The sequence below is a fragment of the Argiope bruennichi genome, chromosome 1, assembly GCF_947563725.1.
Source record: "Argiope bruennichi chromosome 1, qqArgBrue1.1, whole genome shotgun sequence".
Taxonomy (NCBI): domain Eukaryota; kingdom Metazoa; phylum Arthropoda; class Arachnida; order Araneae; family Araneidae; genus Argiope; species Argiope bruennichi.
This window is the reverse complement of record NC_079151.1, coordinates 67,879,748-68,023,926: the sequence shown is the minus strand read 5'-3', so window position 1 is coordinate 68,023,926 and position 144,179 is coordinate 67,879,748. Positions and strand designations below refer to the sequence as shown.

General features: G+C 28.1%; 7 protein-coding genes across 10 annotated transcripts; 4 read left to right on the top strand and 3 right to left on the bottom strand.

Annotated features, from left to right (window-relative positions):
- Nucleotides 1-7,972: 7,972 nt before the first annotated feature.
- On the top strand, nt 7,973-14,144 carry LOC129966120 (sulfotransferase ssu-1-like). The gene is made up of 2 exons (XM_056080503.1): nt 7,973-8,081; nt 12,805-14,144. Exon 2 carries the CDS (start codon nt 12,829-12,831, stop codon nt 13,771-13,773), a length of 945 nt encoding a protein of 314 aa, XP_055936478.1. The 5' UTR covers nt 7,973-8,081; nt 12,805-12,828; the 3' UTR covers nt 13,774-14,144.
- A 19,873-nt stretch (nt 14,145-34,017) lies between these two features.
- LOC129956061 (sulfotransferase ssu-1-like) lies at nt 34,018-62,930 on the top strand. Of its 2 annotated transcripts, XM_056068283.1 has the most exons (3): nt 34,018-34,258; nt 51,384-51,506; nt 61,650-62,930. In XM_056068283.1, exon 3 carries the CDS (start codon nt 61,673-61,675, stop codon nt 62,615-62,617), a length of 945 nt encoding a protein of 314 aa, XP_055924258.1. In that variant the 5' UTR covers nt 34,018-34,258; nt 51,384-51,506; nt 61,650-61,672; the 3' UTR covers nt 62,618-62,930. The 2 variants fall into 2 exon arrangements, with proteins under 2 accessions (XP_055924258.1, XP_055924249.1); XM_056068274.1 differs by lacking the exons at nt 34,018-34,258; nt 51,384-51,506 and adding an exon at nt 51,520-51,640.
- Nucleotides 39,261-42,476, bottom strand: LOC129956323 (sulfotransferase ssu-1-like). Of its 2 annotated transcripts, none has more exons than XM_056068340.1 (2): nt 42,428-42,476; nt 39,261-40,383 (listed from the first exon to the last, which is right to left on the bottom strand). In XM_056068340.1, the coding sequence occupies exon 2, from the start codon at nt 40,357-40,359 to the stop codon at nt 39,418-39,420; it is 942 nt and encodes a 313-aa protein (XP_055924315.1). In that variant the 5' UTR covers nt 40,360-40,383; nt 42,428-42,476; the 3' UTR covers nt 39,261-39,417. The 2 variants fall into 2 exon arrangements, with proteins under 2 accessions (XP_055924315.1, XP_055924271.1); XM_056068296.1 differs by lacking the exon at nt 42,428-42,476 and adding an exon at nt 42,091-42,250.
- Nucleotides 56,770-98,317, bottom strand: LOC129956495 (sulfotransferase ssu-1-like). The gene is made up of 2 exons (XM_056068444.1): nt 98,260-98,317; nt 56,770-57,798 (listed from the first exon to the last, which is right to left on the bottom strand). The coding sequence occupies exon 2, from the start codon at nt 57,772-57,774 to the stop codon at nt 56,833-56,835; it is 942 nt and encodes a 313-aa protein (XP_055924419.1). The 5' UTR covers nt 57,775-57,798; nt 98,260-98,317; the 3' UTR covers nt 56,770-56,832.
- Nucleotides 74,810-80,662, top strand: LOC129956573 (sulfotransferase ssu-1-like). The gene is made up of 2 exons (XM_056068531.1): nt 74,810-75,113; nt 79,474-80,662. The coding sequence occupies exon 2, from the start codon at nt 79,499-79,501 to the stop codon at nt 80,432-80,434; it is 936 nt and encodes a 311-aa protein (XP_055924506.1). The 5' UTR covers nt 74,810-75,113; nt 79,474-79,498; the 3' UTR covers nt 80,435-80,662.
- LOC129955901 (sodium/potassium/calcium exchanger 4-like) lies at nt 90,817-113,675 on the top strand. The gene is made up of 10 exons (XM_056068263.1): nt 90,817-91,167; nt 96,466-96,672; nt 99,806-99,889; nt 101,998-102,104; nt 102,193-102,293; nt 102,852-102,942; nt 105,076-105,274; nt 107,657-107,896; nt 109,752-109,853; nt 112,133-113,675. Exons 1-10 carry the CDS (start codon nt 91,029-91,031, stop codon nt 112,450-112,452), a joined length of 1,590 nt encoding a protein of 529 aa, XP_055924238.1. The 5' UTR covers nt 90,817-91,028; the 3' UTR covers nt 112,453-113,675.
- Nucleotides 113,676-114,045: 370 nt separating this feature from the next.
- Nucleotides 114,046-135,082, bottom strand: LOC129966911 (threonine--tRNA ligase 1, cytoplasmic-like). 2 transcript variants are annotated; one of them, XM_056081527.1, is made up of 19 exons: nt 134,964-135,082; nt 134,471-134,506; nt 133,532-133,713; nt 128,412-128,527; nt 127,647-127,894; nt 127,495-127,559; nt 126,437-126,515; nt 125,493-125,639; nt 125,186-125,284; nt 124,296-124,391; nt 123,657-123,727; nt 123,406-123,568; nt 122,875-123,012; nt 121,270-121,347; nt 119,724-119,824; nt 119,525-119,626; nt 118,644-118,716; nt 116,312-116,426; nt 114,046-114,939 (listed from the first exon to the last, which is right to left on the bottom strand). In XM_056081527.1, the coding sequence occupies exons 1-19, from the start codon at nt 135,072-135,074 to the stop codon at nt 114,761-114,763; spliced, it is 2,199 nt and encodes a 732-aa protein (XP_055937502.1). In that variant the 5' UTR covers nt 135,075-135,082; the 3' UTR covers nt 114,046-114,760. The 2 variants fall into 2 exon arrangements, with proteins under 2 accessions (XP_055937502.1, XP_055937509.1); XM_056081534.1 differs by lacking the exon at nt 134,964-135,082 and adding an exon at nt 134,834-134,963.
- Nucleotides 135,083-144,179: the final 9,097 nt, after the last annotated feature.

Here is a 144,179-nt window from a genome sequence, read left to right as displayed (position 1 = left end):
CCAACTATCTGTTAAATTTCTACAATACTCCTAGAACTGCAGCATAATTCTTACATTTGTGTAATATTTTCTCCTCTTTGGTATTTTTTGAAAGTTCATTTCTTCTTTTAATTTTTTTTCGTCTTTTACATATTATATTTTGATGATTTTATGTCATAATATTCTGATGTTTATTTTTTGGTATGATCATTTCTTCTGTGTCATATCATAAATCAGATTTCTCCACGTTTATGAAATTAATTCTTTTTTTTTTTTTGGTAGCAAAAAATTTTAAAATAAAAACACTAACTTCTAAGTCGCACGGTTTCTTATATTTTTTTCAACACCTTTGATGGTCTAAATTTTATAACTATAATTGTCTAAGTTAGAAATTTTTCATCTATTTTTCTATTTTTTCATCACGTGAAAATATCAAATCAAATCTCAAAGAAATGTTGCGTTTTTTTTTTTTTTTCTGGAAACGTTTTGATCAAACATCATAATTTTTTAAGGTTTTATCAGAAAATCTGTTCTTTTACCTTTGCAAAACTAACTTTATTTCTATTAGAAATAAAATTAGACATTTTAATAGAGCTTATCAGCTGAAAATGGAACTATAAATTATACTACAAATACTGATAATAATTTCTTCTTTTTTATTTCGGTTATTTAAATTATTTTTATATTTCATTTGCATACATTGGATATTATCCTGGCATTTTCTCTATGAACTTCTTTGCTTTTGATGACATTGTTGTAAATTTGTATAATTCTGAATCAATAAAGGTTCCTTGATTTTCCATTGATGCTTGAATATTTGACAATAAATGCATGGAAAGCATTTAAAAGTTATTTTAGATAAATATTAATTGTATATAGTATCTCCGATTTAGTTAACACACATTTTTAAGTAAAAGACTAAAGAAAAATAAAATCTATTGGTGCTAATGCATAAAAAATTATAATACTTTTTAGAATAGAGAAAAAGAAAAGATTTCCGAAATTGAAAATTCAGATAAGTGGCCTTACATTCAAGAAAAAGAAATTATATCTAAGAATATTTAAAAAAAATCCAATTGCAATGCTATTTCAATCCTCAGCAACTTCATAAACAAATTACCAGTTTTCAGGGGCGGTGATAGTAGAGGAACAGAAGAGGAGACAATCCTCCTCTTTTCGACGAGAATTTGAGTTTCGTGGATCCTTTTGAAGCAGAGATGAGTATTTATAGATATAATAATTTGAAACCTATTTTAAAATTAACATATTTGGATTATTTACAATAACATTTTACATTGACAGAATGATTACATATGACTAAATAACTAATCCAAAATTGTAAGTGAATAAGGCATGATATTTTGCTGATTATTTTTAGTCAATTTTTAGGAATTTGATGGAAATGTCGTCAATTAGGCTTGTAATTTGCACTGCACCTAAACGAACAGATGGGAATAAGTTGAAGCATTTTTTTTTTTTGCTGATTATTATTGGTTTTTCGCTAAAGAATTTTTAAAAAAATAGAACAAAAAATTATCTTTCCAATGATACCAATTTTTTTAGCCCTTTAATTTCTATTTTTTTAAATACATATTTAAAAAAAATATTGTAAACATATTTTCCAAAAATTTATTTCACTCAAACTAAAATAAAATTTAACCTCCACAAGCTCGTTATGCATGTAAGAGAAAAAATAAGCTTTTATAAACTTGTTGTCATCACTCTGACAAAAGTTCAAATTGATAGATTAAAAATTTCTTAATGTAAAATAAAGCTAGAAAAGTGCAAGCACATGTCTGTAAGAAATGAGATAAACATGATATTAATCTAGAAAGATAAGTGCAAGATAACGATTTCAGTGAACTTTAAAATGAACTTTTTTACTAACAATTCAATAATTCTGTTTGTTATCTGTAAGGCCGACACGGTAAATATATGCATGTAATGATATTTTTAATTTAATTAGAATCCTTATTAATTTCCTATCCGTATTATTAGCCTATATACTGCTTTCTAAAATTTTCTCTTATTTTCTGACCCAAATTATACTTTTCTAATTTAATTATTTCTAAAATGGGCTCTAAATTTCCCACGCCAGGAGCTAAGGAATAAGAATCCCTCACATCTATGGCATTATTTTAACGATACCTACCATTTTCTTTCCTAAGTCGACGCATGTCAAAGAAATTCCCATCACAATTGAATTTATCTTGCATTCTGTTACGAACGAACGCTTTCTGCCTATAGTCCCCCAGTACAAAATAGGCCTTTCGAGATGAAATAAATTTTATTTTATTCCGAAAGTTTCTCCTTTTCGGCCATGCTTCTGCAAAATTATAATATAACAAGATGCCAAATCTATTTAGATTTAATACTGAATTTATAAACAAGCATTATGCATGTATGTACTTCTAATAGGAGAAAGAGCGTAAATCAAGTAAAGAGTACTATTTCATGCAATTTTTCCAATTAATGTTCTAATGAATAACGAATTTTATTTTTTAATACAAGCCTCCGACGCTATAAATCATATTTAGGAAAATATCCTTGAGATACAAACATTTTAAATAAAAAGAAAGATCCACTGTATTGAGATGAAAACTGAGTGAATTAGGAAAATTTGAATATTATTTTCTCATTAAACGCCAGATTCAGACCACTGTATAAGACCATCTTTAAGAAGATACGCCAACCAGCGTTTTCAATAACCTAATATCTAATATTATCTAATAATAATATTAGGTATAATTAATCTAATATCTAATATTATCTAATCATAATTGCATTAATCTAATAATCAACAAATAGTGATTTTTACACTATTTAAAGTAAAAAATATTACTTTTTTAAAGACATAAATTTCATTCCCATACAGTTTTTTTTTTTTTTTTGTTATCCTTAATAATTTTTTAAATTTTGATTGATGTACAGTTTGTTTGTAAGTTTTTATTGTTATAAGGCAATTCAAAATAATTATGAAGTTCTATTAAATTATTCTGTCACATGCTTTTACTAGTGTAAAAAGTCAGTTAAAAAATGACTGCCTTTAGACTTTATCTAGGAAGTTGGAATTTCACCTTCGCTTTTTATTGCATATAATATTATTTGCATGTGAAGCAATTTGTAGTAGAATGATTCAATTAAACTCATTTTTTTTTATCAAATAGCAACATGAGTGCATAATGCATTCCATATTAATGTTTCAGCAAGAAAGAAGGCAAAAATCCTGGTCCAGCAAGCTGGACACCAAAAGCGGCTGGGTATAGATAAAACTCAAAAGTCACATTCCTGTTCTTTTGCTTGTGCTTAAACTATCGAGTTTTTATCCAAAAATATTTCCTTGCCTTCATTTATTTCCTATACAAATCAGGTATTTTTTCTTTGAATGATTCCACTAAATCTGAGAGATGTTCATCAAATTGTAGAAAAGCAAGCTTCTCTGCTTCGTTGATGTTACTTGTCAAGAAGAAAGGCTGCATTAGCTCAACACATAATAACATCAATTCTTCCACATTGTATTTATCCGCTAATTCATAAATATTGCACAATTTGGAAAATGTTTCAACTTTGATATCTTTTATTTGCAAAAAGTATACAAAGTTGATAAATGTACCACAATGTATATCAGCCAGTTTTACAGTTTTCTCAAGTTTCTCTCGCATAGGAAGTTTTAGCATTCTTTCGAAAACCACAAAATTAGAGATGAGTTTAAAACCAAAGTGCGTCTTTACCATCTTCGAAAGGAACAGTGAACATTATGTCGTCCATGGTTTCAATGCAAATGTCCCATTTAATTTGTTTCTTGTTGGTAAAATCATCACCAAATTCCCTTTTTTCCACCGATAAATATCGACTGATGTTTTCTTTCTCAAAAGGCGGAATCCCAAAATCAAAAGTATTTTTCTTTCACTTTTTCTACAATTGTCACACTCCAAAGAATTAGTCTTTCATTATGATCATTATAGTTTCCAACATTTGAGGAATCGTTCTAAAAGTATAATCAAGTTTAATACTAGGATGTTCTGAAGTCATCTGTATTGATGTTTCTTTTCCACAAACATTCTCAGTTTTGCTAAAAGTTTCTTCTACTCGTAAAAATTATGCAATAAATTCTACAAACAATTCTTCAATATCGTTAGTAATTCTTTCTATAAACAGCTCTTGAGGCAATTCTTTTACACTAGCTCTTTCACTTACTCCATCTTTATGACCTAAAACGGAATATTGTTAAACTTGTCAAATCTTGTCCAACAAAAACACATTCATCTTTAACATTGGAATATCCTGAAGCCATTTGTGTTGTTCCCTTTCTTTCATTTTTTCTCTCTCCATCGACATTCTTAGAAGTTTTAATGAAATCTATATGTTGCTTTAAAGATTCATCGAGATCTAATATAAAGTTTTTAACCTTTTTGAAAACAGGATTCGTCTCAATGTCAAATGATTGATCTTTTTCAATAGCTCTTTCTTTCTTCGTCAGTTTCAAACTTTTCTTCTCCAACTATTCCAGAGAAAATTTATTTCCATCATTCAAATGTCCTGAAATCATTTGTGTTGGGTTATCTTTTTTAAATTCTTTCTCTTCAAAATACATTTTTAAAATCATCATCAAATTTGTGATCTTTCAATAAATATGGCATTTTATCTTTGAACAAGGTTTTTTTTCCTTTCAATAGATAGATTTTTCTCAAAGTCGGCGAATCGATCTGCCTCACTAGTTCTTTGCCTTTCTGTATCTTTATGATTTAAAAAATATTCTTGTCCTACTATTTTTAAAAAAACTTTTATCTTGATCATTTGAAGGCTCTGAAGTACTTTTCTCTGTTCCTTTTCCTTTACGTTCTACCTCTTCATATACATCCTTTGAACCATTATGAAATTCATGATCTTCAAAGAATGACCCAATCATTCCAATGTTGTATTCAAACATCTTTAAGTTCCTTTCAAAAAATGGATACATCTCAATACCAAAAGGCAGATCTGTTTCAGTAATGCTTTTACTTCCTCCATCTTTCTGACTTAAAACACATTCTTGGCCAAATAATCCAGAAGAGGAATTATTTTCCACATTCATAGGTACTAGAATCATTTGTGCAGACCTCAGTGTTTCGTTATCACCCCTTCTTTCTAGAAAGAACAAACGAATAATATCTTTGAGTAACGAATAGTTAGCTTTCTTCGTCAGAGATTTTCTCCGTTGTTCTTTTAAAGTGAAATAATTCCGAAAGATTTCGTAGGAATTCAAGTATGTTTGCCTTACTTCATCAATTGCGTCAAACTCCGCTAACATATTTCTCATTCTTTCCTGATGAGATGCATCCATGCTAAGAAAAGTACTCATTTCTAAATTTAAATATATGATTGATGAAATTATTTTATATATCTCAAGCTCTATTCGGGCATTACCGAAATTTCCAGCGTAATTGGTATTCGACTCGGCTACAGGTTTTATGTCGCTACTTTCTTTCTCTTCTTGCACGAAAGACTCAGGATAATCATAACTAGAGGAGGTTTGGAGAGCAAAATGTTCGCTTGAACTTGTGCAGTCAGTTTCAATCATTTCGCATCGGATTGTAAGCACGTCTTCAGGTAAGAATTCATCAGCTTGGTTTAGCAAAAAAGTACGGTCCAGAAAGTGAGGTATGTACTCTTTATCGAATTGCCCTGCAGTATTTTCTTTTACAAAGGACTGGCGACACTTATCACTTCCATTCACGTCAACAACACTCAGCATCCAAGAGTGATACGTGTTATCCAAATCCATTTGCAATGGAGTTTTTGAAATCTTCATAGAAATATGTCCTCGGTATTTAGGACATATTCCGTTTGGATATACATCTACACCGAAAAACTGGTTAAAAGAAGTTTTCTTATAACTAAACCATATCTTCTTGCATTTATCTGAATAACTGAAGTTTTCAATATCCTCTGAATGATGAATTTGCATTAACTCTTTAGAATTATCACCGGCCATAATTTGTTCATATAGTAAAGATTGTTTACTATAAACAAGTGAAAAATATCTATCTTTGAATTCGATAATTTTTTTTATCTATCTTTCGATTCGGCAAGCGATACGTGAAAGATAAGCAAACACTAAAAACTAATCCCTTCACATGAAAGAGATTGGTCAAAGTCACAGACGTTATATAATAGTAAAGGTGCAGATATCATATGAAGGGCGATTCTTTTTTGAAAAAAAAAAAAAAATGTTAGTTCTTTTTAGAATAAGAGTTATTGATTCTTTATATAGGTTCGGAGCGCGCAAATATTTGTATTGCGGTAATTTGAATTTTTAGCCAAATTCACCAATAATATGTGACAGGTTGCTTTATTTAAAGTAATTTGTGATATTAATTAATATCTTTTTATTTGTAAAATTTATAAAAAATATGTCTTTACATTTTTTTTTTGAGAATTTTGGAAATTTACATTTATAAATCATTTATGAAGTGTTATTTAGAAATGATCTTTCCCTGCGTTTAAAACTGTCAGTAAAAATTTCATTATAAAAAAAAAGGTTGGAATCATTAGTTTTGATATGCTGAAAAATAAACGGTCGATATTGGTCAATATGTATAAGCTATATTTCTTATGCGAATATTTATAGACAGAAATTGTATGCATAAATTTAAAATTACATCTGATTTACTCATCAAGTTACACATATTAAAGTCACAATATCAAACCTTTTTAATTAATTTATATAACTAATTTAATTTTTGCTGCGGGTAAGCATTAATTGATAAACAAAATTAAGAAACTGGTAAATATGAAGAAAATAAAAAATAAAAATTATATAAAACATTGTATTATCATTCTAATTAATTAAATTTTGATGCATAAACAAAATAAAGTACTGATTGCTTTGCAACTAAAGCAATTAATAATTTAGGTCCTCATACTTACTAGAACGCGTTAGGCAGGATGATTTTTGAAGAATATAATATTTGAATGAGATTACTTATATTATTTATCAAGCATGAATCTAATTTAAATTACAATAACTGCACATTACTTAACTCATTACAAAATATTATTTTATCTTGTCCAAGAGCTGTTATTATAATGTTACATACTAAAGTGTAAAATTGTTTCCACATATACATATAACATTATAATTGAGAAAACAATTGTTTTTAAACAAAAATTTTAGTAAAAATTGAACATCTATAAAAGAATAAAATAATGTAATAATTATAAATAGGTATTTCACATATACACAGAATAGAAGACGTGCTCTTGGCTCTAGATGGCGCTACTGAAGAAGAAGAAACGCTCTATTGGCTTAAAATTGCTGACATCGTCAGCAAACTTGTCTATGGCAAGTGTCCAGATGTCGTCCTCGTCATCTGACCGCGGTTCAAAATTACGAGGTCCGTCCTAAAATAGCCCTAGTGTTGCTTTACAACGGGACGTTAATATAACTAAACTAAACTAAACTATGGCAAGTGTCATTAGAAACAACAGCAACACAAATTAATTACTGCTTCTGCTCTGGAACTAAGCAAAATTACCATCTTATGAAATGCACAGTTAAATATATCTAGATTTTTTTTAAAAAAAAAAGCAATAATGATAACCATTTAAATTTTTCATGTACATACAAAATGCATCGTATACCAAAATTGTAAATAAATGTACGATCATAATAGCTGGCATAGAAAAAAGACTCATACATCTAAAATTCAATATTTTCCCATTTAATTCTTTTAAGAGTGACCGAAATTAAAGATTTTAATTATTTGGACTTTTGCTGTTAAAGTATTTTTTTAAAGTGATTCTGCTTCTGTATATAAAAACGTATGTCCAGAGAAAAATATTTCCTTATGCAGAGGCAAACAGCTACATAAAAACTTTTTTATTACTTAATCAATGCTCTTAATCGCTCCAGCGTCGAGGACTTTCAGTATTATCAGTGCTGACAACCAGATATTTATTTGTTCCTGAAATAAAAAAGATAAAATTTTTCCAAGGTTGAAGTTCGGCTGATTTTCGTGACTATTAGATGCTCGCAAGAATTCGTCAATCTATCATTCATTGTTCTTGTTTGCTTCGAAAGGGGAGTTCTTTTCAAGCAGAGACTTTTAATTCCTTCTAAGGTATGAAAATCCAGTAGCAATATTTGGGACAGTTGCTACGTATTATTAATTTTGTTTTAGTATTTTTGCATTATGTGATTTAAAATGTCTGGTGATACGAATATTAATTTCTGGAAATTCGCAATATCGTTTTCTTTCCTAATAAATTTTTGTTGAAAATTATAACAAAGTCAAAAATTTAGAAATATATAATATATAAAATATTTGAAACTAAGATCAGCAAACTAGTGAGATTTGATATTTCATTTGAAACAACCCTATAGATTATTATATTTTATTATTTGTATTAGTATTATATTCGTATTTTTACAAAAAAATTATATTGTATTCTACAATAGATTTATCACGAGAAAACTGCTGCTTTTATAAATTATTTTCATACGATAACCCCTCTAACACATTTTATACTACAAGATGGGAAAATGAATTTTATCTAATAATAATCGTATTCGCTTGAAGTACAAAATTTAAAAAAAAATAGAATAATAATATAAATTTCGCTTATGAATCTAAAATTTTTATTACTTGAATTTCCACTTTCATTGAAGTTTATGCTCATCATGAAAGAAAGTTGCTGATGTTCAAAATAATATTACTTTGGAGGAAAAAAAAAGCAAATATTGATTGGAATAATTACATCATTCTGATATATTGTTTCTATAAAATGCGTGTATAACTCTGAAAATTTTTAATTTGCTTTTAAACTACAACACTGCTCAATATTCGCAATATTTTACTATTTTTGAAGTGATGAACTAATTTCTTGTGACAAACTGAGTCGTTTACTGGTGAGCAGCATCATTTCATCTAAAGCTTCATTAAGATTCTACATGAACAAATAAATTTAGAAAACTGGATACTTAAAATGCTAATTTAATTTTATATTATTTTGTAAAGCATGATTTCTGTTTCAATTTTTATCATTTAGATATTTTCATATTATTTTCATTAGTATTATTTATTATTTTTATTTTTTTGTTTATTTTCTTTATCTTAAAATTTATTGCATACCTCCACCTGGAAAAATTTAACATACGATTAAGCATCTTACATTTGTTAATAATTATTGCATGAAAATACTTCAACATATTTCATTTAAATACCTAATTTTTTCATTACTTTTTTCATTGAAATAAATGCTCAATGTTTTGGGAACGATTTTTTACTATCATCCAACTGAAATCTTAGAATAGGCAAAAAAGCGTTTACCTAAAATTTATTATGTGATCCTTATGATTGAATATAAAAGAATTTATGTCCAAACTGTTTCGAATTCAGGGGACGTAATTTCGTCATACATCTTACACTTAAAACGATAACTCAATTATTCTGTTTGAAACAAAGTTTAGGAATAAAAAAACTGAAATTGTTAGAATTGATAAGAAATGAATGTCGCAATTCTGTTTCCAAACACTAATAATAGATGGCAGAAATGTCGTTTTCTAACTCTATTTTTCTGTCATTGCGTTGACCTTGAAATTCGGATTTTTCCTTCTTGGTCGCTTTCAAATCTTTTTTGCCTGTAGTAGACATGTTTTTTTTTTTTTTTTTTTTTTTGTGTGTGTGTGTGTATGTGTGTGTGTGTGTGTGTGTGTGTGTGTGTGTGTGTGTGTGTGTGTGTGTGTGTGTGTGTGTGTGTGTGTGTGTGTAATTAGCCTGATATGAACGCAATGTTTAAGTAGGCAAAACTCATGCAAGGGTTTTATTAAAGATTTTCTTTTTTCAAGAGCTTTGTTATCACTTGTATCATTTTCTTTTTTAGATTATAAAGTGAAGTATGAATTGACATAATTTTAAATAATGTGATTCAAAATAAATTTGATTTATCACCGCCATTATTTAAAGTTACTAATTACTTAAAATAATTTAAAGTTATTTAAACAAAAGAGCAAATGATAAAGAATTCATAATACTAAAGAATTTTGAATGATGATTTCAAACGAAAAAAAAGAGAGGGGGAGAGAGAATCAGCTTTAACATTTAAAATTTTCCTTTAACTAGCAAATTCAGTAACTTGGGATAATGAATACTTCAAAAAAGCAACTATAATTATTTAGATAAATAAAATTGCAATTTAACTTGTTTTTAAACAATATTGAAGTTATCTGACAATTCCTGGATATGCTACGGGCGTTTGACGATCTCACGAGACTGAATATATTGAGTAAACTTATTTATCTTATCACAAAAAAATGAAAGATATTAATATATATATATATATATGTATGTGTGTGTGTGTGTGTGTGTGTGTATTACCATACACATTTGTAAAATTTTTTTTACATATTAATGATTGCTCTTATAAAATCAATCAATAAATTATTTTTTTAATCATTTACGGATAAAATCTTTGCTACATAAATAGTACTAAAGCATAAAAGTGCTTTCAGAGGCGACTGTTAGTGACAAATTCGACACACAGTTATTTTTTGGTGTATTAAGGGTCACTAAAAATTAGTTTCTTAAAATAGTAATTAGTTTTTTTATTAACTACATCTTAACCTAAATTTTAGTATTTTCCCTTCTGTAAATCATATAACTGCCGTTTTAACGTCCATTTCAGATTCAAAAAATTAGTTTTTCAGTTATATAGATTTTATTTCAGCAATTTATTATAATAAATATTTCAAAATTAGTTTTAAACACAATTTTGTAATAGCAACGAAATAGCAAAAGTGCGAATAATCAATGTAAATATTTTAACATTCCTAATGGAATTGATAAAAAATAAATATTGTTTAATACATAATAAAACATGTTTTGATATGAAAATGTTTCTATGCTTGCGTTTCTTCTGTAAATTGTAAGATATAAAAATCATTATGCTTAAATGGCAATCAGGTAAGACGAATGAAACCTAAAATATAACTGAAATCCATATCAGTTATCTCCATAAGTTAACTAAAACTTATCTTTATGATCTTAATTTAAAAATTAAAATTTTATTTTAGATTTGATCTCACCTAAAATTTAATTTTCAACAAGATTTTCTCTAGATGTTCTAGTTGCATTATGATGCCTTCACATCAGTTTTTGCATATTTTAAAGATTTATAGGAATGATAGGTTTCAATAAACAAATAATCAAAGGTAAACATACATTTTCTTATTTACAGCATTTTGCTTGCCATTTGAATGTTTAATTTTTCGAAACTTTATTTAATCTTATGTGGAATTAGAATTTGTATGACAATATTAGGCAATCTACAGGCATTTCTCCAGACTGTAATTTTGCTTTCTACATCCAAAATTAATAAAAAAAAATTTCATAAATTCCGGTATCGTATATTTTTACATTTATTATTTTTGAAGACGAAAATAAATTATTTCAAATTATTATTTTTTTTACAGTTCGATATATATAACATCTAACAATATAAACGACGTATTTTTCATATAATGTTTACATTTATTATGAGCTTTGCATCAGAATTCCACAATCATAATAAAGCAATTTGTTGTAAGCTTACATTTTCACTGTTAAAAAAAACAGTAAATGATTAAAATTAGATATAAAGCAACTGATTGAACAATCAAAAGCAAAATTATTAGAGCAAAATTCTTTTTTTTTTTTACAAAAAAAGGAAAATATTTGAATACACAATAGCAATTCCAAATTTTTTTTTCGTTTTTCCAAATCTAATTTAGCAATATCAATATGCAGTATTTTGACATTTATTATTTTTGGAGATGGAATAAATTTTCTAAAACATGGAAATAATATTCCACAATTTTTGTGATTAATATATGCTTATTTACATTTGCAATAATCCCTACCCACGAGGGTTATTAATTATCTTCCCCTGGGAATAAACGATCCATGAAATTAAAAGAATTTGCGATATATTCATAAAACGGAAAGTCTCGAAAGTAATCTGTGATTGAATTTGAAAGTGAAAAGTAAATGCATTAAACATGGTTATGATTTTTTTTTAAAATCATTTGTAAATAATCTGAAATTTTTCATTTATTGTATTTAATCAAGCAATGAAAATTTTTTATAACATTGTATGCTTACAGATGATGATGAAAAGTTAAAAACAGATATTTTTCCTTCTCAAAAGGTATTTTTCATCTGATCAAATATTTATGTGAATTTAAATCTGTCACACCAGTTTTAAAGTACAGTTGATTTAACTAACGGGTTTTTAAAGACATTTTTTTTGTCTGTTTTCAAACTAATGAAACTTTAAAAACAATCTTTTTTATTCTTCTGCTTTTAAATGTATGATTAATGACTGTAAATAAGATAAACTCTAGAAATCAATATTTTTTTTTCTAATTCAATACTGTTGGCAAAATTAATACAAAATCGTTATTCATATTATTTGATTAACTAATAATTATTATTGAAAATGTTGAAATTATATGCTGATACTGAGAACAAAAATGCATACAAGGTTTCTCAATTCTGCCATTTTAGAAAATGAGCTAAAAAATCGTTATCTTATCCACATAAACATAAAACAAGATAAAAAAAAAATGATTTTTAATAAGACAAATGAGTATACTCAAACTCCCTCCTTTAGCAACATTATATATCATCATCATTTTATTCAGTATTGCGATTCACTAAAGACATGGCAATGGCCACATCAGTAAAAAATAAATTGATATAATGACTTGCCATTTGTAATAGAATGTTTTATAAAGTAATTATATAATATGTCTTCTTTAGTGAAAATGCTTTGGAAACTTACAGATAATCTATTATGTCATTTCAGATTACTAAAAGGGCAAATCCCACCATGGCAAACGTGAAGAAGAGACCACTATATGCAAAAATGAATGACCTAATGTATCCAGCAATGTTTTCCCCAAAATGCTTCCGAGAGGCAATGGAATATAAACCCAAACCTGGAGATGTGTTCATCGACACATACCCTAAATGCGGTACCACGTGGATGCAGAACGTTGCCATGTACATATTTCGAAAAGGCAAAGAGTTAGATCATCCATCGGATTTCTTACAATGCGCGCCTTTCATAGATATGCTTGGACAAGAAGGTATCGACAAAATGCCAAGACCAGGAGCATTTAAAACACATTTACCTTACTCTCGTGTGCCATATTCCCCTGACGCCAAGTACGTTTTTGTCGCTCGAAATCCCAAAGACTGCTGCGTCTCTTTTTATTACCATGCTAGAAATGAACCAGGTTTTGGTTTTTGGGATGGAGAATTCAATGATTTCTTTGAGCTTTTCATGGCCGGTGAGGTCGAATACAATGATTATTTTGACCACTTGCTGGATTGGTACCCACATCGAAACGATCCGAATGTGTTCTACACCACCTATGAAGACATGAAGAAGGATATAAAAGACGTCATCTTGAGGCTTTCCAAATTCCTGGGCCAGGAATATATAGAAGCAATCGAGAAAGATAATAATGTCTTGAATAACATCATACATTTCAGTGGATTCCAATACATGAAAAAGCATTTAGCCGATGTATGGGATATTGATAAAGGAGAAAAACATATTGGCCGTATGTATTATGGTCTTCAACATATAAAGGAATCTCTTAAAGCATTAAAACTTCCAGAAGATCTTCCTGAGCCTGAATTTGTGAGAAAAGGAATTGTTGGAGACTGGAAAAACCATTTTTCTGCCGAACAAAACGAAAGACTCAATGCAAAATTCCTCGAAAAATTGAAGGGTACAGAAGTATTACAATGGTATTCTTTAGAATAAAATCTTTCTTTCGTTGTTTTTCTTTTCTTTTTTTTTATATTTGCTTAGTTAATTTTGGTCCTGATAAATAGGGCATTAGAATGTAATTCTTTAAATTAAGATAATTTTTTCACTCTTGTTGATTTTCAAAATAAATAAATTGAAAATAATTTATGCATCATTAGACATTAACAAATAGGCATTTTCCTGAAGCTTAAGTCAAATATTATTAGATTTGTATAATCTATTTATGAAACACTCGTTTCACCATCTTTGATATCTTTCAAATATTTCTCTATCTGTTCGATCTCTTACCAAGTAGTTATATTAATACTTATTGGAGCATTGTCTGTGAATTTATGAAAGATTAATAAAAATAATCGTATGTTTTATTTTTTCTGGGTTGCATTTTTTCTTTACATACTTAATATAATCCTTCTTGAATTCAATGCATTCTAGAGGTTTTGATAAATCCCCATCGGGCAAAAAAAAATTCATCATCATCTTTTATTTAAAAAAATAGCATGTAATTGACTAGATATAATCGTGGAATGTTCACGTTTCATATTATAAAGTAAGAATTCAAATGTTTCACTTTTGCATTTCATTTAGTGGACAAATTCAAAGTAAATGAACCTTTCATTTTACTCCAATGAAGCTAAGACAATATAACTCTCAATGATATGATATTCTGTTTAAAAATAATTTTTAAAATAAATATAAGAAACTAAAAACGTTAAAAAACCTCAAATTTTTAAATACTTTTTAAAATGTCTACTCTTGTCATTACACAGAAATAGATGAGCAGAAATCTTTTCATTTTTAACAATTGTGGTATAAAATATCTTGTAATAAAAAATTTAACTTTTAATGGGTAAAAGGGAATCATATTTTTCATAAATACATAAGAAATTAAAATTTGATTAATAATATAAATAAAGCTGATTCTAAATCCGTAACTAAGAATTTTCAAAATATGATATAAGCTTCAGCAGTACATTGTTCTAATTTTCATAATTTTTCATCTAATTCCTTAATAAATTCTACAAAATCAATCTAAATTTTATTTTCGTAAGTGTTTCTGTGTCAAAATGCAGCATCTATTTAAAAAAATATGTAAGCTGCTTTTAAATTTTATGATGAAACATTTGTAACTTTACTACTGAGATAGGTATTTTGCACAATATCAAAAATAGTATAGTCATACATGAATTGTTGAAAGCTGTCTATTCTCTTTACATTCCACTGAAATAAGAATTTTAAAAAGGTATTAACATTTGGAGTTTTCATGTGATCAGTAATTGTTTGAGGATGAATTTGTTCTGAAAAACTAACAAATAAAAACAGAAACCTTTTTTTATTATTATTATTCTCCATACTGTTGATTATAGTTCACAAAAACACAAGCATAGATCTTATTAGAGATATTTGGATGATTACTGTTTTAAGAAAGTGAATAGACACCTTGTTTTATCAAGGAACGTTGCATTTGTTTAAAAAAACCGTTTGACTGCAAGTCATTTGAAAAAGAAATTGATATCATAAGTTTATAAAGAAAAAAAATATTCTTTATTAAAAAAATGTTCGAAAAAAAATCATAATGATAGCGAATTCAAAAAGACTTGAAATGAACTCAAGTTCAAATAAAAATTCCCAAGACAAGCACTTCAAAATACAAAAAATTCATTAAATTTTACTTTATTATGGTGAAAATGGAAACTTTATTGCAGATTATTCTTCCGGACAGAGATATGTTCTTTACTGCTATTCAGAAGAAATATTGTTTATTGACAAACAATTGAAGACAATTGTTTAAGACAAACATCTCAATTTTGCATCTGTTCAGATGACAAGAGCACTAACAGAATCGGCATGTTCTCTCTCATTGTTCAAGCCACACAACAGGAGTATTTGAGCTTTCCTTAATAAATGTTTACTGTTTTTCTTGTATCTTTGTTGTTTTATTAAGACTCAAATTGATTATTGATCTCGGAAAATAAAGCTTAGTGCCACATAATTAGTCGAATATAGAATATACATTTTTAAGTCATTAATTTTTCTTTGATCATCCAATATTTTTAATTCACTGGGAAATGAATTTTAATTTATTTAGTTAATTCCGTTTACTATTACTTTCAGAACTTTTTAAACTTCAAAAATAAATTTATATTAACTCTTATTGAGGACATAAAAATAAAATTGATAGAAAAGGGGCTAATTATATACAATAAAATCATTTGAGATAATGTTTCTTATTTTTTCTACATTATTAACATTTTTTCAACATTATTAAACATTTTTATTCGGTTTTGTAGCAAGATATTTTTGGTAAATATACTCAAAATCATATAAGATCTTATCAAATAAGCATATTAATTTCCATAAAATTGGAAAATTGTAAATTTTTCACATCTCGAAGAAATTTATAACATGCTAAATGAAACTAAATTTCATATAAGAAAAAATTACTTCTACATTAATATTTTTTAAAATGCTTTGATTCTTTGAAGTGCGTTAAACTAAAAGCTAGACATGTTAGGGTAATTTAAAATTTGATTAAGTGGAAGTTCGTAAAACCATATTTTATGAGTAATTTAAATAACAGTTGATGAAAAAGAAGGATAAAAATTAGAAGATACAAATGAAGAACGTTTTTTTATATGATATTTTTTTAAAGTTTGCTCTAACAAAATAAAAATAATTTACCTTGGATGCTAGGAGTGTAATGTACTTGTGAGAAAAGTTTGGGAAGGCTTGGAAAGATTGGGAATTGTTTTAAGTGAACATAAAAAGATTACATGAGTCGGGGAAAAATAAAAAAGCATCTGCTATTTTTAAATATTTGGAGAAAATAATTATCGTTTGTAAATATTCTTCTTTCAATTAAATGTAAAGAATAACTATTTATTTTTATAGCAACGAATTTATCGTTTGACTTTTTAAAAAAGTTATGCTGGAATTAGAAATTTGTCGTTTGCACTTTTGAAACTTTGATTAACGATTTGCAAATATAATGCAGTTTGTTTCGAACTTCAGTCCTTTTTATATAACCTACTCGTGTTAAAAATCTAAAGCATTATTTCTCCTTATTTCGGTTCTCAATGTTTTGGTAGATGCAACGCCAGATAATTGTTAAATTGATAAGTTCTGGTTGATTGAAGTTTATTTAATAAAAACATTTATACGGTAATATTTATGTTTATTCCAAAAATATATAAAATTATACTATATGTAATAAGTACTGCAAAATCTAATTAAAACTCTCAACAGAATTAACGTGTTTCTTCAAATAAATGCATTGATACAATTAAATCAAACTTAAGAAGAGATAAAAAAAACAAAAGACAAAGCAAATTTTTAAATACTTTTAAGGGCATGATTTAGAAGATTTTTTTCATATTCTATTTATCGACTAATAATTTTCTTAGTATATTTGATGATTTTTCCCCATTTAAAAAATAATGCCTTCCGAATTTTTAACTAAACTTTTCCATAAAAATATTTTTTTTACATATTTTAATATATTTTGAGAGGTTATATTATGTTATTTAAAGGATTTTTTAAAGAATTATTGCAACAAGAAATAAAAAAGGAAGAAATAGAAAAAATTAATTAAGTAATATTCAATACTTTCGATTGCTTCCATGTTTTCTTTTAATACTACAACCAGTTAACAGAAAAAGAAAAACTAAACATTTTTTTGAAGTTTCAGATAAAAAATTTTACTGACTACAATAGTGTCAGTAATGCATTTATTTCTTGTATGTGTCAGAATTTGCCATTTTCTGCAAACTACTTTAATTTATTGCAGTGTTAATAGCTTATAAAATCTACAATGAAACAATCCCACTTATAAATTAAAATTTGAATAAATATATGATATTCTGCATAGTTTTGAAAGAAATTATAAACTAACATAAAAGTTGTTTTGGGGTCATATTAGAATTTTTAAGGATAGATCGATTTTTTAATGTTATTTACGGAAGATGGCATCTTAAACATTCTCATAATATAAAGATTTGCACATTACTGTTACGTAAGCATGTTGCCCCGCCTCTCACTTGTAACGCCCTCTAGCGGTATATGTAAAAAACGATCAGTCTTTGTAACATCATCGACGAAGCAGCAACGCCGAAAGGCAAGGCTCAATCCAACTCCCGAAAGCGGAGAAACAATAAAGTCTTTAAAATACAAAAAAGGTCCGTCATCATTATCGAACCTCTCCATTCTGGTCCTAGCGATCCGGAGACGAATTAGCGAAACTATGGAGAAAAATAAAACTCAAAAAGCCAAAGAGTTAAATAGAATCCGTGGAAGGATAAAGGCGAAACTAACAAGTGTTAAAAAGTTTGTTGAAAGTAGTTCAACGGTTGAAGAAGAAAATAAATTCATATTAAGCTGTCGACAAAAGCTGGCAATTGTGGAAGAAATAAAACAAGAATTAGAAATTTTATTCAAGGATTATTTAGAAATCGACGAAGATGAAACACTTAGCCAGAAGTGCGATCAAGAAATATTGGATATCGAAGAAGAAAGAAACGAATTAGAGGTAAGTTTGAAATGCTTACTCTCTAATTATAATGTTAACGAAAATGTAATCCATAATATAAATGATCAAAATTCAAATTTGAAAGCCTATATCAATCATATTGAATTAAAAACGAAACTTCCAGAAATTCCCTTACCGCTGTTTTACGGAAAAATGGAAGAATTCAGTAATTTCAAAAATCAATTTATGTGTCTAATAAACGATAATACCGAATTAACGAATGATCAAAAGTTATTTTATTTAAAAGCTGCCCTCCGTGGTGAAGCTAGATTTATAGAAACAAGTGACGATACATTTGAGTCACTGTTTGCAGCTCTCGAAGAACGCTTTGAAAATAAGCGAGCAGTTGTTGATATTCACATTCGAAACATGCTAAAACTAGAAAAATTAAATTTTGAGTCTGCAAAAGGCTTACGAAATATCACAGACACAATAAATAAAAGTCTAAGAGGTTTAAAAAGTTTGAATTTAGAATGTAATGACTTAACAAGTGCTATATTAGTAAATATAATATTAGAAAGACTTGACAAAGAGAGTAGAAAGGCATATGAAATGTCCCTACAATCAAAACAAATACCTTCATTAAAGGAGCTCTTGCAATTTTTAGAATCAAGAGCGATGGTACTCGATCAATTAGAGAAATACCCTACAAGTAACAATTTCCACAAGGAATTTCAAGGCTCAATAAATAAGCCGAAAAACTTTCTTCTTACTGCGAATAAACTAAGTAATGCAAAGCCATGTATTTTATGTAAATTTGAACATCCTTTACAAAGATGCTCTGAATTTTTAAAATTGAGTGTTACTAAAAGAATCGAGCTTTTAGAAAAATATAACATTTGCAAGAACTGTTTGAAATTGCATAAGCCACCCTGCAAATCCGCATTCCTCTGCCGAAGCTGTCAAAAATCAGGCCATAATTCTTTGATACATCTGGATCCTAAACTCTTAACGCGCCTAGCAGAGGTAACGCCCCCAGACGCGGGGGAGCAACTTTATGTAAACAATGAACCGTCTGGCTCGTCGAGGTTCCCCCAAAAACTAACCCCTGATGCTGAGTCAGCGCTTACAAGTAACTCGAAACTATCTTCAACCATTCTATGCACCGCGCAGTTATTTATTGAAGATGCATTTGGTCAGAAAATAAAAATAAAGGCCCTGTTGGATTCAGGGAGTTCGGTAAACATAATAACTGCAGATTTGGCCAATTCTTTAGATTTGAAGCGGGAAAAGGTTAATGCATCCATCTCTGGTATTAACGGAGGAGAATTCTTCGTTAAAAATAAATTAACCACTACCATTTTTAATGAAGACAATGATTTTTCCAGAACTGTATCATTTTTAATTATGCCTAAAATTACGCATTTAACTCCTTCTAAAGAAATTGATATCTCAAAAGTTAACTTCCCAAGTGAGATAAAACTTGCGGATGATACTTTTCATATTCCTAGTAAAATTAATGCATTACTCGGATGTGAGTTGTTCTTTGATTTATTGAAGGCAGAAAAATTTAGATCATATGATAATTCACTCTTCTTACAAAATAGTGTGTTTGGATATTTAGTAACGGGAACAATCAAAGGCAGAAATTCTCATTTCTTTTCTGGATTAATTTTTAAAAATGATAATCTGGAGAATTCTGTTAAAAATTTCTTTAACTTAGAATCTTTTCCTGGTGATAATACAGATGATTCAGTCGAATCAAAAACATATGAACAAACTTACAGTGAGGAACATTTTCTTTCCACTCATAAGAGGGATAGTACCGGAAGGTATGTTGTTAAATTACCAATAGTTGAAGAAAAACGTTCTACACTAGGCGATTCAAGAGAAATGGCGGAAAGACGTTTAAATTTACTTTGGAAAAGATTAGATAAAAATAAAACAATGGCAATACAATACAAGGCTTTCATGGATGAATATTTCCAGTTGAATCATATGGAAAAAATTTTAGATTCTCCTGAAATTGCCAACAGTGAATATTATATTCCTCATCATGCTGTGTTTCGCCCAGAAAGCACATCAACACCCCTGCGTGTCGTTTTTGATGCATCTGCAAATTCTAGCAGTGGAGTTTCACTTAATTCCATTTTATTGAACGGCGGAACAATTCAACAGGAGCTATTTTGCATCATCTTGAGATTCCGAACATATCAATTTGCATTTAGTGCAGATATAAAGAAAATGTATCGCCAAATTTTGGTCGCAGAAGCAGATAGAGACCTGCAAAAAATTCTGTGGAAACCTAATAAATTTGCTCCTGTGGAAACATACAGACTACGGACTGTGACATATGGAACAAAATGTGCTCCATTTTTAGCCACCAGAACACTCAAGGCATTAGCTGAGAAAGAAAAAAGTGAATTTCCTCAAGCATCTGCAGCACTTCTTACTGATGTTTATGTTGACGACATTTTAACTGGTTCAAATAACTTATCAGAAACCAAGGCTTTACAACAGCAGTTAATAGAACTTTTAAGTAAAGGAGGCATGCAACTTCACAAATGGGTTTCAAACCATCCTGAATTATTAGGGAACAATCAAAACTTAAATTTTGAATTTCCAGACTTAACAGTTAAAACGCTCGGAATGCAGTGGCGTCCCACATCAGACATTTTCACGTTTGAAGTGACTGTCAGTTTGAACAACAATTACTCAAAGCGGGAAGTCCTTTCAGTCATAGCAAGACTGTTTGATCCTTTGGGTCTTATCAGCCCAATTATAACCAGCGCCAAGATATTTCTTCAGAGACTTTGGCAACAAAGGCTAAATTGGAATGACACAATTCCACAAAACGATTTGAATGACTGGTTAAAATTCTTAAAAGACTTACCGGCAGTGAACCAGTTAAAAATTCAAAGATGTGTTATAATCGAGAATCCCACCACCATAGACCTACATTGCTTCTGTGATGCCTCAAATAAGGCCTACGGTGCAGTCATCTATGTGTGTTCAAAAAATAAATCCTGTGAAGTGAAGCAAGTAAGCAAGGTGCAATCTTCTGAATTTTCAGAGGAAATTAAAGAATTAATAAAAGGTTCATATGGTTTAGTCAGAGTTGTTGTAATAAGAGTTTTGAATGGTGTTATTAAAAGAGGTATTAGTCAAATATGTTTACTCCCAAAAAATTAAGTGTATATGTGTATATGATTGTAAATAATACATAGAGACTTTAACTCATTTGTATAAATGTGTATATATAAGAATTATTTCAGTATTATTTTGGGTAAATTTATATATAAGAATTATTTCAGTACTATTTTGTGTAAATTTATATTTAAGAATTATTTCAGTATTTTTTTAAATTTGTTTTTACATTTATTCGTTTTTTGTAATAATTCTGTCGAATTTATTGTTATGTGTGAAATTCATATGTGTCTGAATATTGAAATTGTGCAATTTCAAGGCGGGAGTATGTTACGTAAGCATGTTGCCCCGCCTCTCACTTGTAACGCCCTCTAGCGGTATATGTAAAAAACGATCAGTCTTTGTAACATCATCGACGAAGCAGCAACGCCGAAAGGCAAGGCTCAATCCAACTCCCGAAAGCGGAGAAACAATAAAGTCTTTAAAATACAAAAAAGGTCCGTCATCATTATCGAACCTCTCCAATTACAACTTTTTTAATATCTGTTATAATTATTGTAGATACTCCTCTGATTTAATTAAGGGAGAATATCACGATTTTCTTAATAAGAAATCAATATCCTGCTAACACGATGATGTTGCTTTGTGTAGAAATGGAATATGATGATGTAGAAAGATTTTGAATCCTCGACTATCGAAATAAACATCACATTTTTATAAAATGAATTAATTAGATACTTATTTGGAAGCTCTTAAAATGAGAATGAATAGTAGATGAAAGAAATAGAGCAAACTTCATATGAGATGATTCCAAAATCGCCGAACAAAAAACTATAATACCAAGAAAAATTTATAGAATTTTAGAATGGTGTGATAAGAAATTAAATAATTCGGATTTAAAAAATCAGGACAATTAAGATAATGAAATGTAATTAAAAGAAATAAATGAATGAAAATGTTCTGCAAATTTTATTGCAAGTCTTATAATTATTCTTTAAAGGAAGGTTTTCTCTTTATTTCCAGAAGCTTGAATAATTGTGAGCGGATTATTTAAAATTTATTTTACATCTGTATAGGACCGAATTAATTTTTACAAGTTCTTTCTTATATTTTCATTCCACGATTGTCAGTTTCTTCCATATCTGAATCTATAACTTGAAAGTGAATTTGCTATGAATATTATTTCTCAAGTGTTAATTTGTGCACCATTCTTTATTGAAATTGAATTACGTTGGAGTTTTCTGGACGGTGCTCTACCTTCTCTGGATGAAGTTATTCGTTTCATTAGGGAATTTTCCTCAATGCTCCTAAAACCCATTCCTGATTTGTCACTGTTTTGATATTTGTGGAAATATTCAATTTCTCGCTAATTCGCTATTCCTGTTCAGTTATTAGAGCTATGATGAAAGAAATAGAAGAAAATCACTGGTTTAGATTGGCTCTTTGCTGGATTATTATTTTTTATTATTTTATTTTAAGCACCTTTACCTCATTTATAAATCGTAGGTTTTCAATTTCATTTCAATACAATTTTTATCAATTTTATGTGGAAAATTCGTGCAGATTTCTTTGTAAGGTATCTCATTTGTTGTACTAATTTTTGAAGTTTAAATTTTAAATTTAAAGCGGCTGTTTTTTTTTGTTTGTTTGTTTGTTTTGTAGGGGAAAAAAGGCGAGCCATTAATCACAATTTTTAAAGCTTTTTATATTCTAGATTTTATTAGAAGTTGATTTTATTTTTTTTCCAACTTAGCCCACAAAGGAATCTAATATTTTAGAAATTATTGATTTCTAAAATATTTGTAGACGTAATTTTAATGCATTCGTGAACATGCTTGCTTTATGCTCCTAGAAATTTCCTTGGATTTCTAGGGAAATTCGACTGTAATTTTCAGCATTTCTTAAGGCCATTTTTTTTAAAAAGAAGGCGATGAATTTTCTCTTCAGTTAGAACTTTTTATGTTGACAATAAATTTCGAAATGAAACGGTTTTCTTCTTCTTAAGGATACATTTTCAAAAATGTAGCGCTTTTTTTTTTTTTTTTTTTTTTTTTTTACTTCTCAAGGAAACATGTTCAGATACACTCATTTGCTCCATCTTTCCATCTTGAAATTTTTACTTTCATATTTTCTTACCCTTGACAGTATGCAATAGGACTCCTATATGAGGCGCTTTTACCGATTTATATGCTTATTCGTTCTTAAGAACACCTAAAGACCTTACTTGTTTAAAGTATCTAATAACATTTGAGAAGGTTGCTTCATTGTCGTCCGCGATGTATGTATCAGCTGGCACACAAGTCATTAGTTTTCAGGCTGACCAGAATCAATCAAAATTGGTCAATTTCTCAATCCCAGTTCAAAACGGGATCAAACCTTTCAGGGCCCTTATGCAATGCAAATTTCGAGGGCCCTTTTCACTACAAACTTTCAAAAAAAATATTTTTTATATATAGATTTTAATTTAATCTTTATATAAGAAGCTTTAAGAAGCAAATTTTGATTAAATGAATTAGCAAAATATTTAATTGCAAATTAATTCCCAATATTGGTTTTCAGTATTCGCTTATAAAAGAGGGATAATAAATACTTTTATTTGAAAACGCTCGCTTTGCGTAACATATTTTAAAATCATATATGCATCTACAGTATTGCTCTGCAGCTTATCAATGACGTTGATTCACGAATTAATCACAAACAATCGTTGAATTCATCTGCTTAACAACCGATTCATAGTCAGGTATTCTGGTTGGTGCGTATAACTACGGACTATCTTATTATGACTACTGCGCATTACGACTTAGATTTACCATTTATTAAACATAATAAGGATAGGTAAAATACATTTCTCGAGCTAGTATATTTATATATCAGCTGAGATTACTGGATAGAAAAGCCAAGTACGATTTCGATTCAGTATCTGTGCATTTAGATGTCAAGTGAGGGGATTACTGAGGTACAAAATGATAGATTTTTTTTTTTTTTTTTTAACATTTTCATACACTTTACGCTTCCTTCTTTTTTACACAGCATCTGAGGACTCAATACTTTCCATCATGTAATAAAATAAGATAAACAACATAGCCTTGGAAATGAGTATTAGTTATTTCATAATTTAACTGATGAATTTCGTAGCAAAATTATCTTTAATTGAGATTTCTTTATAGTCAAATGCAAAACTGGAGATTCAACCTGAAAAAACATTTGATGTACAATCGAAAAGCTGATTTCAAATAAAGCATTGATTCCGGAATAGGTTAAGAAAAATGATTTATAAGTTATTAAGAGAAAGCAAAAGTATCATAATAACTTTCCATAAAAATCGCTAATATAATACACTAATATAAAAAAGTATGCATTGAAAAAACCGTTAATAATTGATAATGTTTCGTCACTTTTAGAAAAATCTGTAGTATGAAACTGAAAAAATATTTGCAAACTGCATCGAATAGGTTCTTTTCTCAAATTAAGAAACTTAAAATACATTTATGAACAGTTTTATAGTAAGAGATAAGGTTTTAGTAAGTAAGAGGTTTAACCCTTTTTTATTATTAGCACCTATAAGCAAGGAATACCACTCGTCGTTATATCCAAAGGGCAAATTTCTGAACTTCACAACTAGAATGTATATAAAATTTGTGTATGACTTGTAAATGCAAGAACTTGAGTAAAATTATGAATTATTTATGAGAATTGCATGAAAAGTCAACCATCTAACTCTCCGACCCGCCACAAAGGCACACGGATTTAAACCATAAAACTGAATGACCGGACCGCCGCAACAGCAACATTGGCGGGAACTGTAGTTGAGTCCTAAGGGCCGTCACCGGCCACGGTACAACCCTCCCCGAAGGAAGTACGTCCCGTCATCGATGGGAGGAGTCAGATCCCCCACCTATTAGTGTATCCTCCAGGGTAGCGAGATCCAACTACCATGCCAGAAGCATCTTATCCTCATTTCGAGGTACCAATCCAAGATCAAAGTGTAGAGCTGCATAAAAAGTAAAATTTGCATGAAATTATGAAAATTGCATTTATTTAGCTTATATATGCTTTAAAACGTTTTTATTTTTATACAATGAAGCAAAAAATTGGTAATAAGGGCTATTTTTTCACTTTCCTGTAAGTTTCAAATAGTTAGTGACATATTTTTAAAAATTTGTCATGGAAATTATATCCTTTTTAATCGAACACATACACAAAAAATATGCATTTTTATTCGCGTCCTGAAACGAATCTAAAAATGAGTTTTCAACTGTGAAGATTAATAAGTATACATACAAAATACAAGTTGATCACCTGAATAAAAGCATATAAAATAACATTATTTAAATAAAGCTATTACAAGTTAACCTTCAAAATTGCAGTAATACATAAAAATAATTATATGTGTAAAGATGTTAAAGGATATAAAAATTTTTAAGGACTCTAAAGCATCAGAACAATCACTGAATAATTTTTCAACCAATGCAGTTTCAATAGCTGCATGTCTTAAAACCACAATTCATATTGAAATATAAATTACAGCACGCCACTTTGATCTCTGCAACCATTTTGACTGCATTTGATTAACTTAAAACTACTTTTTTTCTTTTGGATTTGTTATATTTCTTGTACTGATCAAAACATCTTGATACCAATGTAAGAATTTAGTGTCTTTCGCATTAAGTCTCTCAGTTTGATTTACAGAAAAGTGATTTTTTTTTTCCAGTCCCGATTGATTCCTTCCCGCATGAACAGTAATCTTGCGGAAGGAGCAGTTTGGGATATATGTAGAGACAAAAAAAAAAATCACTTTTATATTTCAGACGTTTGTGTATATGCTCTAATTCACTGCCTCTTTTTATTGTATAAATATCTGATGAATTTTATTTTATGTAATTAAGCTGAGTATGAAATGTTATATCGTTCACAGCGCTTTGTTTTTCTCTGTTGTATCATCACTAACCAAGGAATCTTAAAAGTCTCATGATAACACTTTGTATATATATCGTTTTCATGTATTCATACATCGCATAAAATACATTCGAACCTTTGCTATAAGGATACTAATTTAACAAATAGTCAAAGTAACCATTGAATAAAACTTCACCAGCCCTGAATAATTTGAAAAAATCATTGAAATCACCACTCCAGCATCCAAAACCAAGTAGATTTCGGCAGGTTATAATAGAAAGACACTCTATAATCTTTTGGCTTTCTAGAAATAAGAATATACTTGGTTTCTTTAGAATAAGGCATCTGAGAATAAAATAAGTCAGGTTTGAAGGCTCCAGATCTCGACATCTTGGCAATGACTTCATGTCCTTGCATATGAATACAAGATTCTAATCTAAGAAAACCCGAAGGATTGATAATCCTTTTCCATTTTCGGAAAATATGAAAAATGATATTCTGCATCGAAGTGGCATCGATATGTTCTTATGAACATTTCTCGGGCCTTGATTTTATACATCAGGACTTCTTTGAAACATTTAAGAGAAAATATCTCCAGATAAATTAGGCTATTCATTTTAGCATATTGAGGTATTTTCCGAATTTCAGTCATTTTCAAAATTTCTTTGTAGCTTACCTGAAATCCAAAAAAGAAAATTAATTTTATTTGTTTGATATAAAAGTATGAAGTAACTTAAGATATCTTTACAAATAGTAAAATCAAATATGCTTTATTTTATTGGCATTCTTCATGACAAGCCGTTGTGCTTAGAGCTACCAAATTCGATAACAATTTATTTTAAGAATACAAAGGTGCATCATAGGATATTTTTAAAACATTTAATTAAAAGTTTAATTAATTAAAATTTATAAAAAATTTGGGCGAGATATCGACAACTTTAGAAAAATTTTCACAAAAAAACGATTTTGTTACTGTCAGTAAATTATCTTTTTAATGACACCAAATTCGTTGATATTTAATTTCAAGATTTATTATAATTTATTTTCATAAATATTTTGTGCTAAATTTTCTACAAAGCGGTTTATTGTTGTGATTAAGTTCAAACAATTTTTACGGTTTATGCAAATATTTAATTAAGTGTTTTTCTTCTACAAGTGGAAACTGAAATAATATATTAATGTATATTACTTTAAAAAATTTTTTCTATGCACATTTTTCCAAGGAAAGTTTTAAACAAAGTCCTCTAAAATATCGAAAAATCTCACAAATTCTCTTTATCGGCATTTTTTTATTCAGCTAAGATGTTCCCGAATATTTAATGTTGAAACTAAATGCATCATTTGCATGAGCAAAAGAAAATAAAGTTAGTGACGAAAATGTACAATTGTATGCAAAATGACAAGGACAGTTACTTGAATGTATACAATGAACAGAGCATGTGCACTACATGGATTAAATGTCTGTCAGAATTTGAAGTTAAAAGAAAAATTATGCTCATGAAATTAGGCTTAAATGATATAAAAGAATGCAAGCGAAATCGGTATTCCTAAACAACATTTTGAAGTTATTTTTAATAATTGAATTACTTTCAGTAATTCATATTTATTCAAAAATTCAGTTTCATAAATAATTTTGGCCATTCTCATGAAAATTCCATCATTCAATAAAAATAAATGAGTATTTTGAACCACTTTGGAATACCGAAAAATTTCATAAATAGACACAATTCAGAAATATTTATAAGTATGCAACTGATTTTATACTTCGATAAAACAATGTTTTACCACTTAATTATCAGCATGTATTTTTATCGTCAGCACAAAATAAATGAAAATCTGCTCATTCTTTTGTTCCTCCAAAGCAGTCCTACAATAAATTGATGAAAGTAGAATTAAAAATGCAGCAACATAAAAATCTTTTCATGAAATCGATTTCATTAGATAAAATGACATATATTTGCATGCAAGCATTAACAGTACTTACATACAAATTTAAACTCGAGTGCATAAAACCTTGCATATGGAACTAAACATGTTTCTGAAATATGAATTCGAGCTATTTTAAAGGAAAGAAGTAAGAGAAAATGTGAAAAATTTCTTGAGTTATCTTGATATTTATAGGAAGAATCAAGGCTAGTTGAAGTTAGCCTTAGAAAAAAGTATTATATTCCGTTTTTGTAGTCGCTACCATCTGTGATTTCTGATGAAATATTATTAAAAACCTCCACCTTCCAAAATAAAAAGTTGAAATATATAATGAAAAAAAAGCAAATAATAGGACATTTTATAATAATTTTTTTTTATAACTTGACCTTTCATAATACAAAATTATTGTCCGTTAATTTGAAATATGAATCACTCTTACCTTCCTCGTTGATGAAGTGAACAGTGCTGCGGATTTATTCCCTGTTGAGGCTTTGCAAAATCTAAAATGTATTTCTTATATAACAATAGTCTAATCCCTGTATCATGACTGTACTTTTTATTTGAAAAAGATTTTCTCACTAATACGCGATTCCTGTTCAAGTACATGTTCTCTTTCTTCTATCCAATATCATACGAACGTTTTGCCATTCTTTCATGTAATTTATCAAACGTACTTAACAAATAAAAATAGTCGGCATACTTATGTTATGTTATAAAACCATACTTCTTTGGCAGGATTGAAAAATTAAAATTTGTATACTAAAAATTTACACAAATAGAAAATAAAGAGGAATGAATTAAACAGTAGATCTGATACATATATATATATATATTTTGCCGTGCGACTATTTAAGCCAAATTTTGCGCAGCAGCTTCCGAGGGTAAAGACCCCTGAGCACCATAGGGCAGAAGTCTGACTTCTAGTTCACACACACTCGCTTGTACAACCCCTTTTTACAGGGGGGCTCATTCACGTACCTCACAGAGAGAACAACCATGCCCGAACCAGGACTCGAACTCGGAACGCCCAGATCACGGGGAAGACGCGCTACCCCTAGGCCAAAACGTCGGCAAACATCATTGACAAAATTAAGATTAAAGAAAGAATTATGTTCCTATTTACATTTAAAATAATTATTCATTATTATGCTGGCGTCCTGGCATAGGGGTAGCGCGTCTTCCCCGTGATCTGGGCCTCCTGGGTTCGGGCACGGTTGTTCTTCATCTGTTCTATCTTTGAGAAATATAAATATGCCCCCCTCTAAAAAGTGGTTGTGCAAGCGATTGTGATGCATGAGTAGCTAAGACGCACTCTTGGTCCTAGTTGGCGTTACTAAAACAAGAGACGCACCCTTGGCATAAAATCGCTGACTTCATCAGCGAGTTTGTCCATGGCAAGTGCCATTTTAAGCAACAACAATATATATAAACAAGGCCAACTTACTATTGAGCTTTATTCTGGTACCCTTTTGCCGTGCTATCAATATATATACACACACACACACATATATATATATATATATATATGTAAAGTCCACCCCCGTCTTAAAGTTCCTTTTTATATCTGTCATCATAGGATGCTCAAATTGCAACTTCTGTTTTGGAGTATGGTATAGAGAAAGTTAAGTAATCGTCAAAAAATTCAAACTTGAGATTTGACGTTTTAGACTTCCCTGAGTTCGAAAAACACATTTTTGGAAAATGTCCGTCTGTCTATCTGTGACAAAAATAATTCAATACCGCTTTTGGGTCTTTGAAGTCATATCTAACAATGAGTTGAATGCCAGTCGGTCTGTACTTTCAGAAACATGTAAACACGATAACAGAAAGACGCAATGGCTTAAATATATCAAACTTGGTTTGGAATTTTATCAAATTTTTGTTTCAATCTGTGAGAAAAATCACAAAGTCTAAAATACGAATTCCATTTTTGTATACAATATACGCATGGCATGGATTAATCTCAAAATAACTCGCCAAGGATGGCACGATTGATTCAGTCCAAAGGCTAAAATTAATATTTCGTAGCTATTGTATGCCATTGCCATATAAGGCGTTCTCTAGTATAACAAGTTTATTAGAAAGTATGCGAGAAAGTTTTGGGAAGACCACTCCCACTGATTTTTGTTATTAATTTGCTATTTCTATCCGAACACTCTTAACGTTGCTTAACTCTATTTCTTTCTAACTTTTTTTGCTTATTTAAATTATATTTTTATGACTAGTAAAGATTTATTTTATTAACTAAAACTTAACCATAACTCTTCCTCAGATTCTTCAAAATTAACAGGTATTTTTTTCAATATTTTTAAATTATTCAAGGCTTACTACTTATAGTAATACATGTTCAATTGGAACAATTTTTAATTCAAATTCAGCGATAACTCAAATATTTTCACCAATCCCTTGTTTTTCCTATTAAAATAAGGCTATAATATCATTTATGATTCAAATATATTTTGGTTAATTCATTGTAAAAACTAAAAATTGCATTCATTTTTAAGATGGCTCCGTTATTGAAATATGTCCATTCAATTTGTCTTCAATGATTATTGGATAATTCCTTAATTCATTAAAACGATCACAGAAATTTTTACAAACGATTAGCGAGAAAAAAATTTAATGATTGAAAATCTTATTTCTTATTTATTTCTTAATCTTATTTCCTCTAAAATTTATTCCGACGTTCACCAAGAATTTTACTATACTCGTTCTGCATTATAGTGCTATGTAATTTTTGAAATGGAAGCTGAATAAAAAAAGTTTGAAATTGCTTCATTCTTGAGCAAGCTTCGTAATTCCTTGATTGTTTTTTTCATATTTGTGAAATTAATTACATTTCATGCGCTTTATTATATTTACAATTTTACAAAGGAAAAAATAAAAGTAACAATTTCTGATTGTTATATTTTTATTCATTTATTTATTGTTGTAAATATTAATTTTGAAGGCACTCATATCGTAATTTTATTAACGTTATTCTCCCTACTGTAATATCAAGAGTACTCATGACATTCTCTAGAGATATAAAGCTGATAATATAGAAAAGGAAAAAAAAAACACCGTTGTTGCCATTAATAGTTAATAAAAGCTTCTGTTTGGAAATCTGATTTTATGTTTCAAAACAGATTTCTAAATAGAATACCATATTTCTAGTTGACTTCAAATTTTTATTGATTTTTAATTGAAAATGAATTGAAATTGAGTGTGAAATTATAATCAGTATTATTAATATATTAATAATATGAAAAGAAATTGTGTGGGAAATGATGTTTTAAAAGATTTAAACATAAGCTTATCATTTGAAATTTTGTTCTAATACAGAGGTACCGCTATAAAACTAGGAATCATGTCTATTTTTTTTTTTTTTTTTTTTTAGATTATCGCTACAAAATACTTGTGGTCTGAGATAAATTTTTAATGTCAAAAACTAAGGGATTGAATAGAATAAATTCAAATTTTCGCATTATGTTGGATATTTAAAATTTTCAAACAGTTCTTGACAGTACATTCAGTAGTTTTATAAATCATTTAAAATATAACTCCCACTCGAACGACTTTTGATTTATTATTATCATTATCGATTCGTTTTCTCTTTCCATGACGTCTGCAGTATTTGCTGACTATAAATAGAGTATCTGCTGACTATAAATAAATAGCTATTATACTTACTTATATGCATTTCTAATGCATTTTTATTATTATACATATATGCAAAATCTATTTTTAACTGTTCCGCATTAGGGACAGAGTTCTAACTTTTTTTTTCTTTATGGAAATTAAATATGAAAATCTCGTAAAATTTGTTTCCTTTATTTACTTTTCACACAGAATGCATTGACATAAAATGCATAGATAGATGCGTAATCATGGTGATGATTAACTAATTGGTGTACTTACAATTATTCGAATAAATTTGTTACATCTTTAATGTTTGATCTTTTTCAAAAAATATTACTATTCTAGTAAACAAAAGTAATTGTTCGATTAAATCAGCAAAATCTGTGTAGAATCTCTTTCAGAATTTTTTTAGAAGAGTTTGAATTCTTATAAGTGAAATTAAAATTGCTTCTAGAATCAAGAAGAAAATGCTAGATTTCTGTATTAATTTGTTTTTGAAATCAACATTTTAATTTCAAAATTGTGTGAATCCTTCTGACATCATCTTTATCATTAATCTCTTGTGAAAGATAAACAAATGAAAGATTAATTAAGTTGGTTTTCAACTTATTCGAATGGGCATGAATAATAAATATTTAGATTAATTAACATAAACTTGACATTTATTATATTCTAAAGTAATGGTCCAACTTAAATCCAACCAAATAGAGTAAAGATGTGGACAAGAAAAATATTTTTAAGGAAACGTTTTATAATATTCTATTACTGATTGAATATAAATTTATCTTGATTAATTTTCTTTCATTAATGGAATTCATTTAATTTGTATATCGTTTATTATTATTTTTTAGTTGAATTTTGGAAAATTGCGTGTAACGTTTATTATTGTACCGTGTACGATCAAAGAGCTTAAAAAGTAATGAGAGATTGGGGATAAATGAAAATCCTGAAAAGTAATCGGCCAACAGGGCTCTATATGCGCCGAAAATTTTAGAAAATCTAATTTCAAATCTAGAATACTCTTCTACGGAAGCCACTAGTTAGTTGACCCACAGACTCTCGGGGTCGTGCCAAGGTGATATGCGCCCTAACACCATGAGCGTTATAGTTTTGTTAATTCTGTATTTTTTAAACATAGATTATCAAATTTTATAATTTTTGTATGTAAGTTTAATAAGAAAGATATATCCTTGGAAAAAAAATGCTTCCTTGAATTATATTAATCCCATCTAAAAAAATTATATGCATCACATCAATAAATAAATAACAAATTGTTCATATTTCATAAAAGATTATTTTATTTATCTGTAATTTTTAATCAACCACAGAAAACTTATTCTTGAATTGATTTTTATTTATACAGCAAATCATGCCAATCCAACTGTTGATTTTTTTCCACTGGTTATTTTTTCGCCTATGCTTTTGCCAGTGCTTTCGGTATGAAACTAGTCACTTCTAGCCTTTAATACAGAAAGAAAAAAAGGGGGCTTTCTTAATTCTTCTATATTTGAGTGTAATCAAAATTGAAAATACTAAGAATTCTAAGAATTTCTAAGTATTAAATGCAACATTGAAAGAAATAATTTAGAACCAGAAAAGAAATATTATAAATGGGAGGAATGCGTTTTTTTTACTATGAAAAGATGAACAAAAAAATGTAAAAATATATTGCTTTTCACACATACAAGTATATTGTCAATCGGAACTTGAATGGCATAGTGCTCACAGTTTCTCGTTCCTTACTGCCAAAAGAAAGCCATCTTGATGCTAAAGGATGCCTTTTCTTGAATTCATCATTCAGTTCAAATAAAGGTCTCTCTCTTGAATGCCTTAATAAGATCAATAAGAATCATTCGGTATATTAGGCTATATAATAAACAAAAATTAATTGGTTTTTATAGCGAATACTTAGCATCACAAGAAAGTTCAATAAGTTGAATAAAAGTTATTTTTGATTTCTTTTCCCGCACGGTAATCATGTAATAAATATCAATATAATAATGATCTTACCGCTTAGTAACTAGTAAACAGATAAAGCACTTTATTCATTCGTAACATTCAAATCTAATCTTGTTTCATGTCGCATAAAAGGAATAATAGTTTGTAAGCTTTCGTTATCTCTTCACTGATTAAAAAAAGAAAAACTATTAGATTTTTGTCCGATAAATAGGAAAACCCAATTGCTCTCTACACAATGCATTCTATCTCGCACATGACATCCTGTTGCGACCTTTCAGTGGCCTCTGCTTCAACCCGCTGTCACGTGGCCTTGAAATGCTGAAAATTGATCCAGGCAAGTTCTCATTTGTTTGTTTTATTGTTGCTTTTTTTACATGCGCAGACAGGAAGCGCAGCCACACAGAAGCTTATTACTAAGCTTGCTGTTTCAAGAACTTGATCTCCCGGAGAGTTAAGCTGGTCTAGTTGGTAAGGATTTTTTTTATTTATTGAAATGAACTGATGAATGTAAATTTAGAATAATAAAAATTATTGTCAGACGATTGGAAATTCTGTATCTCATGAACGGTTTCTAGAAACCAAAAATGTTTCTAAACTTACCAAACGAGTTATGCAGCGAGAAAATTTTGTGGTCTCTTTTGGTAGTACAAGACTACAAGGTAGCCTTAATACTCTCAACTTTTTGCGAAATATTTTTACTATGCGGCAAATTTGAAAATTTTAAACACGAATTTAAAATTAAAAAAAAGATTGGTACACTGGTAGTTTATTCTACTTTTCTTAGGGACAGGAAAAAATTATTCAAATTATTTAAGTATATAAAGATTTTATTGAAGAAAATATATTTTTTATGTACGAAACAAATTTTTAGTTCTGCAAAAATTTAATCTGATATGGCCCATGTAAGGAGCATCTCATTATTTGGGAGGGATGAAATAATAAAAAATGGCGGTTTTTGAGATGAATGTTACTGATTATAAAAACAAATATTTGTTTGTTGTCTGGATTATAATTATACTCGTCTGCTACGAGGTATATTATCATTTTACATCAGCTTTATTTTTGAATAATCTCCTTTGGTGACTAGTTCAGGAGTGACATTGGTTATATTTCATTTCAGTTAAATCGTTTAGATATAACTTTTATGTACATGACTCTGCTTAATTGTCAGACAATAAAATCTGTTAACTTAATTTTCTTACTTATATTTTATTTATTGTGTACATGAGCCTTTCTAATGGAAACAATTTCCATGATATCATATCGCTATAAAAAGATAAATGCCAGATTCATCTTTCTAAATTTCTTCTAGTATGTACCTTCATTTTTTTTATTCGTCTTGTAGATTACACAGAAATTATGCAAAATTCTTCTGACTTTGCTTGTAACAATAACAAAAATTACACGCCAATATCTACTGGAAACAGTTTGAATTTCGGGGCATCAATGTATTGTTAATTATTGCAAAATATATATATATTTTGAAAGTTACCAAAATTCTGGAAAAATTTGCGCAACTATTGAATTAATAATGCCTTTAAAAAAACAATTTAAAAAAATCAAATGGTGTGAATTTCACTTTTTTTTTATATTTTTGGAAGTTATCAAGAAAAAACTCCGAATTTCAACTTAATTTTAAAAAATAGCTCTGAAATTAATATTCCAAGCCCCTGCTCATAAGTGCCAAATTTGGTACCTGTAGGACAAATAATTTAGCCTATAGGCAGACATACACAGTCTTCTTTATTATTGGTACAGATAGAGATTGAAGAAAGCAAAGTTATATAATATATATGAAGTCTATTGCTGATTTGTATGCAATCACAGAGTTTACAAAGAATTTATTTTTGTGAATAATCTTGTAGAGCTATATAATATTCTTATTATATGTTTTATCACTTAGAGTCGCTTGATAGCAGTTATCACTATGCTAAGTGGTAATAATTATCAAGTGTCTCGTTTTTCTTTAAAGCAAATTTTGGTATACAGCTTTACTATACTGAACTTTAATTGAGACTAATTGTTTACAGTAACACGAATGTCTTTTAAAGAAAAGAGCAACATTAATTACATTTGAATATGGTTGAGAATCAGCTTCAGTGCACTAAATTATGTTTCACAAGATTCTAAGAAAAAAATAAACTTAGAATGATAGATTCATTTAAAAGACGGAATCTTGAGTAATTTAAATGCCATCTTTGAAATATCTTCAAAATTTAAGCATTTTTACTTTTTTACTTACAAAATATGCAAAAATGTATGATTGCCAAAAAATTCAAATTCTGATACGTACCGACTTTTATGTTGACTGTCTAAATAACTTTTTCTATGTTTTATCACTTAGTGTCGCTTGATAGCAGTTATCACTATGCTAAGTGGTAATAATTATCAAGTGTCTCGTGCATTTTAATTAATAAAATAATCGTAATGATAAACTATTTTAAATATTGTAATTTTTATATTGTTACAACTTGCCATATATTCGGAGCAAACTTAAACAGTTGACAAGTTTTGGAAGAAAAAAATTCTGATGCTGGTTTTCAAAAATTGTTGCTCCCGCTGGTGTGGTGTGGAGAGGGGGGTGCCAGCTCAGGTGTCGTCCTCGTCATCTGACCGCAGTTCAAAATTACGAGATCCGTCCCAAAATAGCCCTAGTGTTGCTTCAAACGGGACGTTAATATAACTAAACCAAACCAAACCAAACCAAAAATTGTTGCAATTACTCCCGATCTCTTTTCTACGTCGTTTTGCATCAGCCCTTTGAAAGACGTATTAACTCTTGCAATGAATTTCCAAGTTTAACAAGAAATTCACTTCCTGCATTTATTCAATTGTCCTCAGCTCAATTGTTCTGTTTTATAGTGTGAGTTGGTTGCTATCACACGAAAGCACGAATATAATGAAAGATGTATTTTCTTTCTAGTATTTGTCAGAAGGGTTGTAATGAACGTTTAGAGAAAAGAAGGTGAATTTGAAATTTTAATTAGCTGTATTATTCTTTATTTTTTTTAAATATATCACAATCTTTTTTGCACAATATTTCAAATAATTTATAATCTTTTATTTTTAAATGGAAAAATATATAAAATTTTACTAAAAAAATATACATAAAATAAATCTCTGTTTTAAATTGTTTGTCCTGTAAATGATATTTTTCCTTTAGAAAAAATAAACCTGTTTGAATAAGAAATTTTATATTACCATTTTTAAAAGATTTATAGAATCATGCTGATCTCGTTTAGAGCACCTGTGTTTGTTCTTCAAATCGGCCATTGGCATTTAACATATATTAAGTTCCAATTTCGAGTCCAATTATTAGCTTGATCTTTTGTGACAGAAAAAAAAATTCATTTGCTTTAAAGCAAACATCTTTCCGATTCATTTATAAATCTAAAGAATATCCTTTTATTTTAGGAAGGCATGAATTCGCCTGTTAAGCTAACAAAATGCGATCGTGACATGAACAATTGTCTTTGAAGCTTTAAAATATGATAACAACTCTCCGCTTCAGCCTAAATTCTTGCATTCTTTATCAAAATGGCATTTTGAAAAAGAAGTTGTATTAGCAAAAATTAATCAAAATTCCAGGTTGTCCGGAAAATAGTTTCCAGCCGTCAATCAATAGGGATTTTTTATTTTTCAATGCTTACAGCATTCAATAAAAAACCCGAAATGAGCGGTGTAATATTTCGAGATCTACAAAATTGCTTACTCCATAATACCCCCCCCCCCAAATATCATTTACACTTATTTCTTTAATTTCTTTTTTAAAATGTCCTTCAATTTTAAAATAACTAATACATTTTCTAAAATTAAAATCTTTCAGTTAAAAAAATAATGCAAATTCTTTAAAATCAAAATTAAATTCGGGAATAACATATTGAAAAAAAATTCTGAGAATTTCATTACAAAAACTGATCAAGTAAAGCACAAAGAAATCTGCTCAAAGAATAATTTTCTAATAATTAAAAGAAATCAAAAATATTTTTCAATGAAAAATTTGCATAAACCAGCAAAAATAGTCTCATCGAAATGTTTTCATATACTTCCTAATAAAACTATTAATTCCTCTCCGCTTCCTATCCGTATACAAATTATGGATTTGGGGCTTTGGTTTGGTTTAGTTATATTAACGTCCCGTTTAAAGCAATAGGACTATTTTGGGACGGACATCGTAATTTTGAACCGCGGTCAGATGACGAGGACGCCACCTGAGCTGGCACCCCCCTCTCCACACCACACCACTCCAGCGGGAGGACGTTTGGTCATGACTGATTTAACGTGCAACAGACCCCCTTACACGACGGTTCTTCGGTGGAATCGGGTCACGAACCTGAAACCCTCAGGTTCCGAAGCCGAGACCTTACCACCAGGCCACCGCAGCCACTATGGATTTGGGGCAAAGTGTGAGCTCGAAAAATGCTAAAATATTTTGAGAATCCTGCGAATGACCACTTTGTTCGTAGTGCAGTAATGAAAACCGAGTTTGCATTTTCATCGCTTTTTTTAGGTCAACTGAATCCAAAATTCAATACAGAACTATAATTTCAGTAATAAGATCGTATATAAAGTTTCTTATGGTGTTACATTTTTGAGTTATTGCATTTATACTCATAGGAAGGTCAGTCTGACAGACAGTTAACCCTTGGATAGATTAGTTCATTATAAATTTTTAATTTCCTTTATTCTGTTTTATTTTAATTCAAAAATGCTTCAGAATGAATCCGAAAGATCGATTAATTAACCATGTTTAATTTTAAATGTATCGAACACTAAGAAAATAAACAGAATCGTTTGAAATAATAGTCAAAATCATGTTAAGCTTAATCTCATTGGCGTGGGGGGGAAAAAACCCGAAGCTTTACTCATTTGGCGATTTTTGGCGGAAAAGTTAGTTTTTAATTAATAAACAATTAATCACTCAATTAAACGGAATAAATAGTAGCCTATGTCCTATTACAGACTATAATCTATCTCTCAGCTAAATTTCATCTAATTCTGCTCAGCCGTTCTGGTGTGATTGACTAACAAACATCCATCCATCCAAACGTTCACATTTATAATAGTAGTATAGATTAAACATTTGCATCATTACTCCATATATGCGGGGATTATTGCTAGGCGTTATCTCTGAAACACAGTTTGGCTAATTATAAAAGGGATTACGAAATCTGTCAGTCAAATATATTCAATTTACACGAGAACATTTATAATAAACATTCATTTATTTCGAGCTCTGAGATCTTTAAATGAGTTTTCAAATTCAAGTATTCATGAACATGCAAATGTTTTATTTTGTTCAAAATACAAATCAATCATCCAGTGAATAAAGCTTAAAAATTAACATTGGTTGCATAAGTTTTGCTGAGAATTTACCTTAAAATATGAAATAACACATAAAGCAAAATATGAGAGCAATGATATTAAAAGTTATAAAAATTTTTAAGGAAATTAAAGTTTTACAGGAAATGTTACAAAAATTTTTTAACCGATGCAATTTTCAGATTCTCAATTTTAGCTGCATATCGCTGACATTACAATTCTCATTAAGATATGTTATAAAAAATTTTGCAAATACAATGATTTTAGTCTTTTTGATATGCGAGATCTTTTGAACTGATTAAAATTTATTCATCTTGATTCCATTGTAAAAATTCAGTGTCTTTCAGATGAAGTAAGATTTTTCTATTCATTCTCTTGGTTTGCTTGGAAGAAAAGTGATTCTTCCAATCTCCAACAATGCCTTTCCGCATGAATTGCAATCCTGGGAGATTTTGAGTAGTATTCAGTGACGCAACAAAATCACTTCTGTATCTCAGACCTTCATACATATTTTCTAAGTCACTGCCTTTTTTTATTAAATATATGTTTGATAAATTTTCTTTCATATAATTGAAATTAGTATAAAATTTTATATTGTTCAGAACATTATTGTCTTTCTCGATTGCATCGATATATTCTTTACCAAGGAATCTTGAAAGTCTTATGATGACACTTTGTATATCCATCTTCATGTGTTCGTACGTTGTATAAAATACATTCGGGTCATTACGATGAGGATACCAATCTAACAAGTGGTCGAAGTAATCATTGTATTGGACTTCACCGGCTATGAACAGCTCGAAAAAATCATTGAAATCGCTGTCCCAGTATTCAAAGCCTGGCTGATTTCTAGTGTGGTAATAGGAAGACACGCAACAGTCTTTAGGATTTCTGGCCACAAAAATATATTTAGCATCTTTAGAATAAGGCATCCGAGAAAAAGGTATGTGAGTTTTGAAGGCTCCGGGTCTTGGCATCTTGTCAATACCTTCTTGTCCTTGCATATCTATGTAAGGTGCTAATCTGAGAAATTCTGATGGATTACTAAGCTTTTGCCCTTTCCGAAAAATATGCAAGATAATGTTCTGAATCCAGGTGGTACCACATTTGGGATATGTACTTATGAACAAGTCTCCAAACTTTGGTTTATACAATAGGGCTTCTTTGAAACAATTTGGAGAAAACATTTCCGGATAAAGTAGACTATTCATTTTCGCGTATCGTGGTCTTTTTAGAATTTCGGTCATTTTGAAAAGTCTGTTAATCACCACCTGAAATGGAATACAGAAAACTGTTTTGATTTTCTAAAAATTAAAAAAAAATATCAAAAATTTCAATAATTACATGATTATTAGAGATTTCTTTTCATGTAAATTACGCGAATTAAACAAATTTGACATGTTTGAGAAAATGCAGAAGGGGATAAAATATTTTTATAATTTTCACGTATTCTGATGAGATTTTACATTTGGTATGCTAACTAAAAGCATTACACAGGGTGATTCATAAATAATTATTCAGTTTCAATGCACTATAAATCAAGAACAATGTAAGATATTAAATGTCGCCTGGAACAGAATTGTATGAGGTTATTTTAAGTTAAGTTTAGGTGTTAAGTTAAGTTAACACCTAAAGACCTTACTTGTTTAAAGTATCTAATAACATTTGAGAAGGTTGCTTCATTGTCGTCCGCGATGTATGTATCAGCTGGCACACAAGTCATTAGTTTTCAGACTGACCAGAATCAATCAAAATTGGTCAATTTCTCAATCCCAGTGCAAAACGGGATCAAACCTTTCAGGGCCCTTATGCAATGCGAATTTCGAGGGCCCTTTTCACTACAAACTTTCAAAAACCAAATTTTTTTTTTTATAGATTTTAATTTAATCTTTATATAAGAAGCTTTAAGTAGCAAATTTTGATTAAATGAATTAGCAAAATATTTAATTGCAAATTAATTCCCAATATTGGTTTTCAGTATTCGCTTATAAAAGAGGAATAATAAATACTTTTATTTGAAAACGCTCGCTTTACGTAACATATTTTAAAATCATATATGCATCTACAGTATTGCTCTGCAGCTTATCAACGACGTTGATTCACGAATTAATCACAAACAATCGTTGAATTCATCTGCTTAACAACTGATTCATAGTCAGGTATTCTGGTTGGTGCGTATACCTACGGACTATCTTATTATGACTACTGCGCATTACGACTTAGATTTACCATTTATTAAACATAATAAGGATAGGTAAAATACATTTCTCGAGCTAGTATATTTATATATCAGCTGAGATTACTGGATAGAAAAGCCAAGTACGATTTCGATTCAGTATCTGTGCATTTAGATGTCAAGTGAGGGGATTACTGAGGTACAAAATGATAGATTTTTTTTTTTTTTTTTTTAACATTTTCATACACTTTACGCTTCCTTCTTTTTTACACAGCATCTGAGGACTCAATACTTTCCATCATGTAATAAAATAAGATAAACAACATAGCCTTGGAAATGAGTATTAGTTATTTCATAATTTAACTGATGAATTTCGTAGCAAAATTATCTTTAATTGAGATTTCTTTATAGTCAAATGCAAAACTGGAGATTCAACCTGAAAAAACATTTGATGTACAATCGAAAAGCTGATTTCAAATAAAGCATTGATTCCGGAATAGGTTAAGAAAAATGATTTATAAGTTATTAAGAGAAAGCAAAAGTATCATAATAACTTTCCATAAAAATCGCTAATATAATACACTAATATAAAAAAGTATGCATTGAAAAAACCGTTAATAATTGATAATGTTTCGTCACTTTTAGAAAAATCTGTAGTATGAAACTGAAAAAATATTTGCAAACTGCATCGAATAGGTTCTTTTCTCAAATTAAGAAACTTAAAATACATTTATGAACAGTTTTATAGTAAGAGATAAGGTTTTAGTAAGTAAGAGGTTTAACCCTTTTTTATTATTAGCACCTATAAGCAAGGAATACCACTCGTCGTTATATCCAAAGGGCAAATTTCTGAACTTCACAACTAGAATGTATATAAAATTTGTGTATGACTTGTAAATGCAAGAACTTGAGTAAAATTATGAATTATTTATGAGAATTGCATGAAAAGTCAACCATCTAACTCTCCGACCCGCCACAAAGGCACACGGATTTAAACCATAAAACTGAATGACCGGACCGCCGCAACAGCAACATTGGCGGGAACTGTAGTTGAGTCCTAAGGGCAGTCACCGGCCACGGTACAACCCTCCCCGAAGGAAGTACGTGCCGTCATCGATGGGAGGAGTCAGATCCCCCACCTATTAGTGTATCCTCCAGGGTAGCGAGATCCAACCACCATGCCAGAAGCATCTTATCCTCATTTCGAGGTACCAATCCAAGATCAAAGTGTAGAGCTGCATAAAAAGTAAAATTTGCATGAAATTATGAATATTGCATTTATTTAGCTTATATATGCTTTAAAACGTTTTTATTTTTATACAATGAAGCAAAAAATTGGTAATAAGGGCTATTTTTTCACTTTCCTGTAAGTTTCAAATAGTTAGTGACATATTTTTAAAAATTTGTCATGGAAATTATATCCTTTTTAATCGAACACATACACAAAAAATATGCATTTTTATTCGCGTCCTGAAACGAATCTAAAAATGAGTTTTCAACTGTGAAGATTAATAAGTATACATACAAAATACAAGTAGATCACCTGAATAAAAGCATATAAAATAACATTATTTAAATAAAGCTATTACAAGTTAACCTTCAAAATTGCAGTAATACATAAAAATAATTATATGTGTAAAGATGTTAAAGGATATAAAAATTTTTAAGGACTCTAAAGCATCAGAACAATCACTGAATAATTTTTCAACCAATGCAGTTTCAATAGCTGCATGTCTTAAAACCACAATTCATATTGAAATATAAATTACAGCACGCCACTTTGATCTCTGCAACCATTTTGACTGCATTTGATTAACTTAAAACTACTTTTTTTCTTTTGGATTTGTTATATTTCTTGTACTGATCAAAACATCTTGATACCAATGTAAGAATTTAGTGTCTTTCGCATTAAGTCTCTCAGTTTGATTTACAGAAAAGTGATTTTTTTTTTCCAGTCCCGATTGATTCCTTCCCGCATGAACAGTAATCTTGCGGAAGGAGCAGTTTGGGATATATGTAGAGACAAAAAAAAAATCACTTTTATATTTCAGACGTTTGTGTATATGCTCTAATTCACTGCCTCTTTTTATTGTATAAATATCTGATGAATTTTATTTTATGTAATTAAGCTGAGTATGAAATGTTATATCGTTCACAGCGCTTTGTTTTTCTCTGTTGTATCATCACTAACCAAGGAATCTTAAAAGTCTCATGATAACACTTTGTATATATATCGTTTTCATGTATTCATACATCGCATAAAATACATTCGAACCTTTGCTATAAGGATACTAATTTAACAAATAGTCAAAGTAACCATTGAATAAAACTTCACCAGCCCTGAATAATTTGAAAAAATCATTGAAATCACCACTCCAGCATCCAAAACCAAGTAGATTTCGGCAGGTTATAATAGAAAGACACTCTATAATCTTTTGGCTTTCTAGAAATAAGAATATACTTGGTTTCTTTAGAATAAGGCATCTGAGAATAAAATAAGTCAGGTTTGAAGGCTCCAGATCTCGACATCTTGGCAATGACTTCATGTCCTTGCATATGAATACAAGATTCTAATCTAAGAAAATCCGAAGGATTGATAATCCTTTTCCATTTTCGGAAAATATGAAAAATGATATTCTGCATCGAAGTGGCATCGATATGTTCTTATGAACATTTCTCGGGCCTTGATTTTATACATCAGGACTTCTTTGAAACATTTAAGAGAAAATATCTCCAGATAAATTAGGCTATTCATTTTAGCATATTGAGGTATTTTCCGAATTTCAGTCATTTTCAAAATTTCTTTGTAGCTTACCTGAAATCCAAAAAAGAAAATTAATTTTATTTGTTTGATATAAAAGTATGAAGTAACTTAAGATATCTTTACAAATAGTAAAATCAAATATGCTTTATTTTATTGGCATTCTTCATGACAAGCCGTTGTGCTTAGAGCTACCAAATTCGATAACAATTTATTTTAAGAATACAAAAGTGCATCATAGGATATTTTTAAAACATTTAATTAAAAGTTTAATTAATTAAAATTTATAAAAAATTTGGGCGAGATATCGACAACTTTAGAAAAATTTTCACAAAAAAACGATTTTGTTACTGTCAGTAAATTATCTTTTTAATGACACCAAATTCGTTGATATCTAATTTCAAGATTTATTATAATTTATTTTCATAAATATTTTGTGCTAAATTTTCTACAAAGCGGTTTATTGTTGTGATTAAGTTCAAACAATTTTTACTGTTTATGCAAATATTTAATTAAGTGTTTTTCTTCTACAAGTGGAAACTGAAATAATATATTAATGTATATTACTTTAAAAAATTTTTTCTATGCACATTTTTCCAAGGAAAGTTTTAAACAAAGTCCTCTAAAATATCGAAAAATCTCACAAATTCTCTTTATCGGCATTTTTTTATTCAGCTAAGATGTTCCCGAATATTTAATGTTGAAACTAAATGCATCATTTGCATGAGCAAAAGAAAATAAAGTTAGTGACGAAAATGTACAATTGTATGCAAAATGACAAGGACAGTTACTTGAATGTATACAATGAACAGAGCATGTGCACTACATGGATTAAATGTCTGTCAGAATTTGAAGTTAAAAGAAAAATTATGCTCATGAAATTAGGCTTAAATGATATAAAAGAATGCAAGCGAAATCGGTATTCCTAAACAACATTTTGAAGTTATTTTTAATAATTGAATTACTTTCAGTAATTCATATTTATTCAAAAATTCAGTTTCATAAATAATTTTGGCCATTCTCATGAAAATTCCATCATTCAATAAAAATAAATGAGTATTTTGAACCACTTTGGAATACCGAAAAATTTCATAAATAGACACAATTCAGAAATATTTATAAGTATGCAACTGATTTTATACTTCGATAAAACAATGTTTTACCACTTAATTATCAGCATGTATTTTTATCGTCAGCACAAAATAAATGAAAATCTGCTCATTCTTTTGTTCCTCCAAAGCAGTCCTACAATAAATTGATGAAAGTAGAATTAAAAAGGCAGCAACATAAAAATCTTTTCATGAAATCAATTTCATTAGATAAAATGACATATATTTGCATGCAAGCATTAACAGTACTTACATACAAATTTAAACTCGAATGCATAAAACCTTGCATATGGAATTAAACATGTTTCTGAAATATGAATTCGAGCTATTTTAAAGGAAAGAAGTAAGAGAAAATGTGAAACATTTCTTGAGATATCTTGATATTTATAGGAAGAATCAAGGCTAGTTGAAGTTAGCCTTAGAAAAAAGTATTATATTCCGTTTTTGTAGTCGCTACCATCTATGATTTCTGATGAAATATTATATAAAAACCTCCACCTTCCAAAATAAAAAGTTGAAATATATAATGAAAAAAAAAGCAAATAATAGGACATTTTATAATAATTTTTTTATAACTTGACCTTTCATAATACAAAATTATTTTCCGTTAATTTGAAATATGAATCACTCTTACCTTCCTCGTTGATGAAGTGAACAGTGCTGCGGATTTATTCCCTGTTGAGGCTTTGCAAAATCTAAAATGTATTTCTTATATAACAATAGTCTAATCCCTGTATCATGACTGTACTTTTTATTTGAACATGATTTTCTCACTAATACGCGATTCCTGTTCAAGTACATGTTCTCTTTCTTCTATCCAATATCATACGAACGTTTTGCCATTCTTTCATGTAATTTATCAAACGTACTTAACAAATAAAAATAGTCGGCATACTTATGTTATGTTATAAAACCATACTTCTTTGGCAGGATTGAAAAATTAAAATTTGTATGCTAAAAATTTACACAAATAGAAAATGAAGAGGAATGAATTAAACAGTAAATATGATTGATAAAATTAAGATTAAATAAAGAATTATGTTCCTATTTACATTTAAAATAATTTTTCATTATTCTAAAACACTTATTAAAATTAAATTATATATTAGCACAATATATATATATATATATATATATATATATATATATATATATATATATATATATATATATATATATATATATATATATATATATATATATATAAGCATGATTTTATGTGAAGCAGAATGCAGTTCAAAGATAGTGAAAAGACCTTTTACATTTTGTAATTAATTTTAAAGCATAATTATTTACAAGCAGAGACGCGGACAAAGCACGTCCGCCACAGGGAGACACAAAAGCAGAAGTCGAAAAGAAGAGAGAAATAAATTATCTCTCGTCTTATATAACCTGAGATTTTGATAGGGAAAATATTTCTTTACAGTGCTAATATATTAATAAGATTCTGATAGGGATTTCTGACGCATGTCAATCACAAGTACGGGAAACACAGGGATCTTTGAAAAAGAATGTGCTTATTGGACAATTTTCTACCCCTTCACGCGGAGCGTGAGAATGTGTCGGTGTTTAGTCGATTCAGCAATTTTATAAAGCTTCTCTTGAATTAATTAAGTAGAGAAAGTGGAATTGGATCACAAAATAAGAGAATATTTTAGAATGAACTTATTATGGGCTAAATTAAGATAAAATCTTGGAAATTAATTAAATTGAAATTAGAGTTAAAATATCATTACATATATATAATGTCCACGCCCGTCTTAAAGTTCCCTTTTATCTCTGTCATCATAGGATGCTCAAATTCCAACTTCTGTTTTGGAGTATGGTATAGAGAAAATTTAGTAATCGTCAAAAAAATTCAAACTTGAGATTTGACGTTTTAGACCTCTCTCTCTGAGTTCGAAAAACACATTTTTGGAAAATGTCCGTCTGTCAATCTGTGACAAAAATAACTCAAAATCGCTTTTGGGCTAGACGGATGCAATTTGTTCTACAGTTTTTGCACCAAATTTGCAGATTTCTATCAAATTTTGTGTAAAATCTGTTCAGGGGAACTCCGTCTGTTTGAATATAATATACGATAGTTACAAAACGATGACAGATAGATAAAATACGGTACACAAATTTAACATGTTTAGTGTAGACGCCTTTCAAGCCATATCTAACAACGAACTGAATGCCTATCAATCTGTACTTTCAGAAACATGCAAACACGATAACACAAAGACGCAACGGCTTAAATATATGAAACTTGGTATGGAATTTTATCAAATTTTTGTTTCAATCTGTGAAGAAATTCACAAAGTCTAAAATACGAATTCCATTTTTGTATACAATATATGCATGGCATGGACTAATCTCAAAATAACTCGCCAAGGATGGCACGATTGATTCAGTACAAAGGCTAAAATTAATATTTCGTAGCTATTGTATGTCATTGTCATATAAGGCGTTCTCTAGCATGGCAAATTTACTAGAGAGTATGCGAGAAAGTTTTGGGAAGACCGCTCCCACTGATTTTGTTATTAATTTGCTATTTCTATCCGAACACTCTTCACGTTGCTTAACTCTATTTATTTTTAACTTGCTTTGTTTATTTAAATTATATTTTTATGACTATTAAAGATTTATTTTATTAACTAAAACTTAACCATAACTCTTCCCTAGATTCTTAAAAATTAACAGGTATTTTTTCAATATCTTTAAATTATTCAAGGCTTACTACTTATAGTAATACATGTTCAATTGAAACAATTTTTAATTCATATTCAGCGATAACACGAATGTTTTCACCAGTCCCTTGTTTTTCCTATTAAAATAATGCTAGAATATCATTTATGATTCAAATATATTTTGGTTAATTCATTGTAAAAACTAAAAATTGCATTCATTTTTAAGATGGCTCCATTATTGAAATATGTCCATTCAATTTGTCTTCAATGATTATTGGATCATTCCTTAATTCATTAAAACGATCACAGAAATTTTTACAAACGATTAGCGAGAAAAAAATTTAATGATTGAAAATCTTATTTCTTATTTATTTCTTAATCTTATTTCCTCTAAAATTTATTCCGACGTTCACCAAGAATTTTACTATACTCGTTCTGCATTATAGTGCTATGTAATTTTTGAAATGGAAGCTGAATTAGAAAAGTTTGAAATTGCTTCATTCTTGAGCAAGCTTCGTAATTCCTTGATTGTTTTTTTCATATTTGTGAAATTAATTACATTTCATGCGCTTTATTATATTTACAATTTTAAAAAGTAAAAAATAAAAGTAACAATTTCTGATTGTTATATTTGTATTCATTTATTTATTGTTGTAAATATTAATTTTGAAGGCACTCATATCGTAATTTTATTAACGTTATTCTCCCTACTGTAATATCAAGAGTACTCATGACATTCTCTAGAGATATAACGCTGATAATATAAAAAAGAAAAAAAATAGCGTTGTTGCCATTAATAGTTAATAAAAGCTTCTGTTTGGAAATCTGATTTTATGTTTCAAAACAAATTTGTAAATAGAATACCATATTTCTAGTTGACTTCAAATTTTTATTGATTTTTAATTGAAAATGAATTGAAATTGAGTGTGAAATTATAATCAGTATTATTAATATATTAATAATATGAAAAAAAATTGTGTGGGAAATGATGTTTTAAAAGATTTAAACATAAGCTTATCATTTGAAATTTTGTTCTAATACAGAGGTACCGCTATAAAACTAGGAATCATGTCTATTTTTTTTTTTAGATTATCGCTACAAAACTAGGAATCATGTCTATTTTTTTTTAGATTATCGCTACAAAATACCTGTGGTCTGAGATAAATTTTTAATGTCAAAAACTAAGGGATTGAATAGAATAAATTCAGATTTCAGCATTATGTTGGATATTTAAAATTTTCAAACAGTTCTTGGTAATACATTCAGTACTTTCATAAATCATTTAAAATATAACTCCTACGCGAACGACTTTTGATTTATTATCATCATTATCCAATCGTTTTCTCTTTCTATGACGTCTGCAGTATTTGCTGACTATAAACAGAGTATCTGCTGACTATAAATAAATAGCTATTATATTTACTTGAATAATAACTATCTCAATATTTCTAATGCGTTTTTATTATTATACATATATGCAAAATCTATTTTTAACTGTTCCGCATTAGGGACAGAGTTCTGACTTTTTTTTTCTTTATGGAAATTAATTATGAAAATCTCGTAAAATTTGTTTCCTTTATTTACTTTTCACACAGAATGCATTGACATAAAATGCATAGATAGATGCGTAATCATGGTGATGATTAACTAATTGGTGTACTTACAATTATTCGAATAAATTTGTTACATCTTTAATGTTTGATCTTTTTCAAAAAAATATTACTATTTCAGTAAACAAAAGTAATTGTTCGATTAAATCAGTAAAATCAGTGTAGAATCTCTTTCAGAATTATTTTAGAAGAGTTTGGATTCTTATAAGGGAAATTAAAATTGCTTCTAGAATCAAGGGGAAAATGCTAGATTTTTGTGTTAATTTGTTTTTGAAATCAACATTTTAATTGCAAAATTGTGCGAATCCTTCTGACATCATATCATTAGTCTCTTGTGAAAGATAATCCAATAAAAGATTAATTAAGTTGGTTTTCAACTTATTCGAATGAGCATGAATAATAAATATTTAGATTAATTAACATAAACTTGACATTCAATATATTCTTAAGAAATGGTTCAACTTAAAGCTAACCAAATAGAGTAAAGACATGGACCCGAAAAATATTTTTAGGGAAACTTTTTATAATATTCTATTACTGATTGAATATAAATTTATCTTGATTAATTTTCTTTCATTAATGGAATTCATTTAATTTGTATATCGTTTATTGTTATTTTTTAGTTGAATTTTGGAAAATTGCGTGTAACGTTTATTATTGTACCGTGTACGATCAAAGAGCTTAAAAAGTAATGAGAGATTGGGGATAAATGAAAATCCTGAAAAGTAATCGGCCAACAGGGCTCTATATGCGCCGAAAATTTTAGAAAATCTAATTTCAAATCTAGAATACTCTTCTACGGAAGCCACTAGTTAGTTGACCCACAGACTCTCGGGGTCGTGCCAAGGTGATATGCGCCCTAACACCATGAGCGTTATAGTTTTGTTAATTCTGTATTTTTTAAACATAGATTATCAAATTTTATAATTTTTGTATGTAAGTTTAATAAGAAAGATATATCCTTGGAAAAAAAATGCTTCCTTGAATTATATTAATCCCATCTAAAAAAATTATATGCATCACATCAATAAATAAATAACAAATTGTTCATATTTCATAAAAGATTATTTTATTTATCTGTAATTTTTAATCAACCACAGAAAACTTATTCTTGAATTGATTTTTATTTATACAGCAAATCATGCCAATCCAACTGTTGATTTTTTTCCACTGGTTATTTTTTCGCCTATGCTTTTGCCAGTGCTTTCGGTATGAAACTAGTCACTTCTAGCCTTTAATACAGAAAGAAAAAAAGGGGGCTTTCTTAATTCTTCTATATTTGAGTGTAATCAAAATTGAAAATACTAAGAATCCTAAGAATTTCTAAGTATTAAATGCAACATTGAAAGAAATAATTTAGAACCAGAAAAGAAATATTATAAATGGGAGGAATGCGTTTTTTTTACTATGAAAAGATGAACAAAAAAATGTAAAAATATATTGCTTTTCACACATACAAGTATATTGTCAATCGGAACTTGAATGGCATAGTGCTCACAGTTTCTCGTTCCTTACTGCCAAAAGAAAGCCATCTTGATGCTAAAGGATGCCTTTTCTTGAATTCATCATTCAGTTCAAATAAAGGTCTCTCTCTTGAATGCCTTAATAAGATCAATAAGAATCATTCGGTATATTAGGCTATATAATAAACAAAAATTAATTGGTTTTTATAGCGAATACTTAGCATCACAAGAAAGTTCAATAAGTTGAATAAAAGTTATTTTTGATTTCTTTTCCCGCACGGTAATCATGTAATAAATATCAATATAATAATGATCTTACCGCTTAGTAACTAGTAAACAGATAAAGCACTTTATTCATTCGTAACATTCAAATATAATCTTGTTTCATGTCGCATAATAGGAATAATAGTTAGTAAGTTTTCGTTATCTCTTCACTGATTAAAAAAAAGAAAAACTATTAGATTTTTGTCCGATAAATAGGAAAACCCAATTGCTCTCTACACAATGCATTCTATCTCGCACATGACATCCTGTTGCGACCTTTCAGTGGCCTCTGCTTCAACCCGCTGTCACGTGGCCTTGAAATGCTGAAAATTGATCCAGGCAAGTTCTCATTTGTTTGTTTTATTGTTGCTTTTTTTACATGCGCAGACAGGAAGCGCAGCCACACAGAAGCTTATTACTAAGCTTGCTGTTTCAAGAACTTGATCTCCCGGAGAGTTAAGCTGGTCTAGTTGGTAAGGATTTTTTTTATTTATTGAAATGAACTGATGAATGTAAATTTAGAATAATAAAAATTATTGTCAGACGATTGGAAATTCTGTATCTCATGAACGGTTTCTAGAAACCAAAAATGTTTCTAAACTTACCAAACGAGTTATGCAGCGAGAAAATTTTGTGGTCTCTTTTGGTAGTACAAGACTACAAGGTAGCCTTAATACTCTCAACTTTTTGCGAAATATTTTTTACTATGCGGCAAATTTGAAAATTTTAAACACGAATTTAAAATTAAAAAAAAGATTGGTACACTGGTAGTTTATTCTACTTTTCTTAGGGACAGGAAAAAATTATTCAAATTATTTAAGTATATAAAGATTTTATTGAAGAAAATATATTTTTTATGTACGAAACAAATTTTCAGTTCTGCAAAAATTTAATCTGATATGGCCCATGTAAGGAGCATCTCATTATTTGGGAGGGATGAAATAATAAAAAATGGCGGTTTTTGAGATGAATGTTACTGATTATAAAAACAAATATTTGTTTGTTGTCTGGATTATAATTATACTCGTCTGCTACGAGGTATATTATCATTTTACATCAGCTTTATTTTTGAATAATATCCTTTGGTGACTAGTTCAGGAGTGACATTGGTTATATTTCATTTCAGTTAAATCGTTTAGATATAACTTTTATGTACTTGATTCTGCTTAATTGTCAGACAATAAAATCTGTTAACTTAATTTTCTTACTTATATTTTATTTATTGTGTATATGAGCCTTTCTAATGGAAACAATTTCCATGATATCATATCGCTATAAAAAGATAAATGCCTGATTCATCTATCTTCTAAATTTCTTCTAGTATGTACCTTCATTTTTTTTATTCGTCTTGCAGATTACACAGAAATTATGCAAAATTCTTCTGACTTTGCTTGTAACAATAACAAAAATTACACGCCAATATCTACTGGAAACAGTTTGAATTTCAGGGCATCAATGTATTGTTAATTATTGCAAAATATATATATATTTTGAAAGTTACCAAAATTCTGGAAAAATTTGCGCAACTATTGAATTAATAATGCCTTTAAAAAACAATTTAAAAAAATCAAATGGTGTGAATTTCACTTTTTTATATATATTTTTGGAAGTTATCAAGAAAAAACTCCGAATTTCAACTTAATTTTAAAAAATCGCTCAGAAATTAATATTCCAAGCCCCTGCTCATAAGTGTCAAATTTGGTACCTGTAGGACAAATAATCTGGCCTATAGGCAGACATACACAATCTTCTTTATTATTGGTACAGATAGAGATTGAAGAAAGCAAAGTTATATAATATATATGAAGTCTATTGCTGATTTGTATGCAGTCACACAGTTTACAAAGAAACGATTTAAATAATGAAAAAGCTTGAAAATGGTTGAATGAAATTAATATGTAACAGTAAAAATTAGTGAATGGTTATCAATAAATAAAATTCTATCCTATCTTCTAGATTGAATTTATTTTTGTGAATAATCTTGTAGAGCTATATAATATTCTTATTATATGTTTTATCACTTAGAGTCGCTTGATATCAGTTATCACTATGCTAAGTGGTAATAATTATCAAGTGTCTCCTTTTTCTTTAAAGCAAATTTTGGTATACAGCTTTACTATACTGAACTTTAATTGAAACTAATTTTTTACAGTAACACGAATGTCTTTTAAAGAAAAGAGCAACTTTAATTTCATTTGAATATGGTTGAGAATCAGCTTCAGTGCACTAAATTATCTTTCACAAGATTCTAAGAAGAAAAAAAACTTAGAATGATAGATACATTTAAAAGACGGAATCTTGAGTAATTTAAATGCTATCTTTAAAATATCTTCAAAATTTAAGCATTTTTACTTTCTTGCTTACAAAATATGCAAAAATTTATCATTGCCAAAAAATTTAAATTCTGATACTTACCGACTTTTATGTTGACTGTCTAGATAACTTTTTCTATGTTTTATCACTTAGAGTCGCTTGATAGCAGTTATCACTATGCTAAATGGTAATAATTATCAATGTCTCGTGCATTTTAATTAATAAAATAATCGTAATGATAAACAATTTTAAATATTGTTGTTTTTATATTGTTACAACTTGCCACATATTCGGAGCAAACTAAAACAGTTGACAAATTTTGGAAGAAAAACAATTCTGGTGCTAAACTTCATAAAATGCTAAAAATAAAAGCATGTTAAAAATAGTTAAAAGTAGCATTGCATTCTGGTGCTGGTTTCCAAAAATTGTTGCAAATATTCCCGATCTCTCTTCTACGTCGTTTTGCATCAGCCCTTTGAAAGACGTATTAACTCTTGCAATGAATATCCAAATTTAACGAGTAATTCACTTCCTGCATTTATTCAATGGTCCTCAGCTCAATTGTTCTGCCTTATAGCGTGAGTTGGTTGCTATCACACGAAAGCACGAATATAATGAAAGATGTATTTTCTTTCTAGTATTTGTCCGAAGGGTTGTAATGAATGTTTAGAGAAAAGAAGGTGAATTTGAAATTTTAATCAGCTGTATTATTCTTTATTTTTTTTAAAAAATATATCACAACCTTCTTTGGCTCAATATTTTCAAATAATTTATAATCTTTCATTTTTAAATGGAGAAATATATAATATTTTACTAAAACAATATAGAAAAAATAAATCTCTGTTTTACTTTGTTTGCCCTCTGTATGATATTTTTTCTTTAGAAAAAATACAGCTGTTTAAATAAGAAATTTTATATTACCATTTTTAACAGATCTATAGAATCATGCTGATCTCGTTTAGAGCACCTGTGTTTGTTCTTCAAATCGGCCATTGGCATTTAACATATATTAAGTTCCAATTTCGAGTCCGATTATTAGCTTGATCTTTTGTGACAGAAAAAAAAATTCATTTGCTTTGAAGAAAACATCTTTCCGATTCATTTATAAATCTAAAGAATATCCTTTTATTTTAGGAAGGCATGAATTCGCCTGTTAAGCTAACAAAATGCGATCGTGACATGAACAATTGTCTTTGAAGCTTTAAAATATGATAACAACTCTCCGCTTCAGCCGAAATTCTTGCATTCTTTATCAAAATGGCATTTTGAAAGAGAAGTTGTATTAGCAAAAATTAATCAAAATTCCAGGTTGTCCGGAAAATAGTTTCCAGCCGTCAATCAATTGGGATTTTTTATTTTTCAATGCTTACAGCATTCAATAAAAAACCCGAAATGAGCGGTGTAATATTTTGAGATCTACAAAATTGTTTACTCCATAATACCCCCCCCCCCAAATATCATTTACACTTATTTCTTTAATTTCCTTTTTAAAATGTCTTTCAATTTTAAAATAACTAATACATTTTCTAAAATTAAAATCTTTCAGTTAAAAAAATAATGCAAATTCTTTAAAATCAAAATTAAATTCGGGAATAACATATTGAAAAAAAATTCTGAGAATTTCATTACAAAAACTGATCAAGTAAAGCACAAAGAAATCTGCTCAAAGAATAATTTTCTAATAATTAAAAGAAATCAAAAATATTTTTCAATGAAAAATTTGCATAAACCAGCAAAAATAGTCTCATCGAAATGTTTTCATATACTTCCTAATAAAACTGTTAATTCCTCTCCGCTTCCTATCCGTATACAAATTATGGATTTGGGGCTTTGATTTGGTTTAGTTATATTAACGTCCCGTTTAAAGCAATAGGACTATTTTGGGACGGACCTCCTAATTTTGAACCGCGGTCAGATGACGAGGACGCCACCTGAGCTGGCACCCCCCTCTCCACACCACACCACACCACTCCAGCGGGAGGACGTTTGGTCATGACTGATTTAACGTGCAACAGACCCCCTTACACGACGGTTCTTCGGTGGAATCGGGTTACGAACCTGAAACCCTCAGGTTCTGAAGCCAAGACCTTACCACCAGGCCACCGCGGCCACTATGGATTTGGGGCAAAGTGTGAGCTCGAAAAATGCTAAAATATTTTGAGAATCCTGCGAATGACCACTTTGTTCGTAGTGCAGTAATGAAAACCGAGTTTGCATTTTCATCGCTTTTTTTAGGTCAACTGAATCCAAAATTCAACACAGAACTATAATTTCAGTAATAAGATCGCATATAAAGTTTCTTATGGTGTTACATTTTTGAGTTATTGCATTTATACTCATAGAAAGGTCAGTCTGACAGACAGTTAACCCTTGGATAGATTAGTTCATTATAAATTTTTAATTTCCTTTATTCTGTTTTATTTTAATTCAAAAATACTTCAGAATGAATCCGAAAGATCGATTAATTAACCATGTTTAATTTTAAATGCATCAAACACTAAGAAAATAAACAGAATCGTTTGAAATAATAGTCAAAATCATGTTAAGCCTAATCTCATTGGCGTGGGGGGAAAAAAACCCGAAGCTTTATTCATTTGGCGATTTTTGGCGGAAAAGTTAGTTTTTTATTAATAAACAATTAATCACTCAATTAAACGGAATAAATAGTAGCCTATGTCCTATTACAGACTATAATCTATCTCTCAGCTAAATTTCATCTAATTCTGCTCAGCCGTTCTGGTGTGATTGACTAACAAACATCCATCCATCCGAACGTTCACATTTATAATAGTAGTATAGATTAAACATTTGCATCATTACTCCATATATGCGGGGATTATTGCTAGGCGTTATCTCTGAAACACAGTTTGGCTAATTATAAAAGGGATTACGAAATCTGTCAGTCAAATATATTCAATTTACACGAGAACATGTATAATAAACATTCATTTATTTCGAGCTCTGAGATCTTTAAATGAGTTTTCAAATTCAAGTATTCATGAACATGCAAATGTTTTATTTTGTCCAAAATACAAATCAATCATCCAGTGAATAAAGCTTAAAAATTAACATTGGTTGCATAAGTTTTGCTGAGAATTTACCTTAAAATATGAAATAACACATAAAGCAAAATATGAGAGCAATGATATTAAAAGTTATAAAAAATTTTAAGGAAATTAAAGTTTTACAGGAAATGTTACAAAAATTTTTTAACCGATGCAATTTTCAGATTCTCAATTTTAGATGCATATCGCTGACATTACAATTCTCATTAAGATATGTTATAAAAAATTTTGCAAATACAATAATTTTAGTCTTTTTGATATGCGAGATCTTTTGAACTGATTAAAATTTATTCATCTTGATTCCATTGTAAAAATTCAGTGTCTTTCAGATGAAGTAAGATTTTTCTATTCATTCTCTTGGTTTGCTTGGAAGAAAAGTGATTCTTCCAATCTCCAACAATGCCTTTCCGCATGAATTGCAATCCTGGGAGATTTTGAGTAGTATTCAGTGACGCAACAAAATCACTTCTGTATCTCAGACCTTCATACATATTTTCTAAGTCACTGCCTTTTTTTATTAAATATATGTTTGATAAATTTTCTTTCATATAATTGAAATTAGTATAAAATTTTATATTGTTCAGAACATTATTGTCTTTCTCGATTGCATCGATATATTCTTTACCAAGGAATCTTGAAAGTCTTATGATGACACTTTGTATATCCATCTTCATGTGTTCGTACGTTGTATAAAATACATTCGGGTCATTACGATGAGGATACCAATCTAACAAGTGGTCGAAGTAATCATTGTATTGGACTTCACCTGCTATGAACAGCTCGAAAAAATCATTGAAATCGCCGTCCCAGTATTCAAAGCCTGGTTGATTTCTAGTGTGGTAATAGGAAGACACGCAACAGTCTTTAGGATTTCTGGCCACAAAAATATATTTAGCATCTTTAGAATAAGGCATCCGAGAAAAAGGTATGTGAGTTTTGAAGGCTCCAGGTCTGGGCATCTTGTCAATACCTTCTTGTCCTTGCATATCTATGTAAGGTGCTAATCTCAGAAATTCTGATGGATTACTAAGCTTTTGCCCTTTCCGAAAAATATGCAAGATAATGTTCTGAATCCAGGTGGTACCACATTTGGGATATGTACTTATGAACAAGTCTCCAAACTTTGGTTTATACAACAAGGCTTCTTTGAAACAATTTGGAGAAAACATTTCCGGATAAAGTAGACTATTCATTTTTGCGTATCGTGGTCTTTTTAGAATTTCGGTCATTTTGAAAAGTCTGTTAATCACCACCTGAAATGGAATACAGAAAACTGTTTTGATTTTCTAAAAATTAAAAAAAAAATATATCAAAAATTTCAATAATTACATGATTATTAGAGATTTCTTTTCATGTAAATTACGCGAATTAAACAAATTTGACATGTTTGAGAAAATGCAGAAGGGGATAAAATATTTTTATAATTTTCACGTATTCTGATGAGATTTTACCTTTGGTATGCTAACTAAAAGCATTACACAGGGTGATTCATAAATAATTATTCAGTTTCAATGCACTATAAATCAAGAACAATGTAAGATATTAAATGTCGCCTGGAACAGAATTGTATGAGGTTATTTTAAGTTTTATTAGAGAAAGTCGCAGGTGCTCTATGTGTGAGCCCTTAGATGAAGCCGTACTTTTCCTTTCTGGATACTGCATAGAACAAATTTACCTTAGGGAGGAATCTCGCATGTGCTGCATTATGAATTTGTGATTATCTCTTCCTCAAAAGGGAACATTGTGCTTGTGTGACCACTAACATGAAATGTTGCTTCATCAATTAAAACTATGTTATCGGCAAAATCATCATTTTCAAAACGAAGCTGCATATCGGCACAAATTTTAAAGAGCGTTTTTTTTTTTTTTTTTTTTTTTTGTCAAAGTCATTCAGATTTTGCATCCCCTGCACTTCGTATGGAATCATTTTCAGCTCCTTTCTCAAAATTCTCCAGACGGTGAGCTGAGAAAATCTGCACTTCACGACTCAACATATGCATTAATTTTTCGGGCTTCGTTGAATGATGGCTTCTTAAGATTCAGTCAATCGTCCAGGACTTATACATTTGCACAAACAAACCGTAGTTTTAAATTTTTCATACCATTGAAAGATAGATTTTCTAATTAAAATTTCTTTTTGGAATTGTGGAAAAAAATGCCAGGGCACAACAGTTGCAGATTGCGTTTTGCTAAATTGACGAACACAAAACTCCTTCTCCACTGCAGATGGCATCATTTCAACTGACTTGTCACATGACAACTCACGTTATTGCCTATGTGACTTCTGTCGAGGACGAGATACAAACTTTAATCGTAGGTACATCTACCTTACGATTCGCTAAGCTGTTCCGTGTTTTTGAGCACGAAACAGCTTATGGAAAGTGTATACTTCTTTATCAATCACACTGTATTAAGTATGGGAAAGATTACCCTAGTAGGATAAGTATACTGTGTAAGAAATATTGTAAACTATGAATGGACATTGATTTAAACCAGTTCATTTGACATGTATACACGTCAATCCTTCATTTTGGCGCGGTCTATGTGTACTTTTTTTATCGAATAAAAAAAAATCGTATTCGCCTTATGATTTTTTGTAAAATTTAATATGCTACCGTTTATATAACTTTTGACGTGTATATGCGTCATCGCTTGATTTTAACTTGGGGGGCTTGAGGGATTTTTAAAATAAAATCAATTCCGCAGTTAACTGGTTAAGATTAAGACTAATTTATAACAAATCGATGCGAGAGGCTTCTGTCTGTCATGGCAAGCCAAAAATGATTGAGCAAACTAATGGTACTTAAGTCTCTAATTTCTATTTATAACTTACATTTTTTTTAATGTCTTATCAACAGAAATATTCCCTTTTATGTATTTTGATAAAGACAAGCAAAAAATTAAAGATCAGAATTTCTCAGTGTTTTTGTTAATAAATTAAATGAAAGCATTTTCTTTAAAGTTAATGTAATCAGTTATACTTCCTAATTTTTTAATATAGATTTAGAAAAACTCTCTGGAAATAATTATGTTTATTAAATATAACATTAGCATATAAAATGAAATACGTTTTTAAAAAAAATATCAAAATTAATAAATTACTATGAAGGAAAAAGTAAATACTTGCTTATTATTACAATCTATGACTCAAAATATTCATAAAATAAATACAGCCAACCAATTGCAACTTGAACCACAACAGACATCACAAGGATCCTGAAACATAGCATTTGCGAAATATGTAACCTGATAAGTGCAAGCACCTCATTCACCTTTCTACAAATCAGCAAATTCAACAAGGTTCTTTTAAAATTTAGAGAAAGTAAAATATATTTCATTATTTTGGTATTGCGTCTGGTTGAGATAGAGAAATATGTTACCTTCCGCTTGCAAAACTCGCTGAAAGTCATGAACGTTGTTGAAAGTCATCATCGTTGAATGTAACTTGATATAAAAACTCTACTCTCTTCAAGTAAAATATTTTTTTAAAGATAATTAAAGAAAAGAAAAAAACAAGCCATAATTAATTTGTAATATTTTCACTTTGTTTTTAACAAGACTTTTTTTTAACTAAATGTTATTGTTTTCTTTTAATTAATTTGAATTATAGCAAATTCTTACCTGACAGCTCTGTGAAGTTAACAATCCAGCACCCTTTTAATTTTTTTAAATTTAAAAGTAGTTTGGAAACGAAGCGCTTAAATGCATTTATTATAGTTAGGAGAGTCCGTCTCTGTAAGGGGAGCACATATTATAAATGCTTGTTTTATCTTCAAAACACGATTTCAGCAAAGATGCCTTTTATATTTTCAGCTAGTTAAATATTAATCATTTCGTTTCAAGCGTAAAGAATTTCCACCTTGTTTTATTTAAATTATCAAATTCTTTATGTAATCAAATGATGTTACAATAAAATCATCATTGGGGAGGTATTAAGATAGAAATTGTGTGCTTGTTGTAATTTGTCCTTAACTGGACATTGTAGTTTTAAAGAGCTATCTACTTTATTATATAAGCATATTCTTTCTCTATAAGTTATTATTTGGAAAGGGAATTGTATTTACTTTAGTCTTATGAATCTTAGTTTATAGAGGGACGAGACTCTTTATAACTTCATTATGATATAGATGAAAATAATAGACGAGTTTCAGGAATAGTTATTCAATTACTTTCTAAGTTCCACATTTCACAAGACAAAACAAACTCGAACACGAAATATACGACACTCACTTCGAATACAATCTAATAATGACCCCCAAGAAGGATCATGATAAATAAACTTTGATGATAATAAGCGAACGCCATCTGTTGTATCAAAAGAGAAGGTAGTAGAGTTATGTAACCGCTACAAGTTATTCTTGAACTTTCAAAATCTTTTTATTTGGTTGCGAACCACTAGAAAACGCGCAGTGAAAGTTTATCTTCAGTATACATCGACATTCACCTTAAAGCTTGTGAAATATTATTTACAAGGAAATACTGATGCAAGCAAATGGGAAGAAATACGGCGAAGTAAAAATAGATTATGAGAAGTTTTACTCAATAACTCCATAATACACATTTACTAATTTAAAGGATACATTCCAGATGAAAAATTAAAACTTTAAATTTTTTTCTTAGTATTATTTTTTTTGCGCATCAATACATTCTCGAGCATGTATTTGTCTTCTTCAAGAAAAATAAAAAGAATCGTGATCTAAATTTATAGCGTAACAAAATCAGGTTTCGAAAGTAAGCTACTATAAATAAAAATTTCAGTTTATAGATAATGTTCACACATCATTCAAAAACTTTTCATAACTAATGAACAATAATGCATTCTGCATTACCATTTCATCATTACCTTTAAAAATTAGCAAAATCCTTTAAAATACTTCTTGGTTATTATTATGCTTTTAAATAAATGTATGGTAAAATTTAAATGTTTGGTCAAATTCCAAGAAATAACTCTTTATTTACATCTTTATATGAAAAATGTACAATTCAATATTTAGTTTATTCAGACCTCATCAAAATAAATGAAGTTTTTTGAAAATATATTCATGAACAAAGTATAAATACAGTCCTAATTTGCTCTATTTAAAATCAATTTATTTTTTTTCAGATATTCTCGTTTAAAAATTGAAAATGGCAAAAGTTATGAAAAGACCAAGGTATGCGGAAATGAATGGCATACTTTATCCAGAGATGTTTTCTCCGAAATGCTTCAAGGAAGCTTTGGAATACAAGCCTGAACGTGGCGATGTTTTTATCTGTACGTATCCCAAATGTGGCACTACATGGATGCAGAACGTTGCCATGTACATCTTTCGTAAAGGAAAAGAGATAGAAAACCCATATGAATTCTTAAAATTTGCACCTTTTATTGATTTGCTTGGAAATGAAGGGATTTATGGCATGCCTAGACCAGGAGCATTCAAAACTCATTTGCCTTACTCTCACATGCCATTTTCTCCTGAAGCAAAATATATTTTTGTCGCCCGAGACCCTAAGGATTGTTGCGTCTCTTTTTACTACCATGCCAGGAACCAGCCGGGTTTCGGATTCTGGGATGGAGAATTTGATGATTTTTTCGAACTCTTCATGGCAGGTGAACTGGAATACAATGACTATTTCGATCACCTCTTAGACTGGTATCCTCATCGAAATGATCCAAATGTGATCTACACCACGTATGAAGATATGAAGAGGGATATAAAAGCCATAATCTTAAAACTTGCAAAATTTCTTGGACAGGAATACATAGAAGCTATTGAGAAAGATAATGCTGTTCTTAACAGCATTATACAATACAGTGGATTTGATTACATGAAAAAAAAGCTGTCTGAAGTCTATGATTTAAAAGAAGAAGAATGCAGCTCACAACCAATGTATGAAGGTTTGAAATACATGGCTCAGTTCACTGCTTCCTTGAAACCTCCGGACGATCTTCCAGAATTGCAATTTGTCCGGAAGGGTATTGTAGGAGATTGGAAAAACCATTTATCTCCTGGACAAACTGAAAGACTGAATAGGAAATTTTTGGAGAAGTTGAAAGATACTGAGGTATTACAGTGGTATCCGCTTGAATAATTTTTTACATATCTAAATGTAAAACATTTTAAGAGAAGTTATGAATTTGAATGGAATAAAATGAAGGAATGGTAATATATTTCGTTCCGAAATCACTTCATTTTAACTTCTCAATATGGAAACATAGGATCGAATTAGTATAAGAGGAAATCATGTAATTTCTTTTACTAATAAAACAGAAATATTACTTTTTTTGCTTATATAGTTACTTGAAAATAAAACGAATTTTGATATTGAAACCACTGTAAATGCAAGACCATATCATTTTTTAATGCAATAACTGTAGTTTGCGTTTTCTGTATCTTTGATCTAACATTAAAGTTTTCGAGAAGTATATTTCACTTTCCTTTTTATTGAAACAATTACTGCACAACTTTTGAAAAAACATTGTTTAAAGCCAAAAGAGCATTTCTTTCATTTCAATTATCATATATTATTTACATGCATGACGATATTATTAATCGTATAATTCATTTAAATATAATAATGAAATGTACATTTTAAACAAAGACTGCGTATTAAATAATAAAATTAATTCATGTCTTTTTCGATTCGTTTTTCACCTAATAAATATTTTTCTCTGTGTTTCGAAAATACCCGAAGTATATTATTTTAAACAAATGCAAAACTTTCAGAGCCAACCTTAAGATTCAAATTTCTTTTAATATTTTCCCTTTTGATGTAATAAAATCGAAACTTTCGTATAAGCAGTAAAATTTTTAAAAGCTTAAAGCATTATGAATTCAATTTTGAATCTTCGGTGAAAAACTATAGTAAGAAAAATATATATATACTTTTTCATTATTTTAAAGATAGGTCGATGATAATTTTTGTTTTAAATATTTTCGGATGAAATTAATATCTGAACTTTACTATTTGTCTTTTAATATATATAGAAATTCATCCGCAAATGTAGATGAATAAAAGTCCATTATTAAATTCAGATGAATAAAAGTTCTCACCTTTAAAGTCACAAAAATAGTTTTTAACACAAACGCAAATAATATTCTTCATATTTTACTAATACAGAGCATGCTTTCAGATTGACTTATTTTTCTTACATAAGCGCTAAAAGAGCCTGTACTTATCTTTAAACAGTACGCATTTCGAGGTTTCACAAGGCATAAAAAAAATACGCCAAAGAAGTATTGCACGTTCTTGCGTCGTAGTCTTCGAATTTGGATCAATGTTAATACCTTATATATCGCAGTCTAATATTTCAATAAGATAAATCTCTCTTCTCGGAGAAAATAGATTCATTTAGAAGGAAAATTCTCTTAAATACACAAGTGAGCTCAGAGAATAGACTAGTGATTAAAACTGTGGAATCATTTTGAAAAGGCTCTTTTTTCGATGTTTGATGACTCATTATACCAATTATTCTAAAGATAATAAAAATTCTTTATCCTTTTATATGTATATATAATGTAAACATATTTTAGCAGATGCGTATCTGAATAGAAGAAACTTTGAAATTTTAAAAATTTTGATACAATATTTTACCACGGGAGGCATAATTTATATTCAAAGAATATGTGGTAAGAAATACATCAGTCTACATCGCTACATAAAAGTGGAAGAGACCAAAAATTTTCCCTTCAGTGTTTTTACTATAAGATGTTGATAGGGATTTCTTTTACACGTGTCGATTTAGGAAAGGGAATTTTAGGTATCTTTAAAAGGATGTTGAAAGCATTAAGGATATTTATCCCTACGCTTAGAACGCGCAAACTATATATATATATATATATATATACCGGGTGCGGCATAAATTCGTGCAAACTTCAAAAAATCATAATAAAAAAAGTAATGCTCGAAAAAAATTGCGGTTTGAGGGAATATGTTAGGAGAGCCTTTGGATTTTGTTATTTCCATGAAAAAATGTATTTAAAAATGACCGATAGATGGCGCTCACACGTCATACCGAGACGGTTTATGCAAATCAGCATAGCTATAAAACACAAGACTGGATATGGATCTGTCATTCGACGCCAGTAGCATGCTATCACTACCGGATCGGGCATTAGTGGTTAAATTGTTCTATAAGAACGGTGAATCCGCGACTATGCGGCAATTACGGACGGTGAAAGGAATTAAGGCGAAGAAAAACCCAGTTTCATTGAATGGGATATTGAATTCAGTTCGCCGTTTTGAGGAAACGAGAAGATTAGAGGTTCGTCCACGAAGTGGCAGACCATCCGTCAGCGCTGACCGCGTCCCTGTTATCCAAAGGGTCATGAGAAATATGGCAACCGAGACTTCAACGGGGAGTTGCAGTGCACGTGAAGCAGGTAAAGTAACAGGAATTCCGGAAATGTCGATCCGACGCATTCTGCACGAAATCTTGAAACTGCATCCGTACAAGATAGAGGCATTTCTCCAGTTGTTGCCAGCAGATTGCGAGGAAAGACAGGCCTTTGCAACTTGGGTGCTCGCACAAATGAAATGTGACCCAGAATGGTTACTGAACATCACGTAGACAGATGAGTCCCTTTTTTCATTGCATGGTGACGTCAATACGCAAAACAGTCATATCTGAGTGACATCAAACCCTCGTGAGTACACGATCAAACCACTACATTCTCCGCATGTGAATGTTTCGTGCGGTTTGACTGCGTCCTTCATTCTAGGCCCTTTCTTTTTTGAAGATCGTTGTCCTGTATCCGGTTGGAAAACCTCTTCCGTCACTGCATCTTAGGTTTTCGCGTTACCACGTTATGCTTGCTTTGCAGCAAAGATGTGCATTATCTTCCGTCACCTTCATGCAGATGGTGCCCCACCACACTTTGCTAGTTCCGTTAAGACGTTCCTCCTAGACACATTCACTGAGGACAGAGAATAAGCCGGTATATATATATATATGTGTGTGTGTGTGTGTGTGTGTGTGTGTGTGTGTGTGTGTGTGTGTGTGTGTGTGTGTGTGTGTGTGTGTGTGTGTGTGTGTGTGTGTGTGTGTGTGTGTGTGATGATATTTTAACTCTAATTTCAATTTAATTAATTTCCAAAGTTTTATCTTAATAGTATCTTATATCTCTTTATCTTAGAAGTTCGCCCATAGTAAGTTCATTCTCTTATTTCTTGATCTAATTCCACTTTCTCAACTTAAATAATTCAAGAGAAGTTTTATAAAATTACTGAATCGGCTAAACGCCGACACATTCTCACGCTACGTTTGGAGGGATAGACAAATGTCCAGTAAGCACATTCTTTTTAAAAGATCCCTGCGTTTCCCTTACTTGTGATTGACATGCGTCAGAAATTCCTATAAGAATCTTAATAATATATTAGCACGGTAAAAAAATATTTTCCCTATCCATATCTCATGTTATATAAGACGAGGGATAATTTATTTCTCTCTTCTTCCCCGCTTTTGCTTTTGTGCAAAGCTGTGGCGGACGAGCCATGTCCGTGCCTTCTTGTAAACAATTATGCTTTCCCGGGATATTAAAATTAATTTAAAAATGTAAAAAGTCTTTTCACTGTCTTCAAAGCTGCCTTTTGCTTCAAACAAAATAATGCTTATATATATATAAGCTTATAATTCTTGAAAGCAGAAGGCAGGTTTGATGACTGAAGAGATTTTCGATTTCTTGACATAAGCACGCATTATATACAAGCAGGAGCGAAGAATACACACAGAACAACGACACAGAGCGAAAAACGAAGAACGAACGCCAATTGAACATTTTTTTCTGAGATCTTATATAATATGAGATTTCAAATTTCAAATCTTATATAATTTTTTTCAAATTTCAAAAGTCAAATGGAATCAGGAAACAAGATAACACTTTAGAATGACCCTCACATGGGCCGAATTAGGCAAAAATTAATTTGGATTAAATTAGATATTAATATATATATATATATATATATATATATATATATATATGTGTGTGTGTGTGTGTGTGTGTGTGTGTGTGTGTGTGTGTGTGTGTGTGTGTGTGTGTGTGTGTGTGTGTAATGATATTTTAAACTCTTAATTTAATCCAAATTAATTTCCAACACTTCATCTTAATTTATAGCCAATCGTAACTTCATTCTAAAATATTCTCTTATTTCGTGATCCAATTCCACTTTATGTTTAATTAATCCCGTTGTAAAAATAATGCGTCATCAGTACTACGTATTAAATGAAAGTGATACTTTTACCCTTCAAAAGGTGTCAAAGGTCACACGTGTATTGAATTGGCGCGTGGCCGGAAATCCTATGTTATATAAGGCAAGTCATCATCTGTTCGTCCCTTTTTTCCCCTTTTTAACTTCTGTGTGTGCCGTGCTGCGTTTTCTTGTATATAATCATGCCTGCCACTCGGAATAGAAAAAAGAGTAATTAAAAATACCAAGTCTCTTCACTGTTTCGAACCTGCACTCTACTTAAACCAAAAATAATATTATATATTATTTAGCCGACAGGATTAAAAATCTATTATATATATATATATATATGAAAGTATAAATGAAATTGAATTGAATATATGAAATTGTTGTAAAGTTTGCTAAGTTTGCTCAGTTATTCGTCTGATGTCAAAAGTTACAGGTGAATAACCAGAAAAAGGAAAACATTTGCTTAAGCTGTAATGTTGTTTTCTTACATTCCAATACATCCATTGAATATATGTTTAAAATAGCAATACCCTGTCTTTTTGTTTCACTAGTTGTTGTGTATTGAAATGGAGTGTAAGGTGTCCAGAGGATAGTCTAAGAGTAATTAATTTGTCGCTATATTATGTGGTATTTTTACCATGCGAGCTCTCAAAAATGATAAAAAAAATTTTAAAAAAAAGTAATAGTGCACAGCAATTTAGGAAGTTTTACCTGTTGGTCCAATACCCTCTTCCCCCATATGACCAAATGGATGTAAATGGGCCTAGACCAAGGGATTTCTTTCCAGAATGCCATCAATTTTCTACTCAGTTTAAAGTCTTGGTGCTATTACCATGGAGTGCAAAATGCAGTTTAAGAATGCAAGGAAGATTCTAAGAGAAGGATTCTTTTTTCTCAAATATAAGCAATACAGGTAGAAAATATTGTACTAAACAAAAAGAAACTGAACGTTGAGATTTCAATAAATTTATATAAATTTTGGATCTTGAATACAAAAATCACATTTTTTTTAACTATGTTGATTTGATATATGCCTGTAAATACTGTAAGCAAAAAAAAAAGTCGAATGAATTTTTGTTTGTGGACATGACACCAAATTTTTAGACTTTTATCAAATTTTGGATGAATTGTGCTTCTCTGTCTACTCGTGTGCATGTAAGTACAATAACTGAAAAATGTAGAGAACTAGAAGAATGGAATTTGGCGTAAAGCTTTACTGTTAAAGATTATTGATGTGCATCATATTTTGGCGAAGGTTCATAAACGGGTTTACTGCATGTCGGCCTATCTATTCGTGGATGTTAAAACGCTATAACTCAAAAGCATTACAAGCTAGATGAATGAAATTTGGTTGTGGTCTCGTAACCGAAATTGTAAATCTTTATTGAAATTTAGACCCAAGAGAAAAAAAAATAAAGGTGTCCAAAATACATCTTTACACATCTGCAAACACAAAATAACCCATCCTGTATTGATATAGAAAAAGACGTGGATAAAATAACTTCATTGGCTTTTCTTTTCTTCTAGATTTTAAATCTGCATATTCTTAGTAAGTAGAGAACAGTTTATCAAAATTGATTCTAATTTTCACATGTTCTTAGCCGGTTGGGTTTATTTTTTATTTCACATTTATTTCTGCATATCAAATAGTCAAATACTACAAAATTAAAATTACACAAACTTCCAATGGAGGAAACTCTTCTTTACCTCGTCCTCGTGAAAGAAAAAAAAAACTTTACTTTAGTTTTAAATAGACAAATGTCAAGAAGCAATAAATATTGTTTTAAAAAATGCCTGACGCAATTCTACAAGTAGATTCTGTTGGCGCATGCGCGCCCCCAACCGGTCATGTGATCATGAGTGTAAACAAGGGGAAACCCGGGGAGACGCCGTCGGGATTTCGGCAATAACTGACGTGGATAATCTCGGTGCTAAAGAATGAAACGAAACCCACAATAACAAAATTTACTGTCATCTATATTAATGTTTTGTGTTGTCTTGTGTGATGTCAATAAATAATTTAGAAAAAGGCAACACTGGTCCGTCGTTATTTTATCTAATGGAATCCGGATTTTAAGCCAGACCAGATTCTGAGCAAGTACACTTAAAAATTTATAATATTATTTAAATAATTAAACGGATTCCCAAAACCAAGTCTATGAAAAAAAATTACACAAATTTAAACAGTTTTTTTTTAAAAATATGTGTAAAATCAAATTAAAATTTTATTTTAGCATCTCTTTTTTTTTTTTTATTTCAACTCAAAGTGAACAACATCTGTATTTTTAGTTCCATGATGATGATGTCGTGTCCACGTTATCACGGAAAGGAGGTGCAGTAACTTCTGAGGATAAAGACCCCTGAGCACCCGAGGGCAGAAGTCTGACTTCTAGCTCCTAAAATTTTTTAGTTCCATATTTAAGACGATTGAATAGCTATTTGATAATTCTTATCTTCTTGAGTTAACATCAATTAAAAGTATATTTAACAGATACATCAATTTGTCAAAACAATGAAACTTGCCGCTTTATAGATTAAAGCAAGACTCAATAAAGCTTTTATTCAATCGGATCATTCAATAGATATTTTTTGGTGAATGCGTTTAAAACGTTTTCTTCGTCAATCAACTTCGCCAAGAAAAACAATAAAAACTAAATTATCAGGAAAATGATTTTTGGAAACTCTAAACATAAATCTTCGAAATTAAGTTAAATGTTATTTAACTTAATTACATTTGTTTCAAATTGAATTATACTGTTCTTGTCGCCAATTCTCGAAACAGTCGCTATTTTATTTAATGAGGGGAAAAAAGTTTCGCTAAAGAAATGCCCGCAATTCATTTTTATGGTTGCAAATGAAGCTGCCAGAATTGGCAATTTATCGCTCGAAAAAAAAATTCTATTTTAGTGAGCATAACAAAATCTTAAGTGTTACCAGACAACCTCAAGAAAGTTAATCAGCTTCAGTTTAAAAAAATTCTGAATTTTTAAAGTTAAAAAAAAACTTTCAACATAATTATCCTTGCAGATAAACCACAGGATTAAATATATTTTTAATAAAAATCTGCATACTCATAATTTTTATAAAATAAGGAATGCCTGATTAAATAATAAAGATATTTTTTTTTTACTTTATTATAAGTTTAAAATTTTAATCAATTTTAAATTTTGATTTTATTTTCAGTACTTTGTAATGAAATACTACAACTCTCTTTAAATACTTTAAAACTATTACTTTTTTGATAATTTGCATCTGTAGCATTAAATGTGTAATAATCATTCTTTATTAAAATTTCGATTTTTGCATCTTTTATTCATACATCATTTTAAGCCAATTTTTTGAAAGCTGGAAAAAGGATTTTTACTGTATATATTGTTTTTTTAACTGAATGAAACATTTAGACCATGCAAAAAAATCAAATATATTCATTAACGTATTTTAAGCATCCATAATTAACTGATAATCTTAAAAATACATTAATATCTATAAATAAATTCATTAAGTTATTTAATATTTATTATAAGTGACTGAAATTTAATGAACAAATGCCACATCCATTTGTATAGACATCAAAGTATATTGAAATTTCGAATATCGATCTTCATTTATACATTGTTTTAGTTCAAACCCTTTAAAGAATTATATTTATTTAAATTATGATGATAGTAAAAAGCGCGGGAAACTTAAAGTAGGACTATAATACAAAAAAAAATTCCACAACTTTAAGAATTAATTTGAGATTAAGCTAAAGAGCTTTAAGATTTTTAACCTATAGAGCTTAAACTTATGTTTAAGCTCTAAAGGTAAAACGTAAGTTATGTAGGCTATTATTATAACTTTAACTGTAGCAAAAATATGTAAAGGGAAGATTTCATCAAACAATGAAAATACATGGAATTACAATCGAATAATAAAAAAAAAGTATTACAAACTCTGCTTACAATAAATTTTAAAGAATTCATTTAGATTTTTGTTCTACGTATAATGGATTCAGATTTTAAAAACGGATAGCAAGAAAAACAAAAAACAGAGAGAGAAAATAGATTTTATATGAGAGATATATAGATTTTATATTAAAATAGAGAAAAAATAAAAATTGGATTTCTTTTCCTCTATTTTTTCTGCGGCGTAAAAGAAAAGACAACTAAATTGCGATGTTTTTTTTCTTCCAGAAATTAAGGATGAAAAACATCCTTTTTCATTCTTTTCCTTTAGAAATTAATACTACCGTTTTTCTTTGTTTTTAAATAGCGTTTGCCCCCCCCCCTTCTTCCTTCAGAAGCATTTGTATCTACTTAAAAACAAAAGTTATTTCTTAGTAAAATTAAATACATCAGCAAATGTCTCTTAATAAGCTTAAACCGTTGCTGATAATTAATTTTTGATTTCGATTAATAGTTTTCTGATTTAAAAATAACTGAATTTAACTCTTAAATTTAGAATTTCGCCTTAGTTTCCAAATATAAATCTACTCTTTATTCAAATATTAATTAAATAATAAAAAAGCAACTTCTAAGTTCTTGTTATACTTTTTCTACCAACAATGTCATGCTATTGCATATAAAATTTTAAAAAAATTAAGGGAACACCTGAAATTATAGCAAAATACTAAGAAATATCATGACGATTTTTTTCCAACGACACTTAATAAAGGGCAGAAGTGCTTTCATTCTTCAAATTTGTGTCTTGTTATTGGTGCAGAATTGTTCTTAGAAATTATTTCCAATTCATTTAGATTTTCTATAGCTTTTGTAAGAGCTGTCCCTTTTTCTTTATTTTTTTATCGCTTCAAGCGAATTGTTTTCAATAATTCATTCTAAAACCTTTTGAAACCTAATAAATGCGAACATTTTTTTTTTTTTTTTTGATTTTATTGCTTGAATTAAATTTGACCGTAGCAGAAAGGTTTTTTTCTGATAAAGTGTGAATGATAAAATTTTGTATTGTTATTATTAAAAAAAATAATGTTTGAAATGATAATTTTATATTCGTAATTCCTTTATAAGCTTAAATAACGTTCTAGTGACATTCGTTCGAATTTTATATTATAAAATTCGGAATGTGCTTATTTTTCTGAATTTCATCGGACGAAGTAGAAGTAGCATGAATTTTTTTCTTATTTTTTATATATAATTTTATAAAGATACATTATACTTTAGCGACATTTTATATATTACATAATATATCCCTATAGCAGATATATTATAGATTATAATGCCTTTCAGCAATGTTAATGTTAATGAATTTTTTGCTTCAATAAATGTTTTGATAATTATTAAAACTCTTTAAAAATTAAAAATTAATAAAATTACTAACAGGATTTCAGAAAATGTATTCGATTGTTAATAAATATCTGTTGTTCTACACAGCTCCTATTTCTAAAGTTTGGGAAATAGAACAAAAGAATTTATTTGCACAAAAAAAAAGTTTGCTTAGTTTCAACTTATTACTATTGGGGGTTCCACAGATATGGGTGAGAAGTTTTCAATATGATGAAGTTCGTTCTTGCTTTCCATGTAATTTTATTTAAACCAGTTTTAAAATTTGCTATTATCACAGTTATTAGTTAATCATAATTACTAGAGAATCGTATTATTAACAAGTTTCTCAGGAATCAATTATTCCCATCTGTAATCTATTTAGAAAAATGTAATGAAAGACCACAATATCTGTAATTGAATAACAGTATATGCACGATTTGTCAACCAATAGATAGAGCATTCAGCGAAATCAAAGTTATGCATTAACAATAAACTCTAGGCTATTGTTGTCCTAAAATGTAGTTAAAAACTTCAATCATTAATAAAAGAAGAGAAATTCTAACATGAAAAAAATTGCTTTGAAGAATTAAATGAACAAATCTGTAAGTACAGTCTATTGATATTAAATCATTATTGCGTATATCAATCCCTTCCCGCTTGGAAATTAAAAAAAAAATTCAAAAATATTCCCTGTTGATTTTTATCTTTTTTTCTTTTGATCATTTTGCGGATTATAGCGGCACCAAGATTTTCTATAAAAAACACTATTTCAATAAAAAGTGTTATTTCCTTATTTTTTTTCCTTTTCGTACAATAGTTGTTAATTTAATTCAGAGATATCATTTTCCTCCAGTTCATCCTGGATCTAAAAATGTACTTATGATGTATTTATCTTTATCATGAGCCATCTTTGGACAGCTAAATAATTTTATAATAGCGTCTAATTTACAAAAAAATATCAATACTATTTTGCAACATCATATCAATTTAGAATCAGATTAATAAATCGCAATTTCAACTGTAGTGGAAAATACAAGGATTGCTACACGACTTTGATTTTCACTTCTTTTCCGCCATACTGCATTGTTAATACAAATCATTATTGTAATCAATTCTAAAAAATCGCGTTTTGTTCTTCAATTCTGATAGTGAGTACTGTATGAATTTGGTTTTCATTCATGAAAAAGTTGAAAATATATAGTTGAAATCAGCAATACAGTTATGTAAATAGTAAAACTGTAATATTGGTAATTATTTCTATTTTTCATACTTTTTTATAAAAAAACATAAATAACCTTTTGTTGTTTTGCTTTGCTTCTTATTCTAAGGATGTCTTAAATTTCCAGGAAGAAAGAGTTACTGTAAAAAAAATGAATAATATTAAGTGAAGAAGGCTTTGAAATTCATGCACACTCACATTCTAAAAGTGAATATGAGTTGCTGAATATTCTTTCGAAAATGATCACGAATTCGATATCGATTACGAAAATTACTCATCAAGCACTAATGAAGAGGAAGATAATGTTAATACAAGTAGAGAACGGAAGAGAATGAAAAGATTCTGAAGACGATAGTGAAGTTTGGGAATAAATCGAAACAAGTTCATCTCTTAGCAGACCACCTGTATCATTTTCAAAGATGTATCTGTTGAAATACATTATAAAATACACGAAAATAAAAGCATAAAAACCTCTAGGGAAAAAATGGAGTTTACGGCAAGATAAATTAAAGGCTTTTATAAGTGTTTTATATGTACGCGTTGCATATGAACAAATAAAAAAGAAATGTTAAGGCATCGTCTTTTATGAATTAAAAAAATTACACGGAAGTAAAAAAATGGAAGAATAAATTTGTTTTGGCATCAAGAGTATGGAATACATTTGTCGAAAACAGTCAAAGCTTTTATAAGCAAGCCATATCTATCACAGTGGATGAACAAATTTTTCCCAACGAAAGTTAGATGTCAGTTCACCCAGTATATCCAAATAATCCAGATAAATTTTGTATAAAATTTTTCCTGGTATCCAAAAGTAAAAGCAAATATATTGAGAATGGTTTCTGTACTTAGGGAAAGATAAAATGACACCGATATCAACTTCATTTAACCCGACAGATAGGTAGTTATTTGCTTGCAAATGAAAAGTATTGAAAGACACATTTTGGTCAAAATAGGTTAAACAAAATCGTGATAGAAATAGTATTAAGAGTTCTTCCATTTTCTAACATATGAACTCTTTTTTTTTTGCCTTGACATTATTATAATAAATTCTATGTTCACTTTTTTTACCTTCTATAACTTGAGAATAGTGGTAAACGGTACATTTTCAATACAAACTCATTGTTTTATTAGCGGCATACAGATATGCTAATTTTTGTATATTCTGCCTATTCCATTAACTAAATAGCATCCGGATTCTGTCTTTGAGATAACAAAATACATGGCTTTTATTCAAGCGATGAAATGAATCTTTAAATGCGCTTCTAGAAAATTATATATATTACTGGATCACAATTAATATAATGGCAAAATTTAAATTACGATTCAGTATTTCCGAATATAAAATATTAATTAAAATGAAAAAGAACGTGACAAATAAATAGTGTTTCATGGAAAGAAATAATTTATCGTACAAATTGCTGTAAGATTTCAGCTTCAAAAATATGCACAGTAAGGATTTCTGATTGTTTTATAGTAATAAATCGCTAGATTTCTTCTTCCGAGTGTAACAGTATTGCTTATCAAAAATCATGATCACTTATGAGAGCACATTTTTTCAAACTCAATAGAATACATCACTTTCTAACATGAACTCTCTGAGGTAATCTACGAACTTTTTTTTTTAAGATAAACATTCCTATTTCGGAAACTTTTTTTTTAAATAGGTCTTTTAAGATAAACATCCCTATTTCGGAAACTTTTTTAAGTAATGGTATCTGCCTTCACTTTTCCAATAATTTTGAATGACTTGTGTCTTCCGTCAGACATCGTGACTTGAACAATGAATGTCGTGCAATTGAATCATTGTAAAAATTAATTTCTTATAGAATTTAGTCGCCTTTTGCCGCATTGTCAACCATTTTCCTTCCTTTGTAATTGTACGGATCTTCCACCAGAAAAGCTTTGTTTTATAGTAAGTTTATTTTATTTCACTATCTTTGTTCTGTGTAAAATATTCCGTTATTTTGTTTATAATTATGAGATGTATATACAGAGTGTCTCAGAAAAGTGGAACAAGGGTTTATTTCCTTATATATTGCACCTAAACTTATAATTCCCTTTACGAAGTTTCATTAAATAAGGTAGGCAATTGTATGAAAACTCTTTGGCTTCAGTAGAAGTTGATATTAAAAAGTTTTAAAAATTACATTTTTATACTGCTCTCATATTGAAAAGTGTCAAAAGTGTTTCTTACTAGATTTAGAGGTCTTAGTACACAATTAGATGGAAAAATTATTTTAGAAATGCATATTTATTCAATGTAGGATAAAACTGCCACATATAAATATTTAGCAATACAGCACTCAGCCATCTTGACTTGAAAGAAAGGTTTTTAACCATGCATACTGTTGGTCACTTTGATTCATCATCATTTATTTGTCACATCATTCAATAGTTGCAACATCGACTTAATAAAGAAGGGAAGTTCATATCACTGATTCTCCGACCCGCCCGAGGGCACACGGATAACGAAAACTGAATGACCGGACCGCTGCAACAGCAACACTGGCGAGAACTGTGGTTGAGTCCTAAGGGCCATCACCGGTCACGGTAGAAGCCTTCCCGAAGGAAGTACGTCCCATTATCAATGGGAGGAACCAGATACCCCACCTTTTTGTGTACATTCCAGGATGGCGAGGTCCAATTACCATACCGGAAGCATCTCATCCTCATTTCGAAGTGCCCCCCCCCCGGGAGTTTAATAAAGAAGGGAAAAAAGACTTTAAAATCTGAACATTTAAGTTAGCTTAGAGAAGTATGCAGTTCCGAACAAGAAAAAAAAACCCGTTCTCTTCTCTCAATTTTGTGGGCGATTCTTAAGAAATTATGGATTTTAACAAGGAATATTTTGAAATCCTGATGATTTATGCTGTATGCAATCGTAATACATCTGCACGTTTGTGCAAGGATTGGATTGGATTGGATTGTGGGATTTAACAGCGACAAAGCCATATTTGACCATACTGCACCAAACGTACGATAAACGTATGTGCAAATGTTATTATTAGAAAAATACATCTATGCATAGATTTCCAACAAAGTTTGTAAACAATACAATTAATGCTTTATTTGGCGATTTTTTAAAAAAAAATTAATAAGAGTTCATAAATGAAATACTATTTTCTAATTCTGCCTTTTTAATAACTTACTGTGATATGTATATTATCACAGAAAATATACAACGGAAAACACACTCTAATACTATTCTGAGATGTGAAAAATTGGTCCAAGTCAACGAATTTGCCTTTTAAGATCTCGACAAATTTTAGATGGAAGCTTGTAACTTTTGTTTTCATAAATAAATGCTTAGAAAAAAAAACATTTTTACTTATTGGCATTTTAATACTATAGGGACCATATAAAAATATACTTTTATAAATTTCTTATTATTAACTTCCTAAGAAGCCAAAATGCAATATAAATTCCCACCTTATGATAGGAAATGTACATCTAGGATAAGGAAATTAAGGCTTAGAAATAAAATAAATACTTACTCTTTTTTTGGGAGACAAGGGCATCCACGATATGGAAATTTCCTTTCTTAAACGCTAACTGTAATGGTAAACTCTTTCTACGAAATTATTGTGCGGGGAAAAATATTTTTCATTTATAACTTGATCTAAATGGTTCAATCAGCAAAGTATTTTTTAATTTCAAATTTTGATTGACATCTTTGAATTCTTATCATCCGCTTTTTTTATTGAACTAGTCCTTTCTATCTGATGTCTCAATTTAGACTTGAGTATTAATATGAAAAGGGAAATGATTAAACTTCAACTAATCCAATAATCTGTTGAATTGAAACATATTCATAAAATATAAAAGTGAATAGTTAAATTTTTCAGTGTTGAAGTTTTTATATAGACAATAACGAAAATGTTTCATAATTTTGTAATATCTTCAGCAATTTTCTCTTTATTGGTTCAACAAATTGAAATTACATTAGAAAGCAATATTTCAAGCTCAAAGAATAATTATAAATTTTTAGGAAAAAAGCAATAGTGCTTGAAATAAATGAATGCTATAAATTATAAAACATTTTGATGATTACTTAATTTGAAATTAGTCCATATCTGCAACTATCATAAAATTAAAATAAATCAAAAAATTTATTAAAATTAGGTTTTAAAAAGAAAACCAATCAATATGTCATAAAGAGCAAATTTCTATGCCAGTTATCAAGAATAGAAAAAAATCCAGTGTCGTATTAAATCGAAAGATTTAAATTTACAATTTAAATTAACAATAAAAAAGTTTTGTTTAAGAATAAATATATCTAAAATATATATTTAAAAATTTATCGAAATTAGAGAAAAAAAATTGTAAGAGAAATTAAACTGATACTATATTAATTCTCTTTAATTTTCAGATAATGTGAAAATCAATTTTTCTTCACCTTTATTTAATTAAAATTATAATAGAAATTTTTTTTAAAAATCATTTTAAGATATACACTCGAACTCTCCTAAGTATGCGTGGGCCAAATATTATCTCTACGTCCAATTATCTGCCCTGCAGAGCGCCAGCGTAAAAAGACCTATATTCTTTTTTGTTTGGAGGCATATATTCTTATTTGAACAGATGCATTTTTTTAAAATACAAAGATAAGATTCTTAAGTACAGTACACTCCCGATTATCCGCGGAATTGGGTGGCGCGGCCGCCGCGGATAACAAAAATCGCGGATAATCAGAAAAAAGCTAAAAACGGGTATAGCAAAAGAGAAAACAGTCATTCCAACTTTGAAAAATCGTTTTATGTACAATAAAACGTAAAATAAATAGCAGGAAATGTTTAACTAACGCTTAATATTTTAGTATATCACTCAAAACTAACCTAAAATGCATTTTGTTAATGAAAACAGAAAAGTGCTTTGTATTTACGAGAGGCGTCAAGGATACAAGAAAAATTAATACATATGTACTGTTTTAATACTGTAATGTATTATGTAATTACAAAAGCATAACTGTAAAACTGCACCTTTTTGAAAAAATCAGTCAAAAAAAATTTGTGCGGCAGGCGCGGATAACCCGTCCGCGGATAATCGGGAGTCTACTGTATGACAAATTTTATTCGATAAGTTATAGGAGTTCCATTAACATTTTAATAGTGAGTAACTTTATTGTATTAATAATTAATAATTACTTTGCTTTATGTTAAAGCAAAATTACAGTTATGACGTTATTGTTTTTTTAACAAAAAGAAAAAATAATATGCAGGGACGATTTGCCAAATTGAGGTATGTGTCACAGAGTGCCTGCACTCAAGATTCTTAACCACCGGACAAAATATATATGGCATATAGAATAATTTCAGAATAATAACATTTTTTTAATTCAATATCTTGGAAAGTTCAATTCACATGTTTGAAATAATGCTATTAGCTTAATAAAATAGCCTCTTACTAGATATTATGATAATGAAAACTGTAAAATAAGATTTACGAAGAGGCGAAAATTCTAGACTAATTAAAATTTCAGAGAAATTTTGAGAGCAAGTATTCCTCGAATAATGAGAAAAACAATAATTGATTATTTGATGACAAAAGAAATAATTTAAAATCCAATGAGCTATTGCTCCAGTGAAAGCAATAGGATCGGCTTATTTGGTTCCTATACTTTAAAAAAATGTAAGAACACAAAATAATGCTCTAAAAACAAAATCAAAATAATAATGAAGATAATGATAAATATTTTGTAGAAAAATAGTCCAAGAAATCTTCTTCGTTATTGATTTCAAAAGGCAAAAAATCTTTTCCATTTTGATGAAGATAGCAAGTCTCAGCTTAAAGAAGGTTGCAAAATTACCTGTGAAAGAAAAATGCCAGTAACTATGTCGATACCCACAATTCTATCCCCATTAATAGTTTGGTAGAATTTAAAAAATAAAAATATGGTCCATGCTCCGGATGAAGTAATTTAATGTTTAGGGTTTTATAAGCGTAAAAAGAAGTGCAGTTGGTTAGCAGTTTAGTAAATTTTGCAGAGAAACTAATCTGACTGACAAGTAATAAAGTTCAACGTAGTATGCTGGTTTATTGTTGCATATTAGATACATTAGTTGCCATGACTCTGTTATTAAATAATGCATTTAAAAATAGATTACTCAAATAAAAAAAACAGATAATTAAAAAATTATTATTTAAAAACAAATATTTCTTCACAAAAATGTGATTTTTATCCAGGTGGAAAGTTCAACAAAAAATTAAATTTGGTATCTTATTCACTGAAACAATTTCTTAAATTTTATAATCATTGTTTTTATTAATTCTAGACTAGCTAGCATAGAAAACCTGATCATGGCAGAAATAAAGAAAAGACCACGATATGTAAAAATGAATGGCATACTTTATCCGGAGATGTTCTCTCCTAATTGCTTCAAGGAAGCTTTGGAATACAAGCCTGAACGTGGCGATGTTTTTATCTGTACGTATCCTAAATGTGGCACTACATGGATGCAGAACGTTGCCATGTACATCTTTCGTAAAGGCAAAGAGTTGGATCATCCATCGGATTTCTTACAATGCGCACCTTATATAGATATGCTTGGACAGGAGAGTATCGACAAAATGCCAAGACCAGGAGCATTCAAAACACATTTTTCTTACTCTCATATGCCTTATTCCCCTGACGCCAAGTACGTTTTTGTCGCTCGAAATCCCAAAGACTGCTGCGTCTCGTTTTATTACCACACAAGAAATATTCCAGGTTTTGGTTACTGGGATGGAGAATTCGATGATTTCTTTGAACTTTTCATGGCTGGTGAGGTAGAATACAACGATTATTTTGACCACTTGCTGGATTGGTACCCACATCGAAACGACCCGAATGTGTTCTACACCACCTATGAAGACATGAAGAAGGATATAAAAGATATCATCTTGAGGCTTTCTAAGTTCCTGGGAGAGGAATACATAGAAGCAATTGAGAAAGATAATAATATCTTGAATAACATCGTACATTTCAGTGGATTCCAATATATGAAGGAAAGCTACTCTGATATGTGCGAAGTAGAAAAAGAGGGAACACATTTATATACAGGACTTCAGTATATTGATGAATTTACAAAAGCTTTGAAGCTTCCAGAAGATCTTCCAGAAATTGAATTTGTTAGGAAAGGAATTGTTGGAGATTGGAAAAATCATTTCTCGTCAAAACAAAACGAAAGGCTCAATGCCAAATTTCTCGAAAAATTCAAAGATACAGAAGTTATGCAGTGGTATCCATTAGAATAAAGTAACAAGATTTTTTATCCTTGGTGAAATATTTTCACACTTATTTTAGAATGCCTTTTATTTCACTGGGATAGTTTTTCGTTCATTATAATTTAAAAATAAATGCAGAATTATTTTCTTGTTTGTTGAAACAAGATTAATAAGTTTATATTTTCTGAAGCTTAATTGAAAGATTATTAGCATTATATAAGATATTGTCAAAGGTTACTCTCAGTGAATGAGATGAATTTATAGGGATATATATTTGTTTTCTTCTTCTTATGAAACAGATATGTTGAAACTTAGTAATATATGTAATTTAATAAAAATCTAATATAACAAAGGCTTGTTTATGTTTTTTGACTTACATATTTTCTTTGTATGCATACAACTGTCCGAAAATCCAGTAAATTCATTACAAATTGAAATGGTCAACAGAAGCATGATGCCTATCAGCATGCTCATGAGTTCACATCGAAAACAATTACAGAACATACCAAAACTAAATCTACATATCATGTTTCAATTAACACAAACTAACAATACACATTTGTAATAATTCTGCTTTTTAATGGGACAATCCTGTACAGCATTTCTGAAAATTGACACGAAGAAACTTTAAAATATAAAGGAATTATTCAGCGGAGTTGTTCTAAAGTCATTAACCTTGCCTATCACAGAATGTTTCTTAATGATCTTTAATGCTTTATTTTCCTAAATAATCTCGTAAAGATTGAAAAGGACAAAGTTCACAGATACTGATAACGAAAACAGATGGCAGCTGATGCAGATGTCATTCAAAGTTTTCATATTTCATATCAGTTTTAAACTGCATTTTAAAGGCCTTGGCATCTTTTATTTTATTTATCTTGCTCTTTAAATTTTATACGAAAATAAATAAATAATTTATTAAGTTGTAATATGAATTAATAATAGAAAAATAGTATAAGCAGTTCTGACCAAGCTTTACCAAGTACTTGTTAAACTATTCCATTAATTTTTATTTATTCACAACTTAATTACAAGAATTGATATAATCTACTAAATATCTTAAACAGAAGGTAAATATGCAATGGTTTTTCTAGTTTGCCCTTTAAAGTTGTGATGGGTTATCTGAAATATTATTTGAATTAGAAAATAAAACTTATTGAACAAAATTATCAATTTTGGAGTCATTTTTAGAAAAAAAACAAAACGTGTAGATATTCGAGCATCATATCAACATATTATAAAGAAATAATTTCATAGATATAGAAAAAATAGTTATCAATATTGCAAAATTTTGTCGAAATATTTGATTATTACACAATATTTAGGTAACATAATTTATAATATAAATTAATTTTGGGAAGTTGTGCCAATGAATGGATGAAGGGAATATTTAGTTTTTAACTTCTTTGATATGCCTTTCATTTTGTCAATATTATAATAAAGTCAGTATTACGCAATTCTATTAAAAAGAAAAATGCAACCACATACTAAGAAAGACATAGACCTTTATGTAATAAATAATAAAAACCTGTATTAAAATGCCAAAAGCTCTCTGAAAACATATAACTGGAAAATAACAACAACTCAGAAATATAATTACATCTGTTACATATCTTGTCTATGTTTTTGTGTGACAGTCTGGTGCCTCGCACGTGATTTTTCCAGCTGACAAAACATACCCTTACTCTCACGAATTCTCTTAATGGAACTGAATTAATTTGAAACTGAATTGGTATCGAACCACGAAACACACACACACACACGCACATCTTTCCGTACCGAGCGATCGTGCAAGTCATTGAAAACATAAAGGTATTCATAAAATTTTATTGATGTGATTAAATCTGTTTTTTCATTAAATTAAAAGTAAGAAAAATTAGTGCCAGGTGATATGTTTTTCTTTTCTATCAAAATTTTGAAAATGAAATGGATCAATTGCAGAAGAAATTTCAAGACGGTGGCTTATCACATGTAAAGAAATAGTCTTTTTAAACGAAAAGGATTTTTTTTAAAATTTTGATTATCTAGAAAAGGAAAGTAGAAAATAAAATAAATACTCTTTTTTTTCTATCATTGGAATTAATAACTGTTACTCATTGCAAACGTGTTGATGTTTCTACATTAACATCTCAATCAGATCCATAAAGAAAACTAGTGCTACCAGAATTCGTTATATATGCAATATTATTTTGTTTTTTTAATGTTTTTTAAACATAATACTGAAATATAGGAACTCGTGAATAATTTAGTGAATCTGAAAATAAATTTTTTTTAATGTTCAGTAATTTGAAAATATTCTCAAATATTCAAATTATCTCATGATATCTTCAGTATAATGTTCAGTAATTTGAAAATATTCTCAAATATTCAAATCATCTCATGATATTTTCAGTATAACGTTCAATAATTTGAAAATATTTTAAAACATTCAAATTATCTCATGATATCTTCAGTATAAAGTTCAGTAATTTGAAAATATTCTCAAATATTCAAATTATCTCATGATATCTTCAGTATAATGTTCAGTAATTTGAAAATATTCTCAAATATTCAATTTATCTCATGTTATCTTTATACATATCAGTCAAATGATTTGTAACTAACCTCAAATATTTTATCTATTAAATCATCAATTTTCGTCAACTTATTAAGATTATATACGTTTTGCGAATAATATGGCATTAATGATAAAGAAAGATTTAAGAATATTATTTTGAAATTCAATTTTAATTTTTACCAACTAATAGCAAAAATTTTAGAACTTACAAAATCTAATTTTTTATTGCTTTCGCTTTTTATCAAAAAAATTCAAAGAACTATCCTTAAATTATTTTTATTAAACAATCACACTAGTCGTTTAGTAAATCAAAATATTTAATTTTATCGCATTGATATTAAAATACTATGAATCTAAAAAATACATATTCCAGTTTATTTTCAACTGATAATGAATGACTAACTAAAAAAATTTAAATTCCATTCCACATATTTGATTTTTAACCAAAATAAATGTATGTCATTAAAGTTTCAATATAAAGTTAACAAATAAATATTTTGTACCTATAAAGGGCTTTCTGCTATTGCCATTAATTTTCATTTTTTTAAACGACGATGCTATTTATTCAGGTAAGAGAAAGTAACAGATGAGCTAACACATTTCTACCTCTGCACACGAAGTAAAGGGTGTTGCATGTCACTGATAGACCGAAATCCAGCTTTTACAGACAGCTTGTCGGTAAAACCGATCACATGGAAGGTCAGTACTTTTCGTGTTTCTAAAATTTTAGATAAGCCATTTTATTCAAAATGGAATTCCGTATACACGAAATAGAAGAGATATATTTATTAAGTAGTAGTTGCTTTAATATAAATAATCACGGCTTTAAAAATTTAATACAAAATGCATTATAATAGGACTTGAACATTCGATTACGTTGGCAAATAGAACATAGGGACTAAATTTTAAATTACGACTTTTTTTTCTTTCGATTACATTTTCCAAAACTGTTCATTTGAAATTTAAAAAATATCAGCGAACACTATCATACATTTATATTTTAACAAACTCTTTCAATTATCCAATTTCTGAAAGCATTTTCGAAACATTAATTGGTTTTGAGAAAAGAATTATGGAATGTTACGGCTTTTCGTTGTTTCCTTTGTACTTTCCCATGATTATTTAAAGGTATTTTGAAAAAATATCTTCATCCATTCAACAATGAGAAATTTACCAACACATGCACAGAAGGGTGGATCGAAAAAGTATTGACTTTTAAATAGTTCTTTACCAAGTAGCATTAGATGGCAAGAGCTGTCTATTGACAAGCCTATTGCTGTCGAATTTTTCAGAATTTTTGTACTTCCTCTTCTTTTCGCAATTGTCTCAAATTTTTACTGTTTTCAAAAAATGTCACATATTTTGCTATAATTTTAGCGACAGTATACTGTAATTCAGTTCGTTATTACTGTCCTTTTTAATAAAATTAGCAATTTCTTTAAAAATTTATTATTATAACGCTGAAATAAACTTTCATATGATTATTAAATAGTATGATTTTTTTTGAGTTTTGGAACTTATTTATAAACAGATGACTATTAGGGTTGTTGTTGTTTGTTTGTTTTTTTCGCCTTTGCAAAAATAATTCTACGTAAGCTTATTTTTTAATATGCGCATTTTATCAGTGAGCATATCAATAAGCATATTTCCTGATTATGAAAAGCCATTTCACTAAATGTTCGTATTCACATTTTGTTAGAGGTCATTGCTTAGGTACGGGAGAAACATAAATAATGTAGATGAACGGGAGTTTCCAGGAGTATAGAATTGCATTTATATAAAATTAATATGATAAAATTTTATAATTAAAATAATTATGCATAACATTTTATTATGAACCTAGTAAAAACCTATTATTTCTATAAAGTTTCCAAATGATTCGCTTCTGTCTTCTGTCTGAACAACCATATAATAACTCATTAGTATTTTTGGTTTATACTAAAATTATGGTAGACATCTTTTTATCAATAGCAGGAAAGTTTTATTAATTTGTAAATGTTTGCAGTTACTTAATATTCTGCCAAATGGCCGAAAGAATCCATGAGGACCAGTTGTTGATCAGTGTAAACGTTCCATCAAATACCCCAGCAGCAGTTGGAATGAAATTGGCAAATCATCCATTGAGGAAGCTTCTAATTTTCTTTTCGAAAAGGCATATGATGACTTCACTTTGACCTGCATAAACAGCAATGTTATCGTTCTCAACAACAGTGTTTCAATGCTTTGGACAGCGAAGAAACTCAATATTACTGTTTTGATATTTTGTACTAATCCTAATGCCTAAGCGCATGCTTAACATACACGTTACCACATGTTTGAAGAACTGAAACATATTCTTCGTCTTTCGATGGCCATTTACCATTTCTTATAACACAACAGCTTTAACTTTTCAAACATCGAAGCAAATATTCAGAGAACTATACCTTCCCTCAACGGTTGATTCTGAAAGTTACATCTTAATTTCTATTTGACTCTCTTTAAATTTTAATTCTATCATTAGTTATTGGAAAATTTTCATCAGCTATTTTTTTTACAGATGAGATCATTAACTAACAATGAAGGAAGGATGGTGGTTGAACGATCCTTACTCCATATCTGTCACATGATCTTGCAATTGAGCAGACATTTTAGCTGGAAAATAAATCATGCAACTGTTTTTTATTTGCATAAACATTATTTAATTACATGAAAATTTAGGGAATGAAATACATTGAAGTGTTTTTGTAATTGACAACGTCTGTGATACTACAAGCATTCTCATTTTCCTCTCTGATGTCTGTGTTAACGCTCTTAAAAAACTAAAACTTCAGATAGCTCCCCAATTTCAGCAGAATGCGAATATAGTTTCTGAAGCTTAATCTTTCATCTTCCTTGCAGAATTCTTAAAGCTGTTGAACAGTTTGTAGATCAAGGATATTAATTATCATTATTTTTTCAGATTTCTGACAAATTATAATTTTTTTGTACTGTCATTCCTTGCGATTTCTCACACTGGCATAATTTTAAGTCAATACATTTGCTCAGTGAAAAATCAAGAAACATATATATATATATATATATATATATATATATATATATATATATATATATATATATATATATATATATATATATATATATATATATATATATATATATATATATATATATATATATATAAATGTTTCTTCTCCAAACCAGGGTAAGAATTACATAGCTTCAATAGCTTTTTTATGCTTTTTTTTATTATTCTTTTTGCGTGATAAAGAACTGGAGCTGAAGCTTTGCACCTATTTTTTTATTATTATTTTTTAAACGATCTCTTCTTAAATTTCAATCACTTTTGGTTGTAGGTTTCTCAGCTTTTTTTTTCACGTCCTAATTCAATTACAATAGCTAAATACATCTCTATATGCTGGTAGAACAATACAGCTAACTCATTTTTAACTCTCATTTCGATAATCAGTAACTATAAAATGCAAAATTTAATTAGATAAATGTTATAAAACATTTTAAAAGCTTAAATACAAAAGAAATGAAAAGCAGACACTGGATATCAAACAGTAAGTGATACACACTCAAACTAAGAAATCGATTGGCCATAGTACGATTTCCCGCAAAAATTTCTAATGCCATGTTATTGCTGCTATTTTTTAAAGATATTTCATACTTTATAGAGCTTCTCAACATTAATGTAAGTAGTAGTAACTGCAGCTAAAACTATGATCAATAAGCATATGATTTTTAAGAAGTAAAATGTTGAGGCTTTTGTGGAATATGAAAATTCTGATGAAAATTTAACCAGCATATGTTATTTAATGGGCAGCTTCTGATACCTAGTACAATTTGATAAGATAAATTTATTTATTCGATCCACTCGCATTGTCATTTTACATGAATCATTGAATTCTGTAACATCACTAGTGAAGTGTTCACGAATGGAATTGTGCTTGTATTTTTTTTTTCTCTAAATAATTTCTTTATAAAAAAATAATTTCCGATAATGATCTTTTACAATTCCCTGCGTTATGAAACTTAACTCCCTTGCAGACTTTGACATCCTTTTCTGAACAATTCTATAAATTTATTTAAAAAACAAAAGACACAGCTCTATTTTATACAGGTTCAATTAACGGAGACCTCTGTTGATAGAATCTTGGTTAACTGAGCACTTACGATACATCATTTTATTTAGCAATATTTCCCGAATTCTGCGTTATTAATTAAGGTAACCCACATTTACAATGAATTGCATTAAGATTGTTTTATAGTCTCTCAGTCTCATGTTGAATTACAATTAATTTAAAAGTCGACAATTTTTTGATCAACTTAAGAGAATTATTGCACATTCTCCGATTTTGTTCCAATTAATTTATCTCCTCACTTCAAAATAGGAATTAATTTAACATTGTAGAAATTATAAAAAAAAGTGAGGAACTGGTAATATTTTATTGGATTGTTTAATTGCATTAATTCGATTGGAGTGAAAGCATAGCAGAAATCTTAGTAAATATTTTTATTAAATATGATTTCTAGTAGTAAAATCGCTATTTTTATATTCCTACATCTTCTACTTTCAACACTGAACTTTAATATTTCACACACAAATGATGTTTCATTTTCTTATATCTCAGTGAACCATTTTTAATTCTTTTGATATAAAATAAAATTTCCTTTAATGAAGATTGTTGTATTTACATCATTAAAAATATTAAAAAATTAACAAAAGATTAAAAAATATATTATTTTGACTTATTCCAATAACAATTTAGATCTTATTATAGGTTAATAATAATTTTTAATTTATCAAATAAAATAAAGAGCAAACAATAATTTGTTTTTTCTTTAATATTTCAAATAAATTATTTTATATGTTTCATTCCATGCTTATTAAATTGAAGAATACCTTTATTTATAGCGTATAAAATAGAATAAGAAATAGAAATAGTGTATTTATCTAACCGATAACCGTTATCGAATCGTTTGCGTGTGTAGCTGTATCTATCACGAGGCTTAATAATCAATCCAAAAGATAGTGGATTTTAAAAGTTGGTTTAATTTAATGCATTGTCTCCTCAAAATCACGTTCACACGTCATTAATATACAGCATTTCAACTCGATAATATATCATACTTTCAAGTATCAAATTTCTTATTTTGTTTTAAAATAATCATCACGAGCATTAATTGGAATACGAATGATTGGAAAAACCTTTCTATCCGTAAAGTTTACAAAATATAAAAGAAAAAATAAATTTTATGAAATTATTCTGTTAGCAAAATTACGATGAGGCTTTTGTTACATTTGCAATTGAACTTTCATGTTTTAATGCAGATTCATCATCTTTTGGAGCAAATATAAAATGAAAAAAATATTCTTATGTATCTGACTAGTAATAATGTAATATAATGATTAAATGTAGTGTATATAGTACATTAGCATGTCGTAATATCCATTCTACAATGTGTTCAGTAATATGTAAATTACACTTCAGTCAATGAATACAAAGATTATTCTAATGTTAGAAATATTTTGGATTATTTAAATAAAAATAAAATCTGAATTCATCATCTAAAGATTTTCAATTTCTTTGAGAATAAATTAATTATAAACGAAACCTTTTTAAATAGCAGCAGAAAGATTTTAATGCATGCTGCTACAATGACCATGATATGGTGTTTGAAAGTTAAAAAATCATTTGGTATAATTTTAATCTTCATATTCACATTTATTAGTTTCTAAATGCCATCACCAGTAAATTAATCAAACCGAATTTTTTTCAAATGAAAATGTCCAACCTACTAAAATTTTCCGCTTGTTGAATGCCTAGTTCGGTAGCGATGGCCTCTAAAGATCTAAAATACAGCTGGTGCGAAATGTTTAGAAACGACTGTTAAGCAGTTGGAAATTTCTGTGAGCAAATACAAATGAAATTATAATTCTACAAATTCATGAACTTATTCTTGAAGAATGATAAATAGTTCAGAAAATCAATGATAAAGTGGACATAATTATGGAAGTGTACAATTTATCATTTCAGAATAAGTTGAAAATTCGCAAATTCTCATTCCATATTGGTACTTTGAAATTTGAATACAAATAAGAAATTTTAAGAACAGAAATCTGTCAAAGGCATTTGAATCAATATTTAAGCTTTTCTGACTCGAATTTCAACCTTCTATTAAATCTGCATCATTGCAATCTTGAGACAAAGCAGTCCATAATGGAATGATATACAAAAGAATTAAAATGCTGAATAAAAAAGCAAACACTTGGTTATCTACTGAAATTTTTTTATGTTGGCGATGCTTGTTGGTTTTCTTCTTGGACGACGAACAAGCCATGCAATATGCTATTGTAAATTTTTGATGAAAGCTAAGGCAGCAAGCATATAGGATCAAAAGACATTCCATTCCGTCCGCAATGTTCTTCATCTCCCGAACAAAACAAATATTCAAACTATAGTGCAGCATACGCACACACAAAAATCACTAGACAACATTCGTCCATCGTAAGTCAAGGACAAGCACTTCCAATTTATTTAATTCCCTGATAGAAATGTTAGGATTGGAAGATATTTATAAAATTATGTAGAATCATTTGAGTCCATCTGGATACTTTTTTATATCATAGAGGAATTAAAAAAAATTGCAACAGGTTGGAAAGCGTATCCATATATTAATGAGAATATATAAAAAAAATTACATTGGTGGCATTTTAGTAAAAAATATTTCAGGAAAAAAAAGATCTTTTTAACAGTCTCGTTTATATTTAACCCAAAAATAAATATTCACCCAGATATCTAATGTATTTATTTGCATTTATCTTATTTCAATATCTTTAGCTACTCCGAATTACGATCTTTAAAAATACTAATCAGATCTGAAAATAGCATCTAAAAATTTCTTGAAAGAACAAGATTTCTATACCTTTTACTATTCAATCATTTTTCCTTTCTATTTTAATTTCTTAAAGGACGAAATTACAAAAAAGTATACTATTTAAACAAAATAGGTGGAATTATATGACATTATCTTCTGTTTGATTGAATTTTGATCTTTGCAAGTTAGAAGTAAGATGAAGTACAAAATTAAGTTTTTTGCTAAAATTACAAATAAAATATATTCCTTTGCCCTATATTATCGACCTATAACTAGAAAATTCTGCCTTCTTTTCTAGAAAACATAGAAACGCTATCTTTAAAAATAGTTCTTAACATTCATGTAAATATATTACCCTCTAAGTATCAAGTGAAAAGAAAAATTTATAATGAATAAATTTAACACTGTCCGATATCAATTCAAAAGCATTTATTCGTATGAAAAATACTTTTGAATTGATAAATGAAAATTTTTTCTCATACAATGACTCAAAGATACTTCTACACACAGTTTTCATTTTTTTAAATGATTCTTAGCAATCAAAGATCATAAATAATATGAAATGACAGCTATATTTCTACTGTTCTAACCACAGCAGCTAGAATTTTGCTGCAATAATGCTAGTTATATGCTAGCTGTTATACATTGATGAAAGATAGTAAACAATATATTGGGATGATTAATTTTTCTTCAAATCAAATTTATTGAATAAATTCTCGTTCATTCAACTTATATAACACTTGATAGATTCAAAAGTTTATCAGGTAAAACAGGGAAAGTGTTGGTGATTATATCAAGGAGTAGACGCTCTATATAAGATGTTTACAAAAATGCGATTGGTTGATTGAAGAACATTCAAGAGCTGTTGAGTAACTTGAGAACACTATTATAAATTTATTGACAAAGGTTTTCGATTTTGGGGTTATGACTTATCTATTATTTCAAAATCAGAATGCATTGATGCCGAAAACGTAAGCAAACAGATACAGAACTGCAAGTGCAAGGTGCAACGATAAGAAGTCGGAGAGAGCTTGAATCAGTTTCGTCTCCATAGCATTTCCACTACAACAAAAGAAACTAAAAGGAGTAAACAGAGAGTAACATCTTTGTCGGCATCAGATTCAATTTTATAAACTTATTGTTGTGTATGAGAAAGGATAGAGTAAAGTAATTCCCAATTAGCGTTACTGGATTGGAAATTATTCAATGGCCAAGAGAAACGTCATATCTAGGAAACTTAACTTTTTATATGTTTTACCATGTTTTGCAATAGTGTCATGTATTTTAACTCTCATGCGAGCTGATTTTGAAGAAGCCGGAGAAAAAGATTACCTTCGTCAAAAAAGTAAGAAAGTTTCGGTTTTCTTATTTGCTCAAAACAATGTCATAAAAAAAAGTCATAAAAATTGTCAGATTTGTAGTTGACAAAATTTTTTTAGTCCTCATATTATCGCATTTTAACAAAGTAAGTATTTTTTTTTCTTCTATTTTTTAATATGAAAAAAATATTAGATCAAGTAGGCAACAGTCAAAATAATTCTATCTCGAGATTTCGACGATTCTTCATGATTTAGACATCAAGAAGTCAGAAAATATTATGCTATCGAAGAATATGGTAATTTTAAAATTCTGTTTTATAACTTTAAAATAGCTGCAGGAAATTTGACGTGTAATCATTAAAGCTAGATTATATTTATATTTTTGACTGATTAATTAGAGTAAAAAAGCTCTTCTCTGAAAAAATATCCAATTTTGTTCAAATAATGTCAAAAGAAAGGATATATATTAAAAAGATTCCATTGAGCTTTAAGTATGCGGGTAAATATTATATACCTGTTAAATTATTTTATTTATAAGCTTGCATATTACTACTCAAATCCATAGAAAATGCATTTTTGATAATTGCATTTATTCGCACGCGCACTAGAGTTCCGCTAGAGTTATAAAATTTAATAAATATATCTAGATTAATAAATATATCTGATTGTGAGTACATCATTGCGACTATAATGAAAAATGAATTGTTAAAATAATTATTTAAATAAATGAAAAAATACTTTGGATAATGATCTATTGCTACTGAAAACATATTTCTTTCATTTATAAAATACCATCAAACTGTTTTCTTTAACATAAAAACTTCAAATTGAAAACACGCCAGCAACAGAGTTTCAGTAAAGAAACAAAGAATTTCTGATATTTAATACGATTTTTATTGATGTCAGCATGAAACAACTGTTTACATCTCAACACGATAACATTATCTGTGACCATATAATATATATGATATAAGTGGCAATAAATTATATACAAGAATTTCAAATTCATTTCACCCAATTTTAATTTTAACAGGAATAAAATTTAATGAATGGATAATCGTTAAAATGAAATAAATCTAAATGTCACAAAATTGATTACGTAGCATATACCATGTTTACTTCTAGTTTGCAAAACACGATGCAAAAAGAGTTTAAGAATTTTAATAAGTTTTTAAGTTGTGTCATTGTTACACAAGGTCAATAAAAGTAGCAACTGAAAGGTACAAAAAGAATTTTGATGTTTTTATTTTTATTTATAGCCTTATTGTTCTCATGATAATTGGCCAATGATTTCAATGGATTTTGTAAGTCTCTGAGCATAATATATTTTAAATATCAAAGTAATTCACTTTTGAAACCCATGAATTGCATAAACCTGACTAAATTCGTTCTTTATAACTTTATTCACTCAAATGTTTTTAAAATTTTCAAACCTTTCCATTTTCCAATTATCGAAATCAAACGTACCATTTCTTTTAATTTTCATTCTGGAAAAATCCCTGGGATTAATTGTTGAAACATCTTACACGCTTAATAATATCTTCTATAGTAATATAGCATATAGAAGTATAGTAATATACTTTTTCACTGAGTAATATAGTTTTCGAACAGATAAAATTTTGACAAATTATGCTTTATTTATTTAATACTCTAATGTTACTACTAAATTAATTCTTTAAAACGCGTTTATTTAATCACTTCGTTGATTTGTAAAAAATATTAATCAAATTGCGTTGTATGGTTTTCTTCATATTTCCATAACCAGTATAATTTTGTTCTGGGGGTCCATGACCCTAAAACAAATTTTATTATAAATCTGTGTTGATACATTATAGAAGAAATTATATTTGAAAGTAATATATTTCTAAATTGTTTCATTAGATGCATGTGCAAAGGAATCTTGCGTTCGATGGAATCTACAAAAGTAAATTCGAAATTCACAAAATAGTAATAGATTCTAATGTAAATGCATTCATTTAAAACTTCTTTTTCTTATTATATTTTCCTATGCAAATAAATAAAAATATATAGAAAAATGAGAATAGAAAAATCCATGCACTAATCTAAGGATCTACTTTTGTTCTTAATAAATATAAATATCCTTCCAATAATGACAGGATATAAACATCCTTCATTATTTTACTCTAAAATTTAGAAAAAAAATGAAAATCTTAAACTATAAATTCATTTCCAGTTCGTTGAAATAACTTGTAATTAGACTTTCATCATAAATAATACTCTTTTTGCTCAAAAAGCAGAGTATTTATCTTTTCAAAATAAAATTTAGAGATGAATATCACTAACGTATTATTCAACAAAATTTGTCTCATATGAGATACTAAAACTCCTATTCTTAAAATCAGTGGGATTTCCGTTACTTGTCACTATTTCCACGAAGATATGCAGAATATAATTGCATATTTTGGCAATGATGATGATGAATATTTATTCCTTAGCGATGATTCTTATTAATGCTAAATAATTGTGTTATTTTGTAAACTATTAATATTTAAGTAATGAAATTTCAATTGAAAATTTAAACTTCGATCATGACATTTTTACAAGATTAAAAAGTATTTGGTGCATTTATTTATAAATTTATTTTATTTTACTTTATTAAAGGTATCAAAACTCCTAACCTCTAACACTGCTAATTTACTGATTTAATGGGGAAAAAGATTTAATACTGAGAAAAAAAATTATTAAAGAGCATTAAATATCCTAAGAACACTTGACAGAAAGAAAAGAAGTCATTTCTTCTTTCAAGTAATAATAAATTCTAGTAAGTTTTACTATAAATTATAGTAATAAAAACTTCTTATCTCCAGGAGAGTTAAAATGTATATCTGATATTCTTGAGAATAAAAAAAAAACACCCAGATACTTCATTTTTTATCGTTTTATACTCATTTTAAACAATCCTAACTTCTTTAAAGTAGAGCAGTTTAGAAATACTTTACAAACAAAGTAATAAGGTTATCTTTTAGCAAATATTTTTAAGAAAACAAACACACTTTTTAAATCAGTTGAACAAAAGCTTGAATTATGGCCTATTTTACTTCTCACAGAAGGGTGAGAAAAGTGATAAAAAATGCTACAATTGGTAGCCAATAAGTTTATTAAATTTTGAAGACCTAAAACTTATTTTTCTATAAGGAAATAAGATTAGAATTGTATTGAATTTTGATTATCAATATTCTAATCAAATAAATATCAAACCTCTCATTGACAATCTCACACACTCATAATAGTGATAGCGGTTCGTTTGTAATGGGTTTACTGAGATAATCAAATACTTTAATTTAAAGTATGGATTTTGCAATCTGTTGTCGTTGAGTCTCAAAAAAAGCTTTATTATTGCTCTTCAAGAAAAAAAAATAGCTTCCTACGAATTAATTACTTTAAAATAAAAATTTATCATAGTGAATAGAAGTTGAAATACGCACTACTTATTAAAAAAATAAAACATAACGAAATTATCGTAATAGTCAAAAATATTCGGCAACGGGCTTTGATTAATTTCGACATTTTAGACTTCCATGGGTTCGATAAAAGTACTTTTGGAATTTTTCTGCATTTTTTAAATTCCGTAATTTTGACGTTTCCACCGATAAATTTGAAACAATTATCCAAAGAAAAAAATGTCATTTATTTTAAAACCAAAAATTATCTTTATGGTAATATTATGCTATTCTTTTCTCATGGCTTTCCACAAATTTTGGAAAAAATATTTTTACTTCTAGCCATAATAACTTGCTAACGATTTCTTTTAAATGAGTGACAATGCACATGTATATTAGTATAATAACTATCTTATATTTTCCTTGCATATGAATGGAAATACTGTATATCCTAAAAATCATTCCTTGATTTTTGTTATAGTCTGCACCAGGATATCTTAAAATTTTCCGGAACTCCAAGTAGAATGAAGCCGAAAAATATTAAACGTATGAAAACTCTAACGCTCTTTATTACTGGCAATGCGTAAATTTCGGAAAAAAATAAGAATAATTTATAAAAAAAACTTTAAAATATTTATCTCAATTTACTGGCTAAATATTTCTAATTCACCATTTTTAATTATAGTTGATTGGGCGAGGGTATATAACTAGAAACCAACTTTTAAATTTAATTTTCTATTTATAACTAGTTTCGAAAGAAATTCCAATGTTGCATTTATTCAAAATTAAATATTTCTTTATAATTAGTCAGCTGTGCAACACACATTAAAGTAGATGCAGTTTTAGAAGGAAAATTATATGTGAGTAGGCACAGTTCAAAACAGTGAACTCGAAATTCGTAAACTGTTGCTTGCCTCATGACTGCAAAACTTTTTTTTTTAACTTTGCGGGAAAAATCTTTTCAGTTCAAATATAGAGAAAATATTACCTATTGTCAATTTGACGCTCAGTTTTCCCAAAATGTCACTATTAAAAATAAAACCCAAAAACTGCTCCAAGTCTCCTAAGGATTTTTAAATTTGAGGACAAATATTTTGGAGTTCCTTGTATTTTACTTTGAATATTTAACTTAACCAAAATATCATTACATGTTCTGTAATATTATATGTATGATAAGCCCTGACGTCATTGGGGAAGAAGCTTATCTTGGAAAACGAAGGTAATAGAAAACAAGAGATATAGTGCTGGAAAGCAGATCATTCACAATCGCGCCATGCCAGAGGAATAGTTCCACTCTCTCAGCCATTAAGGCTTTTCATGAGCACTTTATGCAAGTGCCATTACAACTCCTCTCGGTGAACATCTGAGGTAGTTGATTGTGGTAGAAAACATCATTAACCACTATACACATACATACACAACGCATCCCAAGCCTCTATCCTTCTTCACCTACATATATTCATTCACCAACCAGCAAATAACACAAAGAAATTGGATTGGAAGGATATGAGGATGAGTTGGGTAACCATATGTTTCTAAACCTGACAACTACTTTGCATTGACGATCGATTTTGGAATGCTATATTTGGTACAGCATGGAGTGATCTTGAATGTTCAGTTAAAAGTAAAAAGGTTCTCGATTCTTTTGAAGATGTACAGTAAGTTATATTCAATTTCTTAATGGTACCGCTTCTGATAATGAACATCATTTCCTCTATAAACCTTGCTGCATGAATCTAGCACCAATGGAAAAAATTAGCAGAGAACACAGAACCTTTATGTGCAAAGCGAAATGGCCATTCGTTTATTTTTTTGTGAATATCCTCTTAAAGAAGTACTTTAATTTTTTGGTCATATGTATGAAATTATGATTAACATAAGGAAATGTGATAGAAACACTAATCGATTCTCTTTTGCTTTTAGGTCGTACACTTCTTGAGGCTGCAAATGGCACTTTGATTCAATGCATTCCATCAGGAATCGATGCATTTCCAAATGATTTCCTATCTCAAGAGGATCGGCAGAAGGGAGGTGTCATCATCCACATCCTCATTGCCACATATACTTGCGCCATGATTGGAATCGTGTGCCACGACTACTTTGTGCCGTCATTGGAAATCATATCAGAAAGTAATATTTCTTATCATTAACTTTTCTTATCTTTGATAGAAGGATTTGTTACAAACCAAAATCTATGCGGTGAATCCCCATGAAGCCAATAAAAATAGGAGTGGAAAAAAGACCACAGCTGTCATTAAAATGCTTCTTCCTTTAAAAGTAGAATCAAACTAAGTTTTTTCGATATATAAAATTAAGTACAACAAGCACGCAAGAAAAAACACAATATGTGTCTTTACGCATTTTAAAATCTGAATTGTATCGGCTTATTAAAAAAATAACAACAATTTAATCTTTGTTTTTTAATCTGGGATTTTGGTTTAACATTGATGGAAAAATCCTTGTTTCTGGGATTGCATTATATAACAGTTTTTGAGTAGAAGCAATTGAAATAAAATGATTGTTTCATATTTAAATAATATTTCGTTTTTCAATCTATTATAATCGATAAAAGTGGATTTCTTCGTATCTTCTATCCGCTTTATTTAGTTTTGTCTTCTAAAATGTCAAAATGAGTCTATATTTTTGACGAAATGTGGTTTATTATTCTCTTTATAGTATCTTTCTTTATTCAAATTATTAAATCTTTCATCGTTGTTTATTTTATTAAATCTTTAATCATTTGCGATATATTATTTATCGATTTTCAAAATATTAATCCTAAAGAACGTATCATTTATAAGGAATCATATTAATAATTCAGGAACGACTATGCACTTAAAAAAAATAAAATACTGATGACGGACGATAACTTAACGTATTCACCCGTCATCGGTACAGCATTCGAAAAACAACCAACCACCTGCTATTGCATTTCCTAAAAAATTATTTACCTACACAAAATTATAATGTAAGAAATCGTTTGTAAAACTTTAAAAAAAAAGCAAATTTTATTCTAAATATGCCTTGTGGCACTAGTTTAACAATTTCACTTTATATTCTTTACAAAATAAAAGGTAATATTTAAACAAATCTTTGTTTAAATATTTACGATAGTCCATCCCTTTTAAATAACTAATACTATTTACACTAATTAAATAGAATATAAATATGTTAATTAATAGAATATAAATATGTTAATATTTATATGTTCTGAAATTCATTCCAACCTCGTATGTTACATTACGACATTTAACCTATAATCAAGAAGGCATATTTTCCAGAAAACTTCGATGTCAGTTGCTTATTGATCAGAGAAAAAAAATTAATCATCACTTATTTGTAGAAAGATCTGAAATCATTATTTGCCAAGAAATCTCAAATGGAAAATACATGTTGCAAAAGTAAAATTTAATCAACTAAGAAAAAAGAACTTCAGAATTTGGCATATGTAGATATTTATAAATATTTACAAACTTTAAAAATAATATTAAATCAGTGCAATTCTTGTACTACATTTAAAAGACTTCGAACAAATTTAAGAGATAGTTAATTTGCCTAAAAAATTAAATTATTCATTTGTTTGCTAAATCTTACTTACCAAATGCGAAAAAACATTGCTTGAAAATGTTCCAATTCAGAAGTTAATTAATTGTTTAATTTTATACAAGCAGGCGTAGAAAGATCATTGAAAAATGACTGATACATAAAATTCCATACCTTGAATCAGTATATCCTTAATCATTATCAGGAGATATCTGAAAAAGACAGCATCCATCTGTTGGAATCTTAGCCACTTGAGAGGGAAAAATTGTTTCTTTCTCTTTTACGATTTAACAGATATATTAATTTAAACATTGATCTACCTCTTGTACTGAAGTATTTCAAAAGTTTTGTCCTCAATTTTCGAATTAAAAAAATAACCACGCTTTTCTCGTTTATGAAAACGAAAGTATTTAACGGCAAAGAGATGTCCATTATTTTTAAATAGTAAATTGAAATACTTTCATGTATATTAATATAAAGGTAATAAAAATTTAGTTCAGCAAAATTGAGCTTAAAATTCTTTGATTATCACAACTTTCAGACGAATTACAGAAGAAATTTAACAAACGATAAATTCGCTTAATTCAGACGATATTTTTAAAAAAATAATTAACTGTCAGAGAAAATGTTGCAAGCTAATTTTATACATATTCCATTTCCACTAAAATCAGAATTCTATATTAATTTAGTACAATTCGTTTTTATGTAATAAAAAATATACAAAGTACAAGTTGCCAATTACAGATTATAGAATAATTGAAAATTTATTGTTCTTTCAAACGATATTTTTCTTTGCTTCGGTTAATATTTTGCAAACGAATTTTTAATCAAATTCTTAATTTTGGAAAAAATTATGCACGTTTTTAAACAATAATTATACAAGAAGTTAAGGAAATATTTTTTGTTTAGTTTATTGAAATCCGTACTTCTAATTCAAATTATAGAATAATTGAAAATTTATTATTCTTTCAATATGTTCAATTTCTGCTGAATGTTTTGCAAACGAATTTTACCTCTAATTCTTAATTTTTAAAACAATTATATATTTTCTTAAGCAATAATTATACAGTAAGTGAAAAATACATATTTTTTATTTTAGTTTATTCAGATCCATACTTTTACAACGATTGAGTTGTAAAAGTATGACGTTTCCAAAAAAAAGCATACATAAATATAACTTTTTTGTTTTTTGTTTTATGAAGAATGCAATCGCTGAGTATATGAATTTTGTTCAACATATTTTTAAGGCATTCTGAAAGAAAAATGTATATCATCATTTCATGTAAATGGTTTAAAATGAACACACCGTGTGTATTATAATATACACTGTTACACTCATATTTACAGCAACCAATTTTAAATACCAGCAAGTTCGTTAGGACTATTAGTTTTTAATTTCAATTCAATTTACTAAACATTCCTTGATATCCTTGATTCTTTAAACAAAATATTTTTAAGTATGAAATTTTGATTGATTATCAATCCATGCTATTTTTAGCATGATATTTGCTCTGTTTATTGTGTACATAACTTTCATAATGGATTCAAATCAGTCAATATCATATTGATATGAAAAAATAACTGTTCTAATAATATATTGTCTCATGCAGTCCTGTAATTTAACTTTTTTATTCCTTTAAAAGGCCTATTAATTTAAATTTTGAAATCATATAGGACATTTTATTTGTGTTATATGAGCCCAAATTTGATTTTTGTTTAGAGATAAAACTCCCACCAGATATCGCAGGTGCAACATTTATGGCTATTGGAACTTCTGCACCAGAACTATTTTCATCAATTACAGGTTAGTAAAAGTTTTTATTTAAAAAAGGTTTTTAAATTGCTTATGGTTATTTTAAATAACCATAAGCAATTAGTATTTGTAATTAAGAACCAATAAAAATTTTTACGTACGAAGTTGTAGACTAAACAAACTGCTCCTCGTTTTTTTTAATTATTTTATTTATTTATTTTTTATTTTGGAATTATAGGTTTAGAGGAATTATTATGTTTAAAGTATTTGCTAAAAAAATTGCCAAAGCAAAGTTTCGAATAAATTATTCTATAAAATTCACAGATCATTATTTAATGAAACTAAGCTCTAACTTTTCAAAAATATAAATATACTTATAAAAATAATGGCAATATAAATATAAATATAGCTGACAAAAATATTCATAATAGCATCATAATTAGGATATAAAATAAATGATATTATTCTCTCATTAAAATACATAAAATATGTGTTTTAATAATTTTATTTTGTAGATAATATGCTTATTTTAAAGCACTCTACGATGTAATGCAATATATGATAGAATGTTTATTATGTATTTGGTATTCGGTATTTCAAAACACTTAGTACGGATACTCTTACTTTCGAGAAACGATATCTTGACATATCTTGACTATCTGACTGCGCTGTAAACATGTATTTCAACTCATTGGTAAACAAAGTAACACGTGTTGAGATCTTCGAAAGCTCCAATAATTTTGTATTGTGATTTATTTTGTGCACAAATTTATATCAATTGTTAACTGGTGGGGCCAGTATAAAGATGTGTTGTAGCTCATTATAATAGAGAATAAATGTTGTTGCCAGTATAAATATGTGTTTTAGTGCATAATAAAGAAGATGTATAATGTTGTCTATATAAATTAATTTCTCAAAACACTGGCCTGCAAAGAAGAATATATCTGAGGTATATAAAAACGGTAAGAAAGGATGCATTCGCATGTCAAAAGATGAACTCCTTTTCGATGTATGTATTAGCTTGCATTTTTAGCAATGAAACATATTCTTCTCTCTCTCTCTGTTCCTCATTCAGCAAACGGCTTTCCTAAATTCTGCTTTGCAGGCCAATACTAAGTACAGAAAAGCAAAAATACTGACAGTAAAGGTTAAAACTGTTTTAAAACTGCTCATAAAATGCATCTTGAATATAAAATTTTTGCCCCCCTTTCTGAAAGACTTTTTTTTTCTTATTTTGCTTATATAATTATGCAATTCTTTATAAAGTTTTTGATGAATTAAATTACACACTCACGTCGTAATGAATTGCAAGATAGCATTACATTGGAAATCGGAATCGATAAAATTGTTTAGGGACAGCCTATGCATAATAATGAAATATTTAAGATTTGAAAAATGCATTTTATTGAATCACATGTTTTTTTTAACTCGTAAGAAGTTTTTATTTTATAATATATTAGTCAAAACGCATTTTTGAAACTTTTTTTTTCTACATTCTATTTTTCATTCCTAAATTATTATCATTAACATTAAATAAAATAAAATTAAATTTTATCTGAAATCGATTACCAAACAACATAATTCACGTGTTTTCAAGATTTTATTTTTAAACAAATTCTTAAAAACATTAAAATATACTATTGCCATCGTCCAAATTTTCAAAACTTCTCTAATAGCACATGATATTTCGCGATAGCTTCATGATGTTATCCGATATTCGTAATACTGTACAATATCGTGAAGATATTCTAACAGTATTATTGGGCATTTTCTGCAAGTTGGAGTAACCATCAGGAAATGAATAAAGAATTAATAATAAATCAAGTACGTGTGTAATATGCATTAATTGCATGCCAGCGATTAACTTCCAAAACATTCAGCAAAGATATCATGCTTATTTAAAGCAGCGATTAATCAAAGATATCATGTTAGTCGATTGACTATGTTCGTCAATACAATGGGGTTAAGCTTAAAATTCCTTAATATCGTGCAGTTAAATCAAAAGTTCTCAATGGCATACGGTTAATACAAAAAAGGTAAAGAATTCCGAATTATATCTTAAACACGAAAATCATACGTGAAAAACGTATAAAGAAGTAAAGATGAAGAAAAAGGCTTTAATTCTGCTTATTAATATGATTCGTTTCCTTTGTGCCCAGGATCATTCATAACTGAAGGTGATATAGGTGTTGGTACCATCATTGGATCAGCAGTTTTCAACATTGTGGGAGTGACAGGCATGGTCGGCATTGTTTTGTGGAAGAAAGTAAGCCTTCCTCCAATTCAATTTGCATTTGAAACAAATCTTAATTTTAATTCAATCGATTTATATAGCTTCTTTAATTCATCTGTAGGTATTGGATATAGACTGGTATCCCATTGCTAGAGATTGCATAGCATATGGCGTAACAGTGTTCACCCTCATCTGGATCATTGCAGATAACATCATTCATTGGTTATTCACTCTTTCACTTGTTTTTTACAGAATTGAATTATTAATAATGTTTATATAAAAGTAAACAAATACTCGGCGCTGTCTGGTTTTTTTTCTATTAAAATACTGATTAGAGTGGAAATTAAGCAATATTATATAAATACTATAAATTAATAAGATAATTCACAAAATAAAAGCGATTTTATGCAGAAACATTTGGAAAGCAGCGAGTTATTACGGTAACTTAATTTTTGTATCAATTGTGAATTCTAACTTCTATAAATCGCAAAATAGAAATTTTCTAAAAGTTAACTTTGTCTTGAGAAATATGATATAAGAATAAAATGAAGAGTGTTTAAGTAATTAATAATATTCTCTTTTCTTGGACTTAAAATATGGTTAAACTTCAATTTATAAGACAATAGCATAACTAAAATATATATTTTGCTTGTAATATAAGTTTTTGTTTTCTCAGCTAAATGTTATTATAAACTTTTTTTTTTTCTTTTCAAGTAAAATGTCTTTATATAAAAATTTTTTTTAATAAAAAAGTACTTATTTTTACTTCTTTTGTTTTAGGTGGGAAGCTCTCGTTTTACTACTCATTTTCGCCTTGTATATTATCGTTATTTATTTTAATCGAACCATAGAAATATGGAGTAGAGATCTGGTAATATATGATATTTATTTTCGTTTCTTCTTCAAATATTCTTTAATATATAAAATGATATGTGTTTTTTTATTAGTAAATGCACTCAAATGAAAATTACAAACAAACGATTAATTTGATGAATGATTTACAAAAGATTATGAATTCAATGTATTATTTGAAATCTGTCCTTGCTGTTATATATTTAAAAAAATGTTTGTTTTTTTAAAAAAAACAGAATATTTAATTAGATACATATTAATAAAATTTATTTACTTATAAAATATTTTCCTCATACTTTTTGTTTGATATCTGTATAATTTATGAGATGTATAAAAAAATGAAGTTATAATATCGCAAAATTTAAAAGATAGGTGAATTGGATTTTTGCACTTTTAATAGATACATGATGTCATGGAACTGATCTCCATTAGAAAGGTTCATGTGCACAATGAACCTAACATTTTAAAAACAATTAAAATAACAGACTTTAACGTCTGACAATTTTACGGAATCATGGACATGATATTACATCTAAATGATTTATATAAAGTTGAATATAACCAATATTTTCACAAACAGTTGGTGGCAGAAGGCGACTAATATTAAATAAATTTAAACTAATTCTTTTTCTTACATGCTAATCTTATCATAATGCATAAATTTATAACAGAGTTTTAATCCAACTATTATGATATGATTATGTATCAAGAAGCAACACATGCCTAGGATGTATCTCAGTACCACAATTACAAACTTGTAGGCAACTTAGAAAGCATTCAGTTGTCTTGAAATAATCCAGCAATAAAATGTACACAAGAAATATCGATAACGAAAAGCCTCCGCTTAAATGATTGTGCGTTTTAAATGCCAAAGAAGTTTTAACGATTCTATGGGAAATTGGTTTCAGTTTTTAAAGTGAGACAATATTTCAATAGTCTCTGCAACCACTATTGTATGCTACTAATTTCATTTTTTTAATATTTTTAGTTATCTATTTTATCTAAATATTTAATACCATAAAAGAAATAATCCAAATTACATTTGGTATCTAAATTAAGGGGAAAAAATCTGTGTTAATCCGAAGTTACAATAGGGCCAGAATAAAAAAAAAATTATAGGGCCAGAGAAAAGAAAATTCTTCCTGTTAATATGTCCCATCTGTAAAATATTATTTTTAACTTAGATAGAAATGTATATTGCAATAATATTCCTCGGTTTCATTTCACATGAGAATAGAATATGAAACAGAAGATTGCAGTTTTATTATTATTATTATTGAAAGTTCGACCAGAAGTTTGAAATGTGTTAAGGTATAATAACAATTATTCTTTTCTGCCGATTGTTCATTCTAAAACTTAAGGAAGAATATCAAGATGTGAAAATGATCTCGCAGAAATTCTGCTTCCAAGGATATTAGAGGTTTAGTTATATTATACGGTATCGCACTGTAAAAAGTATACGTAGGTACATGGCTAAGATTCAAATGCTTGAAATTGCATTTGGTCAAAAAGGAGAGACAGAATTCACGCGCATAGAGTGACTAAAGAACCGCAGATAAAGTATCTGTAAAGCTTCTAATAGTTTAATCTAAAAATAATGAAAGACTAATATTATTAGCATTCTATGCATATGTAAAGGGTGTCTATAAAATAAATTTCCTTGTTTGGAAGTGCTAAATTTTATATAAAAATTGTAGGAAGCAAGGAGAAAGAAACATGCGAAACATTGAGGAACAAAAAATCAATATTTTGAGGCTATCAGAACGAAAACGGGTCACAATGAACACAGGAAAAATGAACTATGCGAAATTTCATTAATGTTCCAATAATAAAAAAAAGGCACATATGGAAATGAATAACAAACTGTCTGAAACTCATAGAAAATAATCATTTTATAATCAACTTTAAGATCCTCAGGCTTACTAGCAACATTTTCAATGCGCTCGTTGCATCGTCAACTTCTGGTAGAGTTTCTCTTTCTATTTCTATGCGGAATTCATTCACCTATGCCCTCCACAATCAGCATCTGAAATTTCATTTCATGTTGTCTGCCATAATGCATTAAATTTCCGACATCTTTTGTAAACATTCTGCACGATTTGGAATAAAAGTGCTTTAAATAAAATATGCAATATTTTTAATGCAATTGTAGGTAGAGAGGTTTCAAGAAAGTAGCTGGTGCCGTTGTTGTTACAATAGTGAAGAAAGCCCGCTCTTAAATGGCATTGTACCTGAAATTATGGAATCTCAAAAACGAGATAGGAGACTGGAAAGAGACAGCTTTAGCGTGGAATTTACAGCCAGTAAAGAAGAAGAGGTCTTGAGACAAGAAACAGTCGCCAGGAAGCTTAGTAAGTATAAAAGAAAAAAATATACAACCATGTTCATTCTACTTTCTGACAAACATAAACTGTATGGAAAATTTTGTGCGCGGTTGCGGCGTATAATTAAGATAATCATGTATGTATTTTGGAATAGGACCTTTTCTCGTTTACCGATTTTAATTAAAAATTGATACATATCTTCCATTCTGGTCAACCTCATGGGAAAAGAAACAAATTTTATTAGTTGTGCTCTTGAATTTTCGTAGGCTCACATACCGATAGATTATCAATACAATCTCTTTTTTTCTTTCTTTTTGTCGTTTTCGTTGTTGTTATTGTTTTAAAATGTGCAATTACATGAAATAAATCTTCAAATTGAATTCCTTGATTGTCATAGAACCTTCTTGTTTTTGCGCATTTTATAGGAGAAAGTAATAATTCAACTTATATATAAAAGCATTGGCAAAGAATAGAGTTATTTTAAAATTTCCTTGTTTATTAACAAAATGTAGGAGAATATCTATTAACTTTAAAAAGAGCCCAGTTTTAATGAAATTGTGATAATTTGGAAGCATCAAATAAAAAATAATAAGCGAATATGTGAAGCAGTAACCAAATGGGCCATTCCTTGAAATTTCTCGAGAGAGGTTCTCATAAACTACTCAGCGAGAAAATTGCAGTATGTTTCTTTCTAAAAAATTATATTGTAATGGGTTTTTTCTTATTTTTATTTTTATTTTTCAAAACGTTATTATGGTAAGAAAAATTTCATTGATGTAAAGAAAAAGTATACTTTAATCGTTTCATTTCAATTTTCGCTGTTGTAGTAATATATACTGATACTACGAAAAAAGAATCATGTTTATATCAGTGGGAGTAATGGTCTCCCGAAAACTTTCCCTCATACTCTTTAATAAAGGAGTTATACCAGAGCATGGTATAACACCTATTTCTTAACAAATGCACGCCAGTGCCATGCAAGGTATACATTTGTAATCCTTGGCGTAAAATTACCATTTTTATTGAATCTATCATGCCTACTTTAGAGGGTTATTTGGCGATTAATCCTGGCATGCGGTTAATAACATTCGAAAATCGAATTTGGGATTTGGATGCATTTTTTCCAATCAGTTAAAAAAATTTGTTACAAAATTCCATACCAAATTTTATATATTTAACTCTTAGCGTTTTTAAATTATCGCTTTTACATATTTCTCAAAATACAAACAGACAGACAATCAACAACTCATTGGATTCGGTTCAAAATTTGATGGGTGTCTACACTATAGATGTTAAATCTGTGTACCGAATTTTATCTATCTAGCTCTCTTCGTTTAGTAGTTATCTTGTTAAATTACATTCGAACAGCAGAACAGACAGACTTCCTCTGAACCGATTTTGCGCAAAATTTGATAAAATCAACATATTAGGGTAAAGATGAATACAAAATTTCATTCCTCTTGCTCAAAGCGTTTTTGAGTTATTATTGTCACAGACGGACATACAGAAGAAATTTTTTAAAATGTGTTTTTCGAACTCAAGGATGTCTAAAACATAAAGATGCGTTAAAATCTCGAGTTCAAATTTTTTGACGATTACTACACTTGACGATTACTACACTTTCTCTATACTATGTATACTAGAATGTAAAAAAGATTTATACGCAAATATAAAAAATCTTAGGAAAAAATTTAAGACACTGCGAAAATAATAACCTTCACTTCTATCTTGTTTTTTATAACCATGAACAAAGTCTAACAAAATTTAACGTATTTATTTAAAACTTGCAAAAATATTAAAGCATCAAAAATATTTTTTTTTTTCCTTATGTAAAAAGGCCTAAAAAGGAATATTTCTCACATTAGTGAGAAATATTTTCTGGAAAAAAATATGTTTGATTAAGAAATGTTTTTTTTTAAACCTTTCTTTAGAACGTAAAAACAGAAACGAAATATTTGCAACGATAGTATTAAAACCCTGCCCACCGAATTTACTTCTTAATTAAATGACATAACCTATTTAGGACATTAATTATTATTTAGTTCGTATAATAATATAAGTGGTATTTGAGATATTGAAGCATTTCTATGCGATTTTTATATTTATTTTTTTTAATTATAGATTTAGAGCAAAAATTTAGCAATTCAATGAATGTCAGCCAAATAATTGTATGAGAAGGGATTAAGGCTGAAAGAAATTACGAAAGATTGATCATTTTGCCTACCGAAGTAAAGTTATGATTCATTTTCAAAAATTGTTATTTTCAATTATAATCTTCTTTGAAATGCTTATTCGGGCAATAGATTCTTCTCTCTGTTTTCAACTAATGAAGGTGGCCTTGATGAAAGCACCACAGTTATTACAAAACATGGATAACATTTATTCTTAAGTAGATTCTTTCCATTGCAGGTGAAATTCTTTGGAGCGGTGAGCATACCAAAAGTGGTACCTTATGCGTATCACCTGCCGAAGGAGGATGGAAGATGTTTTGGTGGCTCGTTTTGTATCCAGCAAGACTTATCTTCTTTTGCACAATTCCTGACAGCAGAAAACCCAAACTGTACAGTCTCTTTCCTCTCACATTCTCCATCTCCGTACTCTGGATAGGTGTACTGTCCTATTTAGCCGTCTGGATGGTTACAGTTATAGGTAAATTTTATATATTAATTTAATCAATAATTTAATTATGTGCGTAATAGTGAAATCCATCAACAATGTAACACAGTTGTTAATAAAGTTTTCAATAATTAAAGAATTCGCTTAAAAATGTCATACACCTTTTCGTAGTAGGAAAACATCTTAAAATACTGTCTTTAACTCAGTATTGATTTCCCTGCTGTTGTGCACAAGTAGTAACAAAGCAGATTCATTTCTACACAATACGGTTTGTGAAAAGAAGAAGGTGCTATCGAAAATGAAGTTCCAAAATTGTCAGAAGGTTAAAGGTCTAGAAATCAAATAATTTTCCATTGCATTAAAACTTTCAGCAATGCAGATATTTAAAAATAAATTTTAAAAAAATTATTTTTAAAAGACAATTAATGATAGATAAAAATTAAATTTACAAATTTACGTTATACCTATTTGTTTTTTTAATTAGGAAGAAAAAAAAATTCTTTATTTGTGTAATAATTTTGACAATACACTTTCAGGATTTTTTTACTTTTCAATTGCTGTTGCGAAAATTTTAAATGAGAATAGAACTATAGGAAATGCAATTAAAAATTTTATTTTAATATTCCATTTTTTCATTAAAATTTAATCAAAAATTAATAATTGTTTAGATGTGATTTTTTTAAAAACATACTAACATCAAATCATTATTTCTTATAAACTTATAATTAAATTATTCAAAATTAATTAAAAAAAGCAAAATTTAAAATATGCTAAAAAGAATTCGAAATGTTAACATTATACTATGGGGTGTTGCAATTTATATTGTACAGCACCCCTTGATAACAATGCACGATTTTAAGTTCTATGCGCATGTGCATCGAGCTATATTATTTCTAATTTAATCCGACACAAAAAATAAATAATTTCCATAAAGATCTCAAGTGTCTCATGATTCTTCAATACATTCCCAAACATAAAGTATCATCTAACAGAACAATGAAAAAAAAATCTATCAAAATGGATAAAATAATGTTTATTTACTTCTGAAAGAGATGATATTTAAAAAACGAATAAAATCTTACAGATGCACAGAATCAGAAACATTATCTTTATAGCCATCGCAATAAAAAAAAAAAAAAAATGTCCTAGCGTGAAACAACAAAAAACGAAAAAAATTTATTTACTCAAATGTATTCCCAATAAGTTCACTTACCTGTGTAGTACGTTTCAATGTGTCTATTTTAAGTTCATTCATAACAACAGGCGTTAACTTTATTATTCTTTCATAAAACTATGAAATAAATAAAATTTTGAAACAAATTCAATAAGTTCCATTGAAATTTTAAATTAACAGAAAATCTGCACAAATATAAAGAAATTAAAAAGAAACCTTAAAGTGCTAAATATTTGTGCATAAAATATATATGATATATGATATTTTTTAAAGCTTTATTAATTTTTTTTCTCTTCAACAACTAAGTATGATAAATTTTTTTCTAATTAAATACAAAATTTTTATACTTTTACTTGATGTTTATTACAGCAATAAGTCAGTTCTTAAAAATAAAGCTTCTTAAAACTGAAACTGAATCATTTCTATTGTATTACATTTCTTATTCATTCCGATTTTTCAGTTAAAATTCAGTTCAATTTTGTTCAAAGTAAAGCAGTTTTCATTCTTATTTAGACTTTTCTTACCATAGATATCAATAAAATAATATATTTTCCTTTTATATAAATTATGTTAACTACTTTACAAAATGTTATATGTTATATATATTTCCTTTTATATAAATTATGTTATGTTAACTACTTTACAATTATTTTAAATTATACTCTCCTAATTTATTTATTTTTAATTTGATGTATATATATTTTTTTCATGTAGGATATACATTCAATGTGCCTGATTCAGTGTCTGGTTTAACAATCTTAGCAGCAGGAACAAGTATTCCTGAAATCATATCTAGTATCATTGTAGCACAAAATGGTAAGTAAAAACTACTTTTGCTTTAATATTTTTAAAACCTCGACATAAAATTCTCTTTAAAAAATATTTTTTTTTTAAAAAAATGCATATTTACTTAATTTTTAAAATTAATTCAAATATTTTTAAGAAACTTACTACATTTCAGCAGGTATAGTCCAACATATAATCCAATCAATACATAGGCAATGTAATGCATTGATTGAAGAAACATGTGTGCCTTTAATTTGAAAAAGAGAAAGAGAATTTTATTAAAAATTCATGTTTATTTATTTGATCAGAATTTATATGCTATTCAACAATAAAGTTGCCCAAACGTAATATTAGCAAAATTCATTTTTATAATGAATTTATGTCATTGTGCTATAAGGTACGTTTTTCTCAAAATACTTTTTCTTGCAACATACTTAAAGCCAAACTGATAACGTATTTAATTCAAGAAAAGCGATTCTAGTATTCTTGATAACAAAGTTCAAATAAATGGTATTTGAGCAGCTATGCAGATTAAGTTAATCACCTAAATAAATAACATTTTCTGGTGATAAAAAAGGGATAACAAGGCAATCTGGCTAGCTTTAAGTGCCAATAATCTCATCATATAGTGTCTAGAACATGCTAATAATATATTCTTATAATTATCTATTAATTCATTAACACTTCAAACTAAACATTTGTGGTTTGAAATAGAAATGCGACTTCATAGTACATCATGCTATCGGTAGCTGGTTTTCTCGTTATCAAGAAAATACAACGAAAAGCACATTTTACTGTTTAATAGTTTGAGAAAATTTAATATTAAATAATTAATTAAAATGCAGTGGCCCATTTTTACAAATTCTACACCAGTAAGGGGCAATCATTAATGGTTGTTTGATTTTAAATGCTTTAATGGTGATTCAGATAATCTCATATAAATCATTTAATGGTGTGTGAAGACATTTCAATATAAAAGGATTAATAGAACATGACCAATTCAAAAAACAACTGTATATGTAAGAAACTTAAAGCATTAAACTTCTGAAACTTGATCATTTTTTATTATATATGAGGCTTACCCAAAAATTTTTTCTGGGTAGTATAAAAAAGAAAATATACTTAATTGCATACAAACATTTATTGCAAAAAATACAGCAATCACTGAAATCCTTTTCAATATGTTCATTTATGGAATTGAAAGGTTTGCCGCATACTGTGGGATAGAATTCATATTCCTATATTATAGAAATGAACCACCAAATATATGAACCCATGTGTAATTACCACATGCATTTTATTGCATTTTTGCAGTTCTAATCAGAAATTGATTTTATTATTATTATTATTATTTACATGCCTATTAGAATACAGGTTGTGAAGAACCATCAGAATCCTTTCAAATATCTCGTCCATAAGTGGGAAAACTGTATCAAAAAATCATTACCATCATCATAATATTGATATAAAAATATCATAATGCATACATATATAAGTGCTTAACGTTTATTTAGTTTTAATGCTTTAATGATGATTCGGAGGATTCATTTAATAGCGAGAAAGTAGACAGGAAATGCATGTCGAGAATTCCGTCATCGTCTATTCGATATTGCGATAGAAATGTCAAACTGATTGCATATATTGATTTTTTTTTTTTTTTTTTTTTTTGTCCCGAGTCTAGCATTTGCTGCACAATTTCTGTGATAACCAATTCAGAATGTCTACAGAAAAATGACCACCTTCAGAAAGCTAACAATGCATCAATTGCTAATTCATGATGTTCAATTCTAAACAATTTAAGCATTTGATCAGCAGTAATTGGATTCAAAAACATCTTCACTGACATAAGTTCACAATGGGTGAAAGAAGGAATAGTATTAATACTTTGGAAAAGTGCTTACTGTAGCAAATTACTATTATGTTTTAGTTCTCTGGGCATTTACCTTTTGAGGGCACTTTAAATATAAACTGATTCTTATTTCCCAAGGGAATACAGTAATAGAGATGATATAATCACCAAAAGTAGAGGCTTCCTTAATACTGGATGAGAGAAGTAATTTTGCGATTGACCTTTTTACCATTGTTATTATTCACTGTGCTTGTCATTAATTTAAACTGGCAGAGTAACTTCATGGATTACCATCATAGAGAGTAACGTCTCTGTAGAAATATAAGGAACTGACTTTCTGGTCATGTCTATCATATATTTTGAATTAATATTCAAAATAAAATCTTCATAACCTTAAACTTTTATAACAGTGCTAACTTTATTTTATTCTTTAACTGAGTTATTTACAATTTTCTTACAGGTTATGGTAATATGGCTATTAGTAATCTTGTAGGAAGCAACACTTTTGACATATCCTTTTGTCTTGGAGCTCCCTGGCTTATAAAAACGTTGATTTCAGAAAAAGGCTATTTATTAGTATTCAGTTCTGCACTTACATATACAACTGCAACACTGCTCATCACTTTACTAGCTTTTGTTTTAGTCTTTGTGTTTTCAGGGTGGAAATTAAATAGAACTGTGGGTTTGATTTACTTCATAATGTATGTTATATTCGTAATAATCGCATGTATGTATGAGTTGAATGTTTTTGGTAACATAAATGCTGAAACTTGCAAATAGAAAAGGAACAGAATTTATTTGCGATAATGGACTTTTCAATAAAATCATGCATAAAAAGATTGCATCACGTACTGGGTTGTTTGGTAATATCATTGTGACCTTGAAGGATCATTTGCTGTATATATTCAAGATTTCACTGCTCAAGAAATTTTTTGTTTATTTCCATTAATCATTAAAATATTTTTCTAATGAGTATTCTTTTGTACTAAATTTATTTCTGTATGAAAGTTACACACATCAATTCAATGTTTTTTGCTTTGTTGTTATAAAAAAAATTTTAAGGGTGAAATAGTCATTATTGAAAAAAGTGTTGGATTTCATAAAGAGGAAATTGCCCTTCAGTGAAAATATTTTTCACCAATTAAAATTTGAAAAAAAAATTTAAAGTTAAACACTAATGCATAAATTAATGGAATGTTAATATAAAGTCATTGTTGCACAGTTTTGCCATTTTCCCAAAACAAAAGAATATTTAGTTGAGACAATTTCAGCTATTTCAACCTTTTGTTTTAGATTATCTAACAGAACAGAAAAATGCACTCATTACAAATTATATCATTTCCTAACATTCTGTAGACTATTCCTTATGAAATTCAAAACTATACTCCATTCAAATGAAAAATGCACATATAATACAAATGCACTTTTTTTTATCATCAATGATGCAATTTTTATACAAAAATGAAATAATCATTGTCAGTATTGATGTTTTCTATGGAATTGAGAACTGCAATGTTTTCTCATTCGTTGAAAATATTTTACAATAAGTCAAATTTATAAAATTTCGGAAAATAATACAAATTAATTAGAGATAAATATTGATACTAAAGCATATTAGATATTAATGTAAAGTTTCAACAATGTATGTTAACCATCCTAATATACTTGTACCTACTTTTGTACATAATTTTTAATAACTATTTTTGCTTTTTATTTTAGATTACCTAATAGAAAGACAATATTTTCAGAATTTTTATATCATTTCTGTAATGCCAATCATTTTCATTTTCAAAGCAATGTGCCAAATATTTTGAACTTATCTCAGATTTTTAGTATTATTAATAAGGCAAGGTATAACTGGATGGCATAAATAGCTTGATTCATCCAGTAACTAATGTTGCAGAATCAAAGTGTAAAGAAATACTATTAATATTATTGAAATTTATTTTACTGTAGAAAGCTGCTCACTCTTTTAAATAAAAATGTTTCAAAACAATGCTGAACATGTTTCCTCTATTATTGCTCTGTGTGGACTAAAAAAATATTTCAAATGTCTATAATATATGAAAAACAAAGTTGTCACAGGTTGGAATTTAACTCCATTGCATTTGAAAAAATTACTTATAACTACATTTAAAAAAAAACAAAAAAAAAAAAACAACATGCATTCTTCATATTTAACCTTCAACTATTTAATTTTAGCAAATATTAATAAATAGAATAATTAAATTTTTAATGTATAATCATTCAGTTCTAAATATATATCTGTTTACAAAATTATTTTTTTAATGCATTCATATTATTGTCCAGGATTGTTCCAAAATATGTTGTTTATTTTATTTATGAATAAATAAAAAAAAAGACATAAAACACTTTCCAAATAAACTTTTTTATTACTTTTATAAGTTTTTTGTAGTCAAATAATATTGCTATTACAAAATTAAAGTTATTTGATGATGTAACTTTATTTTTCAATAACAGCCAAATAATTTTAACACTATTCAAAAATAGTGTGAATTTAAAAGTTTGCAACTTTAGAGAACATGAACTGCCAATAGTTCATTTGATAGAGATGCTGAGCAAGGATAAATCTGTACAAGTTCAAGTGTTGATCTTTAATTCTATACGTTATATTCTAACAATTTGAAATATAAAAATAGAATATTTTCAAATGAATAATAATATAAATAATATACAATGAAAATTTTAAATTAGTGATTGTATGACAAAATATAAAATTCTTGCATTACAAGAATACAACATAATAATAAGTATCTCATTTAGCTTGACTTCTAAATAAAGTATAGAATATATTTCTATGTTATTTTTGTATACTATTTAACAAACATTTTATTGATTGAAATAACAATTCGGAACAAAGATAATATATATGTTTTAATGTGTGCATTAATTCAACATTAAAAGTTGTAATGAGAGATAATCCAGGAAAAATTTTAAAGTATTTCAATAAACAAATATTCAGGCCCTATAGACTTTATTTCAGTTTCCATAACATAAGTTAGTGCAATAGTTCATGTCAAGTAAAAAAAAAGATAAATATTTTCTAGCAGCTTAAGAAGAAATAGAATTATTCATTTTCCTCGGCACTACACTTTGGGAAAATTTCATCTGAATCTGAAATGTGCTTCTCTTTTAGAATTTGGAATTTGCTAATTACATCAGAAATACTGAATTCTCCTCGCACAGCATTATCATCCCTTGTGCGCACATTTACAGTATTTGAGGTCTTTTCCCTTTCCCCAACAACTGTAAAAGATATAAAAAAGCATTGTCAAATTGTGTACAACTTTTACATATTGTTTTAATATGTTATATATATTAGTAAAGCAAATACCATCTTCTTCTTAATTAAAAGGATTCATTATAATTATATTATTATTATTTGCATATTTTTAGTCCAAATGAACTCAAAACAAAAGCAATAAAGTTTATTGGAGTTTCATTGTGCCAAATATAGGGATAAACTACACGTTAATGGGTACAGGTAACAATTTCAATCGCATATCAACAATAAATAATAAAAGAAAACATTTTGCATACAGCTTGTTAACTTTTTAAGTAGAAATAACATACATCTGTACATAAAACTTTTTAAAAAGTACAAAAAAAAATGAAATAAATTTTGTAATTTTGATATTGAATTCTATAAATCTAATATTCTATTCTACATTTTCATTTTTACAGATTATAGTGCTGAAGAAAATAAATGAACCAATGTGGTATTCAAAAAATCAATAACATATTTAAAGTTAAAAGTTTGGTTAAAAAAATAAGAAAAAAAGTAATTTTTAGATAAATAATTTTGTACTTAAATGCATTGCTTTCAAAAAAAATTCTTAAATGATAAACTTTCAGTTTAAAAAAATTTAAATATTAATGTTTTCATAGTTGATATCAATTATATAAAAGCAAATCCATTTTTTTAATTTAAAAAAAGGCTTTTATCTACAGAAAATTAGGTTTATGTTTCACTATAATATAAAATTAACTGATATTGACAAACTTTTCAATTTATTAATAAATTAGCAAAATAAATTAAATGGTATAATTAACCATATCATTGTTTCCAAAGCTAAATTTGCATTACATTTCATTATAATGAATTATTAATAACTTAAAAATATCCTGATTAACAGTGAGTCTTTAAGTCTCTGGCATTGATTATAATAGTTCATTGATAAAGCAAGGATAGGATCCTATATGGCACAGAATATATCTGTTGCATAATTTTTCAAATGTCATGTGATTTCTAAAACTGTTATCATCTACACTTTGATTATTAATCCTATAGTATTGAATGTGACTATTGATTGCTTAAAGAGAAATATTATATTATATATATATATATATATATATATATATATATATATATATATATATATATATATATATATATATATATATATATATATATTGAACAAATGATTCATATAAGCACAAAAAAAAAAGAAAAAAAAGGCAGAAATATTAGTAAAAAAAATGCGCCTATTCTATTTCAATGTATATTCATTCCTAAAAAATTTTATATCAAAACTCTTCTTTATACTAAGTTGCCAATAAAAAAACAATAAAAATATTCATTTAGTGTGTAAAATGAAAAAAGAAAAATACTGCATACCAAAAATGAAGTTATACTGAGCAAGCTGAGCATTGCGAATCTTTTTCTTCATTGTATCACCTTGATCCACATCCATATCACAAATAAAACCAGCGCTACTAATCTCACGACACACCTAAACAATAATGTATTATAACATTACAAATCATGAGTAATATTATAAATGAAATAACAACGCAATTAACCTCAATGATTATTCTTAACAGTATAAAGAAATTCTTTGTAAAAAATTAAATTGCATATAAAATAACACAGAAAATATTTTTGTATGAAATTTAATTTTTAAAAAAAATTTACTGGAGAATAATGTCTTAAATATAATAAAGAAAATTTTATAATAGTTTTCAAACCAACAAAAATTGAATTAATATTTAAAAATATAAAATTATTAGAGATAAATAAAGCAAAACACTGCTAATACCTCTTTCAAGCGACTGCAGTACAATAACACAAAATTGTAATTCTGATAACCACTTTTATTATTACACATTAAATGCTAGTACTGTAAATTCAATTAAAAATAATGAATACTATTACTTTACTAGAAAATATTGAAAACTATAATTAAACATTTATTACAAAAGTATGTAAAATGATATTCTTTTTTTTTATATATATATTGCTTATTTTGGTAGCCAATTAGTTTGCTGGGATGAACAGTGGCTAAAAATTTCATTTTTTTTTTTTTTTTTTTTACAAGTGAAAATCTTGATCTTAATGACTGCCACAATTAAATATTATTAAATGTCAAATTTTGATAACTCATATTATTTTAGAAGTTTGACAATGTTTTGTAGTACTCATGCGCTTCCCTAATTTCCTAGCATATCAACTAAAAACTGATTAAAGTTTAATTAATGTAATTGCATGTTTACTGAATTTTAACAAGCTCAAATAAAAAGAATTAAATAATAATAATAATAATGTGTTAGAAATAATTAAATAAAAAAAGTGAGATTTAGATTAGTGTTAGAGTTTTGATTCCCTCCAGTGGAGAAAAGGGGGAATTCTGTTCCCCTAATCAGATGTATTCGAGACGCCGTGACATGTACACTCTCTCTCGTCTTTGTGTTGTGATGTGTTTGTGTGGTAGCTTAGAAATGTCCGTGTCCATATATATGTGAAATAAAGCCTATGAAAGTTTCAACTCCTGTTTCGTCATTAATGGAATTGTCATACACTGACTGAACAATCAGGAAATAAGAGAACATTTTAGGCTGTAACAACATGGGCTAATTTAAGATAAGCATTGGAAAATGAATTCCAATTTAAATTAGGTTAAAAAATATAGTTGATTATATATATATATAATGTAAAATTATTCATCATTGAAATTTTATAATTTATTTAATATCTCATAAATTTAATCCATAAAACTTTCTAAGTTCCAAGAGTCAATATAAAGGAATTTTGGAGTTTAAAAAAAATGACAATATATTTTTATATAGAAAATCAGTGAATAAAGCAGCAATATTTGCAAATGCATGAAGTTTAAAAAGCTTCCCTATCGTTGCTTATTTCTGAAGTTAAACCTTAAAAACTGAAATAACAAAAATTTAATTAACATTCTTTAAACAGAAACCTACTCAATATGAAGGGGAAAAAATACCTTAAAATTCCTACTTTTATCATCAACAATCAAAGAAAATACAAGATAAAATATTTATGGCAAGAATGATAATAATATGAAATTCCTTTAAACAATGAAATATATTATAAAAAAATCAAAATAAACAAAAAAAATTATACAGCAAATAAATTTGTATGATTAAAAAGATATATATATATTAATTTTGTATATATTCTTTCTATATTTTTGACAATTAGGGTGAGAAAGTGTCAAAATTTCCTTAATTTTTAATTAATTGAATTTCTAATTAAAATTTCAAAAAGTACATATTTCCAGCCAATTAAAATATACAGTATTAGATTTGACATATTATTTGTATAATAATAATATTAAAATAAGTTCCCAGGTTTTCAATAAAATATCTTTAAATTCAGCAGCAAAATTTCTTCACATTTTTTATCATCATCAAATTAGTACATGTCTTTTATCGTTTCGGCTTTGTAGGAAAAGTACCCCCCCCCCCTCGCTTACTATGAACAAAAAATGTTATATGGAAAAATTTAAAAAAAATGCGAAATTCAGAAAGAAAAATGATATATAACAAACATTTGCCTGTTTCAAGTGAAGAATTGTAACATTACATTGGTTATAAATGAATTAGGATTGTGAGGTATAAATGAGAAATGTATAGTTGCATTTTTTGAAAATGAAACTGATTTGATTTTCATGTATTAAAAAAATCAATCACTATTCATATGCTACCTTCTGAGCATATTCTTCAAACATAGGTCCAACTGGAACTACAATTGACTGACGAGGTGACAACCAGAAAGGCCTGCAAGAAAAAACTTTCAAGAGTCAAGAATTTGTTGAAATACAACAAAAGATGATTAAATACAAAAAGTTACAATTTTATGCAATCATTATAATCAAAGCAGACTGTGAAGAATAAATACAAAATATAGACCTGAAGAAGCTAAAATAAAATAATCTAGAACTACCACTGAATTAATGGGTTAACTAATTTCTCACAAAATTCAATTATTACATACACAAACAAACTAATAAAGGCATTATTATAAAATGTAATGCATTAAATTTTCCATAAACTGTTTTATTTATTTCTAATTATTAGTGCCAATAAATCATTTGACTAGAAATCAAGAGCAACAAAAGTTCGAAAAATTATTTACTTATAACAAACACCAATCTTTTATGGACGCATGTACACAATTCTAGCAAAGTCAGTATTGCCTGTATTCTTTATTTCAATTACTATTTATTTTTCAAGAATACTTGGTGATTTTCAAATTATGCCAAAATTACTAAGGTCCATTATACATAATATACCAAAATTCCAACAAACTCCATTACACACAAGATGCCAAAATTTTGCCAAGATGATTGCAATCTTTAGATTATATCAAGTTCCATTACACATAAGGTGCGAAGACAGAAGACAATTTGAACTGGCGAGTTTGCATATTTTGGCGAGTTATTACAGGAAATGAAAAAATAAACAAGTACCTTTTTTTATTTTAGCATGAGATTTCAAAATATGCATTTTGAATATTAAATAGAAATTCATATGCTAAGCATTCAACAATGATGCAATAAAAAATAATCAAATGTATGGTACTCACCATTTTCCACCGTAACTCTCAGTCAAAATAGCTATCATACGTTCCACTGATCCTAATATAGCTCGATGAATAATTACAGGCCTCTTCTTTTCTCCAGAAACACTGAATTAATGAGGAAAAAGTAAAATTTAAGAAAAAATTAAAAGTAAAATTTGCATGTAATTTATTTAATAATATAATTATTTCCAAAGAATCTTACCTATCATATTGAAGATTAAATCGTATAGGAAGTTGGAAATCAAGCTGGATGGTAGCACACTGATGTGGCCTTCTTAAAGCATCAGTGATAGTTATATCAATCTACAATAGAAATTAAGTGATAAATTAATAATAATAGATGAAATAATTATGTGAGTACAGTGAGAGAAGGAATACTTAAATCGGTATTGCTAGTGTTACTAACAAGACAAATTTTATCATTTGTAAAAAATTATAGCAAATAAATAAAACCACAATTGAAAAGTACAAAAATATTTTGCTCTTAAAATTTTTAATACATTTAAAGAAAAAAAAAAGCAGTTTTAAATATGCAATTTTTAGTCCTTTCACATAAATAAATGAATATAAATGAAAAATTCAAAATTCTATAGCTTTCCAAAAAAAAAATTTTTAAATATAGAATACCTGTTTAATTAAATAAACAAATTATGCAAAAATATGCTGGAACCCAAATGCCAATTATGTCTACAACAAATAAATAATAAATAATCCATTTGCCCATAGAAATTATTGGGGAATAATGAAAAAGTATTTAGCTCAAAAATTAAAATGCTTGGGGGCTATTTTAATACACTTAAAATGCACAAATGTATCTATGACATTCAACACTTGAAACTAATTATAAAACACAAAAATCATATTTATCAGTGATGAAATTATTGCATATAATCACATGAATCATCCTTCTCAAAATTGATTTCAATGAAAAAATTCTAATAAGCAGTTTATAATATTCAATTCCTATTATTTCTCCAAATTTTGGTAAAAATAATTTTTTAAATCAAACTATTCTGTTATATGAATCAGAATCATGAGAAGACATTTTCATATCAGGCTGATTATCAAGCAGAAACACAATAAAATATAATGGCATATCTGCCAACAGTCTTAAGCGATGCATTTTGAAGTGGAAAAGAGGTTCCTTATCAAAAACGAATTTATCTACTTTACAGAAGTCCTTTTTTCTATAAAAGAAATTATATTTGTCTTTGTGGAAAATTAAGAACATAAGGTAGTTTTAAAGATGTAGCAAAATAAGTTTCATGGTAAAATGAGACTTCATATTTTTGTACAGGTGGGTACAAAAAAATTTTTAACAGAATTTTAAAAATAGCTACAAATTTTTGGAATGTATACATACCAAAAAATGAAATGAAAAAGATTAATAATATAACTAAAGCAAACAGTATCTAAATTCTCTAATTATTTTTATGTGGCTATTAACAAAGGGTGTGACTGAATAATTACCATTCCTTATCAGATTAAAATAGAAATGTACAAATTAAAAAAATTAACTGCCTTTAAGTTTTTTATAGCACAAAATAATCACTTGATTTTGTGACAAAAATTGGTAAAACTGCCAAGATAGTGATTACTCATATATGGTATAAGTATATTTATATTAGCCAAATACAGTTTATCACTATCTCTCTAAAATTTATGATATACATAACAATTTGTGCTATGCAAAAGTGAAACAAGAAATATTAAAAATAATAATCATACGGATGGATTACATCCTTTACCTTAGGACCATAAAATGCACCATCACCAGGATTTAATGTCCAGGGTTGACCAAAAGCATCTAAACTGTCAGCTAATTGCTAAAATAAAGAAAAAGCAATTCCAAAAATTATTTGGTGCATTATTTTGAAATATGAAAATCTAATTATGATTAAGTTTTCTAGATCTAAATTATAAAACAGATAATGCAGAAAATGCATAGTTCCAATATTGTCATAGAACTGAAAATGGTAATGAAACGGTTACCATAAATATTTTTAAAAAAGTAATGTTAACATCATAGTGAAAAGATAATGAAAGTTTTAACAGAAATGCTAAGTTAAATGGATTATTATTTTAAAGATATTCAAAAAAAAAAAAAAAAAAAGGCCTACGGTTCATGAGAATTCTGCAGAAATGGAATACATTGTTTTAATAGAAAATTAGAATACGCATTAAAAATTAAACAACTTATAGTTGTACAGCTAATATTCTTTATAATTTTCTAATACTCATCAGTTTTAATTATATTTCTTCAGCATGAAATGACTATGGAATGAATTTTTACAAATGATTAATTAAATTGATAAACAAACTGTAAGAATACAATTTGTATAATAAATAATAATAAAAATATAAATGGCATATATTTCCAGTTTGTGTAATCATAGAATAAAATGAAATAGTTTCCTATCATTTCAAGTCTGAGCTTTAAAATGATTGCATATAATTTCAAACAGCATGTTATTATTGTATTAATTTATTGCATATTCATCAATAGAAACGATTTTCAGAAATTTCAATTTATCAGAATTCAAGATAGAAAGAACACACACACATTCCCTTTTCACCATTTTATTTTACTGATTTTATCACACCATTTTATTTTAACAATTTACTTTAAACTGTCAAATGATATTTTCAATGACTGACTAAATGATATTTTCATAATATTTATTATTTTACCTATGAATAAAGGAAACTTAGAAAATGCATGCATAAAATACTATCCTAAAAGCAAAGCTTTTCTTTCATGATCTGAAATCCTAGCACATCAGTTATTTTTCAGAAACTTTATGTTCAATATTAAGAGTGAAATGTATAACCTTTCTATTAATAATCTATTATCTATTAAATGGATTTTTTGAAGTACTAAAATCAATATTTCTATCTAGATGCAGGAAATAAAAATAAAACTAATGTATCTTTTTCAATTTTTCTCTTTAATCTTTGAAGTCAATTTTCTTTTGACACATAACAATATCATCTATATACTTGCATGAAAAAATTTTCCCCGTGTAATAACTTAATATATATATATATATATATATATATATATATATATATATATATATATATATATATATATATATATTAAACTTCATATAAATGCTTCCCCCCTTTTTTTTCCTTAATATAAACAAGATATTTAAAAAGCTTTATAAAGCTTATTCTACTTCAAATCAACTTTTAATGATTTTGTTCACAGTATGTATATTGTCTAAGCTTATCTCCATAGATGTTATAAATTAGCATTAAACTTTTACATTTACTATTATATAATCTAAATTTATCACAATTTTTAAAAACAAGCATAAAAATCAATGTTAACATATAAAATAAATTACCTTTTCGGCATTATTCCACATCTCAATCTCACCCAGAAAATTTTCAGGTCTTGTGGATAAGTTAAGTTGGAAAGTGAAACCAAACACTCCATACACATGTTTCAAGAAGTCCAATGCACCATTAATTTCAGCAGAAATCTATTTAATATATCACAGATTCATTAAGCAATACAACAGAATGTGAATCACCAAAACAATCAAGTATATAAATTATATATATCAAGCAATCAAGTATATATAAAGTTTAAGAGTATTTAACAAGCAAAAAAGAAAATCTTCCATTAACTAATTAAGATTAAACCTCAAAAAATTTGAATCCTTCATTCCAGAAAAAAATTGGCAGAAATCAGCAAACTATTTATTTTTACCATAAAAAAATTGCATAAGCATAAACTGCATTTACAAACTTTTATTAAAATAATTTCCATGTTTTCCCCAATGCTTATGAATTTTATTTTTCTGTAACCTCTGTTTGGCTTTCTAAAATAACAAAAAACAGTTCTAACATTTAAAAAAATATATATATCCAACCTGTTCTTGAGTGCAAAATATATGTGCATCATCTTGTTGAAACCTTCTGACTCTTGTTAATCCTGTAAGTGCTCCAGAAATCTCATTTCGATGCAAAACACCAAAATCTGCTAACCGCAAAGGAAGTTCTCGCCAGGAACGAGGACGATGATCAAAGATAAGGCTGAAATAAATTACATATTTTAAAGATATAAATGCAAAACTTTTTCTTCTGTTAGTTAATAAGTTTTCTAAAAAATGTTTCAACTAACCAATGCCCAGGGCAGTTCATAGGCTTTAGCGCAAAGGTCTGTTTTTCCACTTCAAATGAAAACATGTTGTCCTAAACATCAAACATAAAAAATAAAGTGATACGTGATAAAATATGTGTAAACTTAATTTTAAAAATAACTCAATTTGTATACAAATGAACTACATGTAAGATTTTTTTAAATTCTCATTAAAAAAGGTCATTTTACATCATTCATATTCAAACATGGAAAATAACCTCTGTCGAGAAGTTACACTTAAATATAAATGAATATAGTAAAGATCATGTCACCAACTTTTTAGTTCCAACAAGAAAAGAATTGTGCACTCTAGTTTCAAAACTAAAATAATAGCCTAAAAAAAGGAACAATGGTTGAATAAAAATGCCAGCTAATAATCCTTCGGACATGGAAAACATAGTATGTGAACTTCATCAAATATATTATAAAGAACAGTTGATAACTCTTAATTTTTTCCTAATGAAAATATTCTAATCTCAATACACAAAAATGATTAAAATATTAACTGCACTTTTGTGCTTGTAAGTCATTTAATAATTTAGTTCAAATATTATAAACTGCAACTAAATAAAGTACCTTTATTCTATTTATAAATATGAAAAAAATGGCTACATCACTTACTGAATAATGTTGCCAATGCCCAGAAGTTTCCCATAATTTACTGTTGTAAACATTAGGCGTTACAACTTCTTGAAATCCTCTTTTCCAGTATTCTGACTAGATATCAAAACATATAGCTTGTTTAACAAATTATAACAAAAGCAATCATATAATATTTGGTATAACATTTTATCGCAGCCTTTTACTTAGAATACAATTTTTAAAGTAGAGCTTACACATTAAAAAAATCAATCTGAATTTGCATTATCAATGTTACATTTTTAAAAAACATTATATTTGTAAATAATATGGATAACTAATTTTTGAAGTCATATTAATTTTATGAGGCAATCTAAGAAATTTGTTTAATGAAACCAAACAATTTTATATCAACTAATTAGTATATATTTACAATGCAGTGATTGCCAATTCCTTATACCTCCACATACAGAAAACATTTATTGGTACAAGTATTTCTGATATTTTAAATTTTTGCAAAAAAAGAAAAAATAAAATTAATGAAGAATTTAGTATGATCATAATGTATCCAAATTAAAGACATTTTAGTATGTATACAATGTATTTTATAAAAGTAACAAAGGTATAAAATGCAACTAAAACAAATTATGAATATAATAAAAAAATTGTAACCTTTACACAATGATATACAAAAGAAATACTATTTCATATATAGTTCTATTACTGAATATGCTCAAGTTCAATGAAATGTATTTATTAATGAAAAAATAAATATTAAATTAACAAAATTCTTGACAAAAAATTCCAAAATTCCATGAAAAAAATTCCATTCTGAAATACATGAAAATAATTTTATTTCCAAAGATTTTTATACCTTCAAATTGAAAAATGCTTTTGAATACAGATAATAATTCAATGTGAGATATAATTACCTTAATGAAAGAAATCAATTCATTATAAATATGAGCTCCTTTTGGTTGAAAGAAACAACTTCCTGGACTTAATTCATGAAAGAAAAATAATTCCTGTTCCTGAAATATAGAATAAAAAATATCGCAATAGTAAAAAAATTGTTTTACAATAAAGTTAAAGAAAAATTTATAGTAATAACGTGAAAAAGTTATAAAAACTACAAAATAAAAAGTGGTTATGTTACAATATTTTAAAAAGTTTACAATAATATTTAAAATATGATTTAAAGTGGTTTGAATAAGAAATTTAAAATATACATTAACATACTTTGCCAATTTTTCTGTGATCTCTTTTAGCAGCTTCCTCTTGAAATTTCTGCCATTCTTTTAATTGCTTGGTATCAGGGAACGAAATGCCATATATTCTTTGAAGAGATTCAGCATCAGCTTTACCTTCCCAATATGTAGCAGAATTCTTACATAAATTAAAACATGAATTACAAAACAAATTATAGAGAAAATAAAACAAACTTGGAAAATTAGATTAAAATATAGGAATATAACAAAATACAGCTTATAAATTTTTTTAAATACACATTCAATTCTTCAGTACTTTCCTGGGGGATATATTTTTAAAAAAATAGAATTGAAAAACCATTAGCACTATTTAAAATAAAAATCCTAATTGTAGATACATTTGCTATCAATATTCATTGATTTTTAATTGATTTTTTAATAAAATGAGTGATACAAAAAGAATTATATAAAAAAAACTATATAATGTTTATGTTTCAAGAGATAGAAGGAAAAAAAAATTAAAACATGACAAAATTCCCAAATTTACAAAAGAGTTTCTAAATCAGTCAATATGCCACATTTTACAGATATTGAAAAATTGAGAAGCAATATTATTTTTTTAAACATTCCACCTATAAAATATTTTACAAGACATGAACATTATAACTAATTCAATCTTTACAGACTGTGATCTTCCACTTTGAAGCACAGTGAAGGTAATGAAAAATTTTATTTACATTCTCTAAAATATACAATATTTTATATAAGGTATAAAATATATATTAAGTATGATAATTTCATACCTAGTTATATAGATAGATTATGAATGCTGTATTTCATTAACTGTCCACAAAAATATAATAGCTGATATTACATAAATACTTAGATCGAAATATTTTCTATAATTTCAAATGAATGATCACTGAATGAAATAATACCTTAAAGGAATACTTTGAAAATATAGTAACAACTTACTTTTACAACTTGAAGAGCTTTCACTTTGCCAGTATGCCTGACATGGGGACCTCTACATAAATCTATCAAAGGACCACACCTGAGAAAGAAAATTTATTTAAATTATGTGTTGGGATGCTTATGAAAAACCACTGAAACTAAATATACCACATAATGATATAATATGAATTAATCTTCAATATCCATTTTTAAATTGTCAGCAGAATTACAAATGAGAAACTATGAGTGAAAAAAAAATATTTTCAAGTAAATAATATCAATAGGCAAAAAAAAAAAAGACATTAAATATCAATAACTGATTATTTTCCTTATTTCATCTTCGGAAAAAAGCAGATTTATGATACAAAAATCAACAAATTGTAATAATGAATCATACGGATGTTGTGGAAGCAAAGAGAGTAACAAATATTTTACATAAATAAAATTTATTACTGTTTAATGAAGAATATTTAACAAACAAAAAAATCCAACAGCACCATTATATTAGATAGATTTAAAAGAATACCAACTATACAGTAGATATTTAGGGAATCCACTTATAAAATGAATGATTAAATTCAGACATGACACAGGTTTGGAACAAAAATAGATTTTATAAAATACTGAATTGCACCAACTATAAACACAGAAATGTACATTAAGCATGATTAAATGAACAATAAAATGAATAAATTTACACAAAAAATGCTCGAGACATTAAAAAAAAATAGCAAAATCACTACATGAAAGAAAATTAATTGATTTCAAGAATAATAAAATTAGGTTCTGAACACACTAAAATCATATTTCCATGGAACTAAGTTATGTCTATTAAATTATAAGAATAGACCTTATATCACTTTTAATGGTTGAAGAAATAATTCTGATAGTTAATCCATTTAAATGCAAACAAGAATCTGGTACCAATTTATTCTAAAATCCTTTTAATTCTTTTTTTTTTTTTCATTATGACACTTAACACGTATGTGGTATAAGATTGCTTTATTCTAATTTCAAGATTAATTTCATACCTAAGATTTAAATAAGAGTCAGGAAAAGAGATGAAACAAAATTAATACCTATATATTGTAGTGCTAGGAGTCTTCACTTTTTCTCTCAGAATCCGAAGCTTGAATTCATTGTACTAAAATATAAAGCACAACAATTAAACTTTTTATTTTACATAAAAACATTATTCAAAAATAGTGTTTGATATCTACAATAAAAGTACCTTAAACATCTCCATTAAAACATCCTTAGATACTTCTAATCGTTGGAACGGTTGTTTTTCTTTTGCAATTGATTTGCAAACATTTTCAATGACTGGAAATTCATTTTTAGACACTGCAAGACCATCAGTATACATATCATAATAAAAACCAGTGTCAATTGGAGGACCATAACATAAGCACCCTCCATAAATGCGCTCCATAGCTTCACCCATCATGTGAGCACTGGAATGCCAAAATACCTGCTTACCTAAATGAATATAAAATACACATCATCAGTCCTAAAGGGATGACAATGATGATTTGTAATTAAAAGTAATTACTATTTTTTTCTAGTGTGTGTTTTCCAATAAATTATTAGCTTTTTTTTAAAATTGTTACAGAAAATTGTTCATTTAAAAATTATATTTGAATTGTATAGTTAATTACAGAGTTTTTATTAGTAGAGCAAAAAATTTTAATCCAGTTATTAAAGATACATAATAAAGAAACAGAATTTTAATCCAGACATACTGCATAATATAGCAGACTTAAGTTTTTACAAACTCACTAAAAAACTGATTGTTATAACAACTGACAAATCATTAATAACTGATGGTTATAAAACTAAACAGTTCATTGATGGTAAAATTAATGAAGAGTACTTAACAATACGAGTATAACACACAGAAGAAAGTGAAAATTTCCATTATAATGAAACTGGTTGATGAATATTAAATGAATTCCTAACAAAAATCTAATTTTTCATCTCTAAATTTGAATCTTACCTTCTTCGCTATCAAATTTCAGTAACTGCAAATTACAATCTTTTTCAAGAGGACGATCCAAGTCCCAAAGTTCTCCATTTACTTTGGCTATAACAGTGTTATCAGCCAGACCTTGGCTAAAAAAATTAAAGAAAATGCAATTAACACAAATCCAACCCTTTTTATTTAAGGAATTAATAATAATTCTAATAGATATTAGCCATGTACCAAAACAAGGAAAAAATTCATAGCAAAATAGAAATATTAGCATGCTTGCCACAAAACAACAGCCAAACTTTAAAATTGCTTCTTAAATTCTAATTTTTATCCTCCCAGTAATGTCCTTCATTTACAATTATTCATTCGTTTGGAAAATTTTGACTTCTTTACTCTTTTGGAAAATTTTAATTTCATTTTTGGCCGTTTTACAATTGTTCCTTTGTCTTGAATAACTTTCTCTTAAAAAATATTAAAAGCTTCATATTCATGATATTTATAAAACTTATGTATAATTACAAAACAAATGAAAAACTATTGTTGACTTTTGCAGAATACCAGTAAAAGATTGCAGCTAAATCAACAAATGGACACGAGCACCTGCTCATAATAAACAAAGAATAAGTACTATAGATACAGAACATACTATCAGAGAAAGGAATCACAATTTTATGACCATTTTATAGCAGGACATTGCAAAGCAGAAGCTTTCAAAAATATCATAAACAGACATGGACTTATGAAAAATATCTATGCTTTCACCCACAATTCTTCCCTTCTTCTCAAACCAGTTTCATAAATCATCTGTAGAAACATTAATTTGAATTATTGTTTTGAAACAAAAGCCTCAAAGCGATCTGTTTGATAGGTTTGCAGTTTTTATATAGGAGATAAACACTTATTTAGTAATACAAATTTGAAATATATTTTTTAAAGAAACAAAAAACTGCAATACTTTTTTTCAATTTAAAGGATATTTCTTCTTTTTTTTTTAAAAGTATAGTAAAAAAAAATTATGAAATTTTATTTAAATAAAAATATTTTATCATAAAAATCAGTAAGTGAAAACTGACATTAAGTAGTGGCAGATCATGTATAGGCACAACATTCCTAATTATTTTCAGTGTATAAACTTAATCATTTATTTATTAAATTTTGCATGTATTATTTAAATCCACTAACAGTTAATTGCAATTTTAATTTTGGAACTTTTTCTTTTTAAATTGAATACAAAGGAAATTCTAATCTTCATTGAAATTGAAAACTTTTAGAAGATCTGTTTTTAGTCGAGTTTTGTTTTCCTTATGCAATAAGACACATTTATTTTTAACAGACAACCTGGCAGAAAAATAATAGAAAAAAAGGCTTTAAATATTTTATACCTGTGGAAAAAAAAGGATAATCAATGAAATATTAAAATTAAATTTAAAAAATTACAAAATTTTTGCTGCAAATGAATATGAAAATAACTTTTGCACATATGCAATTAGTTTTAATTTTTTACATTTATTATTGCTCAAATGTATTTACATTTTGATAAAAGAAAGTAAAGATTGCAAGAAAAATAAATGAAAATGTTTAAAGTTAATTTAAAAGTCTATAAAGATTAAAATTCTGTAATTGTTTAGTTACAATTTCTTTATTAAAAACTTACTTCAATCCTAAAAATGTTTTTTTTTTTTTTTTTTTTTTTTAAAAAAACTAGTTGTTAAATTATTCACTACTAATTTTTTAGAAAAGAATTAAAGTCATACTGAAATGTACCACTGCAACTTAACAGCATTCCTATGATCACAATGTGAAAGACAACATTAATATAAAAATTCACAAGATAAAATTTTAAAATATTTATTAAATAATGAAATTATTATAAGACATTTTAATTTTAAAGCTATTAATAATAAGTACTAATTCCCATTTTTATATTTTAAAAAGTTTTGTTAGCAATATGGGTAAAACATATATTTCTCTGCTCAGTATGCATTCAATATGGAATTAAGTAAGTCTAATATCCAATTACATATGATAATAATAATAATAATAATAAAGGAGATTATGTGTGAATTTATGGTATACTATATGGCAGACTGTTTGACTTAGTACAAAAATACTTTAAAGGATCAAAATATGCAATACATAAATTTTTAAAAAATTTAATAAAAAAATAATTTTTAAATGATTTCAAATTTTTAAAAAATATCAATTTTATTTCTGTACAATATTTTTCCAAATCTAAATAAATTTATAAAAATATTAACATCAGCAAACAAATTTAAACCACTTTCCATCATTTATTTAATCATATGTTTTCCCTCCATTATTAAGAGAAATGGTATAAATATTACATTTACATTTTCACATTCTTTGGCAATGAGGTAATGAATTTGAGTGTTCTAACTTTTATTTATTTATTATGGAATCTAGAAGCACGGCCCATTAAGATAAGTATAATAAGAAATAAGTAAATTCAGTATGCAGAATAACTGTTCCTACTATTTTTCAAGTTTTTTTTATTAACTTTTTAAAAAAATTTATTTAGCATGTTTCAATTCAGTCAATAAATATACTTTTGGGCATTATAACATATCATATGTCAGTTGTGTTATATTGCTGTTAAAAAAATTCTGAACATTACGCAATGCATAAAAAATCTAATTGAAATAGAATATACCTCATGCAGATAACCCAATTGGTTGCTGAATGTAGATAATTATATATAATTTAAAGTGCAAACATGATTCATATTACAACAGATTATTTAACTATTTAAGATTCCATTTGTACTTTGCACTTTAAAATAATTCAACAAAATTTGTGTTAAAAAGCATTTGGAAGAAAATTAAATATGCAACTGATAACAACAAAAGTAATGATTATATCAAAAGTATTATATTATGAAATGATTTATCTGGTTTATTTATTTTTTATATTTTGTTCTTTCTTATCTTTTCTTTATCCCTCCCCCCCCCCCTTCTTCTTCTTTAAAGTGGGTGGAAATTAGTTTAATATGAATAAAACTTTGATTCCCCGAAAATCACTAGAAGCTGTTTTATGAATCAGGAAATTGATATTTCTATAGCCTAGAGAAATTTTGAAACATTTTTAGCAATTTTTTTTTTCTTGTTTAGTCTGAATACACTTTCATTAATAAACTATTGATAAGAATTTCTCACTACACTATAAATAATTAAATAAATTAAAAACATAACAGATAGAAAAGAAAAGTTATTCATGTGGAAGGAAAAAAAGATTTGTTTCGCTTTCCTCAAAAGTTACAATTAAATTCATAACTATAAGTAGGTTGTTTTTATAATTAAGATTTGATTAAATCATAATCCTTTTTCAGCTAAAAGAAAAAAGAAATAGGGGGAAGAGGGAAAAAAAGAGGGGGGAAAAAGAACAACTTTCAAACAAACTTCATCATCATTAACCAACAGACACATGACAAGCCAAAACCCGACCAAAATTTTTTCAGGCACATGACCTAGCATGCCCCAAAGGGGAAATGATTACACACACACACACACACACACATATATATATATATATATATATATATATATATATATATACACACACACAATATTTTTTAATTTAAAGAGAAGCTGGAATGGAATCCTTAAGCAACAACATTTAATCTTCATGATTTTTTTTATAAGCAGATTCGATTTTCATCCATTATTAAGATATTTTAGTAAGACCCATAATCAGCAGGGGACATAGCCCAAAGCCAAAAATCAATTTTTTCTATTTGGCATGTTGTCCTGCAATATTAATAAAGGAGTCTTGATAATAAATAAAAATTGAGCTTCTTCCATGAAAAATAAAAATCATTCATTCTACAGCCGCTTCCCATTAAATAAAAAAATATTTTATACACACGCAGGACATATTTTTGATATTAGATAGTTCATTACATCAATTTTATTAAAAGGAATAACAAAGTTATAAATCATTTTCAAGATAATTTAGTTCAGAATTTAATAAAATCATTTTTAAATGTATATTTATATTTTAGAGCATTTATGAAGATGAAAAAAGAAGCATAGAAATAGTATACACTAAATTTCTCACTTATGGCAGCTCATATTTAGCAGAATAACTTTTAGCATCAATTAAAACCTTGCAGTACTATCCCTTGGAATTCATCAATGCTTTTAGTTCTTCAGACATTATAATGTGATACCAAGACTAAATTATTACTTCATTGAAGTTGTTGCAGTTCACTGAAGTAACTTGGTGAATTACTTCTGTGAAACAAGCGTCTTTAGTGCACTGCATATATTTTTGAACAAGTTAAGATCAGAGCTATTATCAGAACATTCCAATAGTAAAATATGATTTGCTTGAAACCAGTTTTTATATATAATTGAAACATGATATGGAGCTGAATACTAATGAAATATAAATTCTTCATTATCTAGGGAAAAAAGAAAAAATAAACATGTGAAATGAAGTAAGTTTTCTAATCCTACAACCTCAGACCTTAATACTATCTGGATGTTTAATAGTAGATGTAATATAATAAGGAAGGGAATTCTTTTTCCATCATCACTAAACAGAGAAATTTAGGTTTCATTCTCAACACACCACGTAAATTGGATAGCACTCTTTATAAGAGCCTCTGCTCTCTCCTGCTCATGCGGGTGCCTGTGCATACTCCGATCTAAGCCGGAGACTCCAATCACATACCTAGATGTCTCACTACATTCTCCCATAGCAGCATGGGCAAATATGTTAATGGTTACATTGTTACAACGTTTCATACTTTTTCATTTGAACACCCCTTGTACAGCAAAATTTGAAGCATAACATTCAATTTAAAGCCATCATTACCCATCCTGATGCCCCCCCCCAAAAAAAAACCTGTACTGAGTATATTTGCTATATTTTCAAATACAATTTTGTAACATGATACTGAAAGTATACTTATAACAATAATAAGCAATTACTAAACATTATGCTCATTAGACTCATAAAAAATCAAATTTTTTAGTGTAACTATTAGTGAATAAGATTATCACACCCTCTTCCTTGCTTCCTAAAAGCTTAATTCATGTTATATCATTCTGTGAATTTATGCTAATATATCAGTAGGCAATATGTATTTACAAAATGTTTGTTTTTATGAAAAATAATTTTACCTAATTCCTTGAGCTACTTGATATGGTGTAGTTCTCCACGACTCTCCATCAACTACTTTGCCATCAGGTAAAGTAATCTTAATGGGCTCAGGAACTTTAGATTGTAGATCAGCTTCATATTCAGCCCATAATTTATCCCATAACTGAAGACGTTCTTGAATATATGAAGGCCATGGTTTTAACTAGACAAAAAGTTAGTTCATTAAAAAAAAGTTAGTTAATAAAAATATCATTTTTATAAACAATTACATACAAATAAAAAAATAATAAATGATGACTTGCATAGTTTCTAACATCCTCTCATGAAATTAAAGTTTAAAGTAAATTAATTTTTAATTGAATTTAATCTTTAATGCTGATAAACTAGTAATGCTCCTAAATAATAATTTTAAGCAAATAATTTTAAAATATCAGCAACTCAATGCAAAGGTTATACTTTTGTAAAGTCCAATTATCAATTTTATATAATAGCAATTTACATAAATTTAGTCACAATAAGAGTATTAATATTTTTTTTCAAATTAAAGCATTGAACAAATATTTAAAATATTTTTGTAGTCATGTTTCATTTAACAGAAAATGAGTTATTTTCATCTACGAATTCTACAACTAAAACTGTTTTGAAAAACTTCGCATATGCAAAACATATAAATGGATATTTAAAAATAAACAAACATTTGCAGGCTTTCTGAATTAAAGTTGCAAAAAAATAGTTCAACTTCAGTTATTTTATGCTACTATAAAGACACTTTGTATTTCTTTTAACTTACAGAAAATTGATTAATTTAAATAAAAATGTATGCAGTGGCAGTTTAACAAAACTTATATGAAAACAATTCATGCATTGCATCATTTTAAAAAAGTTGCAAAAATAAGACAATTATAAAAATACTGCTATGAATATGGTTCAGGTAATCAAATTTATTTGAAATAACGTACCTCTGAAGTGATTTTCTGAGGTTTTGGCTGAGATGCCTATCAAAAAGAAAATTAATTAAATTCGAAAATATAAAATTGAAATCATTCATTAAAAAACAATTTAAAATTTAAAGAAATACACATAACATAGTAAAAAATAAACAAAAAATATATGTTAGTTACAAAACAAGTAGCCAGTAAAAATTTTAACACATGCAACATTTACAAAACCTGTGCAATTCATTCATCTCACAATCCTAGTTTCATATTGAATTACATGAATTCTACAAAAATTTCTAGACTACACAGAAGCAGACAAAACACACAAAAACAAAACTGAAACTATTAAATTCATTCATACACATTATAGGTTTGCCTACAAACCATCATTCTTCTTGTTCCAATAATATGTTTTGCGAGATTTCGCAGTGACACAAAACGCTTGAAATAAAAATTCATGGAAACAATGAAATTCAACTAAAAAAAAGTAAGTAGATCAAAAATTAAATCATGCCTTATCATCATCTGCTAAATTCATTTTGTTAAAATCCTTTTCCACGTTTCCTGGCATATTTTGCTCCGAAGCCGACAACAAAAGAAAGAGTTGCCATGCAGCCTTTGACATATGTACAAATTACAAAAAAAGGCTAAATGGTAGCGGAATTTCCTGTTATGGCAGCAGAGTGCAAAGAAATCCCGCGTCACTATTCAATTTCCGGTAAAATATTTGAAAAAATTTCGAAATTTAAAAAAATATTCGAAATTATTTCTAATTTAGCTTCAAAATATTATCTAAAATATTTGCTAAAATATAAATTATTTATACATATTTACATGAAATCTAAACACCTTTTATTAGATTGAAATATCTGCTTCTATGTAGATCGATCATCTACATCCTCATAATTAGAGTATTGAAGTTTTTCATAGTTCTGTGTTCTCGCTGACATTACGATCTTAATATATTTTATCGCGTAAACGATTTAATTTAAACCTCTCAACTTAACAATTTCTTATTTTTAAAAAAAACCAAACGATAATTAAAGCAAGTTCTTTCAGATTTTTTTTTTTTTTTTTTTTTTTTTTGTAAATATTAGTCTAATTAAAAAATTTTTCTTACAACTGTGAGCGTTATTTTGTTACACAAGCAAATTTGCCTAGTTCCATATCAATTTAACGGACTGAAAAAAATCTGATGTCCTAGCATTTTGGTAATTAGAGAAGTTTTATTTATAATATTATATTGATACTAAGTGCTGATGCAATTATTTAGAATTGAATTTCAGATAGTAAACTGATTTAATTAAATTAGGATTCCGTACAAATGACGCTATTATGACATGAATTTCAATAAAGATGTTTCAAGATTTCATAATAATCATGATAATAAATTAGAAATTAAAGAAATAAAGGTAGAAAATGTATATTTAGAAAAGTATGTATTATAAAAAATTTTCATTAAATCTTATTCAGATATATATTAACATCGTTTTTAATATGTAAAGAAACTTAATGTTGGTTTGTGTGCGTGTTTTTTTATCGAATTCGATATTAAAAAAAAAAGGCTAACATTGTAAAAAACGCCTAATTCGGCATTTCGACATCTCTGTTTCAAAGTAGAAAACTTATTTCATGGTGTATGTGTTTGTTCCAAGTAATTCATTACACTGTATAATATATTTTTAAATACTGAATGCAATATTCAAATATTGCAAATATAGGACTTTCGTTCAATAAATATGGGACCTAGTTCAATAATCATTTCCAATATCCTATCGCATCGAATACATATGATATAGTTCCGAAACCAAGTAATACTCAGTAGAATATAATAATGTAAAAACTCAGAAAATAATTATTTGCATTATCCAAACTCTCCCAAATTAATAATAATTACATATTCGAATATGAAATAAACGCTATATCTTTTAGTACGTTCCGTGATTGTTTTATGTATTCTAAATTTACAGTATTTATTTTTTTTCACTTGTATCCAGACTTGAACCTAGTTTCATTTAAATTGCCATCGATGTCTTATCCACAGAATCAATGAGTCCTTAACGCGCGGAGTTGATTATGATAATTATGTGTTTCGACTTGATAGGATTACCAACTATTCTGGACCGCCCTTTTAATTTAATAACTGTTTTAAATTTTTAAACTAAGAATATGATCTGAGGTCAAGGAGGAAGTGATTTCTTTTGCTATTAGAATAGATTATGAAAGTTAGGTTCAAATGTAATAATTTTGAAATATATGGGAAACAGAAAAAAATTCTTGAACCAAAATTCTTGATAATCTGCTTAAATATAATACTTTTGAAATTTCTATTATATTAAAAGTTTATAAAAAAAAGTCATTGTGAGATTTTAAAAATTGGTAATGAGTTCTTTAGTCAATAGTAATTACAACTGACGATATGGCGAAATCTAAATGTTGTATCGTTGAACCCAGTTTATTAGTTTAAAATATAATGCCCTTGTACTTGAAAGTAACAGACAACTGATAAAAGGTAATCGATAAATAATTAATAAAAATAATAGGCAACTAAAGAAGATGGTAAATGATATATCTGAATAGAAATGCAGGTGGCAGAAAATATGGTAAAGATGATTTAATTTAATCCTTTTTTTTTTTTTTTTGAAAAGGTATTTCAGCGGTGTTTTAATAGGTGGAGACGCACATCAAAACAAACATATTTCATCACAGAAAAGGAAAAACTGTAGATATTGTAAAATAGTGACACTGAAGAAACAACGGGAATCATTAAAATGTTGTGTAAATTACAAATTTAAAATAACAAATTACAAATTTCCTGGAGTAAATATGGAATATTATTTTTAAACGAGAAGCGACGACGATAGCACCCGCACAAGGCGAGAGAGTTTAGAGATGCATAATTCACGAGTTTTTGAATAACAAATAATTTTGCTATTATTATTTTTAAATATTTGTTCCAAATATCTGTTATTTCAATCATATTATTAATTAAAAATTATTACTTAATATTAAATATAAAATTTATTAATTGTAATTAATACTTAATTTACTAATTTAAGTAACGCGTGATTGAATTAATTTATCTATTTCAGCTTACTTCTTAAATTTTATTTTTTTCAAAACTATTTATTTAATTTCTTTATTGGAGTAAACCATTTTCTGAAAAATTTGAATTAAATATATATATCATTTCTTTAAATTGTTTACTTTAGTTCTAATTGTACCAATAGATGGCGCCAGCAGTAAACGGAATATATCCAAAGTCAAGTCACAAGCAATTATAAAGGATTTCTATGGAATAGTGCATCATCAAATGCGAATATCGGAAAGTAAAGGTTACTCTCATGAAATTGAGCGGCGACTTCACACTAGGGATGACGAATATTTTACGAGAGGTTATTACGTAACTAATATCATAAAGTCCCAAATAATAGTGATCAATTCTTTTCAAAGAGGGGTGTGATTCAAATCCTTGATACAATCTTACTGGTGATATTTCGATTACAGGTTTTGGATCACGATAGAAAGTAACAATCGATACGATATCACTGAAATTTACCGGAGCGGTGACTTCACTGGAAAGTAACAATCGATACGATCTGTCCAATGGAAGCTCTCGAACAAAACAGAAAAAGAGAAATCTGTGAATGGATTGAAAAGTGAACGGAACGGTTATTGTAATTATCGTAACATTGAATTGCATATCACTGAAATTTATCGGAGTGGTGAATTTACTGGAAAGTGTGAAGTCGCCGCTTCATGAGAGTAACCTTGAGTTTCCGATATTCGCATTTGATGATGCACTACTCCATACAAATCCTTTTTAATTGCTTGTGACTTGACTTACATAATTCCGTTTGTTGCTGGCGCCATCTATTCGTAGAATACAGAACTAAATTAAACATATATATTTAATTCAAATTTTTAAGAAAATGGTTTACTCAAATAAAGAAATTAAATAAATAGTTTTGAAAAAAAATCAAATTTAAGAAGTAAGCTGAAATAGATAAATTAATTCAATCGCACGTTGCTTAAATTAGTAAATTAAGTATTAATTACAATTTATAAATTTTATATTTAATATTAAGTAATAATTTTTAATTAATAATATGATTGAAATAACAGATATTTGTAACACATATTTAAAAATAACAATAGCAAAATTATTTGTTATTCAAAAAATCGTCGATTATGCATCTCTAAGCCAGTGTTGATTTACGAAAAGGTTGTCAGTTGCTATTTGAAAAGAAAAAGCACAACTTTTCTTAAATATTTTTCAAAATCTTTTGAATGAAGAATAATCAGAAATGAACTCCTCGCAGCTAAAGGCCATATGGAACAAAGAGGAACAAATTCTCCTAATCGAGAATTACAGCACTACTTTTATGATAAGACGCTTGTAGGACAAAACTCCAACATGAAATCATCTGAGTAGGACACCAACCGGGGTGTGCAAACAGCAGAGCACCCACTGATCATGCCACCTATTCAAGTCCGCACCATCGGAAGATTTCTCCTTTCACTGTTTTCCGTTTGAAATTCAATATAATATTAAATTTTCATATTCATTTTGGCATAATACCATCACTGCAATGATAATTAAAAAAATTTACATTTAATATTGTCACTTAGAATATAAATTCATTATGGTATTATTTTATCAATACGATAATAATCAAACAATATGAACGCCAATTTAAAGATCTGATGAAAACGTTCGCTGTAAAACTTCAGCACAGAATTGCTTAAAAGAGTAAAGACAAGTTCCGAAAAGTCTTTATAGATCCTTGAAATAGATTTTTTTTCCTGTTTGAGTTCCATGATGAAAGATAACTCAATAGGGTATGTTCATATGTTCAGGCGATACTTCACCATCCTCAGAAACAGACTTTCGGTTCATTGGAAACAGACATGCTTGATATAACCCACAATTGCCATGCATGGTAATGATTTGATTTAAGTAAAAAATACTTTTCGATAAAATAAAAAAACTTTGTAACACTTCTGTGATAACTTTGGATTGAAGAGGTGTAAATACTTTAAAAAACTTCTTCAATCCAATTCCTTTCTCAGAGGCAATCTATCTTTTTTGCCATATGAATGGCATTTATTTTATCTTGCTTTGTTTTTAACTTATACAGTGTACTCAGCGAATTCCACATCAATGCTTTTCTTATTTGCTGTCAACTTGGCAAGCTCATCTGCGTTCCACTTCTATAAGTACCTCTGGTAAATTTTGACCAACATAATTTAATCTTAATATATATAAATTACGTGTCACGTTGTTTGCCCGCGATGGACTCCTAAACTACTTAACCGATTTTAATCAAATTTGCACACCGTGTGCAGTTTGATCTAACTTAAAAGATAGGATAGCCCTTTTTTTGAATTTTTAATTAGAATTTTAATTATTAATTAAAAACTAACTTTCCCGCCAAAAAAATCGTTTCATTTTCCCCACCGCCAATCTTATCTTAATATATATAAATTACGTGTCACGTTGTTTGTCCGCGATGGACTCCTAAACTACTTAACCGATTTTAATCAAATTTGCACACCGTGTGCAGTTTGATCTAACTTAAAAGATAGGATAGCCCTTTTTTTGAATTTTTAATTAGAATTTTAATTATTAATTAAAAACTAACTTTCCCGCCAAAAAAATCGTTTCATTTTCCCCACCGCCAAATGAGTACGGCTTCAGTTTCTTTCCCCCAACAGTCATGAGGCTAGGCTTAAGAATTTTCGGCTGATTATTTAAAACGATTCTATTTATTTTTTTAATGTTTGATGCATTTAAAATTAAACATTGTTAATGAATCGATCTTTCAGATTCATTCTTAAGTACTTTTGAATTAAAATAAAACAGAATAAAGGAAATTAAAAATTTCTAATCTGCATAGCGTTACCCCAACTGGCGTAGAAAAACTCACGCATATGCGTTACGTTTCGAATCCGAATGTTCGAATTATTTATGATCCTATCCGAAAACATTTCTCATGAATAAGATATCATTTTCCAGAATTATTTTTTAATGCATACAATAAATTTGATACGTTGCAACGGATAAAGTATCACGATCTATGTTTGAATTTTGTATTACTGTGCACTTTGGCAATTCTCAGAAATAAGATATTTTATTTGAAAATGATTAATTACAAACGTTTTAACGGATCACTGATTAATATAACATACTAAAATTCTGCTTTTTTTTAATTATAAAGAAGTTTGGAAAAATACTTGGAGGTGCACACGGATAATTATTACTTTTCGTTTTGAATGAATTCCGATTCTTTATTTGACTGTTTACTAAGAAAAATGTTGTACGGCAATAACATTTGTTACCGGCGCTGTGTTAAAAGTACCAAGGTTTCACATAAGCTACAATTTAATGGCATAACCACCACGTGTTGCTGAGGCTAAAGTATAAGTTAAATTTATTTCGTAGTAAACGCAATACAATGAAATTCAGTTGTTCTTACTTTTTCAATTTTTGGTATTAGCATAGCCGACCACGTGTTATTTAGACTGAAGTATAAATTGAATTCATATTATAGTAAAAGTAATACAGTGCAATTCTTCTTGCTTTTTAATTATTAGTGCTTCATTGTTCAACAATCTTTAATTAAAATGCATGTTTAAAACAATCATTCTAATGGCGAAGTATTGAAACACTTCGATTGGCCATAAACATGCGCGTACAATTGCAAAATGATCCATCAGCACAAATATTTTCTGAACAATTACTAGATATTGGGAGCGGTAAAATAGAACTGCAACCAAATACGCAATGCATTAAACTGCCAGACAATTTCTGCACTGTTCTTGAGGGAAAAATGAATTAATTCAGAGTATTTTTCCGGATATACAGAGTAATTACTTGAATCATAACTGGCTCAGTTATCGGGCTATTTTGGCAGCCAAAAAATGTTGATGTTGACGAAATTAACCACATAACCTTCGATTAAAGATTGGTTCACCTATTATTCTCCTGCGTAATTTGAATCCATCTCGATTATGCAATGGTACGCGTTTAGTCATCAAAAAGATCACCGGAAATATACTTGAAGCTACCATTTTAACTGGAAAGTTTAAAGGAGAAGTGGTCCTGTTGCCACGTGTTCCGATGATACCATCAGAATCTACGATACCCTTCAAAAGGTTACAGTTTCCAATTCGTTTAGCTTTTGCCATGTCTATAAATAAGTCTCAAGGCCAAACAATGTCCATTTGTGGTTTAGATTTGGAAAATCCATGTTTTTTTCATGGCCAACTATATGCTGCATGTTCACGTGTAGGAAAACCGAGAAATCTATTTGAGTTAGCTAAAGACAGGTTAACCAAAAATATTGTGCACCGATTAGTGCTAAATTAAATTGAAATTAAAAGTATTTATAATTCAAAATAATAAACATTAAGATAGTTTTAAATCTTTTATTAATAAACATTAATAAAAGATTTAAAACTATCTGCCCTACCTACCTCATTTATAAGTTTAAGTGTTACGTGTTTTTTACTAACAACTTTGTAATGTACTCATTTGTTACAAACTTGAAAACAAAAAATAAAGAAATTTAAATTTATTTTTTTTGTATTGATTTTTGCTCAATATCAACGGTAATAGAAAATCAATCATGGAGGTCCCCATGTTTTTTTTTACAAATGGCATCTGTGTAAAAAAGCATGGTGGTCCCCATAACTGGTGTTCTCCTACCGTTTCCCTTGAATAGTTTACTACTATGTAATATAACAAAAACCTTAGCCACAGCAACGAGTGGCCGGGTCTGCTAGTATTTTTATATTTAAGAATCTTTCCCTTTATTCTTAATATATTATTGATCTATTGTTCAAAAGGGAATCTAATGTCATCTACGCTGCCCTTGAATCTATGACATTTTAACATCTTTTAAGTTCTTCTCACTCGAATAATCTACTGCTATTACAATAGCGTAAAACTTCCACCCTAAAAATAGTATTTACATTGTCCAAATTAAATTAGTGGTATTCTATCTGTTTCTAATTATAAAAGTGGATAAGTGCAATATCATCTTTATCACTGCACTTTGATGCATCCATAAAAATGCAATAATCTGGATACACTATCTCTAAAAGGCTCCACTATATCCTTATCCTATTCAGAAACTTTATTTAATTTGATAATCTGAGTTCAAAAGCTCTCCAATCTTTCGTTTTCTTTAATTTCTCTTATCTTTTTGAAAGCCACGATTTACATGGAAATTTTTATGTTCAAACGTAGGTGGATTAGCTCGAAAGAACCTATAAACCTTCATTCATAACAGAACGATAATACTTTTTAATTGCAGTTAAAGGAAGCCTCTATAATTGTGGAAATTTATCGTTTATTTTTACTTGATCTTTATACCACAATTGGCAACCCTATTCAGTATTTTCTGCTATTACAATTAAACAAATTTCCTTCATAATTTGTGAGCTTAGTACCCAAATCACCCTAAAAATTCTTCTAAGCTTTTCATTAATATTATATACATTGTTTCGAGCATCATTTAAATAGGTAGTCAATTGCTTCACAATATTTCCCTTCCTTAACTATAAGTTCTGAATCATTTGTAGAATTGTCTTGTAAAGACTATTCATAAAATCAGAATAGTTATGTATGTCAATCGGTTTTGAAATGAATTGCAAAAAAACTGGAAGAAAGATATAGGTTGAGGCGCAGATAGATATTCTAAGCGTAAATAAATCTTTTAACATGATTCAGTTGTTTTCTAATGATTTTTCTCTTGTATATGAAAACTAATTTCATCGTTGGTCGAATTTTGCTAAACAACAACAAACATTTATTATTCACATACGCAAATCCTTTGGATCAATCACCATTCGTTTCATTGCAGTCCAATCTTACAGAAAGCATTGATTGCCTCAAATGACTAAAAGATGCAAATGCATTTGTAAAATATCGCAAAAGCAACTGGTCTTTTTGGATGATTAAAAAATTTCAATAGCATTTAAAAAATTAAACTATTAAACACAGTTTTAATTGTTCTTTGCTCCAACTGTTGATGCGATAAAAATATTTCTAATGGTTAATTCACTTAATTTAAATACAAAAATTAAAATGATAATTTTTTTCACATGCAGTTTAAAGACTGTTTAAAGGAATTAATTATTTGATTTGTATAGATTATGGAAATAGAATCTTTTATTACAAACAGAAGAACTGCTAATACTTTTTCAATGCAGATACACATTATCTATCTAATCGTTTATTTTTAGCGTATACAAATAGGATATATGTAAAAAAAGATAATAAATAAAACAAATGCGAAACGAAATTATTGGAATTAATACACCAAGAATAGACGTTTTCAAAGTCATCAATTTTTTAAATATCCTTAAGACCGAAAAAAAAAGTATTTTAGAATTTTCTCTTACATTCTATTTTTATTTGAAGAATTCTTCTTAATTTTGTAAAAATCTATTTCCGTTGCATTAATATTATTTAAATTCTTAACATAAAACCTTAAAAATTTTATAGAACGATCTTTTTTTTTTCTTTTTTTTTTTGCTCTGATGGAGCTTCCAATGAATTTAAAATGATCTCCAATATTAAAAATCGATAAAAAATTATAATTTTAAATTGATATTTTCTTTGCCCTTATTCGTAGATTAATTTTTTAAATAATTTCTTATATTCAGTTTAATTTTAAAGTTGGTCTAAAAGTCTTATATTTCTACTACAAATGTTTTTTGT

Bases quoted from the DNA above. Each gene is read 5' to 3' on its own strand.
- LOC129966120 (XM_056080503.1), top strand. From the start codon at position 12,829: ATGGCAAACGTGAAGAAGAGACCACTATATGCAAAAATGAATGACCTA.
- LOC129956323 (XM_056068340.1), bottom strand. From the start codon at position 40,359: ATGACCGAAATTCTAAAAAGACCACGATACGCGAAAATGAATAGTCTA.
- LOC129956495 (XM_056068444.1), bottom strand. From the start codon at position 57,774: ATGACCGAAATTCTAAAAAGACCACGATACGCAAAAATGAATAGTCTA.
- LOC129956061 (XM_056068283.1), top strand. From the start codon at position 61,673: ATGGCAAAAGTTATGAAAAGACCAAGGTATGCGGAAATGAATGGCATA.
- LOC129956573 (XM_056068531.1), top strand. From the start codon at position 79,499: ATGGCAGAAATAAAGAAAAGACCACGATATGTAAAAATGAATGGCATA.
- LOC129955901 (XM_056068263.1), top strand. From the start codon at position 91,029: ATGGCCAAGAGAAACGTCATATCTAGGAAACTTAACTTTTTATATGTT. The intron at 102,105-102,192 runs GTAAGCCTTCCT...ATTCATCTGTAG, and splicing joins GCATTGTTTTGTGGAAGAAA to GTATTGGATATAGACTGGTA. The intron at 107,897-109,751 runs GTAAATTTTATA...TTTTTCATGTAG, and splicing joins CTGGATGGTTACAGTTATAG to GATATACATTCAATGTGCCT.
- LOC129966911 (XM_056081527.1), bottom strand. From the start codon at position 135,074: ATGTCAAAGGCTGCATGGCAACTCTTTCTTTTGTTGTCGGCTTCGGAG. The intron at 125,640-126,436 runs GTAAGTTGTTAC...AATTTATGTAAG, and splicing joins AAGCTCTTCAAGTTGTAAAA to AATTCTGCTACATATTGGGA. The intron at 121,348-122,874 runs GTAATTTATTTT...TCTTTATTTTAG, and splicing joins TGTGGAATAATGCCGAAAAG to CAATTAGCTGACAGTTTAGA.